Here is a 131,030-nt window from a genome sequence, read left to right as displayed (position 1 = left end):
CATTCCATAAATATGGTCAATTAGGAGCCAGCATGGCTGTAAATGAGAGTATGTTTAAGAACAGAGGACGTTTTTAGTGTAATGAAAGTAAGGCTCTCTTTCTGTGGGAAAGGTTTTCTCTTTGAGCAACAACAAAAGGTAGCAATTAACTATGTGTATATGGCTATATTAACACATCTGTGTGTGACATTCTGAAAGTACCTGGTCATAGTGTGTTGACTATGCATGCTGGAGTGTGGTGAATGGTACATTTTGAAATCTTCATTCACTCAAGAAGCTGAGAGGATAAGGGTTCAGGGTTCGATGTTTTCCAATTGAATCATCAATATTTGATTTCACAAACTGACAGAGATTGAATTCAGAAGAACTTGCAAATTTTTGTGAATCCGTTGTGCTGTATCTGATTCAACTGGCTTATTTTAAGCCTGTTTACAAAACTTTAATAATTCCATTAAGCTGACTTTATTGCTCGTTAAACACTTACTTTTAACTGGGTCACTCCTACATAAGGCACACATTTATTAGATGTTTATGTCAAAAAAAGTCACATGCATTATATAGCCACCAGTGTGTCTGGACTCTATTTGATTACGAGTGCAAGCAAGTGTCTTAATCATGAAAAAAGCCAGGTCAGTTTGCACAAACAGCTAATAAGTTTTTAGCCTCATTTCACTGGCAGGAGTCAGAAGCCATACCAGCAGGGCATCATCAGCTAGCACTGCCTGCTACATAGTCATGTTTAAGCAGTTAACGAGGGAAAAAAAGTAGGCTGGCATGCCAGAGACCATCTGTAGTCGACCTTAATATATCTGAGAATTATTTAGACTTCTTGGAATAAGAAAAAACAACAGGTAGGCTACTAGTAGAAATGTTGTTAAGGATGCTGTGGCAGGGCAGAGGAAAAGCCCTGTACATAAATAGCCATGCTTGTAAATGAATGTATTGTTTATGTTTATTTTAAAATGGGTGTTACGATGTATTAGGATTTAAAGGTCATGGTTTATTGATGGATTAGTATGATTTAAGAATGTATTGTTTGTATTTTACAACAGGGTAACCCCCCACCCCTGTGTATAGTCTGTGTTATTTTCTTATTATGAGTTATTTATTTGGAAATGTGATGGCGAAAAAGCCGTGTTTTGTTATTGTTTGCGTGGAAGCCCCATCCAGACAAAACCCTGTGCAGAAGGTGACCATCTCCCGAGTTAATTAATTGATTAATTTGGTGCTAATCGGGAGATGATCACCAATATAAAAGCCTGCAGCTCTCCCTGTTTCAAGGTGGTTATTCGGAGGAGGAACGTGTGTGTGAAAGAGAGATGGGAGATGGGAGATGGGAGATGGGAGATGGGAGATGGGAGATGGGAGATGGGAGGTGGGAGATGGGAGATGGGAGATGGGAGGTGGGAGGTGGGAGGTGGGAGGTGGGAGGTGGGAGGTGGGAGGTGGGAGGTGGGAGGTGGGAGATGGGAGATGGGAGATGGGAGGTGGGAGGTGGGAGGTGGGAGGTGGGAGATGGGAGATGGGAGATGGGAGATGGGAGATGGGAGGTGGGAGGTGGGAGATGGGAGATGGGAGATGGGAGGTGGGAGGTGGGAGGTGGGAGGTGGGAGGTGGGAGATGGGAGGTGGGAGATGGGAGGTGGGAGGTGGGAGGTGGGAGGTGGGAGATGGGAGATGGGAGGTGGGAGATGGGAGATGGGAGGTGGGAGATGGGAGGTGGGAGGTGGGAGGTGGGAGGTGGGAGGTGGGAGGTGGGAGGTGGGAGGTGGGAGGTGGGAGATGGGAGATGGGAGGTGGGAGGTGGGAGGTGGGAGGTGGGAGATGGGAGATGGGAGGTGGGAGGTGGGAGGTGGGAGGTGGGAGGTGGGAGGTGGGAGGTGGGAGGTGGGAGATGGGAGATGGGAGGTGGGAGATGGGAGATGGGAGATGGGAGGTGGGAGATGGGAGATGGGAGATGGGAGATGGGAGATGGGAGATGGGAGAAGTAAAGTAAAGTAAGGCAAAGCAAAGCAAAGCAAAATGAAACTGAAAGTAAGGAAACAAGAAAGCAAGCAATTGCTACTAGTGCTGGGCAGACCATCACGGTATTTGCTTGGGTGTCAGTGTTGGTGAGTTTGTTTTTCTTTACCTTTTTTATTTTGCTCTGTGAGCAGTGTTTTCTGTTTAAATATTGCATTTGTTTTTGTTTAATAAAAACGGTGCTGCAGTGCGCTTTGTACCCGAGTACCTGCATGTGTGTTTTCAGTTCCTGCTTTTGGTCTGATGTCATTAACACTCAGCCGCCCTGTCACAGATGCCTAGAGTAACATTAAGCAATTTTATTAAATACATTGCTTACTAAGGATTTCATGGGATGCTAAAGGATGGCACACAAAGTACCATAGTTATTTCTTTTCAAAAGCTGCTGTATTTGGGGTTTTGAATGAAATAGGTTTCCTGTTAATTTCAAAGGTACAAAGTAACTGAGGCTATAGAAAACTAAACTAAACTAAGACATGAACATCTAACATCAATAGTGAAATTCACTTTAAGTAATGCTACATGTGTTATGATTGATTTTCATGATACATGTGGATTTTTTTTACCAGTCACTCATTAGCTGTACTACTGAACATAAGAATGTCAGTTACTTCTATATGGTTTCATTTCCAACAACAGCAGCTCACCACCCGAATCCATCCCCTGTAGCCTTCTCTGTTACCACTGCAGTTCTGTGATCATTTCTTATTGCTTTCTATTCTTCTCATATTACACAAACTTTTTTTATCATGCTGCACACAGAGAAACTAAAGAAGTGCATCAAATCTATATATATATATATTCACTGGCTCCGCTCCAAGTGCTTTTTTCCCCCAGGTAATTTTGAAAGAGTTTGGATAATTTCGTTTGCATTCTCTAATAGCAATATTTTTAGAGATATGCCTGTGTTTGGTTGATGAAAACCAGGGAATGTGCAATAAAACTTGCAATACAGATATGAGCTATGATTAATGTCCTGTTTAATAGCTAGAACATCAATGGAACTGAAATTTAATAAAAATCCATTGGTTCCAAAGGAGAAATAAAAAAAATACTTGTGCCGTCACAATGCCGTCAAAAAGCCAACATTCATATTAAACACAAAAAATCAGGATGTTAAAAAAAGCATGTTATTTATTTAAATGAATGTAACGAAACTGATGTATTGCCCAGGCTGCACATACTGTATCATGAAGCTAATACTTCCATCACCCCAGATATTTTGCTATTCTTTAAGTGACTGTTTCTCTAGGTGTTGCCAGTACCAAATTGCTCTGTGAGTAAATGTCTCACCTTTGTCAGGCTACTTCACCTCCATCTACCTCTGTGCATCCAGCTGTAAAATTAGGTACAAGAAAAGAGCTTGGGTTATCTGTTTGCACTTATACTCTTTGGATCATTTCACCTCAGCAATGTTTTCTGGGTCAAAGCATGTGACTGGCTAAAAGGAAGTGACTCAACAGAGGAAGCAGCTGATTGCTTACTGACAGGTATATTGCCAGTGAAGGGAGTGGGGACAATTTCACTCTGCAAGTGAAATGACCGACGAAGTACAAGACAGTAAAAGCATGGCGTGTGAACAGAGTGTTTTTTTTTTTTTTTTTAACCTAGTGTACTACTAGACATCACGTTTCGAAATGAAAATTCAAAACTGTGCATTTGAGACCTATATAATGAACTACTTTAAATAGCATGATGAAGAAGATAGGTGAATTGGGATTACCAGGGTTGGTTAATGACACAATGCTCTATTGGTTCAAGTTATCATCCAAGAATAAAGTGTGTTTGTTTATGTAAATAATAATAAATAATCATAATGTATGTGTGGGTGTATGTGGTGCTGGTCAGGGGTCACAATCCCAGGAACTTCTGATGCAAATTAGCTTATAGCTAAGTCTGGGTACAATACATCTTGTGACTTGTCATGAATGTTAAATATTGTACATTGCCCCTGACAAATAAAGAAGATTAATAATAATAAAAAGGAACTCAAATAGGCAGTTGAAATGATATTTGCTTCTGGCTATTCCTGTGTAGGGCTATCGGTGTCTGCAACGATTCACCATTAGACAGCTGTGGCTTAAGAAACTTTCTCTATTCCTTTTTCAGGTTTTTTTTATACCCTATTCAAATAAGCTTAATAAATTCTGCGCGAATAATTAGCATTATATATTTCCCCCTTCACACCAGTACATTTTCCTGAGGTGTCTTTGCATGCATTTACAAATAATGAATTCATTTTCCAATAAATCAAAGTTAATGTGATGTTCCGTAGACATGTTGAGGCCTGTTTTCACATGAGTGCAAAGGCACAGGCACATTGTTGGAGGAAAAAGGTTAGAAGATGATAGAAAAATAGCAAGAAACAGCTTACAAGAAGGGTAGCTTATCATCGTGAGTTGGTTCTTTGCATGTTATAATGTGAAACATGTTATTCACCTCAGAAAATGTGCCTTTGTGCTTTGCATCATTTTTTGTGAAAACAAGTAACAACTTGAAAGATTCATTGAAGGATTAAAAAGTGTGACAAAGCTGTGTTACTGGTATGTATTATAGCTTTTATTTTAAAAAGTTATACTGAAAATTGCAATTTTTATGTTTTCAATGACTACACAGATATAAGTATTGTAGCAAATCATAATTTGTATCAAAAGGTGCAGTCAAGGCATGACATCCAATTGTCTTTGGATACTGTGCCAGTCAGACACAGATCAGCTGTTATCCAGGCAGTATTTCCAGCATCAGACCTGTGCAAGAGTTGTAGATTGTTGTGCCCATATGAACGCAGCAGCTGGGTGAAAGGGAGATTTTGATACCCAGCCATGTATCCAAGGGCTTTAATTTGGAATTTGAAAATTAGACTTTGATTTGATAGCAATATGTTCAGGAATTCTTTGTGTGGGTCAAAATCATGTTTATTTGTTTTGCAAACAATACCATTCTTTATTTTCTTGTCAAGCTATAAAATCAGTCCTACCTGATGTTGAGAGTGGATGGTTATCAGCACTCCATTGTTTAATGTGCTCTTAACTGATGTGTCATCTAAGCCAATGAAATTCAAAGTCAACAAAACATGGCATTTTGGATTTCTTCTAATTCCAGATTTCCAAATTCCAACATACCAAGCAACACATATCAATGGATACCTCTTCAGTGAACATGAATTACCTTTGTCTTGGGCTGCTTAACTTTCGCTGCAGTCAGTTATCTAGTGCTGTACAGTAGCTTTGGGTGCAAACTGCAGAAACCAGTATAAATGTCACAGACAATACAATGTTTACAATGTTGTGATACTTGACATTCTGTATAACATGTTTTCAAATGACTCTTCAGGTCCTTTAAAAGTTGGCATCAGCTGATCTCTACACTACAGCAGTAGCAATACATGAATGAACACATTCCAGGTTTGCAAGACTAAAGCAGAGGTGCCAACCTGTTTGGCTAACCGAGCCATACCGATTACGAGGGAGTTCTCACTGAGCCTTACAAATAAAATATATAGCACTAAAAAAAATAATAATTAAAAAAAGAGTTTAGTTTAATAAAAAGCGGACTGCAGTAGCAACAATACTCATAAACTGCTCTGGTGGTTTTCTGCTCATAACAACATCTTTAAATATCGATGTGGATGCATTGTGAATGTATTTGCTTCTACTGTAAAGTACAGATATCTTTGTAGTCTTTTCGAAGCCATTGAAACCCTTAAATTGGATACTTCAAAAGAACCACATTGTGGAGCTTGATGAGCTATATATATATATGGCTGAAGTGTCAGACAGCAGTGTACTGAAGCACTCAAATTCAAGAAGGAAGGCTTCTGTTCCATACAATGAATGATTACTTTAAGATGACATAATGAGAGACCACTTGCTGTGTTGTACAGGTTGCTAGCAGATACAATTTGAATTTAGGCAACAGATCAATACAACTACAGCTCTAGCCAAAAGATTTGCATCACCTTGAATTTTAGCATTTAGATATTTTATTTATTTATTTCTTTTTACTTTATGATCATAATTTAGATATTTTATTTAACAACAAAATGATATTGCAAAAGTCCACCGGAAGCCATAATAGTAGTACAGTATTTGTTAAATTTTAAAATATCAAATGTTTCAATTTTTGTCAGTTTTTTGTTAAGTATATGGAAAACTACAAAGCGGTGCGTAATTTAATATGTTAATGTTACATTGTTTAGTAGGTTTCATTTGACTTCATGAAGCAAAATTAGTTAACTATAGGGTGATGCAAAACTTTTGGCCATAGCTGTACTTGAGCTTAGAACAAGGTCAACTAATTATACAAATAATTTTCCAGCAGCCAGAAGTCTTCAGATATAAACATTTATAAATAGGCACATCATTGCAAAACTGTGAAGGCTTTTAGAACAAGGTCAAAAGATGTAGTCACATTGCCCTGTTCGTTTTCTGCAGTAAAACTAGGTTAACAAACGCTTTGGCTAATGCCTTCTAGTACTTAGAAATAAAAAGATCAGAACGCTTAACTCATCTGACATTTAAGAATTTACTTTTGCTGTTAACTAGTTGCTGAAATGCCAAAAGCCAATCCAACATATGTCTCCATTGACCGTAGAGTCAAATATGTTACCAATTATTCAGTTCCTTGTACTGCTATTTGAATGTTGAACTGGGTGTGCTTAACTATTCATAGTGGTTGCTGCCAAAGTAACAAATAAACAACATTAGAGAGGGAGCAGCGTGGAGTAGTGGTTAGGGCTCTGGACTCTTGACCGGAGGGTTGTGGGTTCAATCCCCAGTGGGGGACACTGCTGTTGTACCCTTGAGCAAGGTACTTTACCTAGATTGCTCCAGTAAAAACCCAATTGTATAAATGGGTAATTGTATGTGAAATAATGTGATATCTTGTAACAATTGTAAGTCGCCCTGGATAAGGGCGTCTGCTAAGAAATAAATAATAAAGGTAGGACAGCTAACAAAGTAAAGGCTATTTATAAACCGGACTGTCCTTGAAACACTTCAGGGAAATGGCACTTGAGCCTGTGCATTGTTTTTTGTTTGTAGATAGTGCCGCAGGTTTTCATTAAACTGAACATGGTCTTCAGTCACAAATAAAGTACAGTGGTTTGGGTCATTTTGCTTGTTTATTGTGAAAAGGAAAACTGGCTGAAACTGATAGTATTATTATATACTGTAACAGAAATGTGTTCTCCTAAACCTGTGTATCAACCTTAGAGTTGAAAATAAATAAATAAATAAATAAATAAATAACATAATTAATAACTATAGGGAACTTGTCAATTGGTCATTTAGCTTACTGGCCAGAAGCCACATGTGCAGATTCAGCACGTCTTCATCCAAGATTAAATCAAATCACATGTCAATAACAACTCAATTAGCAGCTTATTGGGAATTTTCTTGGAGCTCAGCCTGAATTGTGTGATATTCCTGTTGGGTCTGTTATAAACCATGTTTTATTTAGTATCTTTTCTTATCACCTCACTTCACTTCACTTAAGCATTATGTTGATGACAAGCTTTCTTCTGGAGCTCTTCATTGCTAAGCAACATTAGAAATAGGATTTTATGCATTTAGAAATTCTATAACTCTAGCACCGATTGTGACGAAGAAAGAACAGAGCAGCAATGCAGCACAGGCCTTTTCAAAACAAGCTCTTTGTCTGTAGTCTTTATATTCAGATACAAATGTAAAAAGGGGGTTTTGAAAGCTTGTATCTCAAACAAAATCTACATTTCGGTTAATCAACTATCACTCTGAATTATTATTCTTTTTTTATTTAGCAGACACCTTTATCCAAGGCGACTTACAGAGACTAGGGTGTGTGAACTATGCATCAGCTGCAGAGTCACTTACAACTACGTCTCACCCGAAAGACGGAGCACAAGGAGGTTAAGTAACTTGCTCAGGGTCACACAATAAGTCAGTGGCTGAGATGGGATTTGAACTGGAGACCTTCTGGTTACAAGCCATTTTCTTTAACCACTGGATCACACAGCCTGAATTACATATTTGGACTTGTAACTAACACAGTGTATAACTAAAACTGAAAAGTGATTTTATTCTTATTGTGATCTTAATACTGTAGTGTTTCAGATGTATCCCTAATACTGTAGCACACTGGTAATGCTATTGTAGTGCAATGGATTACCAATACATAATGGTACAGTTGTTAAAAAAAAATAATAAAATGTATTTCACTAATATCTAAAAAATAATAGAAATACCAAAAGCTGCCTTGTGCTTTTTTTTGTTCTATAATTGTCTGTACATAGCCTTTGCCGTTGTAATAACACTGCATTAACAATATTCCATTTTAAATCATTACAGAAGTTCAGTGAAACTGTCATAAACATTTTCCAATATACTGGATAGGTCTTAATAGCATGGTGTTAGACAAAGCTTAGCCCTTAAAAAGCACAGCTGAGTGCTCTTATAAAAATACCTTTTAGTATCCAAGTCCAGGTAAGAGAATCCTTTAAATAGTGCACCTGTTGGGCTCCCGAGTGGCGCATCCAGTAAAAGCACTCGCTAGAGTACAGGATGCGTTCTATAGCCTGGACGTCGCGAGTTCGAGTCCAGGCTATTCCACAGCCGACCGTGGACGGGAGCTTCCAGGGGGCGGCGCTCAATTGGCCGAGCGTCGCCCGGCGGGAGGGAGGGTTAGGTCAGCCAGGGTGTCGGCTCACCGCGCACTAGCGACCCCTGTAGGCTGGCCAGGCGCCTGCGGGCTTGCCTGTAAGCTGCCCAGAGCTGCGTTGTCCTCCAACGCTGTAGCTCTGAGGCGGCTGTATGGTGAGTTTGCAGTGTGTAAAGAAGCGGGCGGCTGACGGCACACGCTTCGGAGGACAGCGTGTGTTCATCTTCGCCCCTCCCGAGTCAGCGCAGGGGTGGTAGCGGTGAGCTGAGCCTAAAAAATAATTGGGCATTTCAAATTGGGGAGAAAATAATAAAAACTAATTGGCAACGACTAAAAAAAAAAATATATATATATATATATATATAAATAGTGCGCCTGCAATAGTATTCTGGAATCAGTCAGTCAATCACGCACAATCACTGTAATTTTTATGGCATTCAGGCTCCACAAGACATAGATCAAACTGTCTTCATTGTTAAGAGACTTTGGAAAGAATAACAATGTAAGATCCTTGAGGATGCAAGATCCTTGAGGATGCAAGATCCTTGAGGATGGGTTCTTGATTTCTCATTAAATTTAAAAGCTGCCTGGCAAAACACAAAAAGGATGTTCATATAAAACTATTAAACCACCTTAAATGGAGTGTGTCATTTCAATGTTTAGTTTTGTCATAAAATAATGTGAAATCACAGGTTGTGGATTATCAATTGGTTTCATTTTTTATTATTGTATGCCACGTCCTTTTATAAACATTACACTTATCTCCATGAGGGGCCAACATGCGTCTTGATTTCAAACCATGGTAAGGGTATTCAGCAATGTAACAATTGTGTTAAATGTATTTTCACAACTCATTAAATCAAATGTCTACAGGTTTCTTCCAGGAATATGTGTTTTTTTTTAAACCTAGGCTGGCAGGAAACATAACCCAAACCTTCAATCTCCAAATCTGGAAGAAGTGATGGGGGCTACACTTCTTTTTCAAACTTCAACTGTTTTTAAAAGCGATTGTGGACTTTGGTTCTATCCAACTGTACCAAGTTGAAGGTTATTCAGTAGAATTGTACTTGGTGTGGAAAGTCATAGATGGACAATTATACAAAACATTGTACAGAAAACCAGTCTTTATACTTGACAGCTGCTGTCCGGTTTCAATACTTGAGTCATGGAAGCTGACAACTACAACAACCATAACAGACATACATGTGGACCTTTTTGAACTCAATAGCACTCCCTATGGAAACACCTTCATGGATTCTTTGAAAATGTAGGAGGCGCAAATCTTTAATGAAGTGAGGATTAACAAACTTGATTTAAAAATGTTTAATAAAATATTTACTTATTACACTATGCTTATAATTGGCATTGAAATATCTGGCCTCCTATGTAACTATGGAACAAGAGTCTATATTTGAATCGAGTGCAGAACTTCATTTTAGTGTCTGCTGCCCTCCTGAGGTTAAAACAAGAATAGCTGAAAACACAGAAGATTTGAGAAGGTCAATTTATGCCCTGGAGGGCCATTCTGGAGGTTTAATGGGTTCAATTAAAACAATGATTAACATGGTTGGAACAAATACCTGGTCTGGAACAGACTCTGTAAACCACAAAACAAGCCCCTGTGTATTTTAGTTTTAAAAGGCAAGGTTAATTATTTTTAAAACTAGAAAAAAAAGCTTATTTAAATCATTTTTAAATACCAAATCTCATTTTGGAGTAAATGGTTAGGGAGGTGCACCAGTATATTTGCATTGAAGAAAATGCTAGCCTTACATTTTACAAGAAAAATTAAGCCTAATGTTAACAAGGAGTTCTATTTTGTTTAATTTCCTAAGCGATTAAGATTTAACATGTTTGGAATGTTGATAACCTTAACAAGATGCACTAAAGAGTATAAGACTATTATATGTAAGGTATAAACCACGATGGGCAGCGCAGTTCCCATGATAAGGCCCGAGGTGTCGTGCCAGATTAAATTTAAGATCGAACCAGACTTTACGCACCAATCCGACCGCGGTATCAGGGGACAGTGCCTCAGTTTCCCACAGACGCTTCAAATCCAGGCCAGTAATTCGGGGGGGGGGGTGTCTGGCCTTGTCTACCTGCTTTTCTAAAAGTTTTTATGACTAACAGGAGTACATTATTTCTGGTTTTAAACTCGCTGTCAGCAGAGCTGTTAACACTTCTACTGTTAAAATATCTATTTAGTCCAGCTCTCAGCATTATAAAACTGGAGACTAAATAGTGGTTGCTAGTTGAACTTCTTGCACTGGCGTAAAATCCCCTTTAATGTTGTTGAGATTTGTTGGACTTATTTCCTTAAAATGAATGTCCATATTATTTTCTTTAAGCCAGTCTTGAAGTACAGTAACAGCCCATGCTGTTGTCTTTTTTTTATTTGTTTTGTTTTTTCAATCTTCATTTTCTTCTATGTCATTTAGCTGTTCCTCATCTATTGTTATGTGTCTACTCTTGATAGTTGCTGGTGCACTTATTTTATTTATTTATTTATTTATTTATTTATTTATTTCAGGTGGACTGCTGTCTACACTCAGCAAGTTGGTGTTGTACTAGTTATCTGTTTTCATCCCCAAATATATTAAAGGAAATAGGTGGAACACCACTCAGTTTTGGCAGTGGTTTTGTAACTAATAACAAATAAAATGGCAGTTTGTCATGGAATTTCGAATGCAGTGGTGCATAGTGATTTATTCGGTGTGAAGCAGTTCATTAGTATGCAAGCCATGGTATAGGCCAGGGGTGCTCAATCCTGGTCCTGGAGGGCCGGTGTACCTCCTAGTTTTTGTCCCAACTTTACACTAAATTGCTTAATTGGACCAATTAAGCTTTTAATAAGTGCTTGATTGGTCCAATTAAGTAATTTAGGGGGCAGTTGGAACAAAAGCCAGGAGGACACCGGCCCTCCAGGACCAGGATTGGGCACCCCTGGTATAGGCTATATATATATATATATATATGCATGTGATGCTGTTTAACCAATCAGAGGATGTTATTTTTCCAAGCCGTGTTATAAATACACTACTTAGTTTAGACGACATCTTTCAAAAACTCTTCAAAATATTTAAATATTTAAATTTTGAAACTGCTTGACACAACAACCCCTCTGTACAGTGAGGCATGGCAGAATTCAGTGATTGACCTTGCTAAGGTTGCGTTGTGAAAATATGGAATTTTCATCAAAGCAGCCCTACTTGTGTGGAGCCAATTAATTTAGAAACTAGAGATTTTAACTAGAGAGCCATAATAGAATAATAATAAATAAAAAAAAACAAAAAAACACACACAACGGGTGAAATTTCTAAGCCGTGAACATTTTTTTTAAACATCAACTAATGAATTACCCATGTCAAGATAGCATTTCAGTATGCCTTTTTGTACCAATTACCTTCACATTTATGTCAATTTGGCTTTTCATTGAAATGTGTTTGCAACTTGGTAAACATTTGCTAAAAGGTTCAATGAGTAAAAACATTTATTGTCAATTAGCTGTTGCATTAAGCAAACTGAAAAAAAGATTGTTTATCCATTTGCTTTAAAGATCAATAGGGAAATGCTAAATAAACATTATTTGAATTGTATTCATTCCTACTCTGTGGGGAGCTGAGAAGCCTAGTATCTCAGCCTTTGTTTATAGCCTTTAAAAAAAAAAAAAAAAAAACTTATATAAACGTATATGAGCCTAATTTAAAACGACTAGCCTTATATAAAAGGTAGGATAGTCAAACAACCCTTGACACAGAAACTCACTGTACAGCAGTTCTGGGGGGGGGGGGAAATGAAGTAACCAGTAAATGTTGAGTGTTCTGATGGTTTGATGACATAACCAGTGACTCCACAGGAACCCATTCAAAGATTTGTTCATTTGGAGACAAACATGCCCAGTGTTGCTGAACTAGTGCCCAAACCTACTACTTTCTATTATACTGTCCATTGCTCTTACCTGAAGAGCAACCCACACAACTACATTTACCACAAATACGATATGATGGAATTGCTTGGATTACCCTGCTAGAAATGGTTTGTAGGTGAACAGCAATAGATGGCAATGGGATACAACTGTACGTGCTTCTGTATTGCTACTGACACTAAAGTAAAAAGATTATCATAAAAGCTACAATGTTAAATAAAAAGTAAATGTAAATATTTTTTACAATTTATTTTTCTTGAATCAATATTATAAAATAAATCTTGAACCAACCCTTAACCTTTCTACTGACTAGCTTATGACTAGCTCCCTAGACACTCTACCTACACTGTCTACTGGAAATCTCCTTAGATCTCTTTTAGAACTGCATAAAATGCTATACTACAACTATAAAATAAAAATCTTTAAAAGCAAGGCTATTTGGGAATGAAGTTACAAGGGCTCACACAATGGGTTCAGAGTGTGGGCTGTACTTTCTTAGAAACTGACTTAGAAATGTATACTTGTACTCACAATAGCCATAAACGTTAACATTTAAAATTAGCTAGATATGTCATACTTACTTACCTAATATCTTCACAAAGGTCCTTTTATAGTGCAATGGGAAGAACTCAAATAATGACTGCATGACTAGAAGCCACATAAACAAGATGACTGGTGGTCATCAGCCAAATGCTAGTAATGCATTTAAGGGTTACAGCCACAGCTCAGATGCCTAAAGTAAATCATATGACTAAAAATTATGAAAAAACAAACAAAATTATATATGAAGGATCAGGTTTATTTGAAATATTAAATATGCAATACTGTTTACAAACAAGGCATTCAATTCATTTAAAAAAAATCTAACTGAAAAAAAAGGTAGGCCTTCAAAAACCTACTCTAAACATTAGTGTTTGATTGTTCAGGGCGGTACATCCTCTGATAGTAATATAAGCAATATGGATAGGCAGTTTTACACTGACAACAAATTTAACATTTCAGTTTGTAAATTGCAATTTACTACAAAGTAGCAAAAATAAGGAACATCAGCATTTTCTAATAAATGTTCTTCTGGTCACACTTAATCTTTCCTGGTGTTTTATCCATCCACAAATTGATAATCATCACCTTCAGTATATTTTTGGTATTATAAGCAAATTCAACCGCATTACTGTGTACAAATACAAATTCAATGAAAAGCTATGAAAATATGCATTTAAAGACAACAGTAATTAATAGGTAGATACAGGGTAATCTGTATTTAAATCCCTCTTGTTTAAAACAGCCAATACAGATAAGAACAGGCATATACATGTAAACAATACAGGACTGTTGTGACGGTACCCATAAACGCCCCTCGTTTACACTGGCCAGGTCCAATATAAAATGTTTTTGTCAGGTACCCTGTCATGCCTGTATTCCAATCTTTATAAGAGTGATTTTTCATAAAGAACCAAGCCATTCAAGAAAGTACATTGACTAAACGGAAGGTAAAAAATCAGTGGCGGTCACAGGTACGTTGCTTGTCTTTCATATCGTATTACATTTATCTCAAAATAAAAGCAAACTAAGATTTTTCACATTTTATCAGCCGTAGTTTATTTGAATATGCATAGTAAAAACTATTTAGCCAACAGTAGTGTTTCCATCAAAAGTTTATTTTCTGCATAAACCATACTGTATTGGCTTTCTATAACCCAATGCAACAGAGAAAATATCGAGCATCAAGTCATCTATGTCTATCGCATTATTAGCCAGATGAGCTTAAGCTGCACTGGAAACAGCAAGTTTCTTTAAATGATCCATAAACACCTGCAAGCTGACATCATCAGTAAGGATTGGTGCTCCCGATTCCTGCAAAATGTGTAGAGAATTGAAAATGGTCACATGGGCACAATTTTAACATACAGCTTAAAATCATATATTTCTTTATTAATGGAGTGTAATGTAATTTAGAAAATGTTCAATGTCCAGTGATCTTGTTTTTATTCTATTTTATCACAGTAGAATAAATGATTAAAGCACACAATGCAAATTCAGAAACAGGCATTCAGTAAAACTAAACATGCCCAAGTAGAGTTGAACTATAATTAATTATCTGGAAGAAGACAAAAATGCAGACATATATATGGATTATTTTGCATACATTCCAAGTATGTGTTGTAAAACATTGTTTCATGACTTCAAAAAAAATATATATATAGATTTATTCTTTAATCTATGAACTATTTACCCATAAACAATTGTTACTGCTTTCTTACCTGGCCCCATGCATACATGTTGTTGTGGGTCTGAGAAGGGTTTACTTTAGATAAAAGAAATCTAGCCTGTAAAAAAAACAAAAAGACAAATATCAAGAAAAGACAACACAAAATCATAATATTTGAATCAGATAAAACATCACAGACTTATCAGTATAGAGTACTTTAAAATATATGTACTATATATGCAGTAAGATATTGATAAAAACAAGAGTGATTATTTACCTGACTGCCTCCATGCTCAGTGTCTATATATCTGGGCATTGGAAAACGACTATGGAGAATCTCCTGAGCATCATCGACCGGAGCCTGAAGCAGGTGTCGGAAGTTTTCATATTCTGTCATCTCTTGATACCCAGCCTTGCGCCACTGAGAGATTGTCTAGGAAAAAGAAAAATGTTTAACTTTTTTTCATTTTGGTCAGGACTTATTTCCTTTTCTTTTGGAAGCCAGTATATATTTTTTCCGGATTAACCTATTTGCTCTACCTGCTTTACCTAATATTACAACTACTACCTGGCATATATTGAAAGTTAGTATTACCTCTCCATGGTATATAAGGATTTGAAAGAACGTGTCCATCAGGAGAATGCGATCAGGCAGAATGCTGCTGCTGTCTAAAAGAACTGGCTGTACAAAGAATACAAAAGTCACATATTAAACATATCTTAAAAACATGAGAAAGCTAGCACTATATATGAGAGAGTAATCTGTCACGTATCTGACTGCAGTGGGACCAGAGTAAGGGTGGATATGTAAAAATGCAGATAAATGAATCCTGTTTTAAATACCATTATACACAGCTGTAACAATTACTATATTCACACAATTACTGTTTTCATATTCAGCTTTTATTAGGGTGCTCCCCTAAATCCCTTGTTTAGAAAGATACACGGTATTAATGCTTGTGACAGAGTAGCTGTCTGCCATGTGGGTGCGTGCATGCGCTGCTAAGTGACAGGCAGGAGATCGAGACAGAGGTTGAAGTTACCGCAGATGAGCAGGATTTATTTACATATCAACACACTGAACAGCTCACGTGACACTATCAGCAATGGGAGAGCAAGGAGCACATAGAAATCAGTGTACAAAAACTTTGGTAGGACCTACAATATCTGAACTAATCTTCTCTGTTCAATAATAAACATTGCTGAAGAGGTTGATCATGGTGGATAAACAGTTAGGCCGGATATGTGACTGGCAGATACGCAACAGATTACTGTAATTAATATATATATTTATACACACACATTATACACTCTTTCTTAGCAAGACTAATTACAATTATATTTGTAATATAATATGTATTGCTTCATACATTTTCAGGTTAGATTAAAATTATATATATATATATATAATACACTGTATGAACATGGCATTCACGTTTCTCAATGACTTAATATTATCTAATAGTATCATTCTCTTTACCTCTGGAGGTCCACTGAAAGAATAGGCATACAGGATAGGCTGGATCATGATGAGTGACTGTGTGAGGTCTTGCCGCATAAACTGATGTCGATAATATGAGCTCTCATCAGGACTGTTATTAAAAACTTGCAAAAATGGTGATCTTCTCAGATGAAACATGAACTACAAGAGAGAAGGCAAATGATGTCCGTTCTAAAAACTTGCAACCTGATCTGCAATTTCTATTAACCCTTCTAGAAGTTTACCATAGTAAAAGCAAAGCAAATTGCAATACAGCAGTGAAAGTATGGTACATATAGTGAAAGCATTGTAAAGAATATTAAAAAAGATTGCAAACCAGAGTAGTCCGGTGATAAAAGTATGCATATTTCCTGCACATAAAAGTCTATTTGTAAAAGGACAATCTTGCATAACATTAATCTGGCACCACAAAGAACGGGTCAATTTATCATCATATTACTTAAATAAGACAATGCAGCACTGTGTACTCGAAGCAACTGCAAGCAATCACTGATAAATAACCCCTTGTCTTTGGGTTTGAATTTGCTCTATGACCCATTAACAAACAAATCAAATTAAGTCTGGTTCAATAGAAATAACTGAATAAACAAGACCTTATGATAGCCATGTATGTGGACTATGTTTTAAGACACTTATTTATTTGTTTCTTGTTCAAAATTCTAGGAAGTAGTATTGCATTAGATATAAAATAGTATATGTTTTCATGGTTTCAGAGCAGTATCAGTTCCACTTTGGGGATAAATTCATTTTTACATTTATTCTGTAGGTGTGTTTGGCCATCTCGGATTGATCATTTACAGTACTGTACAGTGAGAAATTCAACAGGGAATCCAATAAAAACCCTCAAACCCTAAAATCCAAATACATTTTGCAACATGCATTTGCTAGATTTTAAAACTGTAGACATCAAAAAGAGTTTCTCAGCAGTATAATGCAATTTCCTTATTTAACCAAAGATCCTACAGACTACAGTAATTACACAGAATAAAGTAAATGCACAGAATAAGCTGCCACTTAAAGGACATCACAGTTTAAGTTCTGTAGTATCAATAAGACCATATACATTGCATTAACACATGCAATTATTTTGAAAAGGAAACTATACTACCTGCGGATAAAGTGAGAACGTTTCTGAGAATCTGAAGGAAGTGGGATCGTCCTTATGGTAATCTCCAAATTTCTGGCACTAAAATGAAAGAAAAACAAACAAACACATGCAATTACTATACACCCCCCACCAACCACTGCAAAAACTGTACCCTGGGTGCTCATTTACATACCAGCCGTATAAGCTGCCTGTCTAACCAGCGCAACACATCTGGTCCTTCTTCTGTCTCAGCTCTGTAAACTGCCAGTCTGGCCATAAGGATGGCAGAGGCTTCCTGATCAAACGATGCGGCAATGCTCTGTATCTGTGTCTGTGCATCTGCCCAACTAAAAGAAAAAGAAAGAATTGCAGGTTTTATTATTAGTTTTCCTGTTACAGTGGTAATGTTTATTGTGGGAGGGAGAGGGAGTTGGAGTTACATTGGTTCCTATGAATATTGCACCACTGCTGTATATTAATGTTTTAAAATCCACTTCCAACCCTTTAACTTCTGTATTTTTTTTTTCAGATCCCCACTCTATTAAGGGGTAGATTGGACACATTTACTAGGAAAAAGTAATTATCATGCAATCAGAGATTTTCAGTTTACAGTAGGTTTGACTATTAAATTCAAACCGAGCAGTCTGTACATCTTTACCTTATCTTAGTTAAAAATCATCAAGTTTCCTTGTGCCAAACAGAAAAAGGAATTACCTTGTTATATTCACAGAATAATAATAAAAAATCCAGTAAGTTAATTAAACAGGTTATGGAACATTTCACTTCATTATCAAAGACATTTGCTTGAAAAATGAAAAAAAGTCACTATGTTATTACACATCCTTCGTCACGTTGGTTTGACATGTGTATTGTAATTAACTGACAATGTAAGCTTTAAATTAAGGCGAAGAAAATAAGTAAGCAGAGGTTTTCCACGCTTTTCATATGATGACACGCTGTAAAAACAACAGATGCACTGCTAGTCAAGTCTGCATATTACAGCCTCAGGACAAAGATTAATATTCTCTACAAGACAAAAACAGTGGTCTTGCACTTCCATCACTAATGAGTGAAGAATTAAAAGCTGACTGTTAAGTTAACTGTGTGGCCACCTCTCAGAGGAATCCTAGGTTAGCAAAACAAATCTTTCCATGGGAACACAGAGAAATCATAATACATCTCTCCCAATTAACTGGCTGTAATTAATGAGTAGTTTAAACTGATTAACCCAAGCCTATACTTTATGTTGAACAAGCTGAGCAAGTTTTGTCAAGTTAGAGTTGTATTGTAATCAAGCCAAATCAGTAAAACCAGTGAGGCAGCATTGTCTCACGACTCGGTGCGCGACATTGTCAGTGATACAGAATTTTATCCATGACCATTTGTTCCCTCTTATTTGCATTTAACCTTCTCCATCAGGGAGCTACTGTTTATTATTTTCCCATGAAATGCAAGAGGCCTTGTGTCACAACAAGCTGTTTAGGGGCAGCAATGGGAACATGTTCCTTCTTTTGAAATATATCAATAATGTCACACACACACACACACACACAGCATGGGATTAATTGGCAATCTGGTCTTTTTTAGTATAGCAACTGCTGTCTTCAAGTGAAGAGAAGAACCCATTTTACATTCAAGAAGAATAACCTATTTTGGCAAGTGCTGTGCTTTGTTTTTTTAATATCAAATATTTTGTTATTAAATGCAACAGGACATTAAGTCATACTTGCTTAACCTGCAAGCACAATATCTTTTAATTTCTGCAATTTTTATTTATGGATTTCATCAGCATATGTAAATCAGCAATTTTATGAACCACAATTTAAGTATGTTTTTACTAGGGGGTCATAATTACCAAAGCTACAGGGGGCTACTAGGAATCCCTTGTGTGTTAAGGAAGGTGACCTAGGCAACAAAAGCAAAGACAGCTTGCTGTAAGGTTGCCATTAGACCACAAAAAAAAAAAAGTAAAATAAATAAGTGAATGAGTCCATAAGTGCCCATTCCAAAAACTCTGCAGTGGTTCAGTGTCGATGGCTACCGATTGCTCAGTAATTCACAGAATTGGAAATAATAATAATAATAATAATAATAATAATAATAATAATAATAATGTTAAAAATCAACTCATTAGCATTGATGCTGGATAACACAAATAATCAAAGACACATCCATATCATTAAATGTGACTTCAATGTATATTTTAAAAAAGAAGGACCTACTTTCTTGCAATTGTGGTAACTCGAATGCGTCTTTGTCCACTGGAATGTTGATACTGAGTCACGAACTGGACAGCACCACGTCCACCCTGAGGTATTGGAGCGTTATGCTGAAAAACAAATGTCAATATAAATTAATCACACAATATACATACAAATTGCTAATACATGTGTGCTTACAGTGAGGTCGAACAAGGATACTCCTTTAGATCCTGATAACAATTCAGCCTTCACGATCAAATGAATATGCTACAAATGTACTCTTTATCCCTTGATCTTTAAATAGATTATATACTTTGTGGGGACATTCTTTAGTGTACAAAGTGCCTTATATTGGTCAGCACCTCTTTTATAAAAAGCTTTGATGTGCATGAATGCATTCATTCATATATATATATATATATATATATATATATATATATATATATATATATATAGATATATATTCATTTTAATCACTGGTAAGAGAAGGATTATGCCTTCTCTTTCCTGCCAATTACCTTTAAAAGCACTTATCCCATACACATGAACACTAATTAACAGAAAGCCAGCTTCACAGCAGTTGTCTAGTGTACAGTATTACAGGTTACAGAAAATGGGGGGATGGGGGATTAATCCAAGCATTTTATCAAGGTTTTCTTATACTTAAAAAAAATAAATAAATAAATAACCACAAATAACCTAAAAGTTGTATATCCCTTACAATAATCTAAGATATCTAGTAAACAAGTGGCCTAAGTGGAGTAAATTCAATATTTCCCACATCTGAAGGAAGAGATCATATTTATTTGAGTATATTCTTTATAATCTTGTGTTTCTTTTTCACACATGCTTTGCATCTCATGTGTTATTGAACCATTCAAAAAAAGGGAAAGAAAAACAATGTGCATAACACCCATCTTCAGCATCGACAATACCAGCAACTGGTAGAGCAGTGAAAGAGTTAAGTAATCCCTCTCTTTTCATAACAGCTAACCCGTGGATGAACTCAGTCAAATTGCACTGAGACTGACTGTTACACATCACAGCAATGCATTTCTCTGTGCTTTATCCTGTACTGTTCCAGTATCAAGTTAACCATCAGGAACACAGGATTCTTCTAAAGATGGAATAGCCCGAAGAGCTTATCAGCAGCACACAAACTTCTTCCAATGACTTAAGCAAAAGACATTTCTTACAATGCAAATACATGCTGTACTCTACGCTATACTAATGATCCCTACAAGCATTGGATCTATACTTGCAAACATACTGCTGCTTCTTATATTTGCCTACAACCTGAAACTGCAGACAGAAACGTCAGCATTGACCTTAAACTTTTGCATCTGTGATTTACTCTTGGGGCTCACTGTGATTCCTTTTGGTGTCCATAACAGCCTTTTTGGGATTACAAACTATACCAAGGACAGTTTTGTTTGCCAGTCCACAGCTTTTTTTTATATGCTGCTGCAGCTTGCTTCAGTCCATTCACTCACTTGGTCCACAATAGACAAATTTACTGAAATCTGCTTTCCTTTGCATTCTGCTCAACTCTTCACAAAGAAGCGGACTTGGGCAATACTTTGCCTTCTGTGGATTTACTGCTTAATAAATGCTTCTTTCCCTTTCCTGGGGTTTGGATCCTACAAATATGGTGAAAGGAAGTTTATTTGCGCTCCAAACCTACAACAATCTTCCAAGGGTTATGGTGTAGTGCTGATAGCCATTGGAGTCATCATTCCAATACTGATAATGTGCTCTCTGTACATTTATATTGTTAAAATTGCAAGGAACCAAGCACTGCGTGGGACATTTGCGTGCAATGATCAGCACTGTTACTATGTACCTGCAAACAATTATTTCAGGAGAACTATTGTGCTGATTTCAACTGCAAGTAAGTTGACTTTTACATATACACTAACAGCACTGCATCCATGACCTTGCTCCAGCTTTTATGAGGAATAGTTAACAGATGTTTTCTCTTTAGAAACAGAAGATACAATGTGATTATTATTTGTACTGCACTTAAGAAAAACAAAAATGAACCCTGTTAATTACTAATTAAGGGTTACAAATCAATGTTCAATTGACTTATCTACACTGGCAATGCTTTTATTTAATATTTTTAATTTCAACATGTTTATTCCTCTGACATTAAACACACTGTCTTATTTACATTTACACTCATAAATTAGCTATACATTTTCAACCTGGTTACACTGTAGAAGATCCACCACTACTCAGTTGCTTATGCACATTTAACCACTATTATATTTTTCTAAAATGATTAATACATAATTTTCCTTTTTCATAGTGTGTCTTCTGGTTTGTTGGATGCCTTACATTACTATTAGTTTCTATGAAATGTTCACTGGGAACAACATTGCTCCTCTGACAGAAGTGATCGCCACATGGCTAGTACTATTTACATCAGCATTAAACCCGTGGGTCACCATTATGTCACAAAAGTAAGTACAAAATTAAATTACCGATAGCTTAGCATGTGACAGAGACAGAAAGATCAATGCATTCATATACTCCAAGAATCAAATTCTCCCAGTAACTACTACTAGGCAAGTTTAATCACAATTGGACAAGTTCTCTACATATACAAATCCCCAGCATGGAATAATAAAGTGTATATAAAAATGTTATAAAAAGTTGCAAAAGCACTGACTTTTGATAGGTTGATTGGTCACATAATGTGATCTTATAACAACTTCCACCCATAGAGGGCACAGTTTTCCAACATTTACTGGTTTTAATCCTATACTGTTCCGTTTAATTTATATTTTAGTCTATTACAGCATCCATTATTGGCAGGATGTTGTGAAAAATGCAGAATTATTAATTTCCCAGATATAATACCTTAGTGCTGTAGCTGCATGGCTGTATTGGTTTAAAAAAAGCATAAACACATATTCCTTGTTAGCTGCCTTTTATAAAGCAGTTTCTAGTTTAACGATTCTCAACTCCAGTTCCTGAATGCTGTACACAGTCCAGGTTTTACTTTAACCAGGTGTTAAGCAGAGTAATTTACAACAGGCAATCTAGTCACAGATGCATGTACTGTCATGTATGGGTAGTGGAGAGAAATGCAGATTTAAAATGAAGATATTCATGGTTACCAGGAGCTGAAGTTTTAACACCACTGTGCTTGGAACACATACTAGCAACGATAGATGCATCAGTGAAAGTTGAGAAATCTTGAGAAATTTCTATTTTCTGTGACTTATTCTCAACTATTGCTGATTAGTCCCTTTTTAATTGACTTTATAAGTACCCTGTATATTGAGCACAGTTGTTGTTTTGTGATGTACAGATCTTCTGAAAGGGTTACAAAATATTGTATACTTTTTTTTTTAATTTTATTTCAACTTTTTAGGAAATATAGAAAAGCACTACGAGAAAGCTGGAAGAAATTGAAAGTATTTCAAAACCCCATTAGGAATACTCTTTCTTCCTCCAAGGAGATCAACTTCAATTTAAAGCCTCAAACATTACTTCCTGGAAGAGTCACGCTCACCTCTTCGGACATAAAACCTGACTGGCAGTAGAATAAAAAAGTAAAGGTTACTTCTGCTACTGCAGGATCCAGAAGGGGGTGACCTGCATATACTGAGCAAAATGTTCCTACCAGATGGTGACAGATACCTGGAATGCAACTGCTGTTATTGAAAATCTGTACCAATATCTACATTAGAATCGCTAAATAGTCATGATGTGTGTCTTAATGTGGAATTGTCATTGTGGAAGTAACGTTAAATGACAGATAACTCAAACTTCCTTAAATTAACTTAGATGCAAATTTGACACTAAAATATAATTTTTAGGTGTACGCTACACTACATGGAGCTTGCTGAAAGTCTAGCCCTTTTTTCCTTTGAAATTTGAACCTTTATTTTTGGCGGGGAAAGAATTAAAACCTTGTTTTTACAATTCACTAGTCATGTTATTAGCACTCTGGATCATTCTTGGTACATAATAAAGACATTACATAACATATATTGTTGTATAAATGTTATTCTACATAACAGTTTCATTAGCTCAACCTAGGTTGTATAATAAAGGCCTGCACTTACCTGTATTTGCTAGCCTTTTCACTTGTCATTCTGAGCCTATACTAGTGCAGCTTTTAGACCAGCAGCCGCACTGCCGGTGCTAACCTATGGTGAGGTTTTCAAAACAGACTGGAGGGTGAAGCCACCAGTGTTTAAACAGTGGAGGATTTTTTTTTTATTATTATTATTTTTATAACATGATTTGTCAGTCCCTATATTTTTTTTTTTTTACAGTTGTACTAGTATAGGTTTAACTGAGAAATGAGGTCATCTTTCTGATGCTCACGTTAAAATCCGTTATTGTTTTTTTTTTTTTTTTTAATGTGTCAAAACAGCTTTTGTACTTAAATGCATAACAGAATGTTATTTACTTTTTATTTTAGTAGTATTTAGGCTATATTCAAGCCATTGAAAAGAAATTATTGAATCAAAATATAGGTCTGCTTAACGTACAGGCTGGTGAAATCAACACACAAGTCCAGTTGTGGCTTATCCTGGTGGGGTATACATTAATCATATAAACCACTTAGTTTCGTCTAGTTTTCAATAAGGGTTTAGTATTATTAAGTAAAATATTATCTACTATGTATAAAATCAACCGGTGTATTTTTTTTCTATCTAAGAAGCTCTCTGCTTTATTGATCAGTAACTAAAAGTTTTCATAATAAATACATGAAACAAACATTAGAAACAAATCCTTAATTCATGCCACACTATACAGTAGTTACAGTATACAACACTGCCCCCAAGTGGGGAACTGATAACTGACTAAGTAATTATGTATAATATAGCTTCTAATTGGTTTTTTTTTTGGGGGGGGGGGGGGTTAACACCTTTTATAACAGCCTGAAAAAAATATTTTACATACCTGATTCACCACCTCAAAATATATTGCCAGGGTTGAGTTGTGATCAAGACCACAGATCTTCCACTGGCAAGTGCCACCTGTTCCTATCTCCTATATGAAAAAATATAAAGCTTTTTGTAAGCAAACATAAGAATTATCAAATGAACAGTTACATGAACAGTACCAATAATTCTTGCTGAGGTTATATATTAGATGTTTCTACATGAATTCATCATAATAACTAATATTTTTTACACTGTTGAACAATGTTTTCTCAAAGGATTAAGCTTAAAATGAAGATAAAGGAATATATTTATCCAACTGAAAAGCAAAGTGGGAACCTTAAAACACATACATTTTCTGATACACAGGGTCCTTTGGCACTGAGTGACACACAGGGGCCAATTGCTCCAGAAATCTTGATTTCCCTTGAAGTCTAGTAAGAAAAAAATATTAAAAATGATAAAATCTACAGCAGTTATGGCCAGGAACTATTTCATACTGCCAGATTAGACTGTCTGAAAAATAGTGTCAGATAAATGCAGATAATATTTTCAACCCTTCTTAACAAACCTTTTATTAAAATAACTATTTGAAATGTTTGCAATATCAGTAGGCTCTACTTGTAAGCATTGTGATAGTAACCACATACAGCAGAACAGTTTAAAAGGTGGTAGTCATTGTTAATATGTCCCAATAATCATATATACTGTAAGGTTTACCTTTATTTCCAATGTGCCTCCAAATGCCATTTTAAAAACCCCCTGGACATCTTTGGTAAAAACCCTCTGAAACGTTTGCTTGAACAAAGATGTGTTAAAGGAGTCTGCCATTACCATATAGCCCCTAGAGAAAACAAATGATGGTTTCAGTTTTACAAACTTCAGTTCAGCATATCGCACATCATTTAGTGCCAACAATTCCTTTGTTACTGTTTTATTAGACGGGAAACTTGTAAGACTACATGACACGTACGGTTTGGTTGGTTTACTGATATGATGGGCAACTTGGTAACTTCCACCATCAATGCTAAGCGATAAAGTTCTGTCAGCCCGTAATTCTAACTGGGGCTGACACAGTGTCCCTATTGAAATCATTTTGATCCCCATCTTCATCTGATGGAAATTAACACACAAACTATCACACCTCTTCAAAGTCTTGGCTCTAGTCATCACATCGTGCCATCAAACTGGCATCAGCTGTGGCTCAACCTATTAACTCGTATCATTGTTTGAATATTAGCAACACCTCATGCTACACAGCAAGGGTTCCCAAACCTTTTTGGTTCAAGGCCCCCCCATGACATTTGTCGTCCTGATCGAGGACCCCCACCCAAACAATCCATAGAAATGGAGTCCCTTGCCAAAACATATTTCTATTTATATATCTTTTTGTATTTTCCTTTATTTATATTTATTTTGTACATATTGTATATATGTGTTTGTTTTTGCATTTTTATTGCCTGGAACTTTTTTGTTATGGAATACATGTTATTTGGAATATATTTTGTTAGATTTTGTTTAATTTCTGTAAGTCGCTTTGGATAAAAGCATCTGCTAAATAATTTAATTAATAATAACTTCTAAAACTGGACTAAACTTAGCGGGCACAACCTTCAAAGTACAGATTTTTTTTAAAAACTACATTTTTAGGAGGGATGAGGGCTACCCAGTAGTTTACCTATAAACACTTACCCTGTGTGATTGGAACAGCATTTCATCTCCAGAAGCCCAGTTTGATCCAGTGCACAAGCATAGATGTCAATTATATGTCCATTTGTAGAGGCTCGACTGGCCAGTGACTCATAGTGCTAATGCAAAGACAGAAGTATATTAATTCAAACTGAACACAAGAGACATATCCTTCTGTTTAAATAATGAACACAGCATCAGCTCATTGCAATGTACTGTATAATAAAGTCTTTTAGGTTACCTTTGTTCCTTTCTTCATGAACTTTGCATTATCTTTTTCAATGTCATGCCAGGACCGTATGGGCGTTTTCAGTTCATCACCAACAACCATTCCAGGTCCCTGAGTGGCTGGTCCTCCTATGAACGTCATGATGCGAGCTCCGGTGTTAGGGAATGTACACTAGAGGAAAAGAATACTAGGATGAATATCTTTTTTTTTCTTTTGCTTTGTTTAGGACCAAGATGAAAAGACAAGAGCAGTGACAGATACATCCACAGCCACTACCCATCAATACCTTCCTCTGGATTAACAACGGGTGCTTTAGACTGTATATCAAAGCACAACTTAAATGAAGTTTTAACATCATGTTTAATGTTTTATATAAATATAAACTACTGGAAAACAGTAATTAGCGTATAAGATAATTGATACATTATTCTTTTCATAATCGCATTCTTGTGAAATGGTAACAGTTGAAATTTATAATCACCACCGTACAAGAATGTTCATACTATTTCTTGAAATTAGAACCTCAACCTGAGGTGACCAAAAACCAAAGAAAGACCATTACCTCCAGCAAGCCAACAGCAATGGAAAGTGCGACCCCTAAAGATCGCAAGGGTCTTTTCCCTTGTGTTACTGGCCATGGATCACGCTGCAGCTCTCCCAAAAGGTCTGTTAAGTTCATGTCAATTTTCTGCACAGGCTGCAAAAACCTAAACAAAATTACAATACAGTAAGTCTTTCTTCAGTTTAAAGCACATGAACCTGATTTAATTTGCCAATCCTTACCACGCAGCTTCTGTCTCTACATTTAATTTTAAATTCACCTTAAGCCATGCACTTAACAGCCCAAACATGACAGATCAAACTGCAAAACAATATACTCAGGTTACCTGTTGGAGGGGGGTGGCTGTTGTACCTGAGGTCCACGACCTGCCTGTGCTGCAGCTTGTTTAGTCAAGCCCAACATTTCCTAGAAATAGAACAAATTACAACACAATCTTAAAAGAAAAAGAAGGAAAAAAACAGCACCCTCTAACACAGGGGTGTCAAACTCCAGTCCTCGAGGGCCGCAGGGTCTTCTGGTTTTCATTCCAACTTAGGCTCTCAATTAACATAATTGATCTAATTATTTGTTGAATTTGACATATTTAATATTTTTCAAGGTCTTTTACAGTTGATGGTTTTAAAAATGCACTTGATTCACTACCTGTGAAACATTTTGAGGCTTGAAGAGGTGTTAAATGTGTCCAGTTAATCAAATAATTAGACCAATTAAGTAATTGAGAGCTTGGGTGGAACAAAAGCCAGAAGACACTGCGGCCCTCCAGGAACTGAGTTTGACACCCCTGCTCTAACAAGTACTGAGGCTGCAGAAGACTGTGGTGGGACATTTAAAACAGATATTCCTCTTGAATAGTACAAAATAGCTGAATTGTCCCAACTTAAAAAAAAAATGGTGACTGGCAAGATAAAACAATCAATTGTCTTCAGATATGACTGAATAACTATTCATCGATCTAATTTTATTAATCCCAATTCATAGTGTGTTACTAACCTGGAGTTGTTTCGCACTTAAATCTTTTGTTCCTCTGAAAACGTAACTCTTAGAAATTCCTTCACAACCCAGTTCATGGACCTGTACCATTCTGCCAAAGGTAATGAGTCCCACCAAAGCAGTCGGTGGTAAAAGACTGAGGGACATCTGCAAAGACTCTTTAAGTGCCTGTAAATCCTCATCTTCCATGCAGGTATCAACCACATAGAGAAAAACTAAAGGCATTTGGGGGCCACGCTGAAAAATGAAAGCAAAACTGGTAAAGATGAGGTGTCAATAAAGTAGTGTTTTTTTTTTTTTAGTCAACATTTCACAAAGCTATATCTATTCTAAAAAATGAAATTATTTGACTTGATAAATAGACATGGCATTGCAGTGTAATATTTATTATTCTGAGTGACCATAAGTTTACCAGAAAAAAGCAACAGTACTCTGATTATCTGTCTTTAAACAAGCGAGATACCTGTACTACATATTCAATTGTGGAAAACTGAGGAAGAAGCTCAGCCGGTTGGTTCATCTCTGAAATCCCAGCGTATGTAGGTGGAAACTGAAATTAACAGATACGAACAGCAATTTAAACTATGTTAATTAAAAAGCAAACTGTGCCTATACATTAAATGTATAAATTTGAAATACCAGAGTGCTTTGAATTTAATACCTGATTTCTCTGATAACAGAAATTACAAGCCCACAGCTTTGCTTTATAATCCACTTGACTGGAAAAGAAAGAATGGGCAAATATTTAATATCATAGCAATAATAATCTTCTAGTTAACTACAATGAAACTAGTCATACATTGCAAACAATATTTGCATAATTACAGATTAAACTGGAAATTAATAAACATTTTTTCTGAGTGATGCCAGAGTTAATCATTTGGAATAATGAATAATAAAAACATGTTTCAGTACCGTTTTACGATTTACTTTGGATTAAAGTTAAAATGCCACTGAAACATTTTCCATCTTAATATTTTGGCACGTTAACTTGGGATAGCATAGATACATACTAATTCAGGAAATATTTACTTACCATAAAGGATTTAAAACTGCTCTGCAAGTCGCCCTGCTACACAGAACTGGTTCATACTGAATGGGTGGTAAATCAGGTCGTTCCTTTAGTGGTGTGAACAGGGTCGACACGGGAACCACCATTCTTGTGGCTTCCAATCGGCTTGACGGCCAAACATTCCAGCTAAACCGAACCCCATCCCGGTCCTCATTCTGCTGAATGAACTCCTGGAAGGTTGCCATAGTTTCCTTACTATGCTAGATCTAGGGAAAATGGGAGATCATTTTAGGTATTAAACAAACATGATGTGTTAACTTCCCACTGTAAATCAAAGTGTTTTTTTTTTACTTCAGGGTGCAGTTTGAGACATTACAGTAAACTACAGTAAGAATGTAGCAATTCTGTGCCGTTTCCTATTAGTTATGCAAGTGTGGTTTTCCTTTCAAAAAAATGTAGCAGTGTACACTGGATAAAAAGATTTGATAAATGTTTGGAAGTAGTATGTTTTTTTTACTATTATTATTATTGTTTGTAAATATTCAATAAAACATTCAATATCAAAATAACAACTCAGACAGATAACATAGGTATGGGTAATTGTTTGCAATCATGGGTTCACATAAAACACATGCATATAAATCAACAAACTGCATATTGAAAACAAAACAAAAAATATCGCAAATCAGATCTATAGAGGATATAAAGGCCAACTATCAATGGTTTAAAATAGTGTGTATGTGTACATCTATATATACATACTACAAGGCTGTAATATAACGTAACGCAAAATAAATGTATACGAAATGTTCTATACTACATACATAACGACGTACCATAGGCCCCAGCTGTCTCTCGTAAGAACTGTGCAAGCAAGCTCTCTGACACCAGTTTGAACTCTGGACGTACAGATGCCAACGCTGCACCGATTTGCAGCAACTCAGACACCAGTAAAATATATTAGCCGACCATTTTAATTTGGACTAATACTAGCGAGTTAAATAACCACAACCTACACTATAAATGTATTTCCATTTAAACATACATTATAAAACGAATTCAAATTATGGCACACATATAATAGTAAGCAAGTATATACTGACTGCAACTGCAACTGATTATCAAAAACGTAATTAATCCAGGTGCTACATCAAGTAAAAATGACTAAACCCAAAAATCCAGCATAGCATTGAGATACGCCGACCTCAGAGCGATAGCTCGGTATAGTACTACTTCCACTGCCTGGCATTGCAGATTCAAGTTTTTCAACATCTACCTGCAGTACACACCTCCCAACATTTTTGATTAATGTCCAACAAACCCTTATCATCCACTGTTAGTTTTTGTAAGCTAAAACATCTTGCTTTTCAGAGCAGCTGTGTAAATATTTGCCTTACCAACAGAAAGGCTGCTGCCGCTTCTCCCGTACACAACGCCGCTGCCTGAGCTCCAAGGGCCGAAGGATCTGACAGCCTATCCCGGTGACGTCGTCAACAACATGGCCGCCCCTTTGCATTGCCTGCCACGTCAAGGGGCACAAACTGTAAACCTGTCACAGCAAATCAATTCTGACTTGTTCTCTGCACTATTTACAGGTACTAGTAGTTAGAATTATGCTTGGCAAGAAATGGTGAAACAACCATGCATTTTTTTTTATTATTATTATAAGGAAGCTTTAAATAATAAACATGTTTGTTTAATTGAACCTGTAAAATCGGGATGACTTATTTCTGGAGACCCAGGTTGTACGCCCGACCGTAGCAAGTTTACAACATTGAGTTATATTAATTTGAAGGTGTGGACTGTAGACAACAATAACTTTAGAATTTTACACAGGCCGATGGTTCCAAAGACGCTCATTAGAACTAATCTTGTACTAACTTACCTAAGGTAACGTTAGGTGGGCCAAGTTTGAACCAGCATTAGTCTCTGGAATAAGCACTAACATTTCAGACAGACACGGATAAAGAAGTGCTGATGGATGCAGAATTTTTAAAAAAAAAATTCTAGATAATATGATCAATTATTTTATATTGTAAATATTATATAAATGGCATGAAAATCATAATTGACCTTTGTTCCACTAAAAAACCTAATATATCTTGTGTATTGCTTATTTCTCGAATTGTGTATTATAGTACTACCTGTAAAATGTTTCGAAAGGGTATGTCTGCTTTTCACAGCTCAGCTCAGAGTAAAAACAAAACAAAAATACACAAAAAAGAAAAACTAAAAACACCGAATTTTCAACACCTTGTTTTCTACAGACCTTTGCAGTCTGAATTGGGTAAACTCAATTTCTCCAGCCACAACTTCATTTGTAACAGGTATTGACAAATTCATTTGTAAAGCAAAGGTGATTTAAAGGTTTAAAGGTGATGCCTAGGGAGTGACTACAAAGTAGTGGCAAGTTCCATTGTAATTCATGCTCATTTAAATTATGAATTAGTGTCTGCTCCACAGGTGAAAATGGTACACACCCCACCAAGGTTATATTACAAATCATTAGGAGCCAGCAGTATTATGAGAAGTAAAACCAGTTGTGAACCTACATCCACCCCATAAGCACAAATACTGTGTTTCGGTTTGTCATGTTATGAAATGAAAATGAAATGAGAATACATTAGAAAACAAGGAACCGAGGCAGTCTCTATCTGTAAAAATGCTGTACTACATTGGCAGTTACTTAAGAATTCAAATTCTTGTTTATTTAAAAAATTTTAGGAGGATAGCCTCTTAAATAAAACAAATGTCAGTTATGTCCTGGTACACACACCAGATTTACAAAGGGCCATTATAGTTTTATAAACAGTAACATAAAAGAAAGCAAATGACAGAATAACTTACAAATCTTAAATTTTATTATACAACACATTTGATGACAAAATAATGTCATGGACTAAAGTCCCATTTTGCTTAATTTTTCACTGGTACATTGCCTGCCTATTACAGCCAGATTAAATTAAATGCAACTAAGAGGAAATATAATTTTTCCAAAAAACTGAAAATCTCTTCCAATTACAGTGCTCCACCTTTATACTGCAGAACAGGTTGTAAGGCGGTACGGTCATGGCTCCCATTTGCCCCATAATGCCATTACACTAACACTTGTATTCTCATTATAAGGTGGAACACAAACAGCACGGTCTCTTAACTATGGCTCCCGACTACAGAGTTATAAAGGGGGAGCACTGTACCTACTTGCAGATTAATATCACTGAAATGTTTAAAGTGAGTAGTGTTGCTGGGGGAAAATTAAACATTAAAACAACACTTTATAAAACTGAAATTCATTTGTTCAGTTATTTGAACGAATTCAAACTGTTGGGCAGTATAAAGTTGAAACACACCCACCACAACTCCTGTTTCCTAAAAGAAGATTGTTTTAAATAAGGTTTAATGACACAGTTTATTAAGGCTTTGTCTTCACATGTTGTTGAATTCCATCATGCCTTTCATGTTGCCTGCAGCACCTTGCTGAAACTGTCTCATCATAGACTGGAGCCCAGCCATGCCACCTGCAGCACAGGAAAACAAACATTAGAACAATACCCTAAAAATAAACTCCATTCCTTCCTCTTAGAAAGCAAACTGATTAGTTAACTTTATGGCTAGTGTAACCTAATAAATGCACAAACTATATATATATAAAAAATAAAAAAAAACACCACACACTATAAGCACTGTGGATATTCTTTTTATTTAAAAAGATTTAGAGCTCATAATAAACTGAGCTTGTTTCCAAAAGTGTAGCTGGGTCATCAAACACCACAAAAATAAGAACAAATCATCCTTGTACACTGTACAAATTCAACAACAAGCAAAATAATGGGATCTTGATTGGCCAGCAGTGGTCATTTTCTAATTGATATTTCTACAACCAAATAATATTCAGACTTAAACCATTTCTTAGGCAGGTTGCATCTTAAGTTTCAAAATATTTATGATGCTAAGGATCTACTATATCCAAGAATGTCCTGTCTAAATGTAATGGGTTGAAGGATGGACACAAATTAAACATGCTTCAAACATAGGAGAGCACTATCTGCTAACCATGCTGGGGCTTAATGGGTCTGTCTGGTAAGCCACCGACACTGCTTTCTTCTACAGCTAACGGTGTTGTTTGGACATCTCCCAATCAAGAACAGAATCAATACATGTTGCTTACCTTCTGTCATTTAATAAAAATCAGAATCCAAAGTGGGTTGGCTACAGTTTGGGCAATTGAATATAAACTACTTAAAAAAGAGAAAGTGGTAAACATAACATACCCATGTGGTGAAGAACTCTTGGGTCCATCATTTTCGCCATTTGCTGATTCAATTTTGCCATCTGGGATGGGTTGACATTCTTGGACATATCGCCGCCTATCAAAACAAATATATTTTAACACTAGACACATCAAATTACTGCTGTATTACTGAATTATTAACTTGTACATTATATATACAAATCAAGGAAGGTTTCCTGTTATGTAGCTGAATTTAAACAAATCTGAAACCTAATAATATCCAGTGTCAAAATTTAAGATGTTGACACTTTTTTTTTTTAAACTACATAATTATATATTCTGTTTACACATATATATATATATATATATATATATATATATATATATATATATATCAAATGTAACCTTACATAGCATTTATCAAAAAATAAAAAAAAAACATTTAATTTCAAGGTGTTCTATTACCTTTGAAGAGTCCCTTGATGCCACCCATCTTTTTCACCATCTGTGCAAATTTGGTATACTGTGTTAAAAGTTCCTGTACATCTCTGGTGGCAACACCAGCTCCTCGTCCCACTCTCTGAATTCTGTTAGGCTGTTTGCTGAAAAGCTTGGCACCATCTTTACTGTCCAGCTCTAAAGAAAGAAGTGCCCCAGTCAATTTGAGAAGAAACTAATAGTATAAAGTAAACCTATTCAAGACAAGGAGTCTTGTTTAGTTAGTGAGCAATAACTCAAGGAGTATATGCTGGCAATTATTGTCAAGTCAATCTTTTGGCTTTTAAATAAACAGTTATGGGCTAACAAACACTCAGCACCAAATTAAACAAATATTACAATTCTAACAAAGTAATACTTTCCTCCTCCATCCCTCAATGATCTGTGAGCCTCAATCCTTTACAACCCCACTGCAGGTGTTAAATAATATCCACAAATGTCATAGTATATTTTCATCCACTCTTCAGTTTTACCTTGGTCATTCATACTGTCCATTATTGTCATTAGTTTCTTCAGCCTGGCCATTGACTCCTGCTCATTACCTTTGCTCATGAAATCTGTTCCAAATCCTGGAATCATGCCCTAAGAAACAAACAAACATACATACATCAACCTTATAACCCTCCATTGTTAAATTACATGTAACAAACATAACTAGTGCTGAACAGACTGTCAAATAATCTATAGAATATTGTTAAATTGTCAAATTATTGCAACAACAACAAAACAAATCCACAAACGTTTTAAGTGTTATAAATCTAGGACCTAGATATATAAAAATTAAAATGTACTAAGATTTTGCTTTGGGTTAATGTACAGGTCTAATGACGCTCAGATTTTACTTACCATGATTTGACTAAAAGGCCCCATTTTCATGATGTTTTGAAACTGCTCATACATGTCTCTCAATGTAAACTGACCTAAGATAAGAATAAAAAACACAAATTTCAGCTAAACACATACCTAATATTCATAGTATGGACTCTACAATGTTTAAAAGACAAACCATCCTGTTCCCCATACCAAGGCATTGAAGGTTTATCAATTTAAAGCTTTTGCCAAATCATTATACAGGACATTTACCTTCATGAATGTTCATTAATTATACACATTTTAATGAGAGCGGAGATCATGACAACAAACAAGAACAGTGTTTACAAAATCTACATTCAAGCAACCCGATCAAATATGTTCTCCTTAGTGTCCATAGTTAAACAAAGAAATAAACGTCACTTAAATCAAAAATAACCAAACACTGGATGAACATTAAAATACTTACCATGTTTCAACTTGGCTATCAAGTCTTCATTGTCATCCAGCTTAAGTTCATTGACTTTGTCTATCAATCCCTCAATGTCTCCCATACCTGAAAAAATAAATGACAAATGACCATTAGTAATCACAGATGCTCATTAAAATGTTACAATACATACGTCAGTAATTATGATCCTGATTCAAGGCCTATGAATGCTTTAAAACCAAAACAATACAATATTCCATCAATAAGAGTCTCGAAGCCTTCGTTTCCAGTACCAGTTCACTTGCTTTCTGATCATCACAGTTCAATGGTCTACTGAAAAGTTAAACTGAAAAATGATTTTTCAGGTCTACTCATGAGTCACTAAATGATGAGAACTAACCAAGAAGCTTGCTGATGAAGGGCTGGGTTTTAAATGGCTCAAAGTCATCAATGTGCTCTCCAGTACCAATGAAAATTATAGGGCTTTTGGTGGCAGCAACACTAAGGAAAAAAACATACAAACATTGTTTTAAAAAAAACATATCAGCGTTCCACATATCAGAGTTACAGCTCCAAATTACTATACAAGATGCCATCTTTTGCAGTTTGGACGAGAGAATTATGAAGCAAAACTTATTTTTGTAACTTTAGATTTGAGCTAGAGCGTTGACATCTGCACAGGATATGATGAAGCGGAATTCTGACCTATCCTTAACTGTAATTGGTTGATTTCTAATGCATTATATCTTATCATGAACAATGTTAAAACTTAAATGTGATAAGCACCATTTCAGCCAGAGAGAAACTAACAAGATACTTACGCACTGAGAGCACCCCCACCCTTTGCATGTCCATCGAGTTTGGTCACAATCACAGAAGCCACATCAACTTTATCTTTGAAAGCTTTGGCTTGTGCTTCACAAGCTTGACCGATAGACGCGTCCATCACATACACAATATTATCTGGTTGCTATAGAATAAAAACAATTCAGAAGTAAATCATAATAAAATGTAACTGCATGTATTTTTATGTCTTAAATTGAAAAAAAAAAAAAAAAAAAAAAAAAACTTTACATCACATTTATCACATTGTTCATGTTGAGACTGACTTACCACAGCATTGGAAACCTGAAGCATTTCTTCGAACAAGGAGTCTTCCTGTTTATGACGACCACTGGTGTCAACGATTATTATTTCAAAATTTTCTTTTTTGAACTTTTCCACACCATCTGCAGCTATAATAACTGGGTCCATTTCTGTGTAACTGCAGAAAACAGAGAAGGTTTAACCTTCCACTTTACCACTCAAACTATTTTAACAAATGGCTGTAGTAAGGTGATGTAATGTTGCTTATGTGGTTAATTCTTATTTTACAGAGCATACCTGCCGTAGAAAGGAATTCTTGCTTTTGTTGCATTCTGTTTCAGCTGATCAAAAGCACCTAAAAAGCAAAAACAATATTACTTTTAAATGGGATCTTAATGCTGAGAAATCAATTTCAATAATAATCTGAACCAGTTACTGTCCTACATGTCATGGCTGGTTAAAATAAAATTGTACATGTGTATACAAACATTTATAAAATAATTATGTATTGAATACAAACTACAAAAATACTAACACCCAGCTTATAAAAGCATGCATATAGATATATATTTTATTCCATTTCATAAGTTACATTGTTTATAATGTTCAACATTACCTGCTCTGAATGTGTCTGCACATATCAAACATGTCTTCCAGCCTTTCCTTTGATAGTAATATGCCAACTGTGAAAATATACAAAAAACACTAAGCAAAAGAAACCATACATCATTTTAAAGTCAACATACATCTCTTATCAACTAGAATAAGTTCACATTTCAGCAAAGGAGAGCTTTATTTCATACCTTTGAACAGGTTGTTGTTTTTCCGCTCCCTTGAAGACCAACAAACATGATAACATTATTTTTTCCTTTCGTTGGTGTCCAGGCTTTGACTCCTGGATCAACAAGCTTTAAAAAAAAGAAAAGTATTTTATTAAGACAAAAAAAACACACAGAGACTGAATAACAAAGACCCAAAAGCCATCTTAAAGCTTTGTAACTTTTATAAGCCAATTTCCAGCACTGATCAACCCCTAGCCTTGGTAATGTGTACATTATTTTCTGCTTATTTTTCTGTCCACCAGGAGTCAAGCAGCTAAAGGCACAAGGCCTACAACCCTATTACTTCTATATCAAAACATAAAAGTACCTTGACTAGTTCTTTGAAAACTGCATGCTGTATCATTCTTCTTTTGTTAAGACCAGAGGCCATTTCTTCAAGATCTATTGCTGCCCTACAAAAGAATTTAGAATATATTATTGATGATATGAAAGCAATGCAAGTCAAGTCCTTTCAACAGCCAGAGTGAAACTCGTACAGATCTTAGTAGATCACACTGCCAAACAGCTTTCAGTTACACATTTCCCTGTGTCAAAACATTTTGAATAGCCATATAAAGCAATATAAAAGATTGTATAACTGTAATATTTAAGCCAATTAACAGCATGCCAGCAACTGTTCAGATGTCTAGGATCTAACCAGCAACGTTATTTTTATTTGTTTTAAATGTTTTTATACTATTTATATATCAGAAAAAAAGTTCTGATGGAAAGCTACAGGTGTTTTACAAATTAGCAAATTAAATGTTTAATCACAATTGGAAATTATTCTCCAACTAGATGCAAAAACGTAAGAACAACACATAAACGTGCAGAGCGGCCCGCATATATCACCATTCAATAAGGCAATCTAAACTAAACAATATCGTTATGATGCAGTTCCCTTGTAACTGGATAATCGACTCTCCCGATATATGGACAAATGTGACGTGTCGTACATGCGTGTTTTTATACAGCCTTTACGCTAACTGGTCCTATAAAAAAATAACGTATACATCTTACTAAACAGCAGTAAACATGTACGACCAGTGTTCACACAGACAGACACCATTTTATACCCCAGATACAAGGGGCTTTTAAGTAAAGTAAATAATGAATGCAACAAATGGCCCAAATAAAAGGATTGGCATACGTTTCATATACTTACTTGACATTTTCTCTTAACTGCTTAACGAGTTTTATATTTACGTCTGCTTCTAGTAATGCCGCACAGACTTCTTTGAGCATGGCATTTAAAACCTGCAGGAAAAGTAACCAAGATAATGTAACAGTTAAAGCAACTGCATTCTTTATTAGGTTCATACTAGATGAAGGAAAAAAAAAAAAAGATTTGGCTACTGCAACAATTTTTGCCCCATTCAGAATCACTATATCAAATGAACTTCTAGCAATAACCGTGCCTGTTAAACAGTAACATAATTAGTACTAGAAATCCATCCCCGTAGACAACAATATGCCTGTGACTGTGCCAGAATCAGATGTATGCAATTCTACATCATGTTGACTTACATATTAATGATTTAAGCAAACTAATTAACTTCTATGTTTTTCTTTTTACCAATCAAGAAATATGGCATCATGCCTCGCCTGTATTAATACAGTGCCAAGTGTACAATAAATAATATCACCTACCTCTTCATTGATGATCGTTGCATTGCTCAGCGACCGCAGCGCTGATGTTATTTTTCTTCCAAGATCAGCTAACACCATTTTGACAACTTCTTAAAAACCTGATTTATAAAAGAAACACAATAATTCAACTAAACACGTTAAAGCCACCACGACACAGTAAATTGTGCAACAGAAAAGAACAGAGTTCAAATTACCAATAATCTGGTGAAAACGCAGTTGTAAATACAACTGAATCAGAAAAAGTAAGGCCTGCTCGGCTGTTCAATACGAAGATCCTCGGACTCAATCCATAAGGTATCCCAGCTGAACGGCGAGGCGTTATGTGTTGTAACAACAAGAGTAAGGGACAATCCTGGGCTTTTTACACTCCGATTACCAGCAGTGGCAGTAGTACCTAAACGACTGTGGGCAGTGGAAAGTGTTATTTAACAGTAAAATATGTGGGAAAACATTAATAACGTGCTGTTGTGTTTATTTACACGCAGGACATATTTGTTACGTACTTTTTATTTACACAACAGGTTACAACAGATGAATGTACACTTACTACAACATATTATACACAGAACATGTAAAATAAACCATAGCTTGCTAATGAAGTCTACCAGTAATAAAGTAAAAACTAAATAAAACATGATACGGTCACACAACAAACCCGCTGGGCCCTAGCATACTACGATGGATTTGACATTATAAATAATTGTAATAATACACAATAAACGCGGCACAACTGTTTTTTTTTTCTGAAATAGCAATTAGGTTTAATAATAAAGAAAATGAAATGCGTACCCAGTAGAATATGAACAAACGCTAAACCTCTTCTTCCGTCCAAGACCACATAGACCCGTCACCATTAAAATCTGACCCCGACCAGGAAACGGTAACCCCTTCCTGGTTCGCAACGACCCGCCCCTTCCGATTTCGTCAAGACAAAATATTCTTAAGGTGGCATGTTTAATTTGCTGCCAGACTTGCTTGCCATTTCGCCTTTTGGAGTGTTAACGAACTACTGTACTGCAAGACTGAACATCACTATCTTATGACCACATTCGTAAATTTATTTTTTACCACAAAAAAAACAGACCCTTAGTTAATAGGATGTTGGAATTTTACTGTTGCACTTCCGCGAACGGGAACACCTTAACTGTAAAGTCTGTGCTTGGTTTCATACTCACATTTGTCAATAAATAACACGCGATTTCAAACCGGACGTGCTACAGCGTGCAATTTTTTTATTTTCTTATTTCAATTGTATTGTAATATACATTAGTAATGGATTTTTCAACTGCTAAAACAGCCGTTCTCGACTTGCTTTCCAAAGTAGAATCTAGTGAACTCTCCAAACTCGTTCAGTGGTTAAGGGTATCCAGTAAGAATTGTATTTCATATTTCTCAAAACACTAATTTAGAGTATGAAAATGTTATTCACATTTTAAGTACTATATTTCCATTTTGGAGTTTCGATGTACACAGAGATGCACGGACCGGCTGAAGTGCACACTAATTGAAACATATCTTTTTCATTTGATATTTTAGATGAACTGGATGAGTGCTGCACTGACAACAACGACATTATACTTAAAAGTATTGCAGAAGATCTTAGAAGTTGTTTACCTGTGGAAGCAATGGTTAAATCAGAATCCAGAGCTATTCAGAAGGTACAGTAGATGTTTTTAATTATCTTGATTTTTTCAATGGCAGTGTTGCAGTTTAGTGACTGCAACTAAAAAAAAGGAAAACAAATAAGCAATAGGCTATATTCTCCACATTATGATTTCGCTGATAATACTATGTGTCAACCTTCCACTCTACACACACTCCCTACAAGGATTTTGCATACAGTGTTGGGGAGTAACTCTGTAACGGGAACGATTCCTTTTTCAGACAGGCAATTAAATGTGGTAACGCATTACATTTTATGTGCAAAAATAACGTAGCAAGTCCAACATGTCACATGAACACGCTGTTTATATCATCTTTCAAAAAATGGTGTCAGTGGAGGGGTTTGATAACTGGATCTTCAAAGAATATTTCAAGCTTCAGCCTGGCCAATCTGAAGAAAAAAAACAAAACAAAAAAAAAACCTCTGTTAAATGGAAACTGTGCCTGAGAAGAAATATTTGTAACAGTAACTAGTTAAAATGTTGTTCAAGTAACTTTTAACTGTAAAGGATTTGTAAAACACTGCCATAAAACAGTAGTCACTCACTGTGACGTCATCCACATTATAGAATAGCAAAATGAGACGAGCTGTAAATAAGATAATTGCTCTCCAAATGATGTGCAGTTTTAACATATTTTAACAAATAGCCATGCAAATAGCCATGCAAAGTGTCAACTTAATGAGCAGGGATGGAAATAAGACTCCTATTGCTTAACGTTTTCACCCATTCCAGGTTTTACTACAATCTTGATTAGCCACAGCGTACAGGTAACAAGCTCAGTTTTATCTTATTAAACCAGGAATGGATCAAACTGCTATGTATTGGGAGTCTTATTTCGATCCATGGTGAGGCCTGTATCTACTTTGTAGTAGGCAATGTAATGACTTGCTAAACTGATAACATGTACTGCATTTTTAGATGCAGAAGAATCCAGAACCTACGATTCATGTAGACGCGTTCCTATATGATGAGGAGTTTGTTGACTCTCTGTGTGAGGAGGGGAAGATGAGCAGGAACTACTGTTTAAACTGTGGATCCCACAACACTTCTCCTTTGGGTTGGTTTATTCAGTTTTGTACTACTGGTCTACCTGATTTTCCCAACTAAGTTGCTTGTACAGTATAAATACACTGAGAACTGACCCTCTGCTTAGTTACTGTGGTACTCTTCAAAGTCAGGTGCTTAATACCTGTGAGATTTCCAGTGGTTCCTTTTTTCCATCCCACAGAAAGTGGAGACCAAGAACAATGTAATTGATGCAACATTCAGCATTGTTCAGGACTTGCACAAGTGTGACATTACATGACCAAAGACACAATTATTTAAATAGTGAAGTGAATGACTATACCAAATCTGCTGTGTTATCCAATTTGTGACACAATAATAGATGGCGGTAAAGCAGAAACTCTGGGATCCTAAAAATGAAGGATGTTGAGGACATGGGAGCCTAACTGACTGACTGGTACAATGGTTTAATTTCTCAACGTACACTGCGGTGGAAACAGAAAGGCTTTTCTACACATTCAAATAATCGCTCACTCGCCTCTGGTTGAAACCTGGCTTCACTCTCATGGTTCAAGTCTGCACTAATAAGACATATGAAATGTGCACCTTATTTGTTTAAAGCAGTCCTATAAGTAGGGTGCAATGTTTGTTGTAATCCACATACTGTACTCGTATCCTTGTGTTTTACCTAGGTTTCATCTCACACTCTTTCTCCACAATGGAACTCAAGTTTCTTTTCCATCATGTATTACCAGATCTGACAGGAAAAGTGCTTGTTGATGTGGGCTCCAGACTTGGGGCTGTGCTGTATGGGGTAAGGCTCAATACTGTACTATTCACACAGAGACAGGTCTGTCTTTTCAATATATGTCTTTCTTTGTAATATATTTAAAGTATGGTGCCTATTTACAAGTAGGGATTATTATTATTATTATTATTATTATTATTATTATTATTATTATTATTATTATTATTATTATGATTTATTTATTTATTTATTTATTTATTTATTTAAATCTGTTTTTATGAAAAACTACATTTAATATTCAAGAAAGTGTTTTACTGTTTTTGACAAAGCCAACAGTAGTTTAGAGCCTTTTCATGATTTTCATGTTATCCAACTTCATATAATTCATTAAAACAAGTTTTAAAAATACAGCACACAGTTTTTTAAATCTTGAGTAAAACATCCTTTTGCAAATAATGATTAATCAAACTAAAATAATTCCAAAAATACAATACCAGTTTTACCACCCCCTTAAATTTTGTGTTGATCAATGCCTTGATACAGTATAAACACACTAAGGAATTTATATTTGTTTTGTAGTAAAAATTCAAACCTTGTGCATTTTTTGTTACAGGGCTATTTATACAGTTCTGCCTCCCAGTTAGTCGGGGTAGAGATCAATGCGGATTTCTGCCAGCTTCAGCAAATGGCAATCACAAAGTATCACTTTAAAGACAGAATACAGGTATTCTTTTTTCTGTTACTATTTTTACAATGCATGAGGTAAATACATTGGGCTCTACTATAGTGAAGGGTTGTATCTCAGGAGTTCCTGTTGCTGGAGGAGAGGTGTTACCATTACAGTGTTGTTCAGCTCACTTGGCGTTGTACCTAGATTTCAAATGCTCAGGTCTTTATCTTCATTTCTGTTGTTAGGTAGTCCATGCAGACATTTGTTCCCAGAGTTCCCTCCTGCAAAATGCTGATGTCATAGTTATGAACAACGTATTTGAATACTTTCTTGATGCAGAAGAACAGAGCAGGTAATTATTATTCTAATTTGCAATTGTTAATAGCTTGTGTAAGCTATGAATCTGTTTTAATCAGTGAAATAGACCCCCCCCCACCCCACCCCACCCCCAAAAAATGGGATTATATTCAGGTGTATATGGGTGTTTATTTCATTGAAGGCACAAAAGAGTTAATGACATCATTGCTCCCCTGAAGGAAATATTATTAATTAGACTTGATGCCAACTTGTTTACTTATATCCTTAACCAAAAGTACCTAAACTGTAGGTAACATTACCGTTCTATTTTCTTTTCACAAACATTTTTAAAAATTGCAGTTTGAGGGAAAATACATTAATAAACAGCCCTTTTTGATGTAAAATTGATGTAAAAGTCAATATATAAATAATATTTGTTTCTTGTTTCCTGTCAAGGGCATGGCAATGTGTGAGTCAACATACAAGAAAGAAAGGAGCCTTATTGCTAACTGTGCCAAGCCTTCAAGAATCAATTGAGCGACTTCAGGTAAATATCCTAATTTCAGGTGAACTTGATCGACCCTAGAGAAAATAAATCACTAACTGCAAAAAAAAAACCAAAAAAAAAACAATGTACTAAAATCATTAGATCTTTGTTAGGTTGGCATTTACAGCATTTTTAATAATTCAAGAAACAGTTTATGTTCAAGCTATTAAACTGTTAATACCTGGTATTGTGATTTGTGTGTTTGGTTTTGCAGTGCAGGATTGTAAGTGGCTGATCTCAAATTGGGGTCTGTAGAAGGGCAGGATGCATTTAAACCTGATATTATATCAATATATCTATATTTACCTGTCTAAATGTGACTCTACAATGGAATATTGGTATGTGTATGTAGTGGTGAACTGTTTGTTTAAAATTCTTATTATATTTTGTTTTTTTTAATACAGTTTTCTATACAGCTTAATCAATGGGTGGAAGAAGTTCCCCTTGACTATGAAGTATATCTGGGGCAGGACACTGATGCAGATGCACTGAAGCAGGTCCATCTCTACAGAATACTTTAACTTATCAAAGTGTTTAGGACAACATCTATACCAAACTACTAGTGCCACAATTCAGAAAGAAGGTGGTAAAACTCCTAAGGAGTACTAACATTTGAAACTGCTGTTAAACCGCATGTAGCCAAGCATTTCAACAGACTCTGAGCCTCCTAGTTCTTGGATTCCAAAGGTTGTGAAATATTCATCATGCTAAAATAAGTGTGCTGTAGTTTGTAAATTACAATGGCTTTGCCATGCGTAGGCCTTTTATTCGCCACACTGTTTTTTGTTATATATATAATTAAAATAAGCCAGGCTCTTTTGCATAGTAGTTAAGCCTGTGGATCTGGTTGCCAAACCCATGTCTGCCTAAGGAAATCGGAAGCCATCATCTTTAACAAATTTGTGAGTTAAAGCTGTTTGAAAAGGACACTCAAAGACATGCTTACTAACATATTTTTGTATAAAAAAATACAATTTGATTCAGAACAACAACAAAAAATCAATTTTGCATGTTTGAATAATATCCAAATTGGACAAATAAATCTAGATACCTGTGCTGAAAAATATGTTGCCGTTTTGTCTTGTATCAGCTGTGTAGTTTATATTCCTATGACCATGGGCTCAGGATGTGGTTCTCTTCCTTCAGTCATCCCTCCCTCAGACCCACGTCAGCTTTGATCATGAGGGTGGGAAGGAGGGGGGCAGATCCAGCTAGGGAGGATGTGGCTTCCTGCACATTTATATTTCAACCCTCCTTCAGATCCTTCTAATTAGACAACATGTTGTACTCTTCAAAACTGGTGATCTAAGTTAAGTTAATGGAACGTATGTGTAGTTTTAATCACGTATTGTATCTTCAAAATAATGGAAAGAAAAGTACACTACCCACCAACAACTATAGTGACACAGGGCAGTATTACTGTAGTGTATACTGTATGTGTATGTTTTCATGTAAATCCCACACCAGACTTGTTCCTAAAATTTGTAATATTCCACCCTGGCCATGTAATTAAGCATCCATATAAAGGGAGCTTGTATGAGATTATAAACCCTCCACTTCGCCTACTACTACAAATATCTCGTAAACTATTAAAGCTGGCAACTTCAAACCATTTGAACTGGTGACTTCATATTTTCAAGGTTATATTAACCCATCACGCTAAATGTGTTGTTGACCTTGAAATTTACCTCTGACCTAATATGGCTGCCATGTGACTTTTGAATGCGTGTTACACAGCTTTATTTGGTTTTCTTAGGTTTTCTTACATCACCAGTGTTGTCCTGTAAATATTAGGTCTTTCACTGAGGTATTGCCTAACTTCTTACATATCAATGTTACAGACCACATGGTACACAGTTGTATTCTATGATTCTCAATAAATGTCCATTACAGGTGCTGTCCAGTGAAGGTTAACCGTTTCAGTGCCACGTTGTTTTTAAGCTCTGGATATACCAATGATGCCATCTTTTTCACATGTCAATCTTACTTCATCATGCCATTTTGTTCTGATATGACATACCTTTGATTATTCTGCTGGGGATACTGCACACAGATGCTGTATTGTAGTCCTGAAAAGAGAAGGACAATTATGGCTATTCTAATTGATGCGTTTAAAGAAAAAGCTTACCTCGAGACATGAAAGAATGGATGCACCAACAAAATCAAAAAGCATTTCTTTGAGAGATAGTATGCAGCAATGTCCACCTGGTGTCTCAACTCCATGATTGCAACGCATGTTAAGGGACTAGTGGATCTTATACAGTGTTTTCAAAGCTGTAACGTTAGAGGTTATCAAACGTATAATGAAGTTGCAGAATTAATAAATACATACCGAGCCCTGGCAGAGATGCCAGTATAAACAAGCAGTGTGTTAAAACTTTCCACAATATTTATGACAGATTGACAAGCTACTACAACCCTGATCACTGCAGAATAAAACCATGTTTTATTCAACCAGCTCACAAGTTTCTGAAGGCAGTAAGGATTTTTGACCCACAACAATTTTGTAGTTAAAGAAACCCTCCCGGTAGATTCTATAACAGGGTTTGATGCTTACTGTAAATCAGAAATGGAGGGATATCAGCTATATGCAAAAGGAAACAGTAATGTAATTTCTGCCCACAGAAATGCAGAATAACTATAACTTTTGCAGTTTAGCAAGAAAAGCTAGAAGATATTTGTCAGTTGTTACCAATTCTGTGGATGCTGAAAGAACTGTTTCTTCATATCTACACATTTTCACAGAGCAACATCAACCCAGGATGCTTATGTTTAACAGCAAAATATAATGCACAAAAAAAAAAAAAAACCCTCCCCTAGCTTCTGTTGACAAATTACATATTTGTGACCGGTGAGATCCAGATATCAAGGAAATGTAATTCGTTTTTTTAAACAAATGATTTGCTTAAAAGTGTACTGGTAAAATCTTTAAATAATGTTTTTATACTTATGAGTTCTCTGAAATAATATTGGAAAAAAAACCTGCCTTTTAAAATCCTGTTATACATTTTCACAGCGATGTATGGGTTAATTAAATGCCAGTAGCCATCTACAGCATTCTGTTTATTAATCTGCTAATAAGTACTTTTAATGGGATGAGCAATTCACATGGTTAAATTAATGTAATGGGATGATTGTTTAATGATTGCTCATAACGTGACTTACTGTGGAGGCTATATCGACATCATGTGGCGAGTGGACTAAATTACAGGTTAAAAAACAAGTGAAAAACACAGGGCCCTAATTATATTACAAATGCTCTGGTTCTAGTATTGTGAATGATAGAGCACTGTTCTGTTTCATTTGCATCAGACTGGGGGAGGAATCTGTAAATTAACAGTAAATTAACTGTAAATTAACTGTTTATGAATTGCACTTTTGAAATTTAGGTAAATAATAAAGATTAACAATTGCCGAACTAAAAATGAAGTGTTTACCAGTATTCTCTTATGATGTAATATTTCTGGCAATTATATTACACAATAGAAACCATGTGTATTTCTTATAGTAGAGTAGGTCCATATTTTACTGGTAGAGTTCATATATAATTCTCTTTCATTTCAATCCATTCCTCAAAATCAAATTACAATATTGATAAAACAAAAAATAGACACAGTGGCTATGTCAGAAGATTACCCTGAACATTGGTCAAGTTCTTTCAGGAGAATAGCTCTCTTCCAAACTGTGAGTTATAATGGCACCATCTATGGGCTTATATCTTTTTTAGAACGAAAAGTCTATTCAGAATGAGGGAAGCGGTTGATTTCATATGGAGATTCACGTTCTTTATTGTTGGATTTTTTTATAATTTTCAAAAAAGGTCGGTCAACCTTCTTAAACTGGATTTTTGGGGGAAAAAACTCCTTTAAGTGCATGCCTGAAAATACTTAAGTAGTCATATAAGATGCGTTCATGTGTAGCATAAAACTACTGGCAAAATAGCTTGTCTGGCATGAACTCTAGGTTCCCATTCGAAAAAAGCTTGTAGACAAAGCTGATTGCCTTTTTGGGGTTCATAGTCTTTTAAAATGCATTCTCCTTTACAGTTTTTAGAACGATGTCACCAGAGTTACCAATAACCATTAAAATGTGCATTATCATATTTATAGTAAAAAGTAAAATAATAATAAAATAACATGGAAAGTCATATAGAACTGGTTACTGTGGATCAGTGCTCATTTACAAAAATGAATTATTTCTGATTTTTAGGTAAAGAAAATGAATATCTGGTTAGTTTTCTTGCTAAACAAGATGAAAGTTTAATATTACCAAAAATAAAATAGAAAGCAAAACCCCACATATTTGTGAATATTGTGGGCAATTACATATCAAGAACACTTGGGACACAGGACAGTTAACAATGTGAGCAACTAATTAAGGCGAACCATTTAAATCTTCAATGGGATTTAAAACAACCCTACTATATTATTTAATGATAGCATTCCCAACAGTCTGCAGCCTGGTGCACAATATATCATCGCTCACATTATGTTTTCCTGTTCCACTGAAGGAGCTAAAATGGTTGCCTGGGTAACAGTTGGTCATCACCTGTCATCTAATTTTCAGCACAACGAAACACCTTCAGCGAACCATGGCTTTGTCCAATGGTCTTTGTAAAGCCTTGAACTAACTTTTAAACACTGGTTCAGAATCATGAGGTATAGCCTCTTACATTGTTTCTCAAATGGGACCCCTTCTACATACATGCACACATATACAAGATTTAAATATGTAGGGGCTTCCTGTGTTACAGGTAATAGAACCCTACCTGAACCTTACACTTGTGTTTAATGCTGCCCAGATAAACTAATGAGGACAAGTGGAGTCCTGTTACCTAATACCTATAATAATACAAGAAGTGGGTGGAAAATGAAACTGTAGTTTTGACAGGATAAATGGCCTTTAACTGAGTAAAGGTCAAAATGCCTGGAAAACAAAAATAACATCAGCCAAACAGCAAACATCCAATGAGGAACAGAATGTAATTTGGCTTGTAAACTATAGTTGTATGTAAAGCTGAGAAAACGTGAGCGAGGCCCCAAAACAAAGATGGTCCACGTGATTGCAAAATGCTATAGGCTACTGAATAACGACAATAAATACGAAATCTCTCGAATATGACTAATCCTTTTCAAACCTATGAAACTCACAAGAGACCTCTTGATAAGCACCGCCCACCACCCCAACGAACTCTATCGCTAGCCTGGTTGATTGGTCAAAGGCTTGTCAGTAGGGTAACAATGAGCCAACCGGAACGTGGATCAGAAGCGAAAGCTCCACCTCTTTGTCCTTCCTTATCTGTGAACTGGAGCGGATCAAAACTTGACTAATACAAACAGCTCCGACAAGTCGGGCAACCGGGAACGGAACGTTTGTCTTTTCATCATTACACGACCGGTAATGAGTTTCTTAACTCTGTTGTGAAAGGGGTATTGGTTTTATTGGTATTATATACATATTTTTCTAATTATAAGCAGTAAAATACGGTATGATAGCCTGAGCACATTTCATGTGGGCAGGATTTAACGTCACTTACTATTGTGAGGGAGGGACTGGGAAGCGTGTGTCATTAACAAAAGGCTGAATTTCCTCTTTAAGAAATCTCATTAAAAACTTTAATTCGCTTCTCTCTACACGTGTTTCTCCTTCAGACTGTTCCCTGCATAACTGGGTGAGTTGGGAGGCAACAGTTGACTATCTGATAGTAGTTTTTTACTTTGTTTTTCCCTCCAATTTTTGAAAGTCCCGAGAGTTAAGAGAGACAGAAGAGAAAGGAAAAAGATGCCGCTTCTCCACAGAAAGCCGTTTGTCAGACAGAAACCTCCAATGAATCTCAAGCCCGCGGAAGAAGTTTTTCATTGCAAAGTAACCAACGAGATCTTCAGAGACTATGAGTAAGGGGGTATTTATTTCATACAACTAAGAGAGTGGTTCATCTTTGCAATCAGAAAGATGACATTCGTATTCGACAATTAAAAAACAAACACAGTCAAGGAAGTCGGTTTCAGTTTGTTCAAACTCGAACTAAGGCGTTAGATCAAAGTTTTATATGCCGAGGCTTGTAAATAAAAATAACTAGAATTGAACTCTGTTGATGGTATAGGTGATCCAATGTCACGAATTTTCATAACACTAGAGAAGATGCCGTCTGGTGGGTTGATACTTTTATGCATTAGTACTGTACTACTCTGCATAGGCCTTGCTTTACAATAAGCATGTACAGTATACTCATGTTTTATGAGAACACACTTTTGTATATATAATTTTGGTGCTGTTAGGTATAAGCCAATACTAGCCTTTGCTCTGTAGTAATTATTCACTGCATGAGGTTGAGGTTTGGGTTAATAGGATTAGATCTCTTTGATAAAAATAACACCCCTCAAGTCCTTACCATTTTAGTAAACGCAAAATATGGGGTAAGTAGTTGTTTTGTTTTTCGAAAATCAACATGTATTAAGTGATTAAATCAAAATAAATAAAATACTGTCACTGCAGTAATGTATTATGGTAGTGCCATAAATTGATTTGTATGTTAGTTATTGCCCTTATTGTGTTAATATCAAACAGTGCAATGTGAATAAACAAAGCTGTAATATAGACAATTAACCCTAAACTTAAGTAAAGACACTAAGGTTTGACAGATTCCAAAGCAACCCATTTGGCATCTGTTCAGTATGCAGTGTTCAGAATAACTATTTTATAGAATTACTCGGTAGTTTGTTTTTCTTTGAATAATTACCATTTACAGGTTATGATGAGATCTTCCTTATTGTGAATAGGGAGGCCTAAACAATTAATATTTAGAATGTTCCAAATGTAATTTTGCCTTTTAGGCTTCCACTTAATGTGTTCACTTTCTATGTGTTCAGTTGTCTTTGTTGAGGTATATAGTGCCCTTATGATAGAAGTTTCAGTATATGAAAATAACAAAATTAAATGTGTATAGGAGCATTTCAATGACATTCTAACTAAACGTTGACCTTTTTTTTTGTTAATTTAGTAAAGTTGTTTACATATTTAGAGAGCTGTCAAATAAAAAAAAAAAAGCAAATGGAAAAAAATTGTCTTGGAACGAAATGGGACAGTTAACTAACATGTGCTTTTTTTATAATCTGCAGTGAATTTTTTGAAAGGACTATCCTTTGTAACAGTCTGGTATGGAGCTGCGCTATTACAGGAAAGCCTGGACTGACTTACCAAGAAGCTCTTGAATGTGAGAAACGAGCCAAACAGAATCTACAGAGTTTCCCTGAGCCCCTGATCATGCCCCTACTGTACCTCGCCACCTTGACACGCCGCTCTCGGCTCCATGACATCTGTGATGATGTCTTCACCTACGTGAAGGATCGCTTCTTCGCTGGAGAAACTGTAGATGTAACGAGCACAAATGGAACTAGGTGAGGACCTCCCATTTTTTTTTTCTTATAAATTTAGTAGTCGCCAATTATGTTATTATTTTGTCCCAATTTAGCATATCTAATTATTTTTAGGCTCAGCTCACCGCTACCACCCCCGCGCTGACTCGGGAGCGGCAGCTGACCGCTTCTTTTCACGCTGCAGACTCTCCGTGCAGGCATCTCAGAGCTACAGCGTCGGAGGGCAACGCAGCTCTGGGCAGCTTACAGGCAAGCCCGTATGTGCCTGATCAGACTACGGGGGTCGCTGGTGCACGTTGAGCCGAGGACACCCTGGCTGACCTAAGCCCCACCCCCTCGGGCGGCGCTCTGTCAATTGTGCGCCGCCCCCTGGGAGCTCCCATCCACGGTCGGCAGTAGAATAGCCTGGACTCAAACCGGCGTCGTCCAGGCTATAGGACGCATCCTACACTCCACGCGGAGTGCCTTTACCGGATGCGCCACTCGGGAGCCCCATAGGGGACCTCAAAAATTATACCTTGTTTCCATGGACAGCCAGTTCACGTCGACTTGAGTGAATTGGTCTGAATTCTCCCAGAACTCGAGTTGATGAAAAATGAGGCGTTTCCATGGTTTTCCCGAGTTATCACGTGAGTTGGGCAGGAAATACTTGCGAGTGAAAAGGTCAAGACATTCGCTGCAGATGGTGTTGCAGTCAGATTGTCAATGATTTAAAAGATAAATCCATCTAGATATTCTTTCGCGTTGGTTTCATGCAGTACATATACATCTGTAAGACTGGTATGCAGAACAGGGAAAGAAGCGCCGGACAAGGGAAATAATGTGCCAGATGTCAAAGTGGATATGGCAGTGATTAAAAGTAGACCGGATATTTCCATCAAAGGATTTAAAAAATATGGAATTGATCTGATGCGATCAGAATCCAAGAGGCACTGTAACCTGTACCTGTTACTGTTGTCGGACTGTTCTTTTTTTATGTTAAGCATTTTTTGTGTGTGGTTTTTTTTAACAAGGGTTTAATTAATTCTTTGACCATGCTAAGTGAAAAACGGCAATTCAAAATCTCCCAAAGTAGCAAATCTGCCGACTAATGCCAGCCAAAACGTCCCATTATACGGTATGTTCCCACCCCCTACAACATTTGATTGACATTTAGTGAAGTAATTTCCTCCCAGCCCGAATTCAGGCCAGCCCGAGGAGTGAAATCGGACCAGATAATTCGGGCTCCCGTCCGAACTAAGAGCCAACTGGAGTAATTTAAAAACATGGAAACGTATCTGTGGGGGGGCAACTCGAGCACATACCCGGGTTATGTGGTCCATGGAAACGTGGTATTAGAAAGACACGTGCTGAAGTTCAAACTCAAAATGACCTACTTAATGTTAACACTGTTAAAGATCTATTTAAACTAATCACATATTTGTAACTTCCAAAGCGTGGAAAAACATGGTTTGCAATATTCGTTTTTGAACTAAAGAATCGTATTGATTATTTTTATCTTGCTTCTGCCGTTTTGTCAGCGTTAAGCTTCCAGATGGTATTCTGTAGTTTTAAAAATGAAAAGTGTAACAATAATATGGTATGTTTTAAAAAAGGGTAGTGTTTTTGTTGTAAGTAAACTGTAACCCTAAGAATAATTTGTCAAAATGAATTACTGAATTATCTTCAGATTAAAAGAATTGTATCTCTGATTAATTATTAGAAAAATATATAGTATGTTGTATTCTGTTTCCAGAAGGTGGTGTTTATTCTGTCTTGGCAAAACCAACATGTCATGCCATTGCAGAGCCATTTAAGGCAAATGGTTAAATAATAAATATTAATCCAAAATACTGAATATTTGAAAAAGGTTTAGAAAGGTTTGCCTGCTGTTCTGAATTTCAGTGTGACGACAAGTTTTAAAAAGGTTTGTTCTCATGTAATGGGGCTCTATTGTAATCAGGCATTTTTGTGTGTGTGTGTGTGTTTTTTTTTTTTTTTTTTTTTTTTTAAACATTGGATTTTATTGTTTCATCCATTCAGAAGTCTTTTTTGGGCTTTGTTTCCGAGCTTTTACATGTAGTTTGATTAGCCGGTTTTGGTGATAACAGAAATGACTGATGTGGGCTAATGGGTGGAGTTCATACAGAGCCACTCTGATTGGTTGTTTTAGCTCTGGGAGCATTCATCAGACATGCTTGCCTTGTGTTACTAAAAAACATGAGGCAACATGGAACCACAGCAGGGGAGGGGAGACATGTTGGGCACAGACACTGCTTTCTTCTTTACACACTAATATGAAGACGCCTGCAGGCATGCCAAAGATTAGTTAGTTTCTGGGTGCAAGGAGGTGCGTAATTTGAATCCAGTATGAGGCTTGTGGTGCAACCTTAAAGAAAAGGCACTTCCTGGCTTTGTGCCTCAGTCTCTCCTGTAGTCAGTAAGTTGAGGAGAGAGTCTTTATCTTTTTATTTTTATTATTATTATTTGTTTATTTAGCAGACGCCTTTATCCAAGGCGACTTACAGAGACTAGGGTGTGTGAACTATGCATTAGCTGCAGAGTCACTTACAACTACGTCTCACCCGAAAGACGGAGCACAAGGAGGTTAAGTGACTTGCTCAGGGTCACATAATGAGTCAGTGGCTGAGGTGGGATTTGAACCGGGGACCTCCTGGTTACAAACCCTTTTCTTTAACCACTGGACCACACAGCCTCAACTCTTGATGAGCAGAGTTCTGTGTTTCAAATTAAATTAACCCTTTGTTCCAGCTGAATACTTCAACAGCACCTATTTCTTGTACCAAAACCTTCTAATTTCTAGCAAGTTTGTTTTAATTTATGAGGATGTTTCCCTGTAAATAGAAGTACAAACACATGATAAACCAGCTTCATTAGACTGGAGTAAATGCTTTACCATATAGAAACAGCAGAGCTGTGTTGTACCTGGCCTAGCAAATAACTTTGTGATTTGTAAGCCTCTGTCAATCCTGGAGGCTATAGGTCCAGTTCTTGCTGTGACTGGATTATACTAATCTGCAGTTTCTGAAATGATTCAAGCAGTTTGCTTATAACCATGAATGTGGATAGATCAGAATGTGTGATAGGCACTTTATAGACCCTATTTTGAATATTTTTTTTTTCACTCATTGTACTATTGTACTATTTTATCTGCAGGGAAAAAAACACCAGATGGACAGTTGTACATTCCTTCTGCTGCATTTGATGATACATATCGGAAACAAATGGCTACTTTCTTTGTTGTCCTACGTTGAAAGTGTACTAACTTTATTTATTTTACCTTAATGTTAGGCAGCCATGCAAGATTCTAGAGGTTCTCTCGCCTCGACAGAATGGCATTGCAAACGGACACGTCAAACCCAAGACTGAGGGAAACTCTATCATTATAAGTGATGACAGTGAAGATGAAGGAAACACCAAAGCCACTAAATCTCCAGCAAAGAATGGGTCAGTAAACATATTGCCTCTAGTTGTGTATTTGCTATTGTTAATCAGCTCTTTATGAATGCCTCTGCAGTACTCAAATGGCGATGTCATTGAATTAAAATTTGTAAACATACATTTGACCTTGAGACACACGTTTTACTTATTTTTCTGTCCTGTTAAGATTGTTTTTTGTGTTTGGTGTAATTTCAAATTTTTATTTGTTAATAAACAAACCCTGTGTTATCAAAGCACACCATTTGTTTTCAGTAGCATTGCTTGTAGCCTCTCCAGACTAGCAGACAGGCTTAACTCCTCGACTGACCTTATTTAAACTATCACCTGTGTTTCTCTTCAAAAATTCTCCTACATAATTAAATATTATCTAATTTCTGATTTGTTTTTCTTCCCTCAAACCAACACAACTATACTAACAACCCACACAACTAACTAAATATTACCTATAATCATTTGTACAGGCATTTCTAAACAGTGGGGTGTTGTCATTTTTCCATCAATGGTGAACTACATTTTCTGTATTTTTTGTGTTCCAGGAAAAAGAAAGCCATGATCAAACCTTCTTTATTTAAGTACAAAGTGCAACCTACTAAAGTTGAAGGATGTGAACCCGTTATTGTCAAGACTGGACAGATTAAGTAAGAAAAAAAAAACACTTTGCTTTTTAATTTGTACACAACCTCAGTTGTGATTAAATGATCTGCAATCTTAAATGATTAAAAAGGTGTCTTAAAGCAGTAGATACTACTATTAAAAACAGATGAAATATGGATCTGGATGAAAGTGGTATCCTACAAGATAAAACCAGTTGAATGCAATTGACAGAATTGTCCTTTTTTTTTTTTAAAGTGCCTGATATTCTTGGATATGTGTTTTGTTCTTCCTGATGCTATCTCCATGACTGTTGTTACTTTTTAGTTTAAGCAATATGTGTTCACTTTATTTCTGGGATGTTAAAATGCCTATTTTTAACCCCCTTTCTTATTGTAGCCGTAAGAAAAATATGTTTTCGAGAGAGAGACTGAAACTGCTATTGAAACAACACTGTGAGCCTCAGAATGGTGTGATTGGAATTAAGGTATGTTTACATACTGTGTCCTTGATCTGCTATAGCCAAGCCAGTAGTGGAATGGTATTATGTGGTATAAAGGGCTGCCTTAATACAGGGGGGAACACTTATACATTATTATGTTTTTGTTTTGAACAGACTGCTAGTATTACAAGATATAAGTTATTGGACCAGAATTTCTCCTCCTTTTTCCCCGATGAGCCACCAACATTTGTGTTCAGCCCTGCAAGTAAAGGTCGATGTAGACCTTCCAGTGGACAAACCTCTCGTGGACATGTAAGTAATCAAATGTGATTAAACTCTGCTTACTTAAACTTGCAATAAAATACTGTGGTGTGTGTGTTTTAAGTTATTAAAACGGTGTAAATTTGAACCTACTTGTTCATTATTTTTTAGATGCATTCTTATATTTGATATCCTGTAGTTATTGTGTTACTGATTTGATAAAATAGATTCTTGTTGTGTTCATTGTTTTCACACTGCTTCTCCTGGGTTTTTTCAGTCTGACACTGCCACTGATGGAGAACATACTCCCAGGCATAAAAATCTAAGCAAAGATAAAGCCGCAAAAGAGAATGAAAAGCTGCAGAAACAAAAGGAGGAAATGAAAGCTATGGGTAAGGTTCTTTTTTGTAGCCATATACAGTTTTGTATGGAGTTATCAATACTAGACCTCTCAACTGTTCTTCAATTTTGAAAGAGTTAAACGCACTTCAGTGTTATGTTTTAGAACTTTCACGTTGTTGCGTTGCCTACCAAGTATTCCTTGATAGAATCCACGTCTCTGCTGTTTGACAAGAACATTGATTTCTTTTAAAGCTCTGGAGAAGGCAAAGCTGAGACAAGAAAAATCAGATACTTTTGAGGCCAAGAAGAGGGAGAAAGAAGACAAAGAGAAGAAGAAGGAGGAACTGAAGAAGCTGGTGGAAGTGGAAAGACTGAAAAAGAAAGAGGAGAAAGACAGACTGAAAGCAGAAAAGGAAAAGGTAATCAGATGCAGAGTTATTTTTACTGTGTATATATTCCATGCTGAGATGTACATTGGCCTAGTGAGATGAACATTTTGGTGTCCTGCAATTTTAGTCTCTCCAGTCTACTGATTGATAGAGAAGCAACACCGTAACTCTGTTTTGTTGGCTTCCATTGTAAACAATAATAAAAAAACAGATAAATGGGTCAACCTGCTTCTACATTGTTGACTGAGGGCAATGTGTCTCACTCTGAGGCATCGTTTTCTTTATACTGGTTTACCACTGCAACCACCCATTCTATTGTACATTTCATTTTTTCAGGAACGGGAGAAGCTACGAGAAGAGAAACGAAAGTATACTGAATATCTGAAGCAGTGGAGTAAACGACGTGAGGATATGGAATGTGATGATCTTAAGGTACGGTATTGATGCTGTGTATTGAATAATAAAAATACTATTTTGGTATAAGGATAACAATATTATTCTGTGCGTGGAGATGGATGTAAATCAAATGGATAAACTCGAGTAGCTCATTTAATAAGAGACATACTGAAGGTTGCAAAACAGAAGCGTTGCAAAACGATACTACTACTGAATGGTGCTGCTTTTAATTTATACATGTACTACTGATTTCACCTTTGTGACCATTGTTTGGTCTGCTCTTCCAGGAGCTCCCAACACCCCTCCCGGTGAAGACACGTCTGCCCCCCGAGTTCTTCGGAGAGGCCCTGATGGTGCTGGAGTTCCTGCAGGCCTTTGGAGAGCTCTTCGACCTGCAGGATGAGTTCCCTGAAGGCATCACTTTAGGTGGGAATGATTAGAAGTCAAATGCAAAGGGACTGTCTGTCCCATGCGTGATGGTAAATGAAGTATGCATTAATCTACTTCAGGATTTGTAGACCACTTGACCTGTCTTGTAAATGAATCTCCACTCTCCTGTGAAGCTGACATGTTTTTTGTGTGTGTTTTTGTTCCAGAGGTCCTGGAGGAAGCCCTGATGGGCAGTGACCCCGAAGGCCCCCTCTGCGAGCTGCTGTTCTTCTTCATGTCCGCCATCTTCATGGCGCTGGCTGAGGAGCAGGAGGATGTGGCACGCGAGCAGCTAGCTGAGGCTGACACCAAAGGTCAGCCATCATTGTGCAGCAATGCTGTAGTGTGTTGTAACAAAAGTTCTGTTTTATTTTGAATGTAACTGCATTAAATCTCTAAATTTAAATGCACTCTCTTTCTATCTCGTTAGATCTCACAGAAGCTCTGGATGAAGATGCAGACCCAACCCAGTCTGCCATCAGTGCTGTGGCTTCTCTTGCAGCTGCCTGGCCTCAGCTATACCAGGGTATTTCTTTCTATTTTTAATCTACAGTTTGCAGTCTTTTTGGGGAACTTTGAAAGCTCAATATAAACTAATCTATTTTGAGGTAAAACTATAAAACTACTGCAAGACCATGTTTTATAGTTGACCTCAGAATTTATGATCCAGTGTTTTGAAGTCAAAATCATTTTAAGTGTGTATGAATCCTCTACAGGCTGCAGTTTAAAGCAACTAGACCTGGACAGTTGCACTCTCTCTGAAATTCTTCGGCTTCACATCCTGGCTTCAGGTGCTGATGTTACATCAGCCAATGCCAAGTACCGCTACCAGAAACAGGGTGGCTTTGATTCCATGGATGACCCTTGTGTGGAGCTGCGGCTTTGCAACCCAGGGCTGATAAAGAAGCTGTCCAACATCCCAGTGTATGATCTGTTACCAGGTGAGAATTAATGAGCAGTAAAACCCAAAGTAGGCTTGCCTGGTGTAGGAACAAAAGTAATGACAAAAAAAAATCTCTATTGTAAACATTTTGGCTGTAGATTACTTATTTTCTTAACCATGAATGTGTTCTCTACATTGCCCTAGTTCAGATTTCTAAAAGGTTTTTCTTCTGGTCTCTTACAGTTTTACCTCCTTAATATTTAGTTTAGTGATGCTGTCTTTATTTTTTTTTTTGGATTTCAGGCGAGAAGCTGAAAATCCTACATGCTCTCTGTGGGAAGTTGCTGACCCTGGTCTCCACCCGGGATTTCATTGAAGACAACGCAGACATCCTCCGGCAAGCCAAGCAAGAGTTCAGGGAGCTGAAGGCAGAGCAGCACCGGAGAGAGAGGGAAGAAGCAGCAGCCAGGTATTCACTCTCTGCAGTCCAGCTAGGACTGTGTACCCAGATGCAGTCCTGTTCACTATGTGTTGTGTGTTTTGGGACTAGAGCTTTAGTTTGTACACATCCATTCAAATACTTTTTCAGCATGAGTATCTACTAAGACTGTGTTCACATGAAACTGGAGGAATGTCCTAATGATGGTGTTGCCAAACAATGGCAGATACTGGATCCCCATGGGCTTATCAAGTAAAGATCCTACCATATGAGTGTAGATGATGAGTCGCATGATCAGGAGCTCCCCTGTTTTTGAGCTGTGGGCCCACAGTGAGCACTACATCAGCCTTGGCACGTTTGAGGGTTAGGGTGGACATTAATTGTCTTAGTTCACTGATCAGTAAGTTGGTTGCAGTGGAGAAGTGACACATTCAGCATTTCAAATTGGGTAGAACATTTAAAGATTTTAATAAATCCAGGTTATAAGAGTAAGATTTTTATAGGAAATTGTATATGGTATTCCTTTTGGTTTCCTTTAACTCTTTCAGTGAATTATTTAGAGGATAGTAGTGCTACTGAGTGTTAAGATTTTGTTATTTGTCTTATGCTGACACCATGAAGTGCTCCGAAGGCTCAATATTATGTAGACATTTATCTGGGTGGAAAACCATACATGCAGTAGTGGAGATCTTGTGTTGATCAAATGAATGAACCCTTGTTTTATAGGTTTCGCAAGAAGAAGGAAGAAAAGCTGAAAGAGCAAGAACTGAAGATGAAGGAAAAACACGAAAAGATAAAGGAATATGAACAAAGAAATGGCACAAAGGAAAACACAGCTGGGTATGTGTTGTCTGGAATGGGAATACAAAATAAATAAAAGGAAACATTGTACTTTGATATATCAATAGTTAGAAACCAAAGAAACCTTTGGGCATGATGTCTATTAAAAATGTTAATCGTGAGGATTCAAGATCCAGGGGTCGGTACTGTTCTTTAACTACCAAGAACTGGGGGGGGGGTTAATGAATAAAACGAGGATATAGACTTTCTGTCATTTAAAAGTTTAGCATGCATCTGGAGAACTGCTTGTGATGCAACTTTTGTAAGTTTTAGTAATAGATCTGAACTGTCAGAATAATAACAATAATATTTTAGTAAACAGACAAGTATATTGTATTAACAAAAGTTAAACTTAAACTGAGCTTTGTGTTGGTCTGTTCTGGCAGGGAGGAGGAGCAGGAAGAGATGGACACCAGCACTGAGAGTCATGAGGCAGCCCAGAAGGAAATGGGACAGGACACTGCCACTGAGGACGAGGAGGAATCTGAACCCAAGAAAGGCAAGAAGAGTAATATCAGTTTACTGTAGTTGTGTATAACAATTTTGCAGTAAGGACATGTTACTGTATAGGGCAGTGTTTAATAATATCCTTTTGTGTTCTCCCATTTGGGCATGAGAATTTTCATATTTGTTTTTTTTTTTTGTCTGCTTTGTAGAGAAGAGTGCAGGAGGTAAAGAGTCCCCCAAGGTGAATGGCACAGAGAGTAAGGAGACGCTGAGCCCTGAGGAGGAGGAGGCCCTGCGAAAGGAGCAGGCAAAGAAGGAGGGGGAGCTGCTGGAGCGCATCCAGAAAGCAGCTGTCTGCACTTACATCTTGCCTCTAGGACGGGACCGTCTCTACCGTCGCTACTGGCTCTTCCCTTCGGCCCCGGCCCTCTTTGTGGAGGAGGATTACTCAGGACTCACAGAGGATATGCTGCTGCCCAATGGCTCGGGGCCTGCAGTTCAGGGACCGACCTTGGAGAACAAAGACCCTCAGGACCCTGTTGCCACCCCTGTGCGCCCTGGCCAGGCTACAGCCACTTCCGCCACTGTCGATAGCACTCAAGAGTCCTCCAAGCCAGTGGACAAGCCAAACCTCTGGGCTTTCTACAGTTCACCAGAGCAGCTAGGGCAGCTGATTGAGGCACTGAACTCCAGGGGGCGCCGAGAGAGTGGTCTAAAAGAGGCTCTGCTGCAGGAGAAGACAAGAATTACTAAGATGCTGAGCAGCTGCCCCACACACAGATTTCACATTCCTGGTAGGTGGCACAGCAAGTTTGTATTTCTTCATTCACCTGTTTAATAAGGTTTAGAAATAAAACTGTGACATACTTTTGAGTGATGTAGGTGAATATAAAAAAAGTTCTCACTCTTTTTCTGTTTAATTGTCATTGTGATCTTAAATCACCACCATTGTTATAAATGTCCTAAGGTTAAAAAATAGTATGTAAGGTCTGTAAGATCTTGTTAAAGCCATTCAATGAGTTAAACTTGACCCTTAACAGTGTTTGCAATATAAAAACTTATTTTTTAATTTTTACAATTATGTGGTCAAGTTTTGCAGGGTTATGTAATAGCCTTGCGAGAAACTTGGTGGTAAATAACATTCATAAACCTTGGCCTATGGCTGCCATTTTGTAGTTAAAAGACTAAAACCTTTGAGATTTTGGTACTCCGATGCTAGCATCTAATAATAGACGGTGTGACATTGGTCTTGTGACCTCTTGGTCAAATTATTTCAGAAAGTTCTTTCTATGTTGCTCATGTTCCATTGTAATCGGCCAGTAAAAATGAAAAGTTTTGAAGTGATGTTCGCATTACATGGTGCCGCAAGGGGAATCTTGTGTTATTATTATTATTATTTATTTTTTATTATTATTTTCAGATAAGCCACAAGCTGAGAGCAAGCCTGTGTCTGGCAAATCAAAAGGTGCTCAGATTACCCAGGATACTCAGCTGTCAGCAGTGAAACACCTTGAAACACGGCTTAAGGACCTGCTGTTGGATATGGAGGACAGAATTTATCAGGGCACTTTGGGAGCAGTAAAGGTATATTCACTGTAGTCTGGTCTTTCATAAATACCAGGGTTTTGTGTTCATGTTAGTTGCACTTGTCAAATCTCCAAAGGTGCTTATAAAGCTGACTTGTATAGAGTAATTAAAGGTTACAATCTGCTAGAGTTGACACTGAAGTAAAAAGCAATATAGTTAGGAGGTAAGAGGTATATGGTGTTTGTGATACTACAGTACACCCTTGCTATAACGCCCTTCATTATAACGGACCTGGCCCCTGGATGCAAAATAGGGAGAAAAAAAAAAAAAGATCATGTAAACACGCACTGTCCACCCGGTCTGTACGCATGGGATGCCACCTCCGCAGTGAAGTCAAATCTTTAGTCTTAATAAAAAGCGTGCGCTGTGTAACTGCCTCCAAAATGAAAATTGTTTGAAAAAAGGAGTAACGCAGGCATATCTCTGTCGTGAATATAGGTTGTCAAAAAGCATTCTGTTTTTTGGCTTGTTCAGCAACCATGTGGCAAAGCAAAATTGATTTAAAAAAAAAAAAAAAAAAAAAAAAAGGATCTTTTCATGTTAGACGTTTCATGTCGGGTTGATTTTGAATAAAGGCTTAGTTTGGTATTCTTGCATGTTCGATTAAGATTTGGTGCACTTTGAAACGATTCATTTCAGATTGATTTTGAATAAAAGTTCAGCTTCAATTCGGGATTTTTGCTTTTTGTACTGCATTTTAATTATTTAATGAATAGGATAATGCAAAGGCAGAAAACTGCATACATGAGATCAACAGGTACATGTAATTCTACTTTTATTCACAATCTCATCTCATTAACTTAAAAGGCTTGGACCCCAACAGGTTAGTTATAGCGAGGGTATACTGTACTATGGTTAACAGTTGCATGTTTGCCTGGTTGACTCAATTAGGAAATCTCACCAGCACTAGCTATGTGATGTCTAACAAGTGCAGGAATCCTCACCTGACACATGATATATGCGCACACACACACACACACACTAATCCAGACCAAAAATCTGTGGGGCCTGTGTATGTGTGCCAATGATAGCTTTCCAGCTGCTACTGACATTTAGTACCAATCTAGAAATCTGCTTTTTTTATTATTATTATTAAAGTAAATGAAGTGTGCCAAGGAAACAGAAAATAATTAAACAAGAAAGGCAACAATAAGTGACCCCTGTAAATGCATTAATAACTGGAGAATTAGGAGCACACCACTGGACTACAAAAGATGAGACTAGCATAGGAGCAAGGTAGAAATGCAAGGGAACAGGAATATTGGCTTACTTGGGATAAGGGAATCTATGGGTGTGGACATCCTGGACAATCCTGGTCTAGAAACTGAATGTAACATAACCCACTTTTAGCGTTGAACCTAAATTTTGTAGGTTAAGGAGAGACAGGCCTGGAAAAACGCTTTGGAGAGTGGCCAGTATGAGTTGCTGAGCAATGAAATCAAGGAAAATGGAATTGTGGAAACTGAAAACGGTCATGTGGAGGAGATGGAAATAGATGAAGTGAACATGAAAGTTGGCACAAAAGACAGGTAATAATATGTAAATAGATTAAAGGCTAACTATAACAAAAACAAAATTGACGTCCAAGAGTTATCTGAAATGTTGTTGTTTGTTTGTTTGTTTGTTTTATATAATGATTTATAATTAGATATCCCCCTTCAACTTTATATTTTCACTGTTATGGAAACATGAGAAAAAAATAAACGCTTTTTGAGATATTCACTTCAAGATTTATACCATTTATGATCTTGTGTATTTTACCACAAAATATTTTGTGGCAATAATTTTACAATACTGCTGTTGCCACATTTTTTAAACCATTTAAGGCAGTGACTTAATTCGGAGCCTTACATAAACACTGCATGCTAAATATGGCAGAGACCTCGATCCACGACACATGTCTCCATATACATGTGGCTTTATATTTATGCATGACGGGAACTAAACCCTTCTTAGCCAATACACAGCTGTATTATATGATTCTCTCTGAAGTTATATTACAGGTGTTGTGAAGTAATAATAAACTATTTTTACTGTCCAAATCAATAGTAGACATAATCTATCCATTGTACTGCAAGTTTACAAACCATTCAGTCAGAAGTGTCATCCCCCTTATTTAAAAAAGAAAAGTGTTTCAGAATGACCCCTTTGCTGTGTTTTCCATAGGTTACTTGAATTAAAGAGTGAATGTCAAAGCACTGCCTCTACCAGCACCAGCACTCCACAGCCAGTAAATAATGCAGTGCATTACCTGGCATTAGCTCTGTCCCAAATTGAACAAGGCATTGAGCGGAAATTCCTTAAACCACCACTGGGTAGGTACAGCAATCTATTAATACAGACCCTGAAGTGTGATTATTTACACGGCACAAGGTGCTGGATAAATGTGTCTTGTTATACAAAAGTGACTATGCATAGTTTACACTATTTTACCTGTACAAAACACATTGCTGTTGGCTGTATTGTAGAGTTGGTATTTAATCTTGTAAAACAGATGTTTTATTGGATTAAAATACTTTTTTATATTGCTGCTTTTTGTTATATTTGTGTGTGTGTGTGTGTGTGTGTATTTATATATATATATATATATATATATATATATATATATATATATATATATATATATATATATTCACACACTGTTGTAAAGTGCTTGAATAATTTTTATGTTAATTTTGAAGTTGTTGCATTTATCTGTATATTTGCTGTTTTAAAAAAAGTCTGTACACATAATTTATAACATTTCCGTACACATTCAGCGAAAATACGATACTTTACCAGTGACATTGCCGTGAATTTTAAAGAAAATTTCACAGAGCCTTAATTATGCGCTGACACCGTAATCAGCTGCACTTGGTAGTTGCAAATGAATTAATCAATCAATCAATCAATCAATCCATTTCCAGTCAGAGGTCAGTCACGTGAAACGACAGTGTCGAGTTATCCACTAGTCTTTTTAATAGTTTTTATCCCTTCGGTACCGGTAATAAGTCTCAAGTTACGAGTAAAGCGTGGTGTCAAATTAAAAAATTATGGAGAAAATTCAGGACCAAGACTGTCTGTCAAATTAAGCAAAGGTGTCGAGTTATCCACCAGTCGAGTTAACCGAGGTTGACTATAATTATATATACGATAGATAGATAGATATAAAAATATTATACACACACAATTAGTGTGTGTGTATCTTTGTGCTAATTGTTTTCCATAATTTAAACAGGGGATGAAGATTTGAAAAAGGACCAAAAAGGAAAGAGAAAAGAGGACAAGAAAAAGAAAGATGAAGACCAATCTAGTGAAAAAGATGGTAATCTTAAATTATAGTGGGCTAAATTTACATGTAATATTACTCTAACATCTCTGAGGAATTAAATTAAATCCAGCCCATTGAATAACAATTAGTGTGTCAATCTCTTAACAGATTGATTTGGCCAGGTCATTCATCTGACCTCCAGGCAGCTGGTGCACAGGCCTCTGTGCTTCTTACATGATTCTTGCTACTTCTGTTAGTATACAGTAGAAGGCTGCATAGGCATAATCCATTAAAATAAGAGTTTTCTAATAATTTAAAATTAGTAAATAAATGATATTTTAAAAGTAAATAAATAACTCCATACTCCTTCATGATGTTTACCACTCAGATGCCAGCGACAGTGGCCGTGTGCACAAGACGGTTCTGGACCGTTGGAGAGAATCCCTGAGCTCCTGCTCTAGTCTGTCCCAAGTATTCCTTCACCTATCCACTCTGGACCGCAGTATCATGTGGTCTAAGTCCATCCTAAATGCTCGCTGCAAGATGTGTCGTAAGAAAGGTGATGCAGAGAACATGCTCCTGTGTGATGGCTGCGATCGAGGGCATCATATCTACTGCATCAGGCCAAAGCTTAAGGTAATGAAACTATGGGGTTCACATTCTAGAAGAATGCTGCTTTATCTGAAGATGTATGGATGATTATTGTTTTTAAATTACATTTTCTTTTTTCAGTGGAGTCCTGCTAGTCATAATTTCAGTGGGTGACCCAAGGTCTGGTGAGACAGTGCATTAGTCAATATCATAACCCAAAAACGTACTGGTTTTGGCTTTCACTTATCCAGTAAGCAGTTTAGCAAAAGCAGAATTTAATTAAAAATGCAGTTGAAGACTAACCTATGTGTATTTCAGACAATCCCCCAAGGTGACTGGTTCTGCCCAGAGTGCCGACCCAAACAGCGTTCCCGACGGCTGTCCTCCCGCCAGAGATCGTCAGTCGACTCAGATGATGAGCAGGGGTCTGAGAGTGAGGGAGAGGAGGAAGATGAAGAAGAGGAGGAGCAGACAGAGGAGGAGGAGGAGGAGGATGATGAGGGTGAATCTGAGGAGGAAGAGAATGAGGATGATGAAGAGAGGTATGCTTTAACTGTGTTTCATTGTTCAGAAAAATCGCAGCATCTATTTGAATTGAGGCTTTAGATTCAGTTGTCCTTTGGTCATCAAATAATTTGGAAAACACATGTTGCATAGAAAGTATTAAACACCATGAATGTGGGTCATAGTGACCTTTTAACCCTTTGCGGTCCGTTTATTAATCGCGCGTCAGGCACGTCAGGTCTAATTAATTTTCACACGCGCAGTTAATTTTAGACGCGCTGTTTAAAAGTATTTTTTTCCACAGTCAAACGGGTTTAAATGGCCCTGCATATCAACAAAGCACTCACTAGGCATCTCCAGCCCCGCCCCACCCTTTCGTTTGCTATAGCGCTCACCTATGTAAGAAAGAAAGAAATAATAATAATAATAATAATAATAATAGTCGTACATACCGATCGATCATCTCCGGATCACTCGTTTTATCACCAAACTCCTCAATAATGCGATCCAAGTCATTATTTTATTACTATAACATCTCAAAAAAGCTCTGCAAATGTCCGTGTTTTCTGTGCGCTGATTCAGTCAGCCAACTTGTTTACTTACGACCCGCCCCGTTATCTGATATCAGATACCATGCATGACTAATCATGAGATACGCCTTGTTTGTTTTTTTTTTTTCGACTTGTCTCGGCTTCTGTCGCTCCCACTCGGCAATTGAATGGTTTTCTCGGCCTTTTTCCGGAGAAAAAATGACTAGAAACCCGTTTTTTGCGTTGCTATAATGATGTCGGACCCAGTCCGACAAAGGACCTGTGAGGAATAATTGCAATGTCGGACCCAGTCCGACAATGGACCGCAAAGGGTTAATGGTCCTGACACCTGTAAAGTGTGATTTTATGTATAGCATTTTACATTCTTGATATACCTGGTTTTTATTTATTTATTGCAGTCCTCCAAAGAAACGTCAAGCAGCAGTAAAGCTGCCACTGAACACCAGAGGCGGCAAATCCAGTACAGGACGAGGCTCACAACGGCAACCAGAATCTGGCAGATCCACTCCTCGCAGCCAGCAGAACACCTCAAAACAGACCACATCTACTGGGAAGGGTGGCTCCAAGAGCTCTGGAAAGAAAGGGAAGGCTACTCCATCATCTGAGAACAGGCCTCCCTCCAGGCCTGGCAGTCGCTCAAGCAGCAGGCTCAGCTTGGAGCTGAAGTCAGCCGACAACTCCTTCACAGACCTGTCCAGCTGTCGTTCTAGAGCGAGCAGGGGGAAGAAGACTGTGGAAAATACTCCTGAAAGCAGCCCTGCATTATCCCGGAGCTCAAAAAACGTCTCCTCTCGAGGAACCGCACAGATAGTGTCACCCCAGGAGAGCGAAGTGGATCGCAGGGGAAAGAAGAGACAAGCCACAGGTAGGAAGAATAACCAGATATTTTGATTTGGCACGATGCTTAGATTCTTTTAAATGTGTATTTCCAGAATTTAGCTTGCCTTGCTATTCCTTTTGTCCCAAGTGTGTATAGATTTCCAAGCTGCAATTATTGCTAAAACTTTTTGTTATTCATCTGTTTTAGATGCAGCAGACCAAGTTACCCAAGTTAAAGCTGTGGTACCTCCTCCAGTGCCATCCAACAGGAGGAGTTCAGGTCGAAACTATGGTGTGCACGAGCTGTCGGCATGTGAACAACTTGTTGTAGAGTTGGTACGGCATGAAGACAGCTGGCCATTCATGAAACTGGTCTCTAGAACCCAGGTAAAGATCCTGTATCACTTGTACTACATAAATATACAGCTATATAGGTTCTCTTTTATAAAGTGGAAACTCCTGACAAAAAGGAATAAAAAGTTTGTTACCCGTTACTATTGCTAAATGTAGGTTTCCTTTTGTAAAAGTACTTCATGATAATTGTTTTTAAGCTACATCCTCCCCAATAGCAGATTGATTCCAGTGTATTTTAGCCTAGAGTTCTGCTTGGGGTCGGGTACATGCGGGTGACTCGCAAAAGCGTGTGGGGTTCGGGTCACAATGTGAACTTTATCGCGGTTTGCAGTTCGGGTGCGGGTCTAAAAAAAATGTAACGTACTAAAAGGTAAACATAAGTGAAGTGGGTCGTAAAAATCCGACCCGCGCAGGACATATTTACAAGTGCAACTTTCATCCATGTTTGTGACAGGAATACATTAGTAAAACTGCAAAACTGACAACCTAAATGTACTTTTAGAGTTGCCTCGTTTTGTAAACTTTTTGTAAGCTTTCCTACACATGGTGTGAATTGCACCCTTGAGTAAATGAATGGTTTTGATAAATGTTGGGGACATTGCTCTCGTACTTTTGAAACAATTGGAAAAGGAGTAGTAACTGCTCAACAGGACTGCCAAGTTTGAATCCCAGTAGGTCAACCATGCAACTGCCTGGTGTTCAGTAGCTGGCATTAATTTATGTTGCAGTAAATAACTACTCCAATATAACAGTTCATCAATAGGTGTAGGAAAGCAAATGCAAAACCATAAATTAAGTTTTTGATTCCCAATTATCTTACCCCCATCCCAGGTGCCAGATTACTATGATGTCATCCAAAAGCCTATTGCCTTGAATATAATCAGAGAGAAAGTCAACAGCTGTGAATACCATATGGCCTGTAAGTTGAATTATTTACTGTAATTTTCACCTTCATGATATGTATGTATTTAATTTGAATGATTAGCTCTTTTGTTTATGTGGGACCTGGGATTCTTTGACGAAAATCAGAACAGAGTTTGACCGTAGTACTGAAAGCTCTGTCATCGTTGTAGTAACACCTGTCTTGGGAACATTTAGCAACCTGAGGTCAGAGAAGCAAAATGTATAATTACGTTGTTGGTAGGCCTACCTTTGTGCTTTCATTAACATGGTAGATACACTCCTCCTTTATGTCTTTAATAATCTGCTGTCTGTTTTCTGGCCCTCCAGCTGATTTCATTGAAGATGTAGAATTGATGTTCGCCAACTGTTTGGAGTACAACCCTCGCAACACAAACGAAGCAAAAGCTGGAGTCCGACTTCAAGCCTTCTTCCACAGCCAGGCTCAGAAACTGGGAGTTCAAATAAAATCTGCAGACCAAATAATTTCTCCACCGACCAAGAGGTCAAGGATGTAAGCCTTCCACAGAACTCCTACACTTCTGGAAACATGAGCATTCGGTAAAGATAAATTAGCTCTTAACCTGGACTAAAGAATCCCTTTACTTGTAAAGAGAAGGAACTACATAATAGCCTCACAAACATCTCTACAAACTGTGACGAAGGAGGCTTGCCAATTTATTGGGGTTTTAAACTAATAGTCGGGTGGTGGCATAAAATCCTCATGCCATTTTAAAGTCCTTCAGGAACTTGCTTTTCAATGGCCTTGAGATATGATCTGCACTGTAATCTTTATCAATTATTTCCATTGTACAACACTCAGGAGATTTGCATTTTGTTGTGATATTTTTGTTATGTTGCATAAGATATGTATATTGGTGACAAATCTGGACATCAGATAAATGTACTTTTTTTTTTTTTTTTTTTTTTGCAATAAATTTCAGGTTTTCAAAGATATTCCAGTCTGAATGCTATTTTTTATTTTATTTTTCTTCAGTATAGTTTTTCTAGATTTATTTTTGTAGCACCATTTACTGAGGAAAATAATAATATTTGATGTATGTAGGGGATGGTGTATCAGGTTCCAGAGTCGATGCAACACTACACAGAAATGAAAAAAAAAGCTCTTCCTTGCTAAACCTCGTAGATATTTATATAGTGTTGAATATAATTCAGGGTTTGAGACTTTTTTTTATGTATTTAAATAAAAATGTTCCTACAGAGGCAGTTTGCCTTATATTTTTTTTCATTGTTGTATGAACTATTTCATATGGGCTTTCTGATAATAAATAAATAATTATAATCTAGCCTTGTTGCCTACATGGAATTTTTGACACAGAAAGGTATTTAAATAACTTGTTTATACCATTTTCTGTAGATTTTTTTTTTTCTACCTGTAAAAATAAATAAATGGTTGAAATTGTTTCATACTTGTGGCTTTTATTTACTAATTCCATAATCTGCCGTTTTTAAAATAGATACACATCTTTTCTAAAATATATTGTGTTAATTTCCCATAAACTTCCTGGTGTTTTTTTGTCAGTGTAAAACTAGTACATCTGTTTAGTCTAGCAGACAAAAAAAGACCCTCAAAAACGAAATGTTTTATTTAATAATGGATACATGTCTAAATAGTCAAATGGCTCCATGTAAAAATAAAGCAAGGAAACAAGTAGTAGGTGGTATATTTGTTGGTGGAAGCCTAATGGCTTTCTTTGAAAGGCATTACATGAGTGCTGGTGATGCAGTTCCCTTTGACTTCTAAACGGCCAACCACAGAGCAGACAACAAAAATGTGATTATATTTGTAAATACTCATGATTTTTATATTTCTAAATCAGTTAAACCGGGACCTCTCAATAAAATAATTGGTATACTTCGCTCAGATTTTAAGTTCATGTGTACAATCAGGATTATGAATATTTGTAGATTATGCATGGTTTCATTTGGTAAATTAAACATGGTTTGGTAGTTTAAACTTTGTAAAAGAGCAAGTAAATAAATGTTAAATCCCATTCACTTATTAAAAGATGTAATGTAGCTAGGCATATCCCATATGGGCACTCAAAAAAAAAAAACCGCTTAAAATAGTTGACTACTTGCAGCAGGTTTTAAATAGTAACGCTTCATTACAGTAACAGCCTGTCTATAATCAATTTGCTGTTTCTCCTTGTCGCCAATGGACGCTACACTAAAGCACATGCTAGTGTTTGGGCTGTTGCGTTATTGCTGTCTGCTCTAGCTGCCAATCCCATTCCGGCTCAGTGAGTTTGTGTGGCTGCGCGCTGCCCCTTCTCGCTCAGACTCTGAGATTCCCGACGTGATTCACACTCAGTGCAAACACCGAACAGACCACCAGACAACATGGTAAGCAATGATGCCCCTCCGGGGACGAAATCCCAGAAATGTATTTCCTTACGTTTAACTCTTTGCCATCCTTTTTAAACACTAACCTGGAGCAAATCATTATTAATACAGGTTTGTTGGTGACATGACAATGGCAGAGTGGTTTTCTGTTGGAAAGTAAAAAGTGATTTGAGTTGGGTTTAATAAAACAGTGTTCAGTACCGCAGGGCCTGAATCCTCCAGGCAGCCATTTTAACATAATTGTAGCCGCATTGACCGGCTGCTGAATATAGTTAAGAAGTCCGTTTGATGTCATTTTTGGAAAATCCATGGTTTTTACCAGAAAGACCGTTGATTAAGAAGACATTTCTTGAATGTATGAGATTTTGGCGTTAAAGCTGGTGAGTGAAGTTGGCCTTTCACAGTATATTGCGGTTTTCTCGTTTGAATAACACATTACTGGATTAGCAATTTGCGGTTATTATGTTGTTCTGTATAATTGTCACAGATTTACTTCATTAAACATGAAAGCTGCTGTATTTGTAATGACTATTTTACATGTTAAAACTGTTTTCATTGTGTGTGTGTGTGTTTGTGTTAGTTAATGTAATATGTTTTGTGTGAACCGGTACTTTTGATAGGTCACTGTAAAGTTGACCATGTAAAAGGTATTTTTTTTTTTTTTTTTTATGTAAACACTGTTTTAATATGAAATGTAAGAAAATGTAAAGTCCCACGATGACCACAATAGCTCCGAGCAAACGAAGCGGCAGGTTAAAATGACTCGACAAGATAAAACTAAAAGCTCGTTCTAGATTTACTTGTGTGGCTTGTTGGACACAGGGCGGTTTTATTTAATCAATCAAAGACGTTTAATAGTATGTTACATTATGGTGATAGTGAAAAATGTAAAGAAAAAAAAATGTATAAAAAACAAATCCCGCTATTGCTTGACAGATTTTTATTATTATTTTAAGAAGACTTATCAATTAGCAAGACAGCTTAGTAATTACAGTTACAGTTTTGTTTTTGGTACTTAAAATCACTTATAAACTTATGCATCTGCCATGTGCAAGTTTGCAGTAATCTATGTAGTAAAAAAATGAGTGATTAAGCACTGTATTTGTAGGCTACCTTCTGTTCAAAACGACTTGTAAAACAGGGAACAAAAATATTGCAAGTGACATTTGCTGTAAGTTATGGAACTTGATTTAAAGTTTCAGATAAATAACACGGTGAGGGGTTATAGCTTGTTCGTTGGTCAAACATTTGCAATTGGGATTAACATGTATGTTTTGTTCTTGGTTTTTGTGTTTTTTCAGGCCTCTGGCGTCACAGTCAATGACGAAGTCATTAAGGTTTTCAATGAAATGAAAGTAAGAAAATCTTCAACATCAGACGAAGTCAAAAGGAGAAAGAAAGCTGTGTTGTTCTGCCTCAGTGATGACAAGAAAAAAATTATTGTTGAGACAGGGAAGGAAATCTTGGTGGGTGACGTCGGTGAATCAGTGGATGACCCTTATGCTTCCTTTGTGAAGTTGTTACCTCTGAATGACTGCCGATATGGCTTGTATGATGCCACATATGAGACAAAAGAATCCAAGAAAGAAGATTTGGTATTTATATTCTGGTATGTATATAAGACAGTTTGTTGGCCTGTGTAACTTTTAATTCTTCCTTTTAAATTCCAAGAAGCGACACGTTTTATATAACATTTAGCTATTCATCCAATAGACATACATTTCAAGCTAATCGATCTGTTAGATATAAATACATTTACACTGATGACTTTCAATCTTTCAATGCCTACCATCACTGCTCACTTTGACTTTATTGTTTATTTAATTATTTAACAGGGCCCCTGAAGGTGCCCCTCTAAAAAGCAAGATGATCTATGCTAGCTCTAAAGATGCCATCAAAAAGAAGTTTACAGGTTAGTAAATAGTACCTTCAAATAATAATAAAAAACACGTGTATTGTGTATATATATATATATATATATATATATATAGCTTCATTTTTGTATGAATTTAATTGTTATTACTTTTTTGGTTGTTTTTCAGGTATTAAACATGAATGGCAAGTTAACGGTTTAGACGACATTCAGGATCGTTCTACTCTTGCAGATAAATTAGGAGGAAACGTGGTAGTTTCACTTGAAGGAAGACCCTTGTAAACTGACAGACACGTGCCATCTGGATCCAAGGAGCTTCCTTTTTTGCAGCTCTGTTGATATCATGTGGTCCTATTGGAATAGTTCTTAGATGTTTGTTTTTTCTGTGTTTGTTTTTTCCCCCCACATGAAGGAGATCTCATTAACTACCAGTGATTACAATTTAGACTGTTACTGTTGATAGTTTTATAATTGTAGAAAATGTGGCAATTCATATTGGCTAGCTTAAAACACTGAATATGCTTTTTTTAATGCCTTGAGAGTTTTTTCCATTGCTCAGAAGGTAGCTATTATTCAGTATTGACTATTGCACTTGGTTTGTTTGAGGAGTAGCCTGGGTTTGTGAAATGGTAGCACATAATTTTACACTATGCATCAAAGGCACTTTTTTGTAAAATATATTTTATTTAGCCACCTCACAAAGGAATGCCAATTGAGTTTCTGCATTTGTCATCTAGTGATTTTATTACCTCCGTTTTTATTCCTGTTATGCATATTTTTTAAAAAAATAGCTATTCTGTTGCCTTTTTTGTTATATGTACACTACTGAATAAGAAGGATGGGGTCAAAGTTTACTGTGATTTTTGCAACACGAAGGACATATAAAATAGTCACAATGGCAATTTATGTAGAGCCTTAAGTGGATAATTGTTTTTGAGATCAGAAAAGTGGCCACGTTGCAATAAACCTTGTGGCTGACACAGGAAGCAGACTTTTTCATTTATTGAAACATTGTCATATTTTTAAGTGCCCACTTTTTAGTATTTACTTTGGAATATTTAGGTACTATGTACAATATAATACTGTGAAAAGATGTTTAACATTGTTACATTGCCATTTTAATGGGTTTTACTTTGTGGGAATGGGTGTCGTGTATTCATGCAAACAAATATTATCAAGTGCCCAGATCAGAACATACTGAAAAGAACAAAGTGTTTATTGTAAAACCTGGCAAATATCAGTGCATAACATTATTTTAAAATTAAGTTTCCTTTTCTTAAATTTCTGTAGTTCCTTGCTTAATAATCAGTGTCTGCGTTAAGAAAATAACTGTTTTAACTGCTGCTTTTTAGAACTGTTTCTATCAAACAAGCATGTCTAGCATTAGAGTCTGGGTTTGGGTAGAAGCCAAAAGCTGGTCGTCGTAGAGAATTTGATCCCGCACTCTGTGAGCAATCCTCTGGTAGCCAAAGCTATTTATGGCAAACACATGCTTTTGTATCTTGTCATCGTTGTCCACAAATGGCGAAATTGGACATGATTCCAGAACTCTGCAAAAGGGAAGCCCCTGATGGGCATGCACATACTATGACTACAAAAGGCTTTCTACATATAAATTATTTCATATTGACTGACTAAAGAATGTGTTAGTACCTTTGTTTATTTTATACTGAAGCAATATACTGCAGCATGTCTTTTTTTCTTCAACATTGCTTAAGAACAGTATATTGATTTCAAATGTTCCAAGTGGTTGAACTGATGTTAGCTGTTGTGTAATTATTGCAGAAGTTCACAAATATTCTGTTTACATACAGCCAGTGCTCATCTAATTGTCCAATGATAGTAACTGATCTGTCTTGTGACCATGAGCCTTCCAAAGTTTTATTGGATTGCACCATCATTTTTAAGGCTGTGTTTTACAGCATTGTGATTAGCATTGAGTTTACTCCTATCAATGAACTATAAGGTACCTTAAATGACAGTAATTAATCATATTTCAATTAGGGAACATTATTATGGATACATTACACTTTTTAAAATATAGATATTTTAATTAAGGAGCCTGTGAAGATTGTATATAGTTTTGTAAATCCACTTCTGCAACTTCAACTGCTAATCTCATAAACCATTTCAGATGCTCATAACTTTCACTGTGACCTAAAGTCAAGTGATTTTCAGTTTTTCAAATGATAAAGATCCAATGGTTTTTGAGATATTGGCTTCATTTTGGTATTGTGTTCTTTGATTCTTGAGGTAGAGTTAAATTGTGGTGTCCTACATAAAAGTTAATCCATTTGTAGGAGGAATTTACAAGTATGCCACTGACAGCACTGTCTGGGCCTCATCTCATGGACTGAGGTAGTGGTTTCCTCTGTGCATGGTTTTACAAACACTGCGTGCTAAATTGTGTCATTGACTGTGATATTATGGCTGTTATACTGAGGTCATGTGACTTTATGGTTTATACATTATAGGCAAATTACACTTTTAAGATAATAATTTACCTGCCACATTGTTTTACCATCTGGGCATATCAATGATACAGACCACATGTTTCACATACCCATTTTTAATTTGTTTTATAAACCATTTGATTAGAGAATGCCATTCCCCTTAAATTTTTGTTTATGTTGTATTTTACAGTACACCCTCCCCCCCCCCCCCAAAAAAAAAACAAACTTTAAAGACTTGTTTCATAATGTATTATTTATTTATTTTTGTCTAGTTTAAAAAAAGTAAGCTCATAAGCTCAAAGTGATAGTAAACATTATTAAAAGGGCATTTATGTTTTAGTACCATAATTGGTTGTTTTTATTCAGTAAAGTTAACTAGGACAAAACTGAAGACGTTACAGCATTTTTATATTTAGGCTCATCTGTAAGTATTTTTGTACAGTTTTATACAAAAGCTTAAAACACAATTTTTTTTTTTTTTTTTTAACCAAAACATTTACTATAATAGAAAATGTGTATATGGATACATGGTTTTAATTGTTTTCTATTGAAGTAAAATCTGCTTTAATAATACAATTTATAAACTATTTCAAATAATACCATATTTGGTCAGTATAAACAGACATCACAGTATTAGAATGTCTGTTGGCGTTCTTTCTAAATAGGCCTACATCATGCTTTTTCTAAACAGGAAATACTTACATGAGGTGTGCATCATAATTTAAGCTGAACCAAGCAAGTACAATGTCACAGCTGGATAATGTTTGAATTTTACAAACCCAGAGAATTACAATGAAATGGAGAAATATCTGGCTACCAGTTCATATTTCTCAAAATGCATGTTTAATTGAAAAACATAATACCTATTGTATGAAACAAAAGTACAGAAAATACTGAACAAAATGCAATCAAGCTCCTGTACACCAACACGCATCTAGTTGTTTCAGAAATATTTTCCTGCAAAGCAGTATTTAAGAGTGAGTGAACTTGTGTAGAAAGCAGTCACAAACCTACCATCTGACTGAATCAAACCAAACACCAGATCTGAAGTTTCACTGTATAAATCATGCATATCAAGCTGGAGTTTCTGATTCCTTGCCCCCCTAAATACTAATCATTACTGGTAACACTGGGAAAATTGTCCTCGGTTGCACATCTGTGCAGATTTTCCCCTAAATATATATTTTGTTCTTGGTGTATAAATGAGCCTATAACTAAAAAATAACAAAAATCTGAATACTTTTTATACTGGAAATCATGACAATGATAATCATTAAGTCTAAGATAAAACTTGACTTAGGGGTCAATTTGATCAACTTTCATCCTACTGGGATAACACACAGCTAGATTTATTTTGAGCATTTTACAGAATTTAGGAACGACCCTTGATTATATCAACCACCTACCTTTGGTTATCCAGGGATTACGCCTAGAAATAGGTGGAATATGCCATTGATGTAGTCCAACAGTGAGCGCCTTTTCAAAGTAATGTATTAGAAATTAAAATGGTACTGAAGCTAGTATAAAAAAAAAATACAGCTACTGGTGTTTGTTAATAAAGGTAAATAAAAAAATATTTTAAATATGCCAACCCATACACTCTGATTAAACAGTGTACCTACAAATCTTGCTCACTACCTTTACATTTCTACACTCCCAAATCGGTTACTAGTCTGTCCAACCACACAATCAGACGTGCTTTTCTGGGATGTTTGGCATTCATTAAAAATGGATGACACAGTGATCTTTGATTTTGCAGTCAGTCTGGCATAACATGTTCTGAATATTGAGTGGAACTGATCAATTAATCAATACAAATTACACCAAATCAGATTAATTGTGTGTGTGTTATAATAATGATTTAGATACATGTACTATAGCACCATCTGCTGTTCATGTTATGCATTTCAGTGACTGTGTTTGCCTTTTATTGGTAAGGCTGGTGTTAGCTTTCATTCATCCCAGGGTTAGATCAGATGTAGGCTATAATGTCATCTACAGGGCTGTCCTTCAGTGCCCACATAGATTAGGATCGATACAACCTATTGAATTGGCTGTGCCATTTCTAGACACATATTTCACTGGTGCGTGTTTCTTGTGTGAAACTTAAGTTTCATCAGTTAGAAGAAACAACTGAACTATAATACACTGAGATATAATTTGTCCAAAGGTCCAGCAGGTGTGGGCAGCTCTGTTCACGTAGGGCTAGTCTACACGATATGTAATACAAAAACTGGTAAGGAATGAGCGAAACAAATACACATTTTGAAGAACTTTATTTGAGATTGAAATATACCGTATGTTGTGTTGTTTTTTTTTTCTTCATGTTATTTACCTTATTCATTAAAAAAAAAAAAAAATGCAGTGCAGCCCTGGAGCAGTGACGAAATACGTATACTGTAAGAAGGTATTCAGTAATATAACGATATTACCTACTGGACTATTGTGTTTTGCACAATATGAGAAAGATTTACTGTACCTATGATGGAATTTCTCGCAGAGCCTCTCGTCCTCCACCCCGCCCCACTGTGATAATGTCACAGCCCCTCCTGACGCCTCCGCTCGTCACGTGACTATCAGCCACAACTCCACTTGTAGCAGCCATGATGGTGGGTGTTTTCAACCTTTCCCTTGTTTTTACATTCGTTTTATAAAAATAATAAACGTAGGTTCTTTGTGTGAAGTGTTCATTCAGTGAACGCTTGCATTAACGACTCAAATGTGTCTTTCTCTCCCCCTTCTCCTGTAGCAGGAAGGGTTGGACGACGGCCCCGACTTCCTCTCTGAAGAGGATAGAGGAGTAAGTTTGTCTTTCCCCCCCCCCTTGCTACTTTTTGTATAATTGTGTCTTTCAAACACGAGCACGTATTTAAGGGTATTCTAGCCGTTATAGGCTGTGTTCCTTTTGCAAACCATTTTTTCCTGTGTTTCGTGTTCCGCCGTAAGTTTTCTGTACTAGGAAGTCAAAAGCATTTTTCTGACACTGGTATTAATAATAATAATAATAATAATAATAATAATAATAATAATAATAATAATAAGCGTTGTTTTGTGTGTGCCAGTGCTTGAATTATCATTGATGACACACTTTTGTGTGCATTTGTGGTTCAATTCTAAAGTAGGATTTTGCTAAATGTTGTTTTGTAGTAAAAAGAATGAGGGTATTCCCCTTGTTGCCAATCATTTGACTTCGTCTAGTGCAGTAGATAATTCATTCATTCAGTAAGCATATCATTTGCTTTTGCACAAGGCCTTGAAGCAGAATAGTAAGTAGTGTGTGCGATTGAATCTTTGTAGCATGTAGTCCTGGCTCTCATAAAACAAGTGAAGTGACTGGGTGTTAAACAAACGTAAGATACAAAGTAAAAATGATTTCTATTTGATTTGCTTTGCAAAGTAATAGTTGAAACGGTAATACCAATACATTTATCATTCATTTGCCAATTGTGTTAATGAACATGTAGAAGTCTACCAATGCATTTCTAAAGGACGCCTGTCCACTTTCATTGCTGACAAAGTAATTAAGTAGAAACTATATCATTTTCTACAAGACTAGAAAAGAGGGCTTCCACCTTAGGTTAAGAATTACTTGCGTTTTTCCACAGTAGGTGACTGGACGTGCCTATACAACAGCAATACATTTATTATGGTGATTATATAAAGACTACAAAAGGGAAAGCCCACTTGCCTATACTGTATTGTTTGTAAATCATCTGCTTAAAACATTGAGGGATTTGTACAGTGGTGTCTGTTTTTTGAGCAAAGGACCTGGATTTCTAAAGACAAGGTTAGTGTTATGGCCATTTGCCAGGCAGCGAATCAGAATGTGGCTCTCTTGAGGCTCTCAGCGGGGTTGCCAGCTTCAGCTGCGGGTACACGCTTGGCAGTCTCCCTTTGTTCCAAATGCTTTTTGCGAAGTTGCTGTGCTAACTGTAAAATATATTCTCTCCTTCGTAAATTCTTCTCTGTGCATTCTTTGTAAAGTACCCAGGAGTTGATGGCTGCTAGGTCCAATACATTGTAAAACACCTGAACAGACCACCGTTGGGAGCCAGCTTTCATGGAATACTTTCATGCCATCTGATCCAAAACATCAACTTCATATTTTTGTTGCTCTGTAAAACTCAGTGGTCTCTGGTGTTTGTTTTCACTTGTCCCGATGCTAATTGACTGACCAAAGCAGCGCAGCTGGCAAGCAGATGCCAGCCTTCAAAAGGCTGATTGAAAACAATAGTCTGACAGTCATTCACTCAGGCAGAGAGTAGAGACTAATCTGATTACAAATAAACACATTACAGACTGGTAAATAAAAATAATAAAGTAGAATACCGTTCTGTATAATCAAAATACAATTGTTTTCTGTGTGGCCATCAATGTGACTGCTTCCGGGGCTTTTAATGTATAATGTAATATATCTCCTTTATTTCTGCCCTTCTGCGTTTCATGCTTTGTGAGAATATGTAATACATACGGACTAAAGGTTTTCCCTTTAGAGCTGCTAATCCATACTAAGATCTAAAATAATGCGTGACATAGATTTTATTTTTTTTTATTTACTTTTTAGAGTAAAACCTGTTTGCATTGGAAAACCGGAGGACTTGTGTCCTGGACTCCATAGACTTAGCAGTTAATAAACAAATTACAAAAAAAAAAAAACATCACAAAGTTTAAATGTTAATAGAAATGTTTTCCAATTCAACTTCACAAACACCTGACTCTTCTACGGAGTGTCCAATAATTCAGCAGTTCAGCGCTTGCGTCCAATTAACTTCAATATTTTGTGATTCAAGAGCCTCAAAGCATGCTTAAGGGCATAAATGTTCATTGGAGACTAGTATTGAATATGAGTCGCTGAACATCTGAATTATTGAACTTTCCTTCAGGTTTTAGTGTGCAATCCAAGTGTCTGCATGCCCCTTGTCAAAGGTATTTTATATCTGAAAATACACAGCTAAACCTCCCCCCTTTTTATTTATTTATTTATTTATTTATTTTTTAAAGCCCAGAGCCGTGAATGTGGATCTTCAAACAGATGCAACTCTTCAAGTTGACATTTCTGATGCTCTGAGTGAGAGAGACAAAGTCAAATTTACTGTTCACACCAAGGTATTGTATTGAATTCAGTAGAGTTTTATAGACATAAAGGGTCCAGCCATACAATCTGTATGTATATAACAAGGGTCCAAGTTATATACATACACAAAAAAAGGTCAGCCCCATAGATGTAATGTAAAAGTGGCTATTAAACAAGGCACAATTGGGGCAAACTTGGACCTCAGATTTTCTTGCAGTAGCAACTACTGTAGTAGCAACATGACTAAAACAAGGAGAGGCCAAGCTGTAGCATACCCTAGGTTTCAAATAAAGTTCTGTCCTGTAAAGGTAGTCTTGGTAGTTTTGCGCCATCGTTTATTCAAAGTTGGCTGGAAGCTACTGTGCTTTCCACTATTGAGCACTGGAGTAAAAGTTGGTATTTAACGAGAGAGACAGAGTATAGTTCCTGCTGTATTCAGTTTATTTAATGGTGTGTCAGTTTTCTGTTAGTAGTACCCCCTTCTTTATATCCATTTCATCCTGCACATTTTGAGATATTTAATAATCTCTTTGTTTTCCTCCAGAGTACATTACCAAATTTTAAGCAAAATGAATTTTCTGTTGTTCGACAACATGAAGAGTTTATCTGGCTTCATGAGTCCTTTGTTGAAAACGAAGAATATGCAGGGTATATTGTAAGTATTACTGTAGGTAAATTATTTAAGGGTTGCATAATATGAAATGCAAGGGAACATTTCTGAAATGCCAATTTTCAGCAGTTGGTGACTGATTACTGAGTATAGACAGTAACATAAATGGTAGAATAAATAAGATGTACAAAATAAAATAATGATCTCCCTATGTATTTATTTAATTTGGGTTTAAATGCTTGTGGTGTTTTTTAATTACATCCTTAAACTTATTTTGACTTGAGAGTCAAAAGAAAAGTGGAAAATAAGATTCATATCAATATTTTCTCTGCTAAAGACCATTAGAACATACTTCTAGTTAGTTCCCTACAAGGGTTTTTTGCATCTCGTCAGCAGGGAGGCAGTTTGGTCTGTTGCGTAGAGCAAAATAATTTAGTAAAAGCTAGGAAATCCTGATTCTAGTGGTGCAATCGGCACCCTAATTTTTTTTTCGTTTATCGTATAAGCATTTATCAACGATAATCGATGCATTGATGTTTTGTTTTTCAGAATAAAGAAACATTAGTTGTTTTTTTTTTTTAACAGAAGATCCAAGAACTAAAAATTATTACAACGTTGTGCATAATAGTTAAACAAAAAGGCACAACTTGTATTCAAATTAGAACAATTCCGATTTTATAAAAAAATAAATACAAATGTATTAATAAAAAATACCATATTTTAACAAAAGTAATTTATATCTGAACTATGGTTGTTCACTACTGTAACATGTTATGTCCAAAAGCAAAACATTTGAATTAATCTCACAAATCCTGACTAATTTAACTGTCGTACGTAATTCAGCTGCTTTTTTATATAATATTGCCATATAATCCAAACACAGCATGCTTTGAAACAAAAGGTAACTTGGCAGATTTCATAGATTTAAAAACTGCATGAGTTTTGGGACAGTCTTTTGTCTTTATTGTGCTACTAGACGTTTCTTGCATTTATTATGATTTTTCAATAAGCGGGCAATCTCTTCATTTCTTCTACCATGTAACAGATCCCTCCAGCTCCACCAAGGCCTGATTTTGATGCATCAAGAGAAAAACTACAGAAACTTGGGGAAGGAGAAGGATCAATGACTAAAGAAGAGTTCACTAAAATGAAACAAGAATTGGAGGCGTGAGCATTAGCCCTTTTTTTGAAAATTAATATTTGGAACAGATGCTTTCATGAATTACTCCTAATTCTGGATCAGTAATTATCCTGAGAATTGAAATTTTTTAAAATAATACTGTACCTTTTAGAATCAGATGCTTTAACACTTTTATTAAATAGCATTACGTTGTAAAATAAAATGATTTGGGTACTTTTATGTATTTTTGACCAAATAAGTATAGTATTTAATTATACCTAGTACATGTTAATTAGCACTGGAGTGTTGCAGTTATTTAGGACATACGGTGTATGCATATTTGTTTTGTTCTTCAATGGTAACCGCTACTTTTCATTTGATTTAGAGAGTACTTGGCCATATTCAAGAAAACTGTGGCAATGCATGAAGTGTTCTTGTGCCGTGTAGCAGCCCATCCAGTCTTAAGGAAGGACATGAACTTTCATGTGTTCTTAGAATATAACCAAGACGTATGTATCCTTCATATGTATGGGTTTAAAGAATGAAAAAGGATTGTTATAGCATTGTTATGAAAGCTGTAACGCACTAATATCATGTTCCACAGACCCTGATTAGCACTAATCTTGGACTGCCTACTGTTATCTTAGGCAAGGTAGTCCAAGACTAGTGATACTCTGGGTACATTTTAATTTGAACAGGTGTTTGCTAATATTATCTAAAGAAATGTTTGGCAATATAAGTTTAACATGGAATCCTGAAGGCTTCCCAGTGTCTTGGCTGATTATTAATTTGGATAGTAGTGTTTTGTAGGTATCTTTTTTAAAAAAGAAGGAAAACTGTCCCTGGAATATGGGATGTAAGGTATGTATGCTTGTATTTTGCAGCTAAGTGTACGAGGCAAAAATAAGAAAGAGAAGCTGGAAGACTTTTTTAAAAATGTGGTCAAGTCTGCAGACGGAGTACTAGTGGCAGGTGTAAAAGTAAGTGAATGTTTGTGAAGTAAGTGAAGGAGTAAGACGACTCTTTACTGAATTTCTGTAAATATTCCTGTACATATGCTTTTGTGGGCCATTCCAAAAACTGAAAATAATCATGTCATATGTCTTACAAAAAAATATTATGATGTGGAGAGACTGTTGAATGTTTTTTTGATACTTTTATTTTTTTTTTTTAACGTGCGTTAATCGCCCTCTGGCTTGACCCTCAGCATGCTGTAATTCATTCCCTGTGGCACTATTTGAATATACTCGAGTGCATGCAACGCAATAAGTGCAGTCGTCGTTTGAATAGAAAGTTAGTCACGGAACTGCATTATGGAGCAAAGCAATAAAAGTGAAGGACTTATGAATGGGAGGTTTATTTTTAAGTAGCTTTCTTACAGTTCATTGGATAGAAAGACTGTTACTTGTATCTGTTAGTTCCAGTATCACAGAATGCATCTAGTCTGCTGTACCTCCTGCTTGCTGTAAACACGCTTTCACTTCTCAAAATACTCTTCTAGGTTCTTCTGCTACAAGCAGCAAAAACAGAACAACAGATCAAACCAGTCAGTTTCTACAGGTGTTCCTAATTTATCAGTTTTTTTTTTCTCGGAGAGAAATTTAGTCAGGGCATTATAACACCAGTTAATGAGAGTATCTAATCTGGGGGTATATATTTTGATTGTCCGTATGTGTCACAAATATTTCTTTCTAAACTAACCTGTATTAATATGTGGAATTGTTGAAAATCTGTATCTGTTTTTACTTTGTAGGATGTAGACGATTTCTTTGAACATGAGAAAACCTTCCTTTTAGAATATCACAACAGAGTTAAAGATGCTTCAGCCAAATCAGATAAAATGATAAGATCTCATAAAAGTAAGTCTCATCTTACACATCCTTAACCGACATCTGTGACTTGGGTTAAGTTGCAGTGTGTAACGAAATTTAAAAATATATGAATGACTTTGAAATTATGTGTGTGTGCACTGTATGAACAGCTCAATGTTGTGAATGTGCTATTAAATATAGCCCACAAATAATTCAGGTAAAGGCTTTTTCAGACAATAGTGGTATTTAATTGTTTTGTCTAATTTTGAGATTAATGGAAGTTTAAAAGTTATGTTTCTTATTCTGTGGGTTATGTACTCACTCAATTTGCTCAGCTTACCCAAGAAGATATAATGTAATATTACTATATTCTCTCTGTTCTGATAACAGGTCAGATTGGATGGTTACAACATTTGTTAACATTATTGGAATGCTTCTTTCAGAGATGGGAGTTTAGATGTTTGAGTCTAGAATGTAAAGCTGTCTGTTAGTTTAAAGGTCAGAAGATCTGTGGCGCCATAAGCATACAGTATCTACTAGTGATGTAAAGAAAAGGGTTTGTTGTAGGGTAATTGAAACAGAAATTAACATGATATATATTATAAAGAACAACGTCTTCTGTCTCTACTAGTACAATACATACTGTACATGTGGGGCAGTTTTAAATCATTTTAACAATTTACTGGAAACCCAGTTGCTTTCTTTTTAACATGCAAAATGATTGTATTGTACAACTGGAGCTACATCAGCTTTTTAAAGTGAGCTGTCAGACAGAACTTCTGTTATGACTATCATTTACAATTCAGTTATTTTTCACTAGATCTAATTTCAAAACATGTTTTTGTTTTTAAGATACTGCAGATGACGTTAATAGAATTGCCTCTACATTATACACACTAGGAACTCAAGACTCAACCGATGTGTGCAAGTAAGTGTACTGAAAGCAGTACAGCATGTGTTTGATCATGTGATTTTGTGTATGTAATACATGACATTATCTTTCATAATATGATCTGTTTCAAAAATATAAAGCAGCTGTTGGGTCCTGTTTAATTTTATTTCTCAATCTGTTTTTTTTTTTTTGTTTGTTTGTTTGTTTTTCTTGAGAAACTACTAGCCATGCAATTGAATGACTTGTGCAATGATTGCTTCATTTTAGGGGATACTTTATTTTTGTTCTAGCGAGTGACACCATTTAACTTTATGGCAAATAGTTTTCTACCTTTTATATAAAGAAGGGGGTGGTAGATCCCTCCAATACAGTACAAGGTGTGCTTGTAGACTAATCCCCATTGAGGCTCAACAACAAAAATGCAATTGCTTTATATTTGCCACAGCCTTGAGTGGGACCCACAAACAGTTTAAACATATAATCTGTTGTATGTGATTAAACCTGAATTTAATTGTGTTCATGTATAGTGCTTTTTTTAGTGTTTGGTCATTGAGCAACTACATTTTTTTCATGAAAGTGGAAATGGTATCTAATCAGATTTCTCTCTCCTCAGATTTTTCTTGAAAATATCAGAGTTATTTGAAAAAACACGGGTATGTATTCGCTTAATCTTAATGCACATTTTTTGTACTAAAACAATTACTCGCTATGGATTGTTACTTATTTAAAATTTAAATAAATTATCAGCTACGTAAAGTATAGAGTATTGTTATTGCTGCTAAAGCATTGGGTCTAGATTCCTTTTGGTTGTCTTTCCATTGGTATACTGTAATTACATACCTGTCTGTAATGAGCTGCATAGACTTTGCTGACATGTTGATAATGCTAGTTTCTAAAGGAAAATAAAATCTTGTGAGTGTTTTTTATTAATCTGCATGCAGATTTATACCATTCCCAAGCTACATGCTGAGCTAAAATGTATTTTTATGTGCTCCTTGAGAAATTATTCCTTTTTCTATTTGTATGCAGAAAATAGAAGCAAGGGTGGCCGCAGACAAGGATCTAAAACTGGCTGATTTGCTGAAATATTACCTGAGGGAGTCGCAGGCTGCAAAGGTAAAGATTTTGTGTAATTGGCTATAGTGTTTTTTATTCATCCATGTTGACCATGCCTGTACCTCAGCTCTTAGTCTTACTTTGTTTGTTTTTTTGTTTGTTTTTTGCTTTGCAGGATCTCCTCTACCGACGAGGGAGGTCATTGGTCGATTATGAGAATGCAAACAAAGCTTTGGATAAAGCAAGAGCCAAAAACAAAGATGTTCTTCAAGCAGAAACTAGTCAGCAAGTTTGCTGTCAAAAATTTGAAAAAATATCTGAATATGCAAAACAAGGTAGGTGGCTCGCTCTCGTCCATGAAATACCACAATTGGCTAATTAGATTTTTCTAAAACCAAGATATTAATTCTGCTTGATAATAACCTGGAGGTGATTTTACTAATCAGTGATCATGTTTCCTGTGTGTCACATGTATGCAGCAGTAGAACAAACTCTTCATACATTTTTCGATGGTGCTATTTGTGAATGAATGAATGAATAACAGTCCCATCCCCCCACCAGAGCTTATAGACTTTAAGACCAGACGAGTTGCTGCTTTCAGGAAAAACCTTGTAGAACTGGCAGAATTGGAACTCAAGCATGCCAAGGTAAATCTCTTCCTGTTTTCTTTTGCATTTTAATGCCTTTTTGTGTGAAAACAAAGTGGTTAGTTTTTGTCTCAGTCCAGCATCCAGCGGTTTGTGGAAACTGAATCACACAAATCTTTTACATGTCACTGCAGAGTAGTTTCTCCCTCTATCTTTCTCTGTCTGTCTCTTTCTTTCTCTCTCTCTCTCTTTCATATATAGATAGATAGAATCACATCTCAAAGCTGAAATGAGCTTACTTCAAAGACTATACTATTTTGTTGTAAGTGAGATTTGGGGGTTGCTCAAAATAAATGTGCTGTGAATTTGCTTCTATTTTCTCATTTTCAGGGTAATTTACAGCTGCTGCAGAGCTCCCTTGGGGTCTTGAAAGGTGACACATAAGCTTGCAACTTGGTTGTCAGTTGAAAAGGGCTGCATCTGTATAGGCTTATCTTTGTTACCAATAAAATATAACTCGTTTAATGGATTTCCTAAAGGTACAGAATACACATACATAAAAAGGAAGAGATTATGATTAAAGTCCACACAGCACAAATACATGATATATTTGTTTAATCACTTCTAGGCTTTTAATGGTTAACAATCAAAAGATATGTTTTGTGGACATCACACTGTCAATGTTGCACTTCATTTAGACCAAATTTTACATAGTGTTATGTACAGAGGCTGTGGTTCACATTCAGTAACCTTTACAATGCGACTTGGTTACATTGTTAAAGATTATCTGAATTTATAAAATGATATATTCATGTGTGTTGTCACTAAAAGCCTTGTATCTGTTGTATTAGTTTTTACTATACTGCTGTTGATTATCTTAATCTGAGTGTTTAGTCTTGATCTTATTTTTCTTTTTTTATTAATAAAAAAGATAATGCATCTTTATTTGGGATTCAATTATGTAACATCTTTTAATTATAATTTCAAAACGAGCAGATGGCTTGGTATGTTTGCCTTAACTTGTAGACTAATCTTAAGTATTGTAAAAATAAAAAGCTGAATTAGTGATTTTTCAAACTGTTGCCTTTTTTTTTTGTTGTCAACCTATTAACAGCGACAGAAGCGTTCTCAGACATTTGTGGAGGAATGCTTTGTTTGCTTCACAAATTAAATAATTTGATTTATACTGATAATCTACATATTCATATAAAGAACTGTAGACTTTCAACAAATTGTTAAATATGTATTTAACTATATATTAAAACTTGTAAGCCTTTACCACCCATTAACATTTTTACTGTATTCAAACATTGTATGGTATTTAAATGAAATGGAGACTCCAAAGACTGAGATTACTTTGAATGTACTTTATAAAATGTGTTAAATATTTAATATCGATTTGTTTTTTTACTAAATAAGGGTCCTCTTTTAAAACCGCAGTATCCCACAGTCATGTTCCATTGTACACAGAAATCTAATTATGGTGCTGGTGCACTTCCATCTAAATACAGGCATTGTTTCTTTGCAATCTTCTCCAAAGGTGGAATCAGCTGCAGGCACACAATTTCTCTGCTCTCTGAAACCTTGTTCCCACTCAATTTGTCAATTTTAGGAAACCTTTCTTTTGCTGTCAGTACTATCAAACCATATCAGAAAAGTTAACCTTGGTGCAAGTCATACGGTAAACAAAAAGTTAAGGCTTATCTGCTTTTTTTCACAAAGAAACTTTTGTCTTTCTATAAAGCTATACACTCCTCCAGTTTCCCACTCAATGTTCACTTTTTCAGATACAGTTGAAGTATAAGATTACATTAAATAGTGGCGACAATGTCATGCAAGGTTATGTTGAGTAGCTATGTTTGTCTGAAATTACTTAGACACTCAGATAGACCATTTAACCACCACCTGTGTGGGGTGAGGGGGTACTTTTTAATATTTTCATTTTAAAAAGATCCATCCATAATCCTCAGTAACCTGCGTTTGAACTCATATCCAGAAACTACATGAAATATCATCTTATACAGCAATGTTCCTGCTTACAAAATGAATGTGTATCTGTTGAGCTCATTCTTTACTTGCATTGCTATGTGAATAAAAAACATACTTTCCAACAAGACCCAATTTACGATTTAGATTGAAATGCAGAAGCAGATGGTATTTTTTATATGTAAGTGGAGTATTTTTTCTTCATGAGAAAGTAAATATTCACGATCCATTAGTATGGTTATGATCTAGAAAGCGTATGTAGTACAAAAGTCTGAAATTGCCCTGTGACAAGGTAGCGTCACACCCAAGGCTGGTTATCTACAGAAAGTAGACACCGAGATGAAAAGCTGCAATTTAAGTGTGTATGGGCACTTTTATAAATACAATGTTTAAACAAATACAAATCAAAACTGCTATCACAGTGCCTAAATTGAGAGCACAACCCACTGCTCTCAGTCTTTACCCTAAACTAACTCTCCCCAACAAAGGATTCTTTCATTCCTTCATATACATGTGGTCATTCCCCAATTAGCACTCAAATGCCATTAGGGAATGGCCACGCGTGATTGGTGGCAGGGATAGATTTAACCCCATCCCTGCCAAACACACATTTACACAAACACATCACACTATTTACACATGCAGGGCGTCCGTCCTGCCACACGCCCCAATCTAGAAATTAGGAATAAGGATAAAGCAAAGCATAACCACAAAGGTCTCTCGTACAATATGTGTTACATTGTAATTATAGGAGCAACACCTACAGTACCCACAACCTCTGATTTGCATTGCATCTTCAACCAAGCAGATGTTGTTTAGCATCTGTGAAGATGTTTAGGTAAATGAACAAGATGATGACCTTGTGTGTCTTTAAAAGCAGTCGCACTAGACATCCTTAAAGGTGTTTCTACAGTAGATTGGATGGTGTTGTTTCATTCTGGGTTGTGTACCATGGGTTTCTGTACTCGGGTGTAAATTATAATTTGTCAAAAAGACTGCCAAATTAGTTTTGCAGGTCATATCCAAATAGGTGGTTGAATGTTACAGCCATTATGTTGAGGCCTGTGATGTGACCATGGACTGCATCTGTGCATTGCACTGGCAATATAGTAGTGTTGACTTAAACATATGCATTATTCCTACCATATGTATTTTATTACACTGATTAAAAAATGCAGCTAGAATCCCAAAACAGTAAAACAAAAAATACTGTAGGATGGTATGTATTCAGGACATATTAAGGTATTGCAGTAGAATGTAGCAGTTCTGTTTAATGGTTTGGCTGAAGTACTGCAATATATATATATATAGAGAGAGAGAGAGAGAGAGAGAGAGAGAGAGAGAGAGAGAATCATTTTGAACAGTACTGAAGTTTTTGTATTTATTTTTGTAATGGAAATATTTTAAAATTTAAAAATAAACAAAAATGACAAACTATTTTAAAATCAGGGATACAAAATAATAATATTAATAATAAAATAAAGATTAAAAAAAAAAAAGTACCAGCGGAAGAAGCGTTGACATGCCAATGATCACCTGAGCCCTTAGACAAGAAATGTCAGGAATTTAAAACAGATCAGCTAGCAACAAACCAGTATTTCTTGTTGACTACTGCACTTAAGTTTAAAAAAACAAAACAAAATGACACTTGTTAAAATCAGCGAAACCTTCGATAATTAAAGAAATTTGGAAACATTCTCCTGTTTTTACAGACCCTGATTTGCACCAAATGTGATGTTACTTTAGGTAAAGCAAACGATGCTGTTGAGACTGAATAGACGGAACTATTGTTTCAGAGTTGCTTGACGTTGGTAGGAACACAATATTTATTGGACCGTGTATGTTGTCGTTCTACTCACGGTTTGTTTTTATCGAGTAAGTATAATATAATTGTAATTATTGTAGCTGTACATCGCGCTTATTGTCCATGACTAGAAATGAACCGAGTAGAAGAATACGACTCATATCCTATTGAGGAGCCAAGTGATGAAGAGAGAGCAGCGAGCAGGTACGGCGAACGCAATGCGACGTTCTTCAACTTACTCTGGAGTAGAAAAGCCACGATATTGCAGCGGTGCTTTTATGGGTTAATACTTTAAAAAGATTACTCTTTACTGGAACCGATATTTAATAATTTAACAGACGTTGGGTGTATATTTTGACAACGCTTGAATTTACTATACGATATTAAACGTGTCACAATAAGCTACAAGAACATAGCCATCTTTTTAAGGGCCGGTTGTTTTATTTAGCAGAAAACACAAACATAATCTCTGTTTATATACTTGATTTGTGTACCATCCCTCGTAGCATGAGTAAAAGTAACTGAAATTTCATTAGAGTGTAATACAAGTTGCTTAGATGGTTTATCTGGTTGCTGTGTAGTAAAATGTCATAGTAATCCAGGGAAAAAATATTTACTACGTACTATAAACATTTTAGTTTCACCAGAGGCAAAGCTTTCTAAACTTTTTATAATGTACACAATATTTCGAGTTTTAAGATTTTACAAAATGAGTCAACTTTAAAAAAAAAAAAAAAAAAAAAAAAAAAAAGTAAAACAAATAATAATGTCCAGTATGTATTATAGAATTGTTAATTTTACTCATAATATCCTTCTTTCTCATTCTTTAGCTCAGAAGATGAGCTGGACGTGCTTCTTCATGGCACATCGGACCAGAAACGCAAGTTACTGCGGGAGTATTTGACAGGGGAAAGTGAATCGTCCAGTGAAGACGAGTTTGAAAAGGAGATGGAAACAGAACTAAATACCACCATGAAAACCATTGAAGGCAGTTGGGCAACCCCTGTAACAGGTAATCCCCTTACCTTATACCAGTTTTTGTCAGATACATACCATAGGAAATGTTTGGGAACAAGAGTACTCTGCCAATCAAGGCTTGTTCCTCGTTGGCACACCATTCGCCCCTACTAGGGGGATCTACTTTAATAGGTATTTTTCTAATTGTTACAATTGTTTAAGGTCCTAGGCCCCCTGTTAAGCTATGCCATGCATTTATATCTGTTAAAGGGGAAAAAAGTGTTTTCTATCTACTGTTCTAAACTTAATTTTACTCGGCTTCACTTTATGCCCCCACTATGCTAAATTTTAAGTAGTGTATTTTGTTAACTTTATATCATTTAGGATTTATAGACTTCAATCAAGTCTCCTCTTACCTTTCTTTTTTTCCAGGCTGAAGAGATGTAATTGTTTTAACCTGTCATTAAGTCCTGGGATCATCCTAGTTGCACTTTTCTGTACCTTTGAGTGCAATAATGCATTTTTTTTTTTTTTTGTACTGAGGTGACCAAAACTGGACACTATTTTCTAGGTGGGGACTAACTAGGGTATTATATGATTTTAATATACCCTAGACTTGTATTCCACACATTTTGCAGTATAGCCTAACATTCTATTTGCCTTTTTTAATTGTCTCAACGCACTGGCGAGACTTTTAATGATGAGTACCAAGTCTCCATTCCCTATTTTCATCCAATTTATTTTATGCTTAGATCCTAGATTTGTATGACATTTTATGCAATAAAACTCCAGAATCTGTTGTATACACATGTGTTGTTTATGTTAAACTCAATAGTAATATTGACCAACATTTCTGGGCTTTTATAAAGCAGGGGCATCCTCCAGTAGTGGCCAGATCCAAGGTGGAACCAGCCATATTCAAGGAGGATCCCAAACAGAGTACTATGATGACGTATACTTTGACACTGATTCTGAAGACGAGGGAACACTCAGTACGTATGGATGTAACTTGACTGTTTTTTAACATAATGAACTCCTCCACTTCTGGTATTGCTGTACACCACAGAGATTATTTTTTTCACATTACCAGCTTACCCACTCCATGAGGAGAATAAGACTTCCTTCCAGTTCTTTACTGTGTTTTAATATTTCAGAAAACCCAGAAACCAGGAAGAAAAAGAAGCAGCGCAAAATACCGACAAATGATGAATTGCTTTATGATCCTGATGAGGATGACCGAGACCAGGCCTGGGTGGATTCCCAAAGGAGAGGGTACATGAGTTACAATTTTTTGCCAATTATCAAAATTAAGCTTCCAAAAAACATCATAGAGCTATAGATAAATGAATATACTTTTTTTTTTTGGGGGGGGGGGGGGGGGGGGGTTGTGCAGAAGCCTTTAGTACAATTCTATATTGTGAACACCAGTTGAACTTGCTGAAAAAGAAGGGATTTGCAATTTAACTGATTGTGTTTTTCTTTCTCCCCAACCTTCAAACAGGTTTAGGGGACAAAGAAAGGAGAGAGAACTGTCTGGTCAGAGAGGGAAGTCCATGCCACTACCGCACAGTGATGCCGTTCTGAATTGCCCGGCTTGTATGACAACATTGTGCCTTGACTGTCAAAGGTTAATAAAACATCAGAAATACCCTAAATCTGTATAATACACTGTTCTTCTTAATTCAAGGTTTTAATTTATTGTGGGGTTTTCCAAAACTTTTATTTATTTATTTTTTTCAGACATGAGAAGTACAGAACGCAGTACAGAGCCATGTTTGTGATGAACTGCACAGTAAATAGAGAAGAAGTTTTAAGATATAAAGGACCGATGGATAAAAGGAGGAAGAATCGCAGCAAAAAGATGAAGCCAAATAGTGAAGAGGCTGCAGAAGAGACCCAGACAGACCAAGAGGAGAAATATCATCCAGTGAAATGCTTGGAGTGCTCAACAGAAGTGGCAGTATTTGATAAAGAAGAGGTTTATCATTTCTTTAACATCCTTGCAAGCCACTGTTAAAGAAAAAAAAAAGGACGTTTCTTTTATTAAAATGTTTTAGTGATCTTCACACAAAAACACTTGCTGTATTAACATGTTTTGTTTTTTGTTTTTTAAGATGATTGAGGACAGGTGTCTTGTGTTTTATTTTAATTTGGCCTAAAATCTTGGAAATTGTAATCAGCTATTGTTCACTTTTACAAAATTAGATACGCCACACCTTTTTACATTGGTCTGATTTTTTAAATGTCTTTTCCATAACTTCAAATGCTCCCTCCTAAATAACATTATGTGCTGGGTTTGCTATGAAAGGAGAATTGTGATATAAGCAAAGGAGGGCAATCTGACCTAAGTGCAAAATAAATAAGCATTTTTTTATTTCAATTTCTATATCTATCTATCAAGAGAGAGAGAGATGATTTACTATTAAAAAAGTCTCTTTATTTTTATTTTTTAATAAAGATTCTACAGGTAATTTAAAATTACAATAACTATAATTACTAAACACAGCATTGCTTGATTAAAACAATATATTCAGTTCATAAACAGCCAGTTACCTATGACAATACTATTTAATGAAAAACGTAAATCTCAAAAACAACATTGGTGCCCATGTTAAACAAATCCCGTTGTAAATGAAGCAGAATCGGTGCGTCCTCGCCACTCAGACCTGCGTAGGTCGGCGACAAAGGCAGTTCTTGACAACTGTTTCTGTGGATTTAGCAGACGGGTCACGCCGGTACCTGCGCCGACAGAACAGCTACACAATGTAGCTGTGAGAGATCAGGTATCAATGATATGGATACAAACAACAGGAAAGTGAGAGAGAGTTATAAAAAAAACTGTAGTTATTTTAAAACCTGCTACTGCCACCTAGAGCGGAGGTTATTAAAGAAACAATCATATTAACTGAAATAATACGTTTTCTTTGCATCTACTAAAATAATAAATATGTATTTTCTAACCTGCTATTTATCCTACTGTGTTAATGGAATACTATTCTTGAAATTCCTTGTTGCAATAATTATGATTAATCTTTTTCTGTGTTCAAAAATGGACATTTATACAGAATGTTAATATTTAAGATACATGTTTTAATTGGATTTACTGATAATTTAAAAAAGAATATACCATGAATCAACAGTTTAATTGTGGAATAATGAACAAAACCCAGCGTTAACACGTTTAATATCATGACAGTTTATTTATTTTGAAAGTAATTAAATATACTGACAAGTGGTGCAAATATATTATCTATATTTAAACATGTTTTATTTTTTCGAAAGTAATATGTGAAAAATAAATCAAACTATATTTAACGAACACAAACTTCTTTAGATGCTTGTCATGTGATCGGATCATGTGATCAACTGAGGGGTGGGGAGGCAGAGCTCTAGATAGGCTGCGAGTCTTTCTCTGACTGCAGCGATACCCCTCTCCAAAAGCACTTACACAGGAAGAGGTTGGGTGTGTGCGCAAGGGAAAACGTCATTTATAAATGGGGTTGGGATCCGACGTTTCAGGAAATAGAAAGAAGAATTTATTAAAGGACCGGTAGCACAAATCGAATGATCATGGCGCTGGGATCGGCTTGGAAACACATGTCGTGGCTGTATTACCAGTATCTTCTAATCACAGCTCTGTACATGTTGGAGCCCTGGGAGAGGACAGTCTTCAGTATCCTAACACACAGAGTGGGGTTGTGGTGATGGGGGTTACTACCTGCAGTGCTATAGAGGAGTAGTCGGGCCGAAATGTTGTGAAGTTGTTGTGTACCATTAAACCCAGTTAAATTAAGAGTGGTGGTGGATTATAATGGGTGTTGAATATTTTAACTGCTATTTTGAATAGTTGTACAGCTTAATTTATCAAAGCAGCGTGAATTTACTTTTCTTTCATCTTGAACTATGCTCCGAAGATTGTGCTGCCTGTGGGATGGACGTTCTTTGTAGTCTGATGTTAAGTAGGCTGGTGTTAAGGTAGCAACAATCAGTTGTTTGGCACGGTATCGCCTGCAGTTCCTTGCTTATGCAGTTTCGTCATGTGGACGCTGGACTGTGAAGCAGTTTAGTTAAGTACTGTGGTTAAGCATTTTAAAATTCAACAAAATGGTTCAGAAACGAAAAGGAAATGGCTCACGAGTAGTACCGTATTGATCAGGTGACGCGTTTTACTGAAATACTGTAATGGTATGGGGTTTTTTTTTCAAACCAATCCTCACACTGAACCTAGCAGTTGTTTTGTAATGTTGAAGCGCCCGCCCTTCACCTGTGTGTGGATTGCCTCGCCCTGTGTGATGCGCCTGCCTGCGTTAACCCAGTTTCGCTACATGTCAGTAGAACCTTCGACAAATAATGCTGTTCTTGCAGCAAATACCTGGTTCTGATATTTTAATAAACGTGTTACTATAATTACAAGCATCATTAAGTCCTCCCCAAGCAACTCTCCTATTGTACTGGTGTTTTAAGCAATTACTCTACAAACATACTAGTGTGCATTAAGTTTTCTGGTTAAATACATACATTACTGGTAAGGTACTGTGCTCAGAAGTTTCATTATGAATACTAAAGAGGATCATTTATTTAAAGATAAGTAAACTTGCATAGCTAAATTGGGAGTGAATCAGAAGTACATTTACTTATTTAAACTTTGCTTAACAGTGTAGTGGTTAATGGTGATTTGCAGGTCAGTTTATGTGCATGAATCCCAAATGTAGGGTAGACTATATTTAGTTGTGACTGGTTCAGTAATGCTGTATTTACCAAGCTGTGGAAGTATTGTCAAGGTTGGAGGCCATGGATCCAGTAATGATTAATGAAGGAATTGCTAACACTGGTTTGTGGAACCTTAAATACTGATTCAGCTATACTGTTGCTTGTTTGTACATGTAGTCTTGGATATATTTCCTTGCTTGTTTTGGGTGTGGATGGGATTGTGACCTTGTCTTACAAAACCAACCATTACAGAATGCATTCTGGGAAACTATTATACATGGGAAACTAACAAATGAGTTTTCTCACTTTGTAAATAACATCTTCTCTGGTTTTGTTTGCTGGTATTACATTTTCAAAATGGTGTAGGCCTACCTCTTGATACACCTTTGGCATGTTTGCTACCATAAACAATGTTTTGTGGATAAATATTTTTGGTTTGTGCGTTTCTTTTGAGGCTCGTTATGAATGCGGTCTTCTAATCAGATTTCCTGTTGAATAATGATATGCATTTTGTTTTGAGAAATGTATGGACCTGACTTTGTACTTGTATTAAGGTCAATATAATCCACTGTCATATTTCTATAGGCTTATTAAAAATAATAAATATCTTTATTGCATGGGGGGGGGGGGTAGCTTCAAGCTTGCAATATATCCAAAATGAAAAACAAAACAATTGGATTTTCTTAACAGAGTTGCTCAGATTCCCTTCTTGTTTCGGTTGCTGGAATGGCTGTGTATACAGGGTATGTGTTCATGCCTCAACACATCATGGCAATACTACACTACTTTGAAGTTGTGCAGTGATAAAGATGACTTCAGCGGGGAACATGAAGCAGAGATGGATGGATGTCCTGTGGAGAAAGCTCTTTTTGTTTCGGACTTTCATTCTGTGACATCCCACTCTGTGCTGACAACTGTTGACCAATAAGAAAGAAGAAAATGTATTTATTGAAAACATGTCCCATTTAATTCATACAAGTTGTAATTGTATAGTAAATGTATATGGAGTCTAATCCTTTTCACTTGTACTTGCTGAATACCAGTATTTATTTTTTAAAACTCTGATGTCAGTGCACTTTAGTGGCTGTGACAGCATTGCAACTATGAAACATCAGTGACATTAGTAGCAATTGCACCTGCCTTTTAAAACAAACTTCTGTTTTAATTGCTTTAAGAAAGTGCTTTTGTAACAGTTGGTGATCGGTTTAGCAGATCTACTTTTATTAAACTAACAGACTGAAGTTTTGGTTTTTAGTTTTATTCTCTCCTCTCTCTCTCTCTCTCTCTCTCTCTCTCTCTCTCTCTCTCTCTCTCTCTGGTCCTTTTGATCAGAACTGAAGCAAAGTTTAATGTTGACACTTGGTCAGTGTGCTTAGTAAACTGTTTTCTTTTATAGTATAAATGGTAGGGTAAATCTGGGACAGTAGTAAACTTGATTGCTTAGTACACCAATGAAAAATAAATCCTGCAAAGGTGTTTATAAAAATTGTCTGGCTTTTATTTCAGATTTGCCAATGTTGAAGAATAAGGATCTTTTATTCAGTGTACCATAATATAATGCATCTATTACCCTAGACAGAGCTTTACCTGTGTCATCCTTACCCACAAGTTAACTGAGATAATGTGTACTAGAGAACACAAAGTAACCTCCCCCCCAGCATCAGGGATATAGTTGAGGGGTCTAGTCTGTGTGTCACAATTACATTTTAACAGACGGTAAGCAAGAAGCATCATGTTAACTTGGATACCCAGTGGTAAACCTATTATGCTGACCAGCAAGACTAATGCGTTGGTATAATGCACAATGACAAAGTTATCAGAAGTGTTACATTTGCTGGTATAAAAGCAAATAGCTGCCCAAACCTGCTTGCCACTATAGTCTGTCAGCCAAATAAGCATGTTCATTCCCCACCTTAACTGATGAGGTGTAAAATAATGAAAGGTGGATTCCATTTTTATGGCAGCATATCCATTAGTGAACAGTGGAGTTGAGAAACTGGTTGGCTCATCTCTAATTGTTTGACACACTTAATTAGGTAAATATTAGGGCATCATTTTTGTTTTAACAGAATATATTTCCTCTTATATTTTATAAATACAGATTGTATTAATATTAAAAACCTCCCTTTATCTACAGTATATGGTTTGGGCAAGTAGGTGGAATTTCAGAAAAGCCTGGATTTTAACCCTGAAATAGTGATGAGAAATAAAATATTCGAATTACATGAACTCTGTAAAGCTAGCATGGTATTATACTCTTTGTCATCAATATTTCAAAAGGTCTAAGCATTATTGCGTACTGTACTTGTGAATATGAGGGATATTGCAACAACTGTATTTCTCTTATAAAACAAAAGATGCTTATTTAGATCCATACTGTATAAGGTGCAGGAAGCAGAGCAGAATGTGTAATGTTTTTTTTGGAAATGGTATACAACAGTACTGTAGTAACATCAGGTGCTGAATATGACCAAAAATAACAATTTCAAATGATGTCCCATAATAGTCTTAAAGAATACATCCACATCCTATACAATTAGACTTAAATAGTCACTGTGGTTGAAGGCTACCACACATATGCAAATTCTGATGGCAAAAAACATCATCATCAGAGCATTGAATCCCCCCCCCTCCCCCCCCCCCCCCCCCCCCCTCCCAATGGACAATGAAGTGATTTTGGAACATCCCCAGAAGGTACCAAAACAGAGTTGATACATACATTGATATTGGAAATAATATGATCTGATAGCCACCAGGTGGCAACATCCAATAAATACAACTGGCTTAGTCAAGAATCTACTCACTCAGTACAGTATTAAAACAAAGACTTTCCATTACACATGTAGCATTTCAGGTTACAATTAAAATCATCTATCATCTAATTCCTTGATTAAATTGCTGCAATGAAAATTGTATGGTGTGGTTTTGTTTCTGGTGTTTAATGTGATAAAAAAAAGAAAAGACTCCCATTGCAGTTGACCAGACATTTTTCATTTTTAAAAGCACAGACCATTGTTATGCTGTTGCATACAGATTAGAGGAGTTTAGCCTGAGATCTGGTCATAATCTGAAACACAATTTATTGCACAATGAGAAAATGAACATTATTGCATTGATGAATACCTTGCAGACTTGACCAGTTTTACGTCTCCATCTTATGACTGCAAAACACAAAGACAACCCAAGAAGGTGCAATTGTATCTGTAGTATCTTGCATGATGAAGATGCAATGGCATGCTTTTGGTATAATAGCTCATCAGTTGTATTAAAACAAAAATCAAGGCTAAAGAAAGAAGAGAACTGTTACCTCTGTAAATTTCATTCAGGTGTCTGGCCGAGTGATACTACTTTATTAAACTGCAGTTTAATGAAAAATGTGTTTGAAATGATTATAATAAGAGACAGCTTTTATGCAGCTAAGAAAATTACTTTGTGAAATATTATTGCTAAGTTACTGCTGAGAAAGAAAAAAAAGTTCAGCGAATTCAAAAACATTGCTCTTCTCAGTCAAATCTACAACCTATTATATATAATATTATATATAGTAGAACATATCTGATGGGTCCATATTCACAAAACGCTGTCCCAGAATTAAATTACAGGTATATAAATATTGTCAAATTGTAAGGCTAATCTCCTGAATAGCAAAAGTCTCTGGAGGGCTTGGTTGCCTCTTAGTTTAAAGGAGAGGTAATCAAAGATCAATTATTGCCATTCTAGAAATTGATGCATTTAAAGAAAAAGCTTACCCTGAGACTTGCTGTTTTAGAACAAATAGTTTGTAGTTTGGATAAAGAACCCCTCCTGTTAGATTGTATTGCAGGGTTTGATGCTTACTGTTCTGCTTTATCCTTACAGTTTAGTGAACAACTCAACTAAAAGACTAACCAGCTCTGCCATATTGCAGGCACTCTAAGATTTCATATTCTGTTTGCACCTGAAAGGAACTGTGTTTGTTGCCATGAGCTTAAAATGTGATAAAGAAAGAAAGCAACACATATTTTAAGTGGAAATGCTAAAACACAGATCTAAAAAAAAACTGTGATCAGTAAGTAAAAATTGTTTCTTACAATTCAGAGAGTGTTGCAAAAGCTTTGGGAAACACTGAGAATGGGAAGTAGTGCCATGTAGACATAAAGTAGCTTCCTGTTTAACAAACTCTAGTCCTCTTTTTGTCACTATTTCTGCTTCTTATCTACGGGGAGGTACAGTTGGTTAGGATTTAAGATGTTTGACATGATGGTGCACAGTTTATTCAAAGCCAACTGTTAAACCCAAAGAAAAGCTTGTGAAAATACAAGTCAATGTATAAACCTTTTAAAGGTTTGAAGGTTTAAAGGTAAGCAATATTAACTTCTATTGTCCCACTTACAAAAATACATAAATCATATTAAAACAATAAAACATGGTATCATAAAATCCAGGCTGGATTGCTGTATAACCTCAACAGCCTCAAGTCTTTCATTTGTGGCCTTCAAAGGAGATATGGCATGGCAACTCATGCTTTTGACTGTGGAGTGCAAGGAAATGTCAGCACCCAATAGCAGCACAGATGGGATCAACGTGACTAACATAAACACACGTCAAAACGCTGGCACAGTGCTGATATCCAGAATAGGTGAAGCGTGCAGAGTTCTTTCAGAAGAAGAGGTAGATGTGCAGATGGCAGATAAAGAGAGCGTCACTGCTTCACTCTGCTGACGCAGGTATGGCAGACAGCACCAAACAAAAAAAGAATACACAATACATAATCACAGCCACATTTAACAATTTAATATTTGCTTACTTCATGCATAGATCCTGTATCATAATGAAGGTCCACAGAATAGAATGTACCTACCTGTGTACTTCCTGCTGGGCCCGGTCTCATTGTACGCTATGATTTATTTTTTAATTCTATGTTTGTGTCCAGGGATATCCATGAGAGCATGCCACTCACTCTGACCTCACCGTGTTTGTGTTGTAGCTTAGAGGTCTTCTATAATTGCTTCATTTATTTTCTGATATTTCATTCAATACTAAGAGTTTGCAGAAAATTCTGTTGGAGTTTCGTGGAATTACAGCAAAATAAAAGTTTAGATTTTCATTCATTTCCTGCCTACTGTACAGGAAAGGCCAAGCTACTACTACTACTACTACTACTACTACTACTACTACTACTACTACTACTACTACTACTACTAATAATAATAATAATAATGTGTGTAACATACATCACCCATTACAACTGTAAATTCAAAATGAGAGGTATCACTATGATCTCCCTATTGTCTGATAGTCTATAACTAAAACTAAATAATATCAATACCAAGTTTCATGACAATTGGATAAGCACTTGTAACTGGGAGAAAACTGGGCACAAACCAGCAACCCCGCACACAGGGGACAGAATCTCTGTGCAACTGGGATTTAAAAACTAGCTGAAAAACAACATCGCTATTAAGGCCCTGGTTCAAGCAAACCAGTAACTAGACAGTAAGCTGACAAAGTCAAATAAAATGTCACACCTAGCTTATAAGTGGTTGCTTATTTAGCAGTCAGAATGACTTTCATCTCTCCAAATCCCCCGTGGCATGAAAGGCTTGTTGTGGTCGTGACTTGCATATACATTTGGTTCCTCTGTTCCAGCTCAGTAGACCAAGGTGACGATGTGAAATCTCTGACAAAGGCACGTAACTGGAAGCAGGATGTTGTTTGTCAGGGCTGTGTTCTAACTTGGAAGGCAGTGGATGATGATCACTTTTGATTAATTGATTATATGGCTACCAACAGCTGAGGTGGTCCAAAGTTTCATCACCCATGGCCCAAAAACCACCCGCATGCAATGAAATGGACATTAACACCAAACAGTGTATGACTGCACTGGATCTGTAAGACTGCTGCTGAGCTCTCAGTTGCATTTGTCACTACACAACCAGTACGATGCACTTAAAACCACAGTAATTCAAATCTGATAACTGTTGCTGCTAAAACACTTTTCCAATATAAGTTATTTAGAGCAATAGATTTATCCTGAAGGGGATGTTAATATATAATGTGGGAAATAAGACGCGACTATAAAAATAATTAAAAAAAATTATAAAAAAATCTGGAATCTTAAATTAACCATTTCAATTACTTTTAATTCACTAAAACGGACCCTTTCTTTTAAAGTCCAGTCTTAGACAAAGCAGTGATAATGTAACTGGTGCTTTTTTCTTATGAACTTGTACTGCTGGGGTAGTACTTGCACAGTGGACGAAGATCTCATTAAACTACTTTTCATGCCAAATTTAACAAATTGCTAGCCTTTCAAAATTAAAATAGAAACTGCTTGCATGTGTAATCTCAGAATGGGTAATGCCTCACGTACACACTGAAAGAGAAATTCACTCTGAGGGCTTATCAGAGCCAGAGATTTCTGAGTAAATGACTCAGAGTAAATAAAAAAAAAAGATAAATTGTGTGAGCTTTGGATTTTGTAGTTGTTTACCAGATATATTATAGTAGGGTACTTTTATACTTAATTCACATGTCATTTTTATAGTTATATAATTAATATGTGTCACCACAAGATTGCTTCTTACTGTGGAAGAATGAATGACTGTCCTTTCAATAATGAACACTCATTTCTATGTATTCACTGGACATGATCGAGGCCTTCGTAGAGGAAGATATAGAAAGATATAGAATATAGAAAAATGTGAAGTGTACGTTCAACCACCTCCCCCAGCAGTGGGGGATGTATATAGTGGTCAGATCCCCTGTCTCTGTTAGCACCATAGAAACCAGGAAGTGCAGGAGAAAAGCTCTTCTGTGGTGACTGATTATATCATGTGGCGTGACCTCACAGCCCAAGCACTATCCTTCAAACATGGCTGACAGATGAAGCAATCCAAACCGTGAACTTGGCATCTGCTAGAGAATTATAGGAACTTCTAGATTTTGAACACTGTTGACTTGGATCTGTGAGCTGTTGATGCTTGCCATCCAACCTGAATTATCGAGTACAGTATGAATTATTATTATTATTATTTATTTCTTAGCAGTATGCCCATCACCAGTACATTTGAAGTATTCTTTTTAGACAGTTTGTTTTTTAAATCAGAATTGCTGGATGTTCTAATTTTGACCACATTATTACGCAGATAATATCTCCATGGCTACCAGTGCCGTCCATTGATGTAGCTCTAAAATCCCCCAATCAGATTCTGCAAGTTATTTAACAACTGCAAAGAGGACTGGACATTAAATGATACTGTACACACAGTGTTATGATAGCACTAATTAAAGTATTACTCGAATCAACATGCAATAAAAACTGATGAGGCTGCTAAAGAGGAACTAAATGGATGCTGTGGCCCCAGATGTTATTAGCAGGAAAGAGACCCAGAGACAGGGAACTGGAGTTTAAAGCTCTGATGTGTACTTTTATTAAACAAAACTTAAAATAAACACAGGAACAGACAAAGAAGACACAGGGGCCAAAATAAAAAAATCAAGCAAAAGCATGCACACAGGTAGGCTGAGCATTCACCTTCACTACAGCGTTTCAAAAATCACAGCACAGACAAAGGATCTTGATTCCTATATACATGTGGCCACTCCTCGATTAGCATTCAATTACCAAACTGGGGAATGGCCACATTCCCTACATGATGGTTGGCAGAGATGGATTTAACCCCATCCCTGCCAAACTTACAGAAAACAAACAAAAACACGCTATTTACATGTACTGGGCATCTGCCCTGCCACACTGCACCACAAATCAGACAGCGAGGAAGTGAAAGAGGTATAGACGTTCTGTCATCTTTGATAAGAAGCTGGGCTATCAAATAGTTCAATTAACTTTTTAGTTTAAATGAAAAACACCAATAAAAATATTTCAGAAACAGCCACTAAGAACAATTGCAAATACCATAAAAAGATATGGGACAGTAAAAAAAAAAAAAAAGCTGTTAAAATGTCTTTAGCATACTGCTTGCGCTTACATTTTTCCATCTCCCAGTTTCCTTGTTATTTATTTGATAAGGCCTTTGTACTGGTCTTAAAAGGAAACTGACTGGAATCCTATTCCTTATCCTTATCATGTGCCATTGTGATTACCTATCTGTAGCCAAATTCTATACCATTATCCCTTGATTCAAATAATATTGACTACCGATGGGAAAGTGTCTTCCACAGCCCACGAACCACAATGCAGTATGTGTATATATATATATATATATAAAGTTTCATCAGGGAGCTGATTAAAAACCAAGGCTATACAATAAGATTAGATGGCTTTTTGAAACAGATGCAGTGTGTTGTATGTGTGATGGTGTGTAAAATACTATAGCGGTCCTGGGGTAGCTCCTGTGTGTCACACTGAAGGGGAGACAGTCATGTTAGTCCCCAACCAGCTGGGAGAGTTTGTTGAGTCTGCACAGTAATGTTGGTGGTGGGTGGGGTGGGGTTGCTTTGGTTTACAGGGTTGTTAGAGTTTTCACTCGCATTTCAGCACGTGCGATTGGAGGGTTCAAGGGTCAGACACCGTTGGTGAAGTTTGTCATTAAGGGTGAGAAGACAGGAAATAATGGAGCATAGCGGGAGCTAGATAGAAACTCTCTTAAGTGATAACACATGTCTATTGTCCTGATAGAGCGGAAGCTACTTGAATTCTTTCTGATCACTCTTCGCTTCCAATACAGCTACAGAGACGCTTTATCAGGATTATGGAATTGGTCAAGGCTTGAATGAATTATTTTTTGAAGAAATTGTGGTTTTAAAAATGTACCATCAAGATCAGCTTGTGATTTCCCCCACTTCTATCTTTGTTATTGATAATGTTGTTAATAAGAATGTGTACTTAAGTTTCACAAAGGTACTAGGCAGTACTATTGAGGGAATGTGTTGCATATGTGCTGTTGAAGAATTCCTCTTGAATATCACAGTATTTGGGTTTTGCATTATTTTTACCAACAATGCCAGTATAGACGTAACAAAGTCAATGAGGTGTATTCCAAGTATCTAAACAGTGCATCTAAATACCAGCACTGAGATAATTAAAATACTAAATGTGTATTGGTACCAAGGTTATCAACATCAGACGTGTGAGACTGCATGTGAGTCGTGCATTTATATCTATAAAAATATTTATGATTTGATGAGGAGCTTATGAGAAAATGCAGGCTAAACACAGTCGGCGTCTTCAGCTCTTTAAAAAAAGAGGCACAGGTGTCATCTTCTCACGGTGATGCGGTGCACAGTTCAGAGGCCAGAAAACAATATGGGAATATGGAAAAGGGTGGCTTTGTTGTGTCAAACATGTTTGTACACAACATACTCGGCATATTTGTTTTGCTGTTTGCAGTAGAGACCACTAACATTCTTTTTTATTTTGATGAACAGGTATTAACCTAATAGTTATTGACAGGCAGACACTTAATAACTATTATTGAATACAGTGGTAGGTAGTTCAATAACTTGTATGTCCATGTATATGTATACTGTACCATACTTTACAGCAGGCATTTTCCATTTCAATTGTTGGCAAGTCACCCTATACCTGTTTAATCAAAACAGTATCCATTGGTATTTCTTTTTCCATTATTTCTTATTTACTCCCACATACTGGGTACCAGTCCAAGTTAAGGGGTACAAATAGAAGCCAGAGATTGTCAGATATGTGTATCAGTTATATGGTTACGTGTCACTCTGTTCATTATGTCCCACATTGTAAAGTGCACTTCGCAGGAACTGAATGGTTTTCTAAGCTATGCCCCTGAGGGCATCATTGCAGACAGGAGTGAAATAATCAGATGGTGTTTTACCCATTTCCCTTAACTGCTGACATTAACACACATTGACCAAAGGGATGGTTCTTCCTAATCTGTTATTAAAAAAACAGTTATTTCTCTTAACATGGAACCAAGATTTCAGGTTTATTGTGGCATTTTGGAACTAGTCATAAGTCAAGATAGTTGATCCTTGACAAGGTATCATAATGTGTCTTTGTTGTTTACTTTCCAGGTAAGCAATAACAATTACATTTTAGTTTGGATTATTTCCCAGAATAGCCGTAAACACAAAGGAACTGTTTACACTGGGTATAAATGAAGATTGCCTTTTCACAGTGACAGTATAGTGGGTTGCTTAGGAACTTCCCCACTATAAAAAACAAATAGCTAGTATAGTCATTAGATAACTTGATTTCAATGTGTACATTTGTCCCACTAAATAGTACCAAATAGTACCAAATCTATTCATGTAAAATGATTTTTAAACGAAAGCTATGCCGAATTTTATTATTTTGAGTGCTGTTACTTGTCATTAAACTTGCATGACATTCAATTACGCATTGAAAAACACTAAACAACATGAGTCTAGTAACCGTCATCAAAACCCAATTTGTTATAACGTGCTTCTGGCAAACCTCTTCTGGTTGACCTCATCTAAAAATAGAGTTTTACTGATGCCCTGATTGAATGTGTAGCATCGTTGTCTATTAACAAACACGGCAGAGAATCATTTTTCATAAGAGTTCGGTTGAATTCGTCATTCCTCAGAATACATCAAAAGTACAGCAATATATTTGCTGTAAACACTAAAGAGTGTTCTGTAACCACAGTACAAATATATTATTCCTTTTGTGCAGCAGTTAAGATGCTCATTTGGGAACTGCAATTGTTTTTGGTTAGTGCCCAGCCTGTTCCTTGAATAATCTAAGAATGTTTAAACTGTACACATATATCCTTGCAATGTTATGATCCACTCGACCTTTTATCAGAAACAGTACTACAAGTTAAAGCTTCGTGTTTATGTTAAATGTACTTCATCTCAGAGTCAAACCATTTTCAGAGGAGGCTCAATGTGCAACTGAGTTTTGAAAATAAATAATTGTTCCTTATGTAATGTTTAAGCAATGGGATTACTTAGACCCATGTATTTATTTGTATCTGTTATATTAATATTAATGTTTAGAAAATGTAATACCCCTTTTAAAACATAATGAATCAAAATGCATTGTCAAGATTCTGTGTTAACAGTACTTTCTGAATCTAAAAAAGACTGATCAAATTTTTTTCTTCCTAAATAAAAGCCAACATGCATGTACAAAAAACAAAAGCATTCCTCAGAATAATTTGCATTGCTCTGTGTGTGTGTGTGTGCTAATTATCTGGCTGACAAGCCCACTACACTCACGGAGAAAATATGCATGTCCAATTTGTGTGACCATTTACTGGCAGCCAATTCAATTTATTCACTGAATTATTTATCACACAAACTGTTGCACTACAGTGTGCAGTAGCTCACGTATGCCTGCATACCTCACAGCTCCAAGTACTGTGAATCCGACCCCCCCCCCCCCCGTCCTCCTTCATGCCCAGAATGCATTAATGTACTGTAGAAGTGGTGAAAGCAAGCTGCCTGGAATCAAAGCAATATAACATTTTCAATTACATATAGTGCTATTAATTATAGTAAAAATCTTATTCAAGCTATGTTTAACGATTAGGCTTGACTAGAAATTATAATTGAATTCCGAATGTCTACATATTTAGTGATTCAGAAATGTACATGAGGAAGCATATTTCTGACCTTGCTGTTGTCCAGTCTCCCACCGATACATTAGGAATTCAGTTTCTTCCTTTTTGATTTTTAAAGCAGAATTGTGTTGTTTTAAGCAGCCTTCCTGATTAGGAATTAAAGAGAACAGCAGGGGGTATTGGGTGTCAGCTAGAACACTAAGTAGGATGGATTTATCCACTGCGCTGTTTTCATGGCGAATTTTATTTTACTCAGCTCATGCCTAACAATCATAAAAATCATTCATTTGCAGTACTACCCAAAATAATATAGTGTATATAACTGTAAAGACATATGACAAATTACTGTAAATTATGGGAATACTTTAAATATTTTACTACTACTTTTTTTCATGTGTGTCTTTTTCACTGTGACCGTCAATATTAATTAAATAAAGCTGATCATTCAAACCTGAAAAGCCCTGTTCAAGTCTTGGGGACAATAGTGGCAAGATTCCACTGACCACCGGGACTTGAAAAGCCCCAGTAAGAACTCTATCACTCTGAGTTGATCTGATGGAGCAAGTTCCCGAGACAGCGTTCAATGGTAAGCACGTGAGAGATTAATGAGTTGACTTTCTGTGTTGTTTTTTTAAAAGTATGCTCAAAAACATTATAGCAAATAAGAGGTGTTATATTTTTAGGAATATAATCAAACTTGTTACTTAATGTATCTAAGACACAAACTATGTTATTCTGTTCTAATAGAAAGCAGTATAAAAATCCATCTTGGACTACTGTTACACTGAAAGGTGAGATAATAAAGAAAGTTCCTTATTATAAATACTTGGGCATATGGATTGATGATGATGACAAGGCCAGTTGTAAGTACAGACACCCAGGTCACCCTTTCCTGACTGAGTGTTGGTTCATTAGTACAATAAGAATATGCCTTTGTAACATACAGAGCATTTACCTCCTCTGTTCTTCTACACATTGGGGTCTGGATGGCTGTTTGTTCATGTAAGTCAATACAGCTGTATTCATGAAATTCACACTTATTTTTAAAAGGTCTTTTGATTTATTAAATACAGTTTCGCATTAGGAACTGTTTTCAAACACTTTTGAGAACTGTGAAATGTAATGAAGCCTTTTAAAATTGCTATTCCCCAGCAAATTAAGTGTACTATAGGGCAGCATTGCAAAGCACAGAAAAGTGATTGGTAAAACACATGATAAAGTATGGTTTAGAAAAAAAAAATGATAACCTGTTTATACCATACATATTTATAAGAGATGACATGGTAAAGACCTGTCACTTTTTGGGTGAAAGCAATCCTGTTGCATGAATTAAATTATCTTCAAATGTACAACTGAAATACTGTACTTTCACATTTAATTTATCTTTATTCCTTGTTGTTCATAACTTTAATGACCCTAGTTGTTTTTTCTGTGTTCATAAAATATTATTTACTGTGTCTATTGAATACTTAATTTGCTTATCTGGCACATGAGGCAGACTTTTCCTAAAGTAAAGGCCAAGAGAGGAATGCAAGCAAGGCTTAGAAAAATATAAAATGTGGTGTTTACAGTATGGTGTGACATTCTAACCTAAGGACATGTGTCAGGTCCTCTTTAGTTTTTGTTCTGTCATGTTGAGCATTATTCAGATGTCTCAACATGAAAACAAAGTTTAAAAAAAAACTGAATGAGTTAAGATCTGCTTTAATAATATTGTTCCACATAACACTGATGCTAAAACCGGTATTAGAATGTGCAGGAAAAGGATGTGTTGGTTAGTAACCTCATGTGAACCTCATGGGTTGACTCATACTGTACACAACAAGCCTATACGGTAACGGAACAGGTGCTTTTCCAAATGGCCGTCCAAAATTAGGGTTCTGGGTCAGGCCATCTGCCTGTTTGGACTGGCAAGAAAGTGCAAATTGTAATGTTGTAAAACTAGGAACTAGAGACAGTTACTAGCTTGATGAAGTTTTATAATGTTCAAATTATTTTAAGTTTAATAACAACAATATAATTGCATATAAACTAACATATTTCTAACCAAAACCTTGAATTCATTAATACATTCATGTGAAGTAAACCCGTTTTATTCACATTAGAAACTTGTGGCCACTGATGATAAGGATGTCTGATATTTGAGATATTCCATTGTGACTGTATTGTCAAAGAAACCAACTTTTTCATAGTAGTGATCTGATTCTCTGAACTACTGCTGATCCGGAATTGATGAGAATTGAATAATGTTTTATGTTTTATTTTTAGAAGGTTGTTATATATATACTGTAAATATAGCACACACCGTCCCCACTTTTACATGATACTGCCAACTATAATGTTTTTCTTTTTTTTCTTGGTGTTGGATAATGTTACTGGTATATTGCAACCTGTGTAAATCAATTACAGAGTAAAGCTGCCTGTAGAGATTACTGAATGGATAGATTCAAGTTCAAACAAAGCCATGAGGGTAAGCCCACCCAACTTGTTTAAATAGAGATTGCTTCTATCTAATAAACCTTAGCAGTTCCTTGCACCCACACAAAAGACTGTTTCAGTACTGCAGTTGCAAAAGCCCCGTTTGTTTTGTGTTTAATTAAAGACACATAAACAACCATAGTTGTATGTTGGGTATACTGATTCCTGTTCATTTTCTGTGCCAGAATTACAAAACGTTTCACCACGAAAAATCTAAATCTGCCTGCCTTCTTTTTAATCGACGTTCTATTCGCCTTTGGATACGTGCCCGAAGAGAGCGCGCACGCGTGCACGGGGAATGCTTGAGTTTTTTTTTTTTTTTTTAGCCTTGAAACATGTTATTTTCCACGTACTACACTTGAGCTGCTCCAAACACTTGAGGGTGTTATCAGCTGAATATAGCTTCAGATTGCAAATGGCAACAGCTTGGAAACCTGACTGTACAGAAAACGCCAAACACGAGTCAGTTGAAAACATGAAAACATTTTTCACAAACCATGAAACGAGCGAGGTGGTCAGAAAGATGGGTAAAGAGGATCGAGAAGGGGTTTTGAGCTGGTGTTCTGAAGGACAGTCTATAAAGACTGAACGCACAATAGCAAGCGATTCAAAACCAGCACCTTGCGCGTTGAGTAAAACCCATTACAACAAACCTGTTTGTAAAGATCACAAAAGAGTCAGTTCTCACAAACTGGTGATACAGTACATAGTACCCTGTATGAACTCGTATGGGTTGTGCATCGTGGACAATTTTCTTGGCAACAGATTTGGAGACAAAATTTTGCAAGAAGTCATAACCCTTCACGGATGTGGAAAGTTTCGGGATGGAGAGCTTGCAAGTCAAAAGTCAGGCACAAATAAGTCCATTCGAGGGGATAAAATAATGTGGGTGGAGGGTAACGAACCTGGCTGCGAAAACATAGGCTTGCTCTTGTCGAGAATGGACAGACTCATCACGCATGCTGACGGAAGGCTTGGCACTTACACTATTAGAGGACGACACAAGGTTAGTACTGTATTTGTCTGCATGAAATCTGTTGAACATGATTTTGCTGGAAGTTGTATTTTTTTTTTAACGCATACACTGTGGTTACCAGTTGTGTTTTGTTGTATTGTCTTAATACTTTTTTTTTTTTTTTGACAAAACGACTCAATGTTAGTTTCGTCCTGGAAACTGAATTAAACGGCTAAAACCCCATCTACGAGTACGATCGTATGCATCATGTCAAACATTTGAAATGTTGACTATATTGCATTCTATGGTACACTTTAAGCTTGTAACACTGTGTCAGGGAAGTAACTTGATTTTAATGTATATTCATAAATGTACATTCATGCATTTTATAACACTGCTAAAATAATGTTAATTGGGGATGTTTGCTGGAGATTTCTTACATGTGCACTGTTGTTTACACTGTGTGTGCTACATGTGGCAGGTTAGGCAGTACATGCTGTGAAGGGCATCGTCAATGGCGGAACCACGCCTCTCTGAAAAGTTTCTTAGACGCTTTTGCAGCTATACGCAGGGATGGATTTTTTTTCAACACACTTGGAAAATAAATACTAGTCATTATTAGCATGGCTCATTAGCCTTTTACTAATGAATAAATCCAAAATAGCTGATTGGAAGCAATTTGTTTACCATAATATGTATTTTATATTGACACTAAATATGCCCTCCTCCTCACGTCATGCACATGAGTGAATCATCTTGCAGGTGGATGCCGACACAATGCATTTGCTAAACAAAAATTCTGGGTTGATTTGTTGCTATTAAAATTACGCCTGTGCTTTTGTTTTCTAAGCTACATATTGACATTTGATGTTTCTTTTTCTAAGAATTAATTGTGTGAAGCATAGCAAAAAATGTGAAATAACCAACAAGAAAGAGTTTGAGCTTTAAATGCAGTACAGTAGAAGATATATATATATATATATATATATATATATATATATATATATATATATATATATATATATATATATATATATATATATATATATATATGTGTGTGTGTGTAGAACATTTGCATCGATTTCCCTTTCTGTTACAATGGTAAAATATAGTCCCCACCCACGTATTGGCTACCTCACATCCTGCACGTTTCACATAACAGAAACCATCTGGCGCTGGTAACCAAAACAGATACTCTCAGGGAAACCTATGAAGCAGACGGTTAAAACAAAATCTAGTAATTCTTTAAACACTGTGCCTTCTGAAACTGTGAAATCGATACATATACAGTATGTAAAGTTATTTTCAAATAGTGATGTACACTTGGACACAAACAGGAACCATACCAACACCGCAACATTCTATTCTGTTGTTGAGTGGGGGAAACTGGAAATAAAATTAACTTCACCACTTAGTAATATAAATTGAAGCTGCTACAGTATAAATATTTAGGGGGGGAAAATGCCGATACTTGAGCACATCATGAAGTTGGATTTGGAGAAGTTAGCAATGGACTACATTGTGCCCTGTTTGGTGGAACAAGGTTTTTTTTACTTGGACAGTTTTCTTGGAGACGTGGTTGGCCAATGCGTGCTGGATCAGGTCAAAGAAATGCATTGCTCCGGTTTACTACACGATGGACAGTTGGCCGGCCGTCGGACTGGTGTTTCTAAAACTCATATCAGAGGAGATAAGATCGCCTGGGTCAGTGGGACTGAAAAGGGATGCGAATCTATTAGCTTCCTTCTGTCAATGATAGACAGACTTGTGGTTCTGTGCGCTAGGGGATTGGAAAAAAACAATATCAAAGAACGGTCCAAGGTAAGTTACCATTCATTTTGATCGTTCTGTGCAACGTCAACGATTTCTCTGAGCAGAGTACAATAATGCTGTTTGTTTTAGAATAGGCTCAACAACACAGTCTCTTAGAGAGACTTACCTAAGTAACGATTTTATTGCTTAAGCAACATACTTTTATTGATTTTGAATTAGAATAAATAAACATTAATAAGTAAAGCCTACTAGTGCCACAAGCCGGTGAATTTGTTTTCAAGACTGCTCTGTATGGTTAGCTGACACTTTGGCCATGAATATCAAAAGTCTTCCAACAGCCCGAAACTCGCTGTCTCTGTCTGTTTTAACCCATCATAAAATGAAACACTTTTCTACTGTTTTCCCACAGGTGGAATGGGTGCAATTTAGATAAGTTGCAGAATATCTACAGGTGTAGTGTTAGAAAATGGTACATCGTCAGAAAGTGGTACGAATACCAAAATATGACCTGTGTAATGTCAACATGTGGTACTTTGTCAGATTTTGGTACATATGCAATCAGTTGCAATCTGATGGGTGTTTCGCTAATGTGAAAATTAGCCACATTTTTCACTTTGTAATGAATGTTTTGCAGCTGTGCATAAGTAAAAAATGCTTATTTAACCCTTTCAAGACCAAGCATTTTTTTACTGGGATGCTCCCCCCAGGACCAGGCATTTTTTTGGCTGTATTTAACTCTTCCTATAAAAAGTCATTAAAAAATCATTTTTTTTACGTTAGCATCTTGGAAATGGTGTCCTTTTTTTAGAACACCCGGGAACATTATAAGGTACTTCAGAAACCATACACACTTTTAGTTTTTTTTTTAAAAACACAATATTATTATTTTTTTTTTAATGTAAAGCAGTACATTTACAACGTATAAAAAGCCAATTTCAGGAAATAAGTGAAAAGTGTCTGCAAAATGCCTCTAAAGGACAACAGTCACAGGCCTCTGCTTCTTTGTATTGCAATATATAAACGATATAGGATAGAGAGAATACACAACAGTTGGATAAGATAGACTTTTTTTGTTTCAAATAGCATATTATGATTATGACCGAAATATCTGGAAACACCAAATTGTCCATCAGCAATATTAGGGAGGAAAAAAATAGATATAAAATCAGCAGTATTTGTGCATATCCCTGTTCTCTAGTTTCAAAGTTACTCATCAATAGTGAAAACTACCAAACCATGATCACAGCTAGTACGTGACATTTCACACTTGGTGGTTCTGTTTTTTTCTGTTAGGATAGACAGGAAGCTGGTTATCTGCCAACAGGAAAAGAGTATTCCCTCACGGGTTCCATGAACTGTGGAGTATCACTCAGTAGTATGGGGAGGGTTACATCACACTGGGCTAGTTATCACACGCTTTAATTTTCATTTTTCTAATGCATTATATCTGATATTAGAATCTTTCAATCTAAATAAAAAAAAGATGAAAAGCTGATATTTACTTATTTAATAAGTTTATACAGAACCTGTTGGGGTTTAAACATGTTCATTAAATAGCCCATACAATTCTATTTTTAATATAGGTATGTGCAGTAAGTTAACTTTTGAAAGATAAACAACGTAGGGTGAAAGTCAGGGAAAAAATATATAATAAAGGTGCAAACTGTAAATTTGGTTGCATCAAGTTGATGTAAAGGTTTATCTTTAAACATTTGTCTGTGTTGAGATTTTTTTTTTAAGCCAAACCATGTCTTGACATTGATTGGTGTATCTGGGAGGTGCTGTGCTGTGAAGTTAGTGCTTGACTTTCAATAGCCTCACGCTCTGCACGTAGCATTGTGATTAAACCATTATCATGCTGGCAAGAAGCCAGCATCCTTCAACCAAGGAACTGTGCTGCTGAATTGCAACTGGTGTGTCTGTTAAATTGCTCCTTCATTAGGTGTTTACATGTTCTAGTAATTACAAGCTAAATATGCATATCCTGAGTGGAAGCAATTAATGACATGGGCTCATAGCTTCAGATATCGGAAGTACTTGTTGTTTCCAAAATAAATCAGCTGGAACAGTTCTTCTAAAAAAAAAAAAAAAATAAATAAATAAATAAATAAATAATGTTGAGGTACTGCTGTACTATCGAAATGAATGCAGTGTTTTGAACGTGCAGGTAATACTGCTGTATACAAGTATTGTGTAGTATTTCTGTAAAGTGCTTTTTTAATACAGTTTACTTTTCTAGGTCTAGTAGTGGAACATAATGGTATGCATAGTAAGTCATTATTGCAAATCTTCAGTTAACGTTCTTTTTTTATCTGATGGTGTTGCAATGTGAAATGTTTCTTGTGTATTGTGGCTGAAAGCTAAATTAAGTTTCTGTCTCAAAGCCATTTGGGCTTAGTTCCAATAGGGACTGGAATGTTTTTGTTCTAAGCGACAGATAAGAAGACTATCCCAAAAAAGTAACGGATAAAAAGTCCAAAAAAACAACACAATTCTGTTCCACTGCTTTCATGTATGGTGAAACAGGGCTTCATGCATAGCCAACATTTAACACCTTTGACCTGTGGGACAGTTCTCATAAAGATTTAGGTTAGCACGCACATACAGCATTAGCCCCTCAGATCTTCAAGAGGTTCAGTCCCATAAGGTTCCTTTACTATATTACAGACTAAGCAAACAGACAGTAATAACAGTAACTTTGTTATGTTATCAGTTTACAGTTGTTTTTTGCCATTGTAATACGGTTTTATTTTACCAAAATTTAAGATTTGACAGATCTTCATAGTGTTCTTAGTTATATGGTCTCTACTGTAAGATGCTGTCTCTCTGATGTCTTAAGTTAGGCAAGTTTTAAGGGATAAGTCATTTACTACCATGAGCTGTAAGTAACTGGGCTTGTGTAATATGTAACTTCTGTTGATATCTGCTGTCATTAAAGCAGCATGCAGCAGAGTTATCCAATGTCATGCGTTTAGTAAAGTCAATATTCCAACATTTAATCAACAAATTCAGTGTCAGCTTTAAGAACCTTTTGTAGTTTCTTGTTAAGTGTGAGAGCTGCAGAGCTTGGATATCTAGCATCAGAAAATGTGTACAGCTTCAAAATGCCAGGGAATCGAAACAGGCACAGTTATATATATGTCAGGCAAACACACTAAAAACTAAATAGAAACTGTTGTGTATAAACTTTCCACATGAGTAATGTGGGTAACAGCTGGACAACCTACACTGTCTACAATCTGACAGTACTTATTACATGGTGTGTGGGAGATGCAGAATGACTTACTGTTATTGTTTATGGCAAATGAAAATGAATCACTCTTGCTATCATTAGAGATTGCAATGGGTAATGGGGTTTATATTTTTGTTATTTACATTTCTTTGTGTAATATGTGATATCTTGTAACAATTGTAAGTCACCCTGGATAAGGGCGTCTGCTAAGAAATAAAATAATAAGGAATTATCTGTGTTCTGTGATCCACTCTACGCCTTGTGTTTTAGATGTACATTGCAGTGGGTAAAGCTATCAAGAAGTGGCGTTATAGGTTTTGAAACTGCCATCAAGCTAGATTGAGTTCTTACAGTTGGTCTATTTGAGGAGTGGTGTCTATAGAATGTAGATTATCAGTGTCAGCTGAGTAGACCTGCAAATACTGTGGCTTTTAAATCATGACTGGGAGCACGTAGTGCTCGGTGAAACCCAAGGCGTAGAGTCAGTAAGCCTGTGCTGATAGCTACTTCCTGCTACCTACATTAATTTTCATTTTTATCATATAAAATCCCCAGACATTTCTGTCAACCACATGAGTTAATTCCAGAAGTATACATTTTGGTGGCTTTATTTATTTCTACAGTACCACATGTACTGCTGATCACAAAAACACATGGTCCAAACGTGATCTTTTTATGATTACAAAATATATATTTTATATCTAGTAATTTGATAATAAAATAAAATATTAAAAACAACTGCTGTAATTTAAGAGTTGGCGGTTATATAAACCCAGATGTTCTGAATTTGCAGGTTATCGTGGTGAGAAATGTGCATGCAGTAGTAGTCTTACAATAGTAGTTTTGATGTCAATTTGACATTTGCTTAATAATAATAATAATAATAATAATAATAATAATAATAATAATAATAATAATAATAATAATAATAATACATGTATTTTAAATGCTACATCATTGTCATAGGGAACTTTGATACAATACATTCGAATGTTTAAAAAGTGTTGTACATAAATGTCAAACCTCTTACACAGGTTTTGTATTACTAGCTTAACCCTTTATGAAATGTGTGTGCGTGTTCACAGATCTAAATCCTCTGTTTTTTTTCTTTTTCTTGTTATTGCAGGCAATGGTAGCGTGTTACCCGGGTAACGGAACTGGTTATGTGAAACATGTAGACAACCCTAATGCTGATGGGCGCTGTGTTACGTGTATTTATTATCTGAATAAGAACTGGGATGCAAAGGTAAGGCAATTATATTTGCTGTACATTTACAAATATTAATTCAAGTTGTGTGTCTTTCAGTGTGTTGGATAATAAGTTTTAATTGGCTAATTTGTAAGGCTTCTGCTTCTGTACACCTCCTTCCCTTACAGAATTCTTATACCATTTATATGCATTGAAATAATATCACACGTGCATGTTTGTGTTTAGGACATAATAAAGAATGTTGGTTTACTATTTACCGTAACAGCCTTTTAAATAATATTTTAAATGATAGCATTATGAAGTTTCTTCCTTCCAACAGAAATAAGCAATCTAAACATATCCCCAATTAAAATGTCATGCAGAGATGCGCAAGGTTAAAACCAAGCAGCTGGGAAGTTCTCGCTTTTCTGGCAATCTGCCACAGTTTACTGTGGCTTACTGTTACTGCTACTAACCCATGTGATTTTAATAACCTTTTCTGGTGATAAAGACTTGTATTAAAGTTTTTGTTTAAGTCATTTTACAACCAAAAAACATTAAAATATAGGTCTAATCTAATAGGAAACGCTTCAGTAAAAGATCAAAACAGGAGCAAAAGTTATCAGAATTAAGTAGAAATAAGTTGTCTTATCTGCCTTAGTTTTTTTACATTGAGCTTCTCTATGGATGCTGAAAAGGTTGAATCCAGAAGTGTTTGTATTGCACATGGCAAGTGATTGTCTCAGTCTGGATGTAGTTCAGTCCTAACATACTGTTTGCTCTTGTGTGCTTTACAGGAAAACGGTGGTATTCTGAAAATATACCCAGAAGGAAAGTCCTACGTAGCAGATGTTGAACCAATTTTTGACCGATTATTATTTTTCTGGTCCGATAGAAGAAATCCACATGAAGTCCAGCCTGCTTACGCAACTCGGTAAATTATAGACACATATAATAACATGTGTGTTCACTGTACACCAGAGTACAGGGGAAAACAGCCCTCATTTTAAAGTGGCAGAAAACATTTTCAGTAGAGTTCTCTCTGTTTCAGTTTACAGTATTATTATGTGAAATGTTTTGGGATTAGTTTTTTTCCAATTGAAAGCAAATTATGATAATTGTTGTTATAATAATAGTAGTATTGTTATAATAATTTCATAGCAGTAAACAAAGTTCTAAGTGCAGATCTGCTTGATATACTATCTTGTGATACAAAAAAAAGTAAAATAAATAAATGAGACTGCTGCTTATGTAGTAGGGAACTGTTTGTCAATTGCAGCTTTTAATATATGTATATATATATTTTTAGGTATGCCATTACTGTATGGTATTTCGATGTAGAGGAAAGAGCTCAAGCTAAAAAGAGATTCAGAGACTTAACAGGTAAGTTTCCTAAACGTTTCAGCAAATAGACATATAGCTAGAGGAGTTTTAGTATTATAGGAATCCCTGTGAAACATGAAAATGTGACATTTTTAGAGTAGGTGTGAGGTGATATATAAGGGTTTTCAATGTGTATCTTTATAAATTTGGTGTAATTTAGCAGCGATGGAAATAAGACTCCTATTGCATAGCTGTTTCTCCCATTCCAGGTTTTAATGCATGCTTGATTAGCCACAGTGTATTGGTAACAAGCTCAAGTGAGTCTTATTAAACTCGTAGTAAAAACGAATGGTTGAAACGGCTATGCAATGGAAGACTTGTTTTCATGCCTGTTTAGATTATTTTCTATTCATACACTGAATTAGAAGGTTCAGGAGCTAGAAAGATAGAAATTGTAATTTTTGCATCCTAGTTCAGTGTGATTTATTACTGTACATATTTGTTTTGCAAATGAATGAGACCACACAGTTTAAACATTTTTAAGATATATTATTGTGTGAAAACATTTTATCTAACTCGCCTAAACCATTTTTGTTGTTGGCTACGGATTTTCAGAATAGTGTTTGTTCTTTCTGTGCAGGATTTAAAAGGTATCTGTGTGTACATGAATAGGCTATTTTCTGATATATGTATTGACTGTGCTTGTTCTTATTTTATTTCTGTTCCTGGTAGCGTCTTCACAAGAGAGAAGTTTTGCTTCATGATACGAGTGGACCACAACAAATACATCTTCAGAAGGCGTGTACTTAATCATTAGAGCCAAAGATAACGATCCAACTTTTAAGTTGTGTCTTTCAAACCAGCGTTTGTCCTTGTTGCTTTTCCATGTTTGAACTGCACTAATGGTACGGACTACAATTTTATTTGCAGTACAATGTTGATAAAGTCCAAACAGGCTTCTGTTTTAAAAGGAAATATAAACACATTTTGTATTTTTGGGTGAATTGTGCTCTACCATGTGACTCTAAATACTGTCTTAGATTGGTTTTGTTTGCATTGCAAACATTTGTTTGAGTAATTCTGTTTGTATTGTACATACCATGCAAAACCAAAACAGTGCATGAATTATTGAGAACGTCATGTACTTTAAATAATTTCAGAACCACACTGTATAAAGTTTGCCCACTTTTAAAATACTATAAACATTGCATAAAATACATGCATACATTTCAGGTGTCTCTTTGTAAAGCTTGAATCATGGTGTAATTAATATAATGGTCCTTAAAGCTTGATGCCAGCTTGCATGCTGGACAGCAATGCTGGCAGGTTAGAATATATAAAAATATATAAAAACTGTGGTGAAAATAAACCTGCTTTCTTTAAAATGTGATATTGTCAGTGTTCAAGAACATGTTTTTTGAATTTAAAAGTAGTTTTTTGCACAAAGGATGTGTTTTGGGTTTTTCTTTGAATTATTTCGCATTTTAACAGCTTAGCATACTGGGATAAAGGTGTCTACCAAATCCATAAATAATAATAATACTGAATGCCCTTGCTACACTTCAGACAAACAAGCTTTGAGTAAAACTGTTTTTAAACTTAATTTCTCTATTCAAAAGATTTATTACTTCTATCAAATAAAAATGTATTTCTAAAATGTGTTTAGCTGAAGCATTAGCCAGCCTAACTTGGTGTCTTGTAGTTTTACACCTGAATATAATATTATGAGTTTGAAGTTATGGATGAAGAAAAGAACAGATTACATGAGGACAGCTAGTGAGAGTCACAGACTGGGGAATGCCCTGTCAAACGGCACCCATTCAAACCCGGTTAAGTCAATATCAGAGGCGAATACTGCTCATCTCCTTTTCAACCTCTGTGATTTGTAAACACAGTGATGAACTATGATGTAAAAACGCAGAAACTAACTGAAAGTAATAAAGTGTTACCAGATAGTGTAACCTTGGTAGCTAAGCATTAATAAAAGTTACAGTACTTGCACACACTAACTGTAATTACAGATGGAAGCGGAAGAATCTAGAGATCCAATTGATACGATCAAAAATGGATTACAGTAATAGTTATATTCAAGTACATCAGGTTTCTTGTAGTATCTAATAATTATTGATATCTCTGATTACTGGTTCTATGTTATAACAAAATACAGTTAATATTCATGAAACTATACTAGACTACCGAGGAAAGTTTTTTGAATATTTATTAAACACACACACAAAAAAAAACATACACAAAGACTTTTTTTAAAACAATCCAAAGCTATGTGAACAGGGTCATATAAATAAAAATACCAAAGCTCTGGATCTTTCCATTGAGTTTCCTATGCATTTTTCCCCATATGATTTATTTCTGTCCAAGATCGCCCTCTACTGGGATCAAACTATACGTGTCGCAGTGTTTAGAACTGTCACTGTTTAGATCAATTGAATAGACCCCTATGTGTACTTAATGTGCTATTTGCCCCGGAAACTGTTATGTTATTGGAAGTCATTTCCAGCCAGGATCGAACATAGGAGTGGCACCACCAAGTGGTGAAAGAGACGTTACTACAAGTTACTTCGCAAGAACATACCATACAGTAGAACTAACCAACCCATTGGAAGAATGTGCATAACTTTTAAGCCATATACAGCAGTATGACAAGTTAATAATGTCATAACAAAGATTTTATTCACTACATCCTGACAGATTTATCAATGTATTAGAATCTGAATGTTTTGTTGTGTGCAAAAATAATTAATTAAACAAAACACGTTTTGATTTAAATACATTCTTTTTGCATTGTGATTAATTTATTACTCTAATCCCTGTATACCAGTTATGCATTTAATAAATAGGTATTCAAGCTATTTGGGATTTTGAATGCTGAAACATTCCTTAAGTTTCAATTTCAAATTGAATTCAAATACAAAAACATAGTCATCATGAATGCATTTTGAAACTAAAATAATTTGGACCAACACATAGAAAGGAGACAGGAAACAGTAGGTTCAAATCCAGCATTCTTTCTGATTTACTGTGTGACTACATCTATCTCTGAAACCCTTACAACAATTATTATTAACATTATTACCTATAGCATATATTGATAACAGTAAAAATGTGGCAAAGCGAAAATAAGGAATATCAAAGGGGCAGTACTCCAGAAGACTACATAAGTCTTCATCCATAACTACAAAAACACAATTAGACACATGTTTCAGAGAGTGCCTTCATCCAGCAGCAGCATCAGTCGTCACAAATAATATTACAATGGTCTTCAACCAGCCTTGCAGTTTAACAGGCTACTGTATGCAAGTAGATGACCGTAGAAAAACCTCAACGTGTTAATTAGGAACATCTTGATAGACCATAAAGGACAGTATTCATTCAAACAATACCAGAAAAAAGACCTAAGGTTTCACATTGTTGTTGCAGTGATACGAAGAAGTAAAGACTCCAATGACAGCCCACAAATTATAATTATATTATTATTATTATTATTATTATTATTATTATTATTATTATTATTATTATTATTATTATTATTATTATTATTATTATTATTTGCTAAATTTGTGGAAACCTTTTTTTTTAATGTTGTTATTGATGCCCTCCCCTGTGCCTCTGCTCTAGGATTTGCATACAATCACATCAGTATCAACTTCTGTCACTTCCAAATTTCAGCAGCAATGAACGAGATGAAAAGCTGTGTCTTTTGGGAAAGGAAAGAAAGCCCGTACCCATGAGTAGATTCTGACAGGCGTCCTTGTGTTAATGATCTGTGTGTGCTAGGCTATGGAAATTCAACAATATGCAAATGAAACCGTGGTCCACACCAAGGGAAAGGGCCTTGAGGCTATAGGAAATGGGAGTACAAATGAAATGCTGTATTTTGTTCAATGGCTTAAAATCGTCTTTCTTTAAATGCACCCCAAACTATCTATGTGTGTGTGTTTTATTAAACAAATAATGACTCCATTGGGAAACTGTCCTGCTGTAGAGCAGAATTGAAATTTACAGTATATATCATCCATGTTTTATTAATGATTATTTTTAAAATATTTTTTTCTGTTGCAAACTGTAAATTGTTTTTGTCTTTATATAGCAATGCTACAAAACAACACTCATGACTTAAAAATACATTCAGACACCAATGCATTTGAATATATTAGTTCAAGGATTCATCAGCTAAAAATCCTAAATATTTAAAACCTTGAACTTGCCTGAAGACCTTGGCATCCAAGGCTTTCAAATTCCCTTGTTCTCAATCCTTGAAACAATTTAAATGTGGAATAGGTTATTAACAATTTAAATGTGTTAGCAACATGTTCCAGTTTGTAAACGGAAGTACCCTTGTTTGCTCAGCAGATGTCATGTTTGCTCTCTTTGTCCAACAAGAGGAAAGTTACATTTCAGCAGCTGATATCCAAAATTACAGATAGAGCTCTGTATACATTTCAGTCAATAGGTAAGACAGGGATTTATTTGGAATATTTTCTGTAAGTTAAAGCTAGAAAAAAGCTCAATAGAAGGGATAGGGCTTGTTTTGGTTCACTTTTCTGTTTCACTTGTATTTGTGGATGTCAAAAGTTCTCACAAAGTTAAAACATTATAAATTTGTTAAAGGGTTAGGTGCAACAACTCAAAATCTTTCTATATAAAAAGTGAACAGATAATATTTTTGAGGTATCCATTATTAATTTTTTTTATCAAAAGTGACTGCATATATATATATATATATATATATATATATATATATATATATATATATATATAGATAGATAGATAGATAGATAGATAGATAGATAGATAGTGTTTTCGCTTTGTCCTCCTCCTTCTTCTACATGCCTTTGCATCGGTATCCTCTGGGGGCAGGGCAAGTGAGTTTCACTTCCCCAACCTCAGGTCTGCTTCAGCGACCTCATCGCTGGGGGGTTCTCACCGCTGTGAGTCAGAGGGGACCCACGGCCACACTATCCTGTCACAGCTCATGCGCTAATCTTACCTTGTCACGCGAGGCTCTGTTCTGTTTCCCTCGGGACGTGGCCCGCTTTACGCTCTCAGTGCCGAGTCCCAGACTACCCCATCTCTCTTTGTTGCAGGTTCCCTGCAGGATGCCTCTCTGCTCCCTGCTTCGGAGGCCTGTGCCTCACCTAGTCCGAGGGCAGCACCAGATCAGTCAGGGAACCCTTTTCTATCTCTCCTTTCAGGTCCTGATTCATCGAACTTTCCTTCGCCCCGAGAGGCACCTCTGCTGAGTCAGAGCCCTTTTATGTGTTTTCAGATCCTCGAGGCTTCAGCCTTCGACCAAGCCCGGTCATCGGTCGGGGATCTCTTCCTATCCTAACTTCAAGTCTGGGCCCCTCCAAGCCCGCATCTAAGTCCAGGCCATCGGCTTGTCTTATATCTTAAGTCAGGGCTCTCTTTGTCTGCCTCTGTCCCACTAACAAGCTTGTTTCTGCTTCCTCTAGTCTATAATTACAGCCTCAACAAACGCACAGTTAAAAAAAAAAAAGTATATATATATATATATATTTCAAAGATGACATGTATTATATAATTGATATATAGCCTACTAGGCCTACAGTATGTTTGTGAAGCACTAAAGCACTGAATAGGGGATGTTAATATGCTACCCCTGTTTTCTATTCGTAAATGTTCATTTAATAGCGAGCAACTTATTTTAATCTCTCAGTTCTACCCTGCTGCCCTTTATTCGTTGCCAGAAATGTGGCAATGGGAGCAGGCATGTGTTTTGATTCATGGTCAGACTGGACCAACAGACCGCTACCCACTGGCTTCCTGGCACTTAGCGGCATCTTGGACTCAAAGATACCCTTGTACATGAAACGAGTCATTGTTCATTCAGTAAGTAATTGTGCACAAACTGACCCATTGTTTCTTTACAGTGCAGTTTTCCTACCCACTGGGAGCTTATACAACCCCAATAAGAGGAGCATAGACATCAGGTGCGGGTCCTAGCAGGCCTCTTGTGGTACCTGTCAAAATACTAACTTTCTCATCACTTTGGAATTCTTTTAATTACGGCTTTTCATTCCATTCATTGAGTTTCAGAAGAGACTTGCTTATAGGATCTTGACAAAGTGCTAAGTGTTTTCAAACCACCTTGGCCCCACTACATGAACAGCACGGCTGTACTATACTAGACCATAAACTAAACATATATGGTAAATGAAGGATGCACTTTCCTTCAGTCCATGTATGTTTCTGCTACTGCTGGTTACAATAAAACTGTTTATCAGAGTTTTGTAAAATTACCGTTGTAACAGAATGGATTGAGGCAATTTTGATTGTGTTTTTCCTTTTTTTTAATCAGGCATTTATGTTTGAGATGTTCAGCACTTACCATAAAATAAACTTTAAATGTATATTGTTTTATAAAGCAATAGCAGAAAGCATATACTACAGGTTTGGTATTGCTAAGCCCAACAGTAAACACATTTTCTGATGTTGAGAAAAAAAAAACATATATATAATATAAATATTCAGAGAAATAATGATGTTGTCGTGCTGTATTTACTTGTTTGTTTTTAAATTAAATGTGTTGATTTTAGATAGCAGGTGCTAATGCATTGTGTGGTTGTACTTGATACAGCTATTTAAAGCTGTTTATTGCATGCAAGGGGAAGAGTGTGTAATGGTAGGTCAATACAATAGACAGTAAAGCAATGGTTTCCTTGTGCTCACCGCCTATTTTAATGACTGAACGTAAGACTAAAAAACAAAGACAAGAGAGTCTAAAACATCTTATTTATTATATCCAGAAATCATATTTTATTTAATTACAGAAAAATAAAATGATTGTACAAATATAATCTATACAAGTTGTGGAATAGTAAATCCAAGAAGTACTGTGTTGAACAGCCATAGTATCTACTAGCAGTGTTTTATAAAGGCACTGTAAAAAGAAACAAGACAGGTGAGGTTGTGTCTTTCTTTAAGCAGCAGGTCTGTTACAGGGATGGTTTTGTGGGGCTCTATTTTTAAGCACTCACCTGTGCTAATTAAGTAACAGCTGGACCTAATTAAGACACTATCCACTTTCTGATGTTCAGAACAAAGGAGGTAAAGAAGGGTGTTTTCATAAAGAGTTTTTTTGGTTTTGTTTTGCTTTAGTTACAATAAACAAAAGTCGTTTTCAACTCTGATAAATAGCACCACAAGGAATCAACTGAAGGAAAGAAAGAGGTTTGGATCTCTTCACTAACAATTTTATCATATCAACATGGTATGTTTTTTTTTGTTGTTGTTTTTTTAGAAAACTAAAGGTTTTAGGTAAAAAATAATTTGCATGAAAGCATTTGATATGCAATGCAGCTGTCATATTAACACTGACCTGCTGAATACGCGCAGCAAACCATTTAAGAGGCCAAACATGCCAATGAGAATGCTTTGAGGAATGTTAGGAATAGGCAGGTGTTTAATGATTGCATACTGACTTCAGTAATAACCAGTGTCCATTATATACAGGCTGTTTTGCTGTACAGTATGTGATATAGGGGGCAGAGAAGTAATATGTTTGCATACTTCAATCCAGTACTATGAGGCATGCTTCCCACGTTGAGATTTTTGTTCTGCTCTTGTGCAATTGTAGTAGGTGGACAGTAGCTGTACAGCTGATGAAGTGGATAAGTACTGTAGGCTACTGTCATAGAACAACCCTTCTGAATGTAGTGCACCATTTAACAGGGCTCTGCAAATGCTTATATTTTAGCACCTTGTTGCTAATGAATCACCAAAAAAGGTTGTTAATTAAGTCTATGATAACTGATAGCATAATTATGAACATTGCAAAGGTTTGTTTTTGGAAACAAAAAAGGTGGTGCGATAAAGTGGGTATTTTAGTTTCATAATATTATGTAGTTTTTACATAATGAGAAAATGACATACATTATTAGCTATTTTGTCCTGTGTCTTGTGTCCTGCGTGGTGTTCTTTTTAAGGAAATATTTCTCAATTCATCCATGACTTCAGCATTACTCATAAACTGATTATAGATTATAGTAAAATGCCACAAATGGATTTTATTAAAGCATTTTACAGAACCTCTTGAATATAATGAACCACCTATTTTTAATGGTAAACCAGTTCCAAGACAATGTTGACTATCTTTGGTCAACCAAGGGGCTTTAAATGACAAGCCAAGGAGAAAATGTATCCAATCACAGCAGTTCCTTGGCTGAAACCACATCCTTGTCCCTCCTCTAGGTCCTTTCCTGTTATGGGAATTAGCCTTGACTGCAATCCTAGGTACGTTCTAAGAAATATCATTCAAACTGAATAACAGATGATTGTTTACAATAGGTTCAGTATCAAAACAAAAGAATTCTGAGCACAACCAATAGGATTATGACAAGGGATTGACATGTAAATTTGAGCTGGAATTCTCAAACTTGAGTTTAAAACCATAACAAGAAAGTATTTTAATTTTCAGGGAAATGCCACTTCTTGATATATATTAAATGAGACACAACGTACTTACATAAACTCTTATGTTCTCAAAAAATGTGTTACCCTGTATTTGACATCACAGTATCTGTAGATTATAGTTATGTGCTGACAGCAAGCAGGCAGCATTTAGTTTATTACACATATATGCAGTACTGTATATCAGGGATAACAGTACATTTTAGTGTGGTAAAATATTCACAGTAGCAGATAAACTCATGTAAAAGTAATGCAAACTAAATGAGAGTTCTTCCACCTACAGTTGTCTGGTCAGTGCTCTAAGTTTTAGGTACATTAAAAGGGCCCTGGACTAATTATGCTGTCAAATTGAGTTGGATATATTTCCTGTTCTCATAGAAGGAATCGACATTTTCCTGTTGGAAGGTTTTTCAAACTTTCCAGCGCTGCAACGTGTGTTAAACATCTTAGCTACAGAGTTTCTCTGGTAATCCACTTTGAGGATGATCTGGCTAATTGTAGTCACAAGGGTGCCACTTCCTCTCTTTGTAAAAGGAACGCCTCCAGGCACAGATTGACCTTGGGAATGAATCCTTTAGATTTTGACTTTCTGTTCTCTGCAAGAAAAATAAAACTGCCAATTAACCGTTAACATATATACACATTCTAAAGATCAGAAAGGCAGTACACCTTTGTGTAGCAACTTCATAGCAATGTAATCGGGGCATGTAATAACACTTGACTGTCATGTGACGGCTGGATAATGTAAATTGTAACCAAATCTGTTATATGTCACAGTAAGCATGAATTACTTAAACTGTGCTTTTAAACTTGTTAGATAAATAAATATAACTCAAAAATAACTTCCTCAAATCTTTTAAATCTATAGAATATCTTTAAACCTCAACCTCTGCAATGACCTCCATAAACCTCTCAAAGTCAAGGGAGTCGATTGAGTGGCAGTTGCAGCTGGCTTATAAATCATTTGAACTTTTCTGTCCAAGTGATCGTGATATATTTAATTTATACTGTATTATCATACAATAATTGTAGAAACTGGTTGTTCCTCATTGCTTGCTCTCATCTGAAAAGCATGTTCTACTATTGACTATTTAAACTGATATTTTAGCTTTAAAAGAAATAGGAATCAATAGGCAGCCATATATTCGTCTGAGTAGAGGGCAGTGATGGTTATGACATCTTAAATTTTTGGGGGTGAATTTAGTTCATGAAAGGAGAGGACAATGGCACTGGTGGTGCCAATAGATTCCTCTCGCTGTTCTGTGAGGGTACTTCAAGGGACCAGCAAACACATTGCACTTGTGACTTGAGAGCTGGATTCAATCTTGGGGGTAGACTAGAAATCCTCTCCAGTCCTCCCTGCCAGGACTGCTCCTCATCAGCATTGTGTCTTCCATTTAAATCTATTTAAGAATATAAGGTCCATTTTGCCTTTTGGTAGTGGGTTTTTTCCTTGCATCTTTTAAATTTTAAATGGATTCATTTACTTTGAATTTTAATATTAAATAAAAACAATAATCGAATGCACACATTCATTTTAGTTTATTACATACACTGTGCATGTAAACTGTGCCTGAGAAATAACGATTTAACTGTAACTAGTTACAATGTGCAAGTAACTTGTAACTGATTCATTTTTAAAATTAACTGTCTATAGCATGTCATAATACTTGGCATCCAGTTCAATTGTACTTTTAGTCAAATCTAAACTCGATATCCCTTTGCCTACAAGTCCCATCATCTGTTGTGATACAATTTAAATATGTTTTAATTGTTGATGTACTCCTATAGATGTTTAATTAGATAGTTTCTTATAACTTCAAACTGAAATGCTTAGACCCCAAGAGGTAGATTTCACATCTGTAGATTATGGTCATAATAAAGTTTATTACACTTCCGTCATGCAGTAGCATTTTCCGGGGCAGGGATTTCTTCTCAGGTTAGCTCTAGCTGTGTTCAATTGGCAGCTGGCCTTGTTATGTAGCTTGTCTGGATCATGACAGTTCTAGGCTGGCTGGAGGGCAGCTTTCTGCAGAGACAAACACTATAGAGGCTATTTGTAGGCTTTGGGGGTGGAGAGTTTGTAGTTTCTCCTCTTTCTACCTTCCCAGTAGAAGTTAGTACAGTACACGGAGAACAGAACAAAGGGATGAACAGAAAGTCTGGCTATATTGTTGACTTTCAAAGATTCTCATTTTCAGATTATTTTTAGTATAACTTTTAAAGACGATTTGCTTGCCATAATTGGCATAATTCATTCACCACACAATAGAAAATGTAAGCTACTTCTTGCCAGGTGCCCTATCACTGAAATGGTTAAAAGAGGTGACAAGGGGTTCCCTGAGTGGTTAATCAAGTTAAAATAACAATTGTAAGTCGCCCTGGATAAGGGCGCCTGCTAATAAATAAATTAATAATAATAATAATAATAATAATGCTGTACTCTCTCACACTAGCATGCTGGTGGAAGAAGATGGAGAAGATAGAAAAGGGGGCGGGGGTCAGCATCATTGTGGCATCTCACATTCATGGAACAACTTGTTTTTTTCATTTAATATATAGGAAATTAAACAAATTCTTTGAAAATAAAGGAAGGAATCATATGGATTTGAACCCGGTCAAACCTTATAGGTCTATTAAACAATATTTTCTAAAACGAGGGCTTAACACTTACATGATGTGGGACTTGAACCAGTTACCATGGGAATCAGAGTTCAATGCTCTACCATCGGAGGTAGCCAATGAACTGCTTAACATCCATGTAAAATGCCAACTAGTACTTGAATTCATTGCTTGTACATTATGTGGGGACAGATTGAGACACGATTATATTTTTAACACACAAGGCCTGAACCACAACTCTGGTGTTTATCAATGTCTTTCTTTTTTTATCTCTTAAGCAGAGACACCAGTTGTGCTGTGCCTTTGTGTTGTTCTGGTTGTCATGGCATTTCTTTTGGCGTCATGGCAACCAGAGTTGGGCAGAGTCCTGTGGGAAGGGCACCTTTTTTGGCCAAGAATCCCTGAGGGCCCCCCCCCCAAAAAAAAACAAAACAAAAAAAAAACTGTGTCCTTCCAATGCAATGATTTTTAGAAGGGAGCCTCTGCCTTTGAGCAAAACCATTATAGAGAGGTGGGTAATGAATACAGTGGAAGATACAAGTAATAAACATGCATCAAGAAAAACAAGTACAAGTTAGAAAAAATCAAGAAAACAAATTAGACAATGTTAGAACATTAGGAAGTTAGAAACCTAGAAAGAAATAAAGTAACTTAGAACAAACTTAAGTAACTTAGACAGAAATAAATAGACATGAAGAGACACACGAAGACAGTAAGAATGAAGCCCTTACAGAACAAATTAAGACAGTTAGAATGAAGCCCTTGGAGAACAAAGATGGAATAAACCATTAAAACAATGAGTGAAGACAGTTGGAACAAATTAAGAATGAACCAATAGAATACAAGAATAAATAGGGAGCAAAGCCAATGATAAATGAAGTGTGAACTCCAGCATGAAAGTCTGAACCAGTAGCACACAAGAATACACAGAGAGGGAAAAAGAGCCAGTGTAACACAAGGACATTTAGTTTCAGGAAAAAGACATCAAAAGGAACAATACGTACAACATGCAGACAGTGAAATGGATTTTTATTCAAAATCATTGAGACGTTAAAGGCAAACAACAATATTGCATACAAATTGCAAAGTAAGTTTTTTACAAAATCTTTCTGATGTGAAAAACATCAGCTTCCTTCCATAGATCCAGTCACCAGGGTTACCACCTGCAAGACAGGAGAGCATGTGTTAACTAAACCTGGAACACAGGCCCCTAACATTCCTAGCATTCTGCATTTCAGTGTTCTAGAAGGGAGTGACAAAGGAGAGGAGCAACACAGGTAGAGGAGTGTGTCAATACGAGGAGACTCCCTTAGAGAGAGGCGGAGAATGAACACAGTTCAAGTTACACTTCATGACAAACTTCAATAGAGAAGACAGTTAGTATGATACATGATAATAATGAACCAAGAGAAACAATTAGAGAAGTTAGTGAACAAATTAAGATGGTAAGTTAGAGATTGAAACACATTAAGACAGGAAGTTAGAGATAGTGCTAAACTTTAACAAGAAGTTTACACTTACTAACTATTCAACTGTGTAAATAATAAATCATTAGATAAGCATTTTACAAACAGTACAGGACAGAGGACAGCTGCTCTAAATAGCAATACAAAGCACCACAGCATTGCTCCAATACATTGATTAGAAAGACACACACACTATGTCCTGTCAACTCTATAAACACCAGAAGCCGCTCAAATGAGCACAAATACACCACAATCCGAAAACATGGCTTGCAAGCATCATGTGTTCCCAGGGCGATAAAAGTAAAGCTTTGATTGGTTAAAGAGTAAGTAGCGGTGTTCTGAAAAAAATAGCGTTACACGTCCCCACTGTTTAAATAACTTACCTGTAATTTTTCTTTTCATTGTTAAACATCCTGACAACGTTTTACACTTAAAACTTTAAAGTCTGTTTCAAAGCTCTTTTCAAAATTGGCGCT

General features: G+C 36.2%; 10 protein-coding genes across 15 annotated transcripts; 8 read left to right on the top strand and 2 right to left on the bottom strand.

The window, feature by feature from the left end:
* Positions 1–13,363: 13,363 nt before the first annotated feature.
* On the bottom strand, positions 13,364–30,517 carry sec23a (Sec23 homolog A, coat complex II component). Of its 2 annotated transcripts, none has more exons than XM_058987678.1 (20): positions 30,370–30,517; positions 28,997–29,238; positions 28,622–28,679; positions 28,424–28,510; positions 27,961–28,197; positions 27,296–27,375; positions 26,971–27,115; positions 26,421–26,579; positions 26,183–26,298; positions 25,211–25,334; positions 24,844–24,924; positions 24,510–24,599; positions 19,605–19,711; positions 17,576–17,729; positions 17,404–17,481; positions 16,275–16,436; positions 15,390–15,476; positions 15,072–15,227; positions 14,847–14,912; positions 13,364–14,439 (listed from the first exon to the last, which is right to left on the bottom strand). In XM_058987678.1, exons 2-20 carry the CDS (start codon positions 29,215–29,217, stop codon positions 14,350–14,352), a joined length of 2,298 nt encoding a protein of 765 aa, XP_058843661.1. In that variant the 5' UTR covers positions 29,218–29,238; positions 30,370–30,517; the 3' UTR covers positions 13,364–14,349. The 2 variants fall into 2 exon arrangements, with proteins under 2 accessions (XP_058843661.1, XP_058843663.1); XM_058987680.1 differs by lacking the exon at positions 30,370–30,517 and adding an exon at positions 29,809–29,924.
* On the top strand, positions 20,696–26,719 carry LOC117423062 (histamine H2 receptor). Its single transcript, XM_034928027.2, has 3 exons — positions 20,696–21,474; positions 21,895–22,048; positions 26,635–26,719. Exons 1-3 carry the CDS (start codon positions 20,781–20,783, stop codon positions 26,660–26,662), a joined length of 876 nt encoding a protein of 291 aa, XP_034783918.2. The 5' UTR covers positions 20,696–20,780; the 3' UTR covers positions 26,663–26,719.
* Positions 30,518–31,811: 1,294 nt separating the features above from the next.
* On the bottom strand, positions 31,812–39,412 carry LOC117422009 (signal recognition particle subunit SRP54-like). The gene is made up of 17 exons (XM_034036590.3): positions 39,288–39,412; positions 38,693–38,900; positions 38,499–38,596; positions 38,014–38,105; positions 37,177–37,261; positions 36,831–36,935; positions 36,644–36,710; positions 36,325–36,382; positions 36,055–36,205; positions 35,763–35,911; positions 35,342–35,442; positions 34,981–35,067; positions 34,548–34,621; positions 34,175–34,283; positions 33,669–33,839; positions 33,244–33,339; positions 31,812–32,490 (listed from the first exon to the last, which is right to left on the bottom strand). The coding sequence occupies exons 3-17, from the start codon at positions 38,574–38,576 to the stop codon at positions 32,399–32,401; spliced, it is 1,515 nt and encodes a 504-aa protein (XP_033892481.1). The 5' UTR covers positions 38,577–38,596; positions 38,693–38,900; positions 39,288–39,412; the 3' UTR covers positions 31,812–32,398.
* Positions 39,413–39,450: 38 nt separating this feature from the next.
* LOC131697599 (uncharacterized) lies at positions 39,451–44,493 on the top strand. Of its 2 annotated transcripts, none has more exons than XM_058987682.1 (8): positions 39,451–39,867; positions 40,035–40,156; positions 41,081–41,219; positions 41,923–41,981; positions 42,529–42,639; positions 42,831–42,937; positions 43,339–43,429; positions 43,834–44,493. In XM_058987682.1, exons 1-8 carry the CDS (start codon positions 39,771–39,773, stop codon positions 43,948–43,950), a joined length of 843 nt encoding a protein of 280 aa, XP_058843665.1. In that variant the 5' UTR covers positions 39,451–39,770; the 3' UTR covers positions 43,951–44,493. The 2 variants fall into 2 exon arrangements, with proteins under 2 accessions (XP_058843665.1, XP_058843664.1); XM_058987681.1 differs by having other exon boundaries at positions 39,453–39,867; positions 41,860–41,981.
* A 4,208-nt stretch (positions 44,494–48,701) lies between these two features.
* baz1a (bromodomain adjacent to zinc finger domain, 1A) lies at positions 48,702–69,189 on the top strand. Its single transcript, XM_034928068.2, has 28 exons — positions 48,702–48,826; positions 49,173–49,323; positions 50,548–50,826; positions 54,097–54,252; positions 54,783–54,884; positions 55,237–55,324; positions 55,454–55,591; positions 55,818–55,932; positions 56,135–56,301; positions 56,608–56,703; positions 56,955–57,093; positions 57,264–57,410; positions 57,527–57,622; positions 57,813–58,037; positions 58,283–58,448; positions 59,145–59,258; positions 59,645–59,757; positions 59,915–60,499; positions 61,126–61,289; positions 62,664–62,821; positions 63,459–63,607; positions 64,510–64,596; positions 64,931–65,178; positions 65,452–65,675; positions 66,587–67,053; positions 67,216–67,394; positions 68,193–68,280; positions 68,592–69,189. The coding sequence occupies exons 2-28, from the start codon at positions 49,211–49,213 to the stop codon at positions 68,777–68,779; spliced, it is 4,791 nt and encodes a 1,596-aa protein (XP_034783959.2). The 5' UTR covers positions 48,702–48,826; positions 49,173–49,210; the 3' UTR covers positions 68,780–69,189.
* A 1,260-nt stretch (positions 69,190–70,449) lies between these two features.
* Positions 70,450–73,487, top strand: cfl2 (cofilin 2 (muscle)). 2 transcript variants are annotated; one of them, XM_034927234.2, is made up of 4 exons: positions 70,450–70,628; positions 71,930–72,237; positions 72,464–72,540; positions 72,671–73,487. In XM_034927234.2, the coding sequence occupies exons 1-4, from the start codon at positions 70,626–70,628 to the stop codon at positions 72,781–72,783; spliced, it is 501 nt and encodes a 166-aa protein (XP_034783125.1). In that variant the 5' UTR covers positions 70,450–70,625; the 3' UTR covers positions 72,784–73,487. The 2 variants fall into 2 exon arrangements, with proteins under 2 accessions (XP_034783125.1, XP_034783124.2); XM_034927233.2 differs by lacking the exon at positions 70,450–70,628 and adding an exon at positions 70,679–71,008.
* Positions 73,488–77,459: 3,972 nt separating this feature from the next.
* On the top strand, positions 77,460–87,181 carry snx6 (sorting nexin 6). 2 transcript variants are annotated; one of them, XM_034036399.3, is made up of 14 exons: positions 77,460–77,563; positions 77,704–77,754; positions 79,956–80,060; positions 80,573–80,683; positions 81,684–81,805; positions 82,144–82,267; positions 82,643–82,738; positions 83,512–83,617; positions 84,422–84,497; positions 85,075–85,114; positions 85,491–85,577; positions 85,693–85,852; positions 86,079–86,164; positions 86,495–87,181. In XM_034036399.3, the coding sequence occupies exons 1-14, from the start codon at positions 77,558–77,560 to the stop codon at positions 86,546–86,548; spliced, it is 1,224 nt and encodes a 407-aa protein (XP_033892290.1). In that variant the 5' UTR covers positions 77,460–77,557; the 3' UTR covers positions 86,549–87,181. The 2 variants fall into 2 exon arrangements, with proteins under 2 accessions (XP_033892290.1, XP_034783152.1); XM_034927261.2 differs by having other exon boundaries at positions 77,469–77,563; positions 77,707–77,754.
* A 2,552-nt stretch (positions 87,182–89,733) lies between these two features.
* Positions 89,734–93,074, top strand: eapp (e2f-associated phosphoprotein). Its single transcript, XM_034036841.3, has 6 exons — positions 89,734–90,098; positions 90,725–90,906; positions 91,724–91,843; positions 92,006–92,123; positions 92,353–92,478; positions 92,592–93,074. Exons 1-6 carry the CDS (start codon positions 90,028–90,030, stop codon positions 92,866–92,868), a joined length of 894 nt encoding a protein of 297 aa, XP_033892732.1. The 5' UTR covers positions 89,734–90,027; the 3' UTR covers positions 92,869–93,074.
* A 1,341-nt stretch (positions 93,075–94,415) lies between these two features.
* Positions 94,416–97,047, top strand: sptssa (serine palmitoyltransferase, small subunit A). Its single transcript, XM_058987676.1, has 2 exons — positions 94,416–94,524; positions 96,262–97,047. Exons 1-2 carry the CDS (start codon positions 94,416–94,418, stop codon positions 96,363–96,365), a joined length of 213 nt encoding a protein of 70 aa, XP_058843659.1. The 3' UTR covers positions 96,366–97,047.
* A 12,766-nt stretch (positions 97,048–109,813) lies between these two features.
* On the top strand, positions 109,814–119,464 carry LOC117422076 (prolyl hydroxylase EGLN3-like). Of its 2 annotated transcripts, none has more exons than XM_034036724.3 (5): positions 109,814–110,552; positions 116,633–116,752; positions 117,493–117,629; positions 118,005–118,078; positions 118,751–119,464. In XM_034036724.3, exons 1-5 carry the CDS (start codon positions 109,845–109,847, stop codon positions 118,780–118,782), a joined length of 1,071 nt encoding a protein of 356 aa, XP_033892615.2. In that variant the 5' UTR covers positions 109,814–109,844; the 3' UTR covers positions 118,783–119,464. The 2 variants fall into 2 exon arrangements, with proteins under 2 accessions (XP_033892615.2, XP_033892616.3); XM_034036725.3 differs by lacking the exon at positions 109,814–110,552 and adding an exon at positions 111,686–112,322.
* The last annotated feature ends 11,566 nt before the right edge of the window (positions 119,465–131,030 follow it).

Source organism: Acipenser ruthenus, chromosome 15 (genome assembly GCF_902713425.1).
Source record: "Acipenser ruthenus chromosome 15, fAciRut3.2 maternal haplotype, whole genome shotgun sequence".
NCBI classification, from domain to species: domain Eukaryota; kingdom Metazoa; phylum Chordata; class Actinopteri; order Acipenseriformes; family Acipenseridae; genus Acipenser; species Acipenser ruthenus.
Note: the sequence above shows the minus strand (reverse complement) of the source record. Positions and strands in the feature narration are given on the sequence as shown.

Bases quoted from the DNA above. Each gene is read 5' to 3' on its own strand.
- LOC117422076 (XM_034036724.3), top strand. From the start codon at position 109,845: ATGCTTGAGTTTTTTTTTTTTTTTTTAGCCTTGAAACATGTTATTTTC. The intron at 110,553-116,632 runs GTTAGTACTGTA...TTGTTATTGCAG, and splicing joins CTATTAGAGGACGACACAAG to GCAATGGTAGCGTGTTACCC. The intron at 117,630-118,004 runs GTAAATTATAGA...ATATATTTTTAG, and splicing joins CAGCCTGCTTACGCAACTCG to GTATGCCATTACTGTATGGT.
- eapp (XM_034036841.3), top strand. From the start codon at position 90,028: ATGAACCGAGTAGAAGAATACGACTCATATCCTATTGAGGAGCCAAGT. The intron at 91,844-92,005 runs GTACGTATGGAT...TTAATATTTCAG, and splicing joins TGAAGACGAGGGAACACTCA to AAAACCCAGAAACCAGGAAG. The intron at 92,124-92,352 runs GTACATGAGTTA...ACCTTCAAACAG, and splicing joins GTGGATTCCCAAAGGAGAGG to GTTTAGGGGACAAAGAAAGG.
- LOC117423062 (XM_034928027.2), top strand. From the start codon at position 20,781: ATGCAAATACATGCTGTACTCTACGCTATACTAATGATCCCTACAAGC. The intron at 21,475-21,894 runs GTAAGTTGACTT...CCTTTTTCATAG, and splicing joins TGTGCTGATTTCAACTGCAA to TGTGTCTTCTGGTTTGTTGG. The intron at 22,049-26,634 runs GTAAGTACAAAA...TGCTTTGTTTAG, and splicing joins GTCACCATTATGTCACAAAA to GACCAAGATGAAAAGACAAG.
- LOC131697599 (XM_058987681.1), top strand. From the start codon at position 39,771: ATGGATTTTTCAACTGCTAAAACAGCCGTTCTCGACTTGCTTTCCAAA. The intron at 39,868-40,034 runs GTAAGAATTGTA...TTGATATTTTAG, and splicing joins TCAGTGGTTAAGGGTATCCA to ATGAACTGGATGAGTGCTGC. The intron at 41,220-41,859 runs GTTGGTTTATTC...TGTTTTACCTAG, and splicing joins CCACAACACTTCTCCTTTGG to GTTTCATCTCACACTCTTTC.
- sptssa (XM_058987676.1), top strand. From the start codon at position 94,416: ATGATCATGGCGCTGGGATCGGCTTGGAAACACATGTCGTGGCTGTAT. The intron at 94,525-96,261 runs GTATCCTAACAC...AGAGTTGCTCAG, and splicing joins CTGGGAGAGGACAGTCTTCA to ATTCCCTTCTTGTTTCGGTT.
- cfl2 (XM_034927233.2), top strand. From the start codon at position 70,982: ATGTATGAGATTTTGGCGTTAAAGCTG. The intron at 71,009-71,929 runs GTGAGTGAAGTT...GTGTTTTTTCAG, and splicing joins AGATTTTGGCGTTAAAGCTG to GCCTCTGGCGTCACAGTCAA. The intron at 72,238-72,463 runs GTATGTATATAA...ATTATTTAACAG, and splicing joins GATTTGGTATTTATATTCTG to GGCCCCTGAAGGTGCCCCTC.
- LOC117422009 (XM_034036590.3), bottom strand. From the start codon at position 38,576: ATGGTGTTAGCTGATCTTGGAAGAAAAATAACATCAGCGCTGCGGTCG. The intron at 37,262-38,013 runs GTAAGTATATGA...ATTCTTTTGTAG, and splicing joins CAGTTAAGAGAAAATGTCAA to GGCAGCAATAGATCTTGAAG. The intron at 36,711-36,830 runs GTATGAAATAAA...ATATTTTCACAG, and splicing joins AAACAACAACCTGTTCAAAG to TTGGCATATTACTATCAAAG.
- sec23a (XM_058987678.1), bottom strand. From the start codon at position 29,217: ATGGCAACCTTCCAGGAGTTCATTCAGCAGAATGAGGACCGGGATGGG. The intron at 28,198-28,423 runs GTATCTCGCTTG...TTCATTTTTCAG, and splicing joins CAATTGAATATGTAGTACAG to CGTGGCCCCCAAATGCCTTT. The intron at 26,299-26,420 runs GTAACCTAAAAG...TCTTTGCATTAG, and splicing joins TCATGAAGAAAGGAACAAAG to CACTATGAGTCACTGGCCAG.
- snx6 (XM_034036399.3), top strand. The intron at 82,739-83,511 runs GTAAGTGAATGT...TTTACTTTGTAG, and splicing joins TACTAGTGGCAGGTGTAAAA to GATGTAGACGATTTCTTTGA. The intron at 85,115-85,490 runs GTATGTATTCGC...ATTTGTATGCAG, and splicing joins AGTTATTTGAAAAAACACGG to AAAATAGAAGCAAGGGTGGC.
- baz1a (XM_034928068.2), top strand. From the start codon at position 49,211: ATGCCGCTTCTCCACAGAAAGCCGTTTGTCAGACAGAAACCTCCAATG. The intron at 65,179-65,451 runs GTAATGAAACTA...TGTGTATTTCAG, and splicing joins GCATCAGGCCAAAGCTTAAG to ACAATCCCCCAAGGTGACTG. The intron at 68,281-68,591 runs GTAAGTTGAATT...CTGGCCCTCCAG, and splicing joins CTGTGAATACCATATGGCCT to CTGATTTCATTGAAGATGTA.